General features: G+C 37.5%; 2 protein-coding genes across 6 annotated transcripts; both read left to right on the forward strand.

Annotated features, from left to right (window-relative positions):
- The first annotated feature begins 7,833 nt into the window (after positions 1–7,833).
- unm_hu7912 (un-named hu7912) lies at positions 7,834–22,358 on the forward strand. The gene is made up of 2 exons (XM_007239435.4): positions 7,834–8,203; positions 18,395–22,358. The coding sequence occupies exon 2, from the start codon at positions 18,434–18,436 to the stop codon at positions 21,548–21,550; it is 3,117 nt and encodes a 1,038-aa protein (XP_007239497.3). The 5' UTR covers positions 7,834–8,203; positions 18,395–18,433; the 3' UTR covers positions 21,551–22,358.
- An 18,508-nt stretch (positions 22,359–40,866) lies between these two features.
- On the forward strand, positions 40,867–96,656 carry gapvd1 (GTPase activating protein and VPS9 domains 1). 5 transcript variants are annotated; one of them, XM_007239431.4, is made up of 29 exons: positions 40,867–41,279; positions 52,561–52,767; positions 56,487–56,754; positions 58,154–58,729; positions 59,963–60,049; positions 60,171–60,305; positions 63,788–63,980; positions 66,130–66,210; positions 69,977–70,131; positions 71,875–72,004; positions 72,587–72,712; positions 73,003–73,176; positions 77,183–77,320; positions 78,493–78,627; positions 80,854–80,973; positions 81,105–81,158; positions 82,373–82,722; positions 84,115–84,202; positions 84,514–84,546; positions 85,058–85,129; positions 85,995–86,129; positions 86,554–86,680; positions 86,804–86,916; positions 88,018–88,177; positions 88,274–88,461; positions 88,601–88,814; positions 88,933–89,005; positions 91,079–91,276; positions 93,495–96,656. In XM_007239431.4, exons 2-29 carry the CDS (start codon positions 52,583–52,585, stop codon positions 93,633–93,635), a joined length of 4,449 nt encoding a protein of 1,482 aa, XP_007239493.3. In that variant the 5' UTR covers positions 40,867–41,279; positions 52,561–52,582; the 3' UTR covers positions 93,636–96,656. The 5 variants fall into 5 exon arrangements, with proteins under 5 accessions (XP_007239493.3, XP_049341651.1, XP_049341652.1 ...); XM_049485694.1 differs by lacking the exon at positions 84,514–84,546 and having other exon boundaries at positions 40,868–41,279; XM_049485695.1 differs by lacking the exon at positions 66,130–66,210 and having other exon boundaries at positions 40,868–41,279; positions 69,974–70,131.
- The last annotated feature ends 47,523 nt before the right edge of the window (positions 96,657–144,179 follow it).

Genomic DNA, 144,179 nt, shown 5'->3' on the forward strand with positions numbered 1-144,179 from the left:
CAGGTAACAAGATGGCTGATTGCCTTCCACAGCGTGCCACCGGAAGTGAGCTGCTGAGGCACGAGGGAACCATTTGAGCAAAGCTGTTCATTGACTTCCATTCAAATTACTTTTTTAAGTCTGTTTCAGTCAATATGTCTTCCAGCCCTCCTTGTCATTCGATAATGACATGAGCCATGTTCTCTTCTACAGTAAAATGACTTTCTGTTTTGTGATCGACAAGTAAAAAAAAATCTCTACTTCAAATTAAGGCTTTTTCACAACAGTGATAAAGATAACATAATAAATCTCAGCCCCAGAACACTGTGCTGTAATTGATTGGCTGGAATATAAAGAAAACCGGTTAAATGCAGTGAGAATGAAGAATTCTTCAAGCCATGAGGAGTGGCAGACTGTGACAAAACAGAGCTGAGTCAGCGGATGAAGAGGAGCATAGTGCACAGAGATCCATAACTGTAGACCTCCAAACTTGATGTGGCCTTCAAGAACATAGCATAGAGAACTTCATGAATTGGATTTCCAATGTCAAAGAGCTGCATTCAAACAAGATTTTCAGGAATTCATAAAACATAAATCAAACAAATGGAATATAATCACACTAAAAGCTTTTAAATAGCTCTCTTGATTGTTTATGCTTTATTTAAGAATGGTCTGGTTAATGATTGTGGTTTATCTTCTTGTTTTAACCAGTGAATTTCATCGTTGATGGCCAGACACTGTCTCTTTAATGTCTTTGCCCAGACCTGTGTCATTTATTGCAGCTCTCAGTCCCAGACCTGTAAACTGAGCAGGAATGGCTCTGTTTGGCATCGTGCAGGAGCTTCACGCCTTGTGCAGTGTGGGAACAGCTCTTGTCACGCTGCATCATACCAGTCTCATATGGGAGCGGGCAGATGGAGAGTAGGCTTAAACGATGGGGAGCTAGCTGTGTTGCCATGCCAATAACAACGAAGGGCTTTTTAGTGCAGGAGTAGTTCAGTGCAAAGCATTAGGTTATTCACTTCACGTTTTTATCTGCTGCCCTTTTACTGCTTTCCAAACTAACAAGCTCTTCCTGCGTTTGTGTGTGAGACTGAATAAGATGCTAAATGAGATTTTCAAATGAATGCTAATAACACTGATAGCGGTTATAGCCTAAAGTAAAAGCAAATAGCATTTGCTGTATAGAAATCTAATATCTGATTTCAGAAAACACTGATGAATTTGTGCATACAAACAGTTTTTGTTTTCAATGTTACAATTGAACTCATACAAATAAACTCCTCACAGCACCTGATAGTATAGAGTATAGAACAAAATCTGCTTTAATGTCCTGTTTTTTTTTATTACCTGAGCAAAATACCAATTAACATTTTTTAATTCGCACATTATTCTGAGTTATAGTGCTCTCCATTGGCAGATTTCTCAACTTATAAGTCCAGCTATTGTTTTAAAGCTTATTTTTCCTATTACACATTTTACATGTTGTAGAGCCATACAGCAGTGTAGATACACGACAATGTTTAAATGTTCCCAAATCAGACAAAAATAAGTCAGTATTGAAAAAAAAGGACACTGTTTCTTACATTTACTTTGATTTTAACTGAATTGAACACATAATTAACCTAAAAAAGTTTTGTCCTTATTCTGGTTAACTTCATTTCATCTGTTCATACACATCTGATTTTTTTAGCTGACTACTAATAATGGTCTTTTAACCTGGTTAGCAGTCAGCCATGCCTTTGTAATGTGTGCAGCGTATGGTTTTGTATCATCATGACTATCTCTATAACATATGTGGTCTTAAAAGAGCATACGTTGGTCTGAGATCTCAGTGTGCTTCTCTGCATTAATGCTGCATCACAGAAGTGTACTGACATAACACAACTGGACTTGTTGCTGAGAACAGTCTGGATGATCATGTTTATCTTTGGTCTGGAGTTCACAGCTTCTGTTTCTTCAAATTAAAAAAATACAAGAAATTTAAATACAGATTACTCAGACCACAATGCACTGTTTTTCCACATGGTTCATCCTGGGCATGTGTTGTGTGCAGTAAAGTTGTGAGTGGTATTAGTGAATATAGTAACTCTGTATTGTAGAGCTTGTTGGTGATAAAGGACATGGTGAACATAAGGCTTGTGTTGTGTACAGTAAAGTTGTGAGTGGTATTAGTGAATATAGTAACTCTGTATTGTAGAGCTTGTTGATGATAAAGGTCATGGTGATCATAAGGCTTGTGTTGTGTACAGTAAAGTTGTGAGTGGTATTAGTGAATATAGTAACTCTGTATTGTAGAGCGTGTTGGTGATAAAGGTCATGATGAACATAAGGCTTGTGTTGTGTAAAGTTGTGAGTGGTATTAGTGAATATAGTAACTGTATTGTAGAGCTTGTTGTTGATAAAGGTGTGTAAAGTAATCACTTGTTCATGTGGTTCTATCATCTATTGTTGAATGTCAATTCTTGGTGCAGTATGTCTGAGGGATAGGAGATATATGTGCTGAAATTCCTTTTTTTATTTTTAACCGTTTATATATATATATTTATTCTGTATTCTGCCCATGCTCCTTATTGATTCACAAACAGATTGATTATTAATCAAACTTAACTATCAACTGTTAAACTCACCTGTTGAAATTTACCAATAGTCCCAGGTTTTTTGTAATGTGTTTTGGGGCTGAAATTTGAGCTCATAAAACATAAAATATCAATCTGCAAACAAATAAAATTTAAAAGAAAAGTATGAAACACTGTACTTATGTCTTATTTGCACTTCCCATGCTGTCCCACTTTTTTTGATTTGGGGTTTTAGGGAAAAAGAAAAACAGGGAATTACACTCCCCACCTGTAGGAGCACTCCTGTGGGAGAACTTCTGCTGATTTAAATTACATTAATTATGTAAATAACACAAGTTTTTACTGTTTACTGTTGAACATTTAACAGTGGTAGTGTGTTCAGTTTTAAGTTAAGTAGGGACTAAGTAAGTAGTAGTACTCCTCTACCAATGTCTGCCAATCTACATTATAAAAACATCAGTCAAATCACATAAAGTCAATATCTACCTATCTTGATTCATCATCTTCAGTGCAAAATATTCTCAAAATACTCAGATCTGGAGACAGATACTATAATTAAAACTGTATGCTAGTGATCTTTGGGCCCTCAGGCGCCACTGCATTTTTAACAGGCTGTACTGATTCTGTACTGGAAATCAGGAACACTTCAAGAAATCAATGTCTGTGAAACAGTTCACCAGGCTGCAATCCACTAATGCAGGATAAAGCTGAATTAGGTAGAGAAGAAGCCACATGACCACACCATTCAGAAACAGAGATGTCTTTGGCCAGAGTTTATTTAATGCAAAATGAAAAACTGTTCTGTGAACAGATTAATCAAAATCTGAAATTCTTTTTGGAAACCATGGATACCATGTCTTGGGGACTCATGAGGAAAGAGAGAGAGAGAGAGAGAGAGACCATACAGAACATAGTTCAAAAATAGAATTTCTCTTTCCAGATGACTAGGAAAGGCCTTGCATATTTCAATAAGACAATCCCACATAAAAGTGCAAGGTGAAAAATGAATGTATTATTCAATTCAAAAAATGAAACTCATGTATTACATAGATTTATTACACACTGGCTAATGTGTTTCAAATGTTTATTTCTTTTAATGTTGACAATTATGGCTTACAGCTAATGAAAACCCAAAAGTCAGTACCTTAGATAAAACCAATTAATATACAGTATTGTGCAAATGTTTTAGGCACCTGTGAGAATTTTAAGTAAAGAAAAAGCTTCTTATCTGTGCAGTAAGTGTTTATTAGATGAGCAAAACACCAGCATTACAATAAATACAAACAGCAAATTTACAAAAAGCTGAGCTTTTACAGCACGGTTTTCCTTAAAGCATCTCCTAATTTCCCCTCATCCAAGTTTAGTAGTGTTATTTCTAGTTCTCATCATATCAACACCTGGTTTAGTAAATCAAATCTTACTGATGTGAACTCAGGTGAGCTGCCGATGGAACTGAACATATACACATGCTGGCTGAGGGCATCCAGGAGAAATGTGAAACTAAACTTTGTTCTACAGCTTGGTTCAGGATACAGCCTACTAACCTAAATTAGAAATTATTGTTACTTTTTTTGCACCTGTTTAAATCATATGTGGTGCAAAAACACTTGTATTGCTGAGATAAACGGATAAGTGTAATTTGCTTAGGTACCTAAAATGTGTGCACAGTACTGTATATCCCATATTTTTCGCACTGTTAGGCCCACTGGATAAGGCGCACTATAAAAAACGTCTATTTCCTAGTCTTTTGAGCACTAGATTCTAATCTACAGAGATTTTGCTGCTGAAAAATTTGGTGAGTAAAGCACTTTTGCTTATTTACAGTAAGCTTAGATTCCTGCAGCATTAGCCTTAGCAGCTGAGTGTTCTGGTAAGCCAGGGTAAAATCAGCTAGCGGTTCATCCCACTTAGCTTGTTTTAACATGGTAAACATACAGGCTACAGTCCGATATACTCGCATCTACAGCTAAAAAGAGCTAGAAATTAGCACGGTTAGCAGGTAATGCTAATGTTGCTTAAGCAGTGCTATCTGGGGTTAGCAGCAGGTTACAGGCCGATAATCCTCACCTCTGAACAGCAAAAGAGCTAGCACTTAGCGTGGTTAATGGCTAATGCGAATACTGCTCCAACAGTGCTATCTGGTGGTAGCAGCAGGCTACAGACTGATACCTATGAATGACAAGAGAGCTTGTGCTTAGTGTGGTTAGCAGCTAATGCTAATACTGCTCCAGTCCTGAATCTCAGTGAAAGAGAACTAAACTGTAACTCCTGTATAACGCTGCAGTTCAGTGGAGTGATTTTACTGCTCCTTACAACCTGACTGGTAAAAATCATACGTAAGGCACACTGACAATTTCCGGAGAAAATTAAAGGATTTAAGATGCACCTTATAGTGCGAAAAATACAGTATATATTTTAATACAGAAGTGTTTTCCTACTAAAATGTATGTACAGTATCTGCACCTAATAATGGCTTCTTTTGCATGAAGTACTGCATCACCATGGCTTGGCATAAAGGTGAGCAACCTGGCAGTGCTGAGGTCTTATGGAAGTTTAGGTAGTTTTGAAAGTGGCCTTCAGCTCGTCATTTGCTGGCCATCCAAGCACAGTGATACTATGCTTATTAAACCAGGAATGGGTACTTTTGGCAGTGTGGGCAGTGTGTCAAGTCCTTCTGGAAAATGAAATCTGCATCTCCAAATGCTGGTCAGCAGAGGGAAGCGTGTAGTACTGTAAAATGTCCTGGAAGACGCTGCGCTGATATTGGGTTGCTCTTCAAACCGTCACTTATTGTGGATAAGTTTACAGTAGACCTCAAACAGCTTGGGCTCTTACTACATACTCTGGGACCTTGATAATACTCACGTCTTAATGGCAGCACAGCTAGCGTTTAGCGGGTAATGCTAATGCTGCTCCAGCATAGCTATCCGGGGTTGCCAGCAGGATACAGGCCGATTTTACTCACCTCTGAGGGGCAAAAGAGCTAGTACTTAGCGCGGTTAGCAGCTAATGCTTATACCTCTCCAGTCTCGTGTCTCAGTGCTGGAGTGGCTTGACATAAGGAGTGCGACAGTTGTGGCCCATGTCCTGGATACATCTGTATGTAGTAGCTCAAGCAGCAGTTCACTCCATGTAAATCTCTCCCAAATTATTGAGTGGTCAATTCTTGTCCTTTCAAGGCTGTTTGACCAATGTTGTTTGTGGCCCATGTTCTACCACACTTTTTCCTTCCACTCAACTTTTCATTAATATGCTTGGATAAAACACTCTTACCCTCCTTGTGGAGGGTGTTAATAACTTCAGTCTGGACAGCTGTCAACTCAGCAGGCTTCCTCATGATTGTGTGGCCTACAGCTAGGACTGAGGGTCCATTTAAAGGTTTAGGAAACCCATGCAGGTGTTTATTTGCTATAATTAGCTGATTACAGTGTGACACTATGTCAAACTATTCCACAATATTAAAATTTCCTGAGATACTGACTTTTCAGTTTTCATTTAACTATAAGCCATAATAATCAACATTAAAGAAGAAAGCTTTGAAACAAATCACTCTGTGTGAAATGAATCTATATATGACTTTTAGAATTTAATTACTAAAACTAATTTTATTTTTCAATAATATTCTCAGTTACAAAGATGCACCTGTACTGCATCCAGCACAACAGCATGACTTCACAGAGGAGTCCAGGTGCTGAACTGGCCTGCCTGCAGCCCAGAACTGTCACCACTAGAAAACATTTGGCACAGCATGAAAAGAAAAGTCCTGCAATCCTGTTGAATAGTGAAGGACAATATGGTTGATATATGCAATGTTTTTCGTAATTTTATTTTTATATGATTCTGATCTTGAATTAAATAGTATAAAATCCACCGTCTGTTGCATGTGTAATCATGCTTGTAGGATCATGCTTTTGCCACTCACACAAATGCTGTTTTGGGTCATTTTCCAGAATAAATAAATACTATACCAGACAAACCTGGAGTCTAATTTGTTTGGTTTGATGCTTGTCCTATAACTAGGACTATCATTAAAAAGTTGTAGGTCAGGTTTATGCAGAAATATAGGCAATTCTAAAGACCTGAATAAATTTACAAGCGGCAGTGTACCAATTTGTGCATTTAACATAACATGCAAGTAAACATGAGAAGACATATCTGACATGCTGACCTGGGCCTTTTATAAAATTCATGGCACATTTATGATGCTATAAAGTATTGTTTTTAATCTGTAATCCAGATAGAATGATTTTTTGCATATTCTTTAATTGCATATTCTTTAATTCTGCATTATCTTTACTGATCATCTATTAACAGTTCCAGGATTGGTGCATAAGTCATCAAACCCACAGTAAAGAAGCACACCTCTGTCTGTTGCCAGATGTGGTCATGATTACAACAGAAAGTGGATCTGCAAAATTGAAAATGCATTGGCTGTCTCATAGACTTTTATAGACTTCCATAGCCTTTCATAGACTTCAATAGCCTTTCATAGACTTCCATTGAATTTTATAGGTCATCAAAGACTTCCATATACCTTCATAGACTTCAATAGACAATCATAGACTTTCATAGACCATCATAGACATCCATAGACAATCACAGACTTCTGTAGACTTTCATAGATCATCAAATACTTTTATAGAGCTTTACAGATTTTCAAAGACCATCACATACTTCCATAGACTTTCATAGACCATCAAATACTTCCATAGACCATCAAAGACTTCCTTAAACTTTCATAGACCATCATAGACTTTCATAGATCTTTACACACTTTCAAAGACCATCATAGACTTGCATAGAACTTCACAGACTTTCAAAGACCATCACATACTTCTTTAGACTTTCATAGACCATCACAAAATTCCATAGACCATCAGATACTTTCATAGGCCATCAATGACTTTCAAAGACTTTCATAGACCATCGTAGACTCCCATAGACCTTCATAGATTTCGTAGACTTTTATAGACCATCACAGACTTCAGTAGACATTCATAGGCTTTCATAGACCATTAAATACTTTCATATGCCATCACAGACTTTCATAGACTTCCATAGACCTTAATAGATTTCATAGACTTTCATAGACCAGCACAGACCTTCATAGATAACTATAGAGTTTCATAGACCAGACATTGACGAATAAAGGTGTGTGGAGGTCAGAGATAATACCTTCATAATTAGATTACGTCATAGAGGTGTACTGGTGTTATATTAATTTTGTGCATCGCATATGCTCGGTCAGCGTGACGTGCCCTCTCTCTCTTTCTCTCTCTCACAAACACACACACACACACACATACGGCACAGGCGCATTTGTGTACCTCATCGCAGTTCGGAAGAGATATGCAGTAACACCTCCGCTCTCAGGCCGCGGCTAAACCTCGCGGAGAGAGAGAAAAAAAGAGAGAGAGAGATAGAGAGAGATAGAGAGAGAGAGAGGGAGAGAGAGAGAGAGGAAGGAGTGAGAGGAAGAAAGAGAGAGAGAGAGAGAGATACACAGAGACAGATCAGAGATACTGGTGGGGTGATGCAGCTCATCCGCAGCCCGCGAGCGCGCCATGGGGACACGAGCGGAAAAACGGAGCGCTTCTGCCTCGGAGTTACACCGCGAGCTCTCTCTCATCTTGCGGGGGAACACGGTGAGTCCAGGCCGCGTGCTGAACACACCTTATTATCATTATTATTATTTATTTTTTTTATAATTATAATTATCACTGTGCTGAGATCGTGTTCAGCGCTTTAACACTACTGACCTGGTTTATTGGGATGATGTCACTGTGGGGAGGCGCGCGCGTGGACCTCCAGCTCTGCTGCACAGTGCGGAGGCAGTGCCGCAACCATCCTCCAGCAGCCGAGCCGCGCGCCGCTCCCCGTGACGTAGCTCCCCTTATTTACCACCGAACACACTCTACACACGCTTCTCTCTCACACACACACGCTCCTTACAAACACACACAAACAGGCACACACTCCTCACACACACACAAACAGACACACACTCCTCACACACACACACACACAAACATACCCTCCTCACACACACAAACATACACTCCTTGCAGATACACTTCACACACTTCAAAAACACACACTAACACTCACACTCCACACACACACACACCTATACACTTCTAATACACACTCCAAACACTCCTCACACACACACACACACGCACACACACTACAGCCATAACGAGCAGCTCGAGCGTTAGTACAACAGAAAGGCGCCATATACACGAGCTGTGGATTAATGACTGCTGGCTGCGCGAGACCCTGCGGACTGTTCCAAACTCCCTGCAGCAGAACAGAGGAGCCTATAGCCTGAGTTTAAAGTGCTACTTTATATCTAACATTGTGTGCTCTCCAACCACCACTATTATATGCTGTGTAGTATTTCAGTGCTCTTTTATACATTAGAGTCAATGAAAATGGAAAATGAGAACTGTTCAGTTTATTTTTTATATCAAACAAGTTGTAACATGACATGTTTGATTTAATTTGCCTTGTTTGCCATTGCACATCCTATAATTAATGTATAATTATAAACAATGTATTATGGCTTAAGCATCATTGCAGTGTGCATGCCCAATAGTCACATGGTAAGATATACCATGTGACTATTGCGCATGCACACTGCAATGATGCTTAAGCCATTATACATTGTTTATTTTGCATACATTGCAAGACCTCAGCTGCAACTGTAATGTATAATAATTATAGAACTCTAGCAACAGCTTAACAACTCCAGTAGACGAAACATGGAAACCTATGGATTGGCTTTACCTCAGGAGGGCTGTCAAACTGCTCCACTTTGGGTCATTGTGGCTGCAGGTTTTAATGACAGCTAGGCAGAGGCTTATGTTATCAGCTGTTTGAAGCCAGTGGGATCTGGTGTAGTGCTGGATGTTCAGAATGAGTGTCACACTGACCATGTGTCATATATTAACAACGTTTTGTAGTGTGTGCCAGTTTACAAGCTAAACATAGTTGCCCTCAGATGTTCCTTAGATTTTCCAGAGTGGGCTTATTGTGTTAATGAGAGCGGCTGGTCTGCTTCACATTGTTTTACACCCCCTGGCATTACATACTTGGCATGGAGGTGTCATAACCAGGGGCAGTGATACTGGATGGCTGATTTGCATATTTGTTATTTTTCCACTCATACTGAACCACAACATCAGTGCATCTGGATGCTAGATAATTACTACCCCACCTTTTGCCCCAGAACTATTGGACAGAAATCCATAATTCCTGAGAACACATTTCCACTGCTCCACAGCTCAATACTGGGGGATTTATACCCCTCTAGCCCACGTCTGGTATTGGGCGTGGTGCCAATAGGGTCATTTTTAATCTGCTACAGGTTGTCTTATTCTTTTGCAACTCTCCACAGGTACAAGTCAAGCTGTTTGTGAGAATTTGCACATCTATGTCTGCAATTGGTGCAACCAACGAGTGAATTTAGTAGAAGGGGTTTCCACAAACATTATGACATCTTAAGCACTGAATAATACACTTTGTAATAGAATAAAGAAAGAATTAGGAATATGGGGAGTCTTTAATTTTACACTTTCGTCATAAAGCCATCTTATGGAATTAAATTTTAATAGTGCTTTAAGGTCAATGACTGTATAGTAAACATGGATAGCATAATGTCTTTCTTAGATAAGGACCCCAAAGGCCTAGTGCCTCTGATTTGTGTTAGGGATGTCCCAAACAGATTACTTTGCCCACCCAGCAAGCAGACACACAAGTTTCGTTATGGTTTCCTTTTAACACAAAGTTTTTTTGCCTTTATTTCATTTTACTTCATTAGGAGAAAACCTTTTACAGCGATTGTCCATGTTATCAGCTCCAGGGCCCATACAGGAGCACTTTGTAGTTCTGAATTACCCTGAAGACCATCTTTTTTTTTAAATACAGGACCATACCTGTCAAGTCTCCCGTTTTGGCCGGGAAACTACCGTATTTTACTCCTCTTTCCCGCCGTCCTCCCGTATTAGTATTTTCCCGTAAATTTCCCGTATTTTATTAAAATAAAAAAAATATATATTATTGAGGATACAGGGCACTGACCGCTCTGTGTCTCTTAACCAATCGTGGAGCCGGTTCAAGGAGAAAGTCCCGCCTTTCAGGAGAAACAGCCAATCAGCTTGCAAGGAGGGTCAGTGTGGGGAAGCCCCGCCCTCCTCGCTGTGAGTTCAGGCAGCTAGTTGGAGCTGCTGATGTTAAAACATACATGCAGCGATTTTTCTAAAAGAAAGGTAACGGTAGTCTAATCATGGAAACTGTGATGAGATTTTTCTGATAGCTGCTTAAAGATACTCCGAAATAAAACACACAGATTAAACCTTTAAAAAAAAAAAAAAATTACAGCTTGTGACTCAGTTTAACTAGAAATGTGGAGAGGACCGACATTAACTGAACTGATCAGGGGTGGAGTGATCAAAAGGAAGAAGTATTAATTAAAAATTATTGTGTAGGCCCCTTAGGACTAATTTTTACTGATGGAATATATCTGGTCCATGTCCTTTTAGTAAAAGCTCATAATACCATTTTTAGGTCACCAACAGTCATTTTGCAGAATTTGTGCACTCTTTGTTCAATTTTAAATCTATTAAATAAATAAAAAATATATCATATAAAAGAGTGCATTTATTACAAAAAAGACATGAAATCTTAAATAAAAAAAAAGATATAGAAAAAGGTTTTTAATTTGGCTGTATTAAAAGAATGACATATGTAGGAATGTCCACAACATGTTCAGATCCTGATAATCTAATTGTAGTGTGTAAGTGGTTCACATGTGGTTATTTTAGATTTTTTGTAAACCTGTTTTAAAATGTAAGAGATACTGAACCTTCGTTGGGCTGGTGGGACGGCTTTAAGCGGACAGAGGAAAATATCCCTTATTTTTAAATATAAAACTTGACAGGTATGTACAGGACCACCACAGAGCATCTATTATTATTTGGGTGGCGGGTCATTATTCTCAGCACTGCAGTGATTAGCACTGATTAGCATGGTGGTGGTGTATGAGGTGTTAGTGTGTGCTGTGATGGTATGAGTGTATCAGATACAGCAGTGCTGCTGGTGTTTTTAAACACCACAATGTTACTATTAGACTGAGAATAGTCCAACCAAAAGCTTCCCTTTGGGTTTTAAGTAGCTTTCTGCTTTTTGTCATTTATATTAAACCAGATCATGGATAATGCAGCTTTTTTCATTAAATTAAAAAAAAAAATAAATAAATTCAGTTTTAATTTACAGCCCCAATTTCAGTGAAGTCGGGACGTTGTGTAAAACAAATAAAAACAGAATACAATAATGTGCAATTTTTTTTTGCTAATATTCAAATATACACTCATTCTGAATTTGATGCTGAAACACATACCAAAGAAGTGCATGTTTATCACTGTGAAACATCACCTTTACCTTTAAAAACACTCAATCATTTGGAACTGAGCTTTGTAGGTGGAATTCTTATCTATTCTTGCTTAATGTACAAGCTTAGTTGCTCAACAGTACAGAGTCTTTGTTGTCATATTTTAGGCTTCATACTGCACTATATACTTTCAATGTGAGACAGGTCTTGACTGCAGGCAGGCTGGTTTAGTACCTGCACTCTTTTACTATTAGTAACACTGTTGTAACACATGCAGAATGTGGCTCAGCATTGTTTTGCTAAAATAAGCAGGATGTCCCTGAAAAATATATTTGCATATGTTGCTCCAAAACTTGTATGTACTTTTCAGCAATAATGGTGCTTTACAGATGTGCCATGGGCACTAACCCACTTTTGAACTTTGCACTGATAACAATCCTAACAATTCTTTTCCTTTTTGGCCCCAAAAACAGTTTTAAATGTGGATTCGTCAGTCCACAGGAAGCTTTTCCACTTTGCTTCAGTCCATCTAGAATGAGATCGGGCTCAGAGAAGTTGGCAGCGTTATTGGGTGTTGTTGATAAATGACTAGATAGAGCAATGAACTGTGTTCACTGACAATTTTTCTGAAGTGTTCCAGAGCCCATGTGATAATATCTGTATTCTGATCAGAGTCATGTGGGTTTTTAATGCGGTGCCACCTGAGGGATCAAAGGTCACAGGTATTTGGTGTTGGGTTTGTGCCTTGCTGCTTATTTGTAGAGATTTCTCCAGATACTTTAAATCTTTTGATGATATTATAGACGATTATAGATGATGAAATCCCCAAAAATACCTTGCAACTGCATGCTGAGAAACATTGTTGGACTATTTGCTTGCGCAGTAGTTCACATAGTGGTGAGCCTCGATTAGGCCTTTTAGGGATGCTCCCTTTATACCCAATCACGACACTCACCTGTTCACAATTAACCTGTACGTACACCTGTGAAATCTTCCAAACGGGTGTTTTCTTAGCATTCCTCAACTTTCCCTTTGTCTTTTGTTGCCCCTGTCCCAACTTTTTCAGAACATTTTACAACATCAAATTAAAAATTAGTGAATATTTGCCAAAAAAAAACAATAAAAAGTGTATTCGTTTAAACATTTAATATTGTGTATTTGTAGTAATTTAAGTAAATATATGTTAAAAAAGAATTTGCCAATCATCGTATGTGGTTTCCTTTATTTTACATAACGTCTCAACTTCACTGGAATTGGAGTTATATTTTTTGGTAAAAAAAAGGGAAGGGGTAGTCTCGTGCTCAGCAGCCCTAAAGCTCTGATTTTAGCATTGCCCTGGTTGCCCTTTGGTGCAAAAATGTGCCCTGCTGCTCTCCCAGTAAAAAAGGCGGCATTATAAAGTGCCACCTCTGCCACTCCTATAATACAAGTTTCCTAAAAGGTGCCTTTCCAGTAAAGAATATGGGATGTGGTGCTGAATAGGGTTGATATTTTCCTACAATGAGAGAACATGATGAAGTGCCCCACTCCACTAATGGAGAAATGCCTACCAGTGGATTAAATGTGATGTAATTTCCAATGTTAAACATGCGTCTATTCCATGCATTTATGTTTTCAGTTTTAGACACACCCCCTCTTGAATGTACAGACCCCATATCATGCAATAGCCCTTTTTTTTTTACCCCACTTTCCAAACAGCCCGAGTCTATAAGATTTGCTGATCATTGCATTTACAGTGGTGTGAAAGAGTGTTTGCCCCTTCAAGATTTCTTGTTATTTGCATGTTTGTCACTCTTAAATGTTTCAGTTCATTAAACAAATATTATTCAAAAACAAGTAAACAAAATGCAGTTTTGAAATGAAAGTTTTTAATATTAAGGGAGACAAGTTTCAAAACCTATGTGGCCCTGTCTGAAAAAGTGGTTGCCCCCCAGTTAAACATAACTGTGTTTTATCACACCTGAGTTCATTTCCTCTAACCACACCCAGTCCTGATTACTGCTCACACCTGTTCTCAATCAAGAAATCACTTATATTCTGAAAGCTTGCCTCATACTCTCAGAACTCTACACAAAACAAATGGGCAAAACCATTCAGTTCTCCTGCAAAATTAAACTTTACATTCAAATAAATATTATCTCTCCTCCAAAAAACATCAATTAAATAAACATTTATAAGAACCAGTTGAACACTGATTTGCTCAATGTAAAACACAGATGAATGGAGAAGTGTTTTCATTAATCATAATGACTTTGTTTTTGTTAACAAAGACTATGTTCAGTCTTACATTTACCACAGATTTTACATACATAATTGTGTTGTAAAATATTAATAATATTGTTTTTATACTCAGAACACACAAATACACAGTAAAAAAAATGTTTACACACAAATAATGATATTTGAGACACAATGACCACAACATGTAACTTAGGACCCAACCCCTTAAACCAGTTCTGCTAAAATACAAGCACAATTCCTGCTTTACACTCAAACTGCACTTTTTAAAACACACTTTTTCAAAACATTACATACACAATTTTCATAAAGAAAATCTCTGGTTTTCACAAGAAACACTGTTTTTCAAACCTCTAAAGATAATTATCCTACTATGCACACTGACTGGTCACATGATCAAACCCCTTTCACAAAGGTTTAAAATCAGAAATCAGATATTTAGCATGAAAGGAAAACAGGTGAGCTCAGCCAAATTAGAGCAGATACACTGTAGCCTCTATAATTCAGACTTTCAGAAATGAGAATAGATAAGAAATCTACTCTCACTGAAAAACTGCAGTACTGTATATCAATACAGTATCAACGAGTACCTGTTTACCTGTTTTATAGAACTGCAAAATGAAGTATGTTTAAATTATTTGGGAAATGTATTTTTACTTTGTGTTACACAGTATTTAACTATTTGTACACTTGATTTTCATGACTGGAACAATGATTATTTAATATTAAAAAAATCAAACCGCAAAAATAAGCAAGACAACTGCCAGTGCTGATTCTGAGTTGCAAACGAGTGGGTACAGTAAAATAACTTTACCTGTGGTTAGATTCTATCAGCATAGACAATGTAATTACTCCAATGGTGGAATATAATTTAACACTTAATTGCCGTTACTCAAAAAAACACTGCACAAGAAAAAACAGATAAATGTGTTCAACAGTTCACAACATAAATAAAAATTATCTCACAAATCCAGTGCTACAAATTCACAATCTCCAATTTATAATTAAAAGAGTAAATACATAAACAAAACCCCAATTTAAGCTAAGTGCAATTATAAAGAGATCAATTCCACCAAGACATAGCCGTTTAAATAAACCACAGCAATCTCTAAAACTTATTCCACCACACTTGCCTGCATATAAGGATAAAAAAAATAAAATACCTATAACTTGCAGTGTAATATAGTATTATGTAGCATAAAACAAAATCACAATTACTTTTTGATGCATATTCAGTTGCTTTGTAGGCATATACCATTGCTTTGTATAAGCTAGGCAGCCTAGAACATGTACTCAAATTTAGTCCCACATGTTAGATAACTAAACAAAAAAACAAAACAAAAAAAACGTTTATTAGAAATAATATAAAAAACAAAAATAATAATAATTATTATTATTATAAAACAAAAATGTAACAATTTCTAAAGGTAACCTATGGCTTGCACAGACTGCTCAGTTCCAGCAGGGGGCAGTTAAAACTCATAAATGACAGCACTAGCACATGACCAGTGTAGAAGAAGTGTTTTACTTTGAGCTCTACAGTGTTCAACTGGGTCTTATAAATGTTTATTGATATAATGGTTTGTGTCTGAAAACAAAATACCATTTTGAGAAGAGAAACCATTGATTACAGATAGCATTTTAAAGGAGATTTGAAGAGCTTTGCCCACTGTGTGTGTGTTTTTTTTACAGTGGTCTACATACAAAAAACAGAAGGATTTACTGTATACAGTTATCGTAAAAAAATATGCTGCATCTGTTTCAGTCTGACCACAGCACCTCATCCACATCACAAGCACTGTTTTATCCTGACCAAGCAGCGGAGAAATATCACCCCAGCATTCAGTCATGAAAAAAATCAACTCTACAACCAGTAAAATACTGTAAATAATGTGTAAGAATACATTTAAACACACTTTATTTTTACAGTCCTACAGACAGACCTACAGTCAGTGTGTATAATACAGTAATTAACTTAAGAGTTTTGGATAACAATTTGTTTGTTTGGAGCTTTTCTTCATGAAAATGGTGTAAAGTGTTTTTAAAAAGTGTTTATTTTTTTGCAATTTGGGTGTAAAGCAGGAATTGTGCTTATAGTTTAGCAGAACTGGTTCAGAGGGTTGGTGTATAAGTTGCATGTTGTGGTCATTGTGTCTCAAGTACCAGTATTTGTGTGTAAACTTTTGAGAAACACTGTAAATAAGATCTGCCTGATAAAGCAAAGTAGACTAAAATATACTTAAATCTAGACATCATGCCAATATTCAAAGAAATTCAAGGACAAATGAGAAAGGTTATAAAGTGATTTTAAAAGTTTTGGGACCACAGTGAACAGAGATCCCCTGTCCACAAATGGCGAAAACTTTGAACAGTGGTGAACCTTCCCAATAGTGGCCAGCCGACCAAAATTACCCCAAGAGCACAGTGACAACTCATCTAAGAGGTCACAAAAGACCCGACAACAACATCCAAAGAACTGCAGGTCAAGACGAAAACCACTGCTGAGCAAAAAATACATTATGGCTCAGTTTTGCCAAAAAACATCTTGATAACCCCCAAGACTTTTGGGAAAATACTTTGTGAGACAAAAGTTTAACTTTTTGGAAGGTGTGTGTCCTATTACAGTTGGGCATAAAATAAAACAGAAAAAGCATCTCAGAAAAAGAACATATTATCTAAAGTAAAACATGGTGGTGGTAGTGTGATGGTATGGGGCTATTTTGCTGCGTCAGGGCCTGGAAGACTGTGACAAATGACTGTGACAATTCAGCTGTCTACCAAAAAGTCCCAAAGGAGAATATCCGACCATCTGTTCGTGACCTCAAGCTGAAACGAACTTGGGTTCTGCAGCAGGACAATAATCCAAAACCCACCAGCAAGTCCACCTCTGAATGGCTGAAGAAAAACAAAATGAAGACTTTGGAGTGGCCTAGTTAAAGTCCTGACCTGAATCCGATTGAGATGCAGTGAAATACCCTTAAAAAGGAGGTTTATGCTGGAAAACCCTCCAATGTGGCAGAATTACAACAATTCTGTAAAGAATAGTGAAGCCAAAATTCCTCCACAAGGCTGTAAAAGACTCATTAAATGTTACTGCAAACACTTGATTGCAGTTGTCGCTACTAAGGGGGGCCCAACAACCAGCTATTAGGTTTAGGGACTTTTTACTTTTTCACACAGGGCCTTGTAGCTGTAGTCTTTGACTAATATTTAAAATTGTTAAATGATCTGAAACATTTAGGAGTGTCAAACATGCAAAAAAATAAGAAAATATGAAGGGGCAAACACTTTTTCACACCACTGTTACATTTCACACGGCATCATAACATTTTTGGAATTAAGGGTTGTATGTTTGTCTTCACAACATATATTTTTTAGTTGAAGTTAAATCCATATTTAACTTGTAATGCAGATTAATGTCAATGACTTGGCATGTAAATGTGTATTCCATGTTTTTAAGCATAATGTTTATTGTTATTTATGATGAAATACTGTCACAATATTGAGAGCAATTACATCCAACAAATGTATAAAAAGGGGGGCGCACACGTCACTTCTCCTCTTGAGTCGTCTCTTGTCCTAGGTCACACAAGAGACACAGTGATATTTGAGAAGTGAAATGAAGTTTATAGGATTTACCGAAAGTGTGTAATAATTCTAATAATAATTATAATAATAACAGTTAGTGGCTAATGCTAATGCTACTCCAGCCTCTGTGCTGGAGAACTAAACTGAAACCTCTTTTAATACTGTACTTTAGCTGAGTGGCTTCATACCTAAGATGCACCGGATTATAAGGCACACTGAACATTTTTAGGAAAATTAAAGGATTATAAGTGTGCCTTAGAGTGAGAAAAATATGGTACATGACCCTCTGGTTGTCTGTATATGTACTGTAACAGAAACTGTTTTAGGTGGTGGGTGGAGGCTGTTTAGCCTAGTCGTAGCAGGATGAACAGATGGGACTCTTTCTTGCACCGTATGTTATTGTCCATTCAGCTGACAATAATGATAACTTTCTTTGCTTCTATAGCATAAAATTGTTGGTTGCATTATTGTGATTAAGCGCTATGAGAGGCAACACATTTCAACTATAGCCTGGGAATTAATGCATGTTTTTATGTATTTGTGGCTTAAAATCAAGACATGTTTGTACTGTTTATTTAACATGAATAATTTATCTTGTATTTAATGTGTTTTATTTTAGGTAATATGGTCTGAGGGATAGAAGCACGGGAGTCCCTTTATGATGACACGGACTTCTGATATAATTCTATCAACCATTAATCAAGACCTAGCAACTGGCCCAAATTGTGGGTTCACAAAGTATCCTCTGTCTGCTAAAGAATGTGATTTCCAAATGGTTGGAACACAAAATCCAGACTTTGAAACCATCAACAAAAGACATTGCCGCAGCTTTGACTTCATCGAGTCACTGGACGACCCGAATATCTTCTCTATGTCGATGGAGTATCCGTACCCATCTGAGAGGCAAACAGTGAATAAAGATGTTGTGTGGAATGGCATCGGGCAGCAGGGACATCTTCGTTTTTCCTCTCCTGACCTGTTCAACACAAAGCTTTCCCATCAACAGACCAGCACTGACAAAACCAGTGAACCAGCACGGACTAGTTTCCTGGGCAAAACTCGCTCACAAAGTGTCCCCAAAGCTCGAGCCACCCTTACACCTGTACCCATTACAGTGTCACAACCTTCAAAGAGGGGGCAGTCCCCAGTGTACTACAAAAAAAACCCTGATGGGTTTCCCCAAACCCGAGAATCATCTTTTACCACACATCGGCCTTTGGTTAACGAGGTGCACCCTATTAAGCTACAGCCTCATACACCCCTCTTTGTCTCCGATTGTTTTGAAGAGAACAGACAGGACAAGTTTGCAAACTCTCCCCACGTTAGATGTCGAGTTGATATCAAACCAGATGAAGCAGTTCTCCAGCACACTACAAGGAAACTACCCACTGCTAGAAGTGACATACCCTGGCAGCGTTATTCCTCATCAAGCTTCAGAAGTATGTCCGTGCCTCGCCAAATGTCCACCTCCAGAACACCTACTCCCAGTGATTGTTACAGCATGGACTGCAAGCAAGCTTACAATTATTCAAACTCTATGCCCAGGGCCTACATCCAGCCTGCAGAGATTTCTTTATGCGAGTCTTCACCCAGATATGCAAGGGAGTACAGAACTCTATCTATCCCAAACATTCCTACCAAATTCTTCTACACAGAAGATCCCAACAGGTATCCAGTCCAGCCACCAGGTAGAGCCTGTTTTCAGGAGAATCGGCACAGTATTCCTTCATTTAGTGGTCAGTATATGAGTGACCCAAGGTCCCGGTGGGTTCATACAATGCCCATGCAGACACAATTTGCTGATTCTCACCAAGAACCACTGAATGCCTATTACAATAGACCATACTCAGTAAGTGAACCTGGACCATATTTTATGCCTCCACCGCAGACGAGAACGTACTGTAGAGACACTGCAAGGGAATATGCTTTCCCTTCTGACCATTCCAAGGTTTTCTACACATTCCATTCCCCCTCAGAATGCTCTATACCAATAAGATCATTCCACCCAGATGACAGACAATTTCCAGAGGTGTATCCAGATCAGTGGTACAGATCAAGCATAGCTACATGTTCCAGTCATTACCCATCCTCACAAGTGACACCTCAGAAAATTCCAGCAATTAGCCGTTCGTTTGCCAATCATTTTTCTGAGCCTAGCCGATTAGGAGATATCAGGAACTACTCAAAGTCATGGGACAACATTCTTATTCCCCAAATGGATAGGGAGCACAGAGTTTCACATGGCAGGAGTTTTGAGAACCTTTATCATCAAGGGAGAGAGAATGTTCATTCTGATAGCAAACAAAAACCAGTCATAATTAACCTCTCAAGTTCACCAAGGCGGTATGCTGCTCTGTCGCTCTCTGAAAATAATCTGGAGAAATGCGCAAGTCAAAAAAGAACTGGTGCAGGATGTCACTGGGTTGTCACTCCAGAGATTACAATAACTGATAATGACATTTGTTCAGGTAACAGCAAAAAAAGAGACTGGAACTCAGTCGGCAGGGAGATAAGACAATCTCAAAATGCAGACGAGCCCTCAGTGGGGAACCACAATAACAGCTCCCTTCAGCAGAGTCTGGAACAACTGGATGAATTGTTAGCGGACCTAGTCCAGGATTGCAAACCTCAAAACAGCAAGGACTTGATAGGTCAGCTTAAACAGTTGATTATCGATGATGAGGTCAAAGGGGAGAAGGTACTAACAGACCAAGAGGATTCTGGACTTTTGAATACTCAGACGAGTTCTTCAAAGACTAGCCCAGATACCTTTAAAGATCCGGATAGTGGTTGTGAGGGGTTTCAGCTAAGTGCTGAAGACATCACCATGAACCAAAGTGTAGATGAACATGGTTCTATGGTGTGCTCCAATAAGAAATGCCAGCGTGTGGAAACTCTGTTTAATGCCAGCTTGTACTTCAAGTCTTGCCACAGTTGTCACACTTATTACTGCTCCAGAAACTGCAGACGGGACGACTGGGACACCCACAAGGGGAGCTGCATGTATGGTCGTGTCAGTAGTGTTTGCAGGCAAATCCTAAGACACTGCAGAGAAAACTCTGAGATTCATTCCGCTTTCTCGCGTATTGCTAAAGTAGGCTATCTGTCTCGAGGCAGGGGGATCCTATTCATAGGTTTCCAAAACCCTGATTCTGCCAGTACCTTTCTGAAAGTTGGACTCAAGAGTATCATCACTGCTCCAACGTATCTGTCACTCAGAGAACTGGACAGCTTCAAAGAAAACCTCGGGGAATATTGTAAGGAACTCCAAGACGCAGGCAAGCAGTACGATCCCAATGAATGTTTCCTTTTGAATGTTTCCATAGCCATCAGCGATTCAGTGCCTAACAGAACTTCACCCAGATCACAAGCCACAACAGTGCGCAAGTATGCAAAGGTGTCACTGGTCTCAACAAGCCCAGATAAAAAAGTTTTAAAGAAAGAAAATGACATGGAGACACTAATTCTCACCCCTCCCCCTGGGACATCTGCCATTGATAAAGAGGGACCAGAGGGCAGGAAAGCACGGGAGATCTGTTTCATTAATATCCAGAAGGAACTCAGAATGAGAGGGGTCTTCCTTCGCCATGAGTTTCCACACATATACAACCAGCTCTGTGAGTTTGTAGAGAACAACAAGAGGTTCACTCCAACCACTATCTATCCTATCGATAAGAGATCAGGGAAGCAATTCATGTGTATGATCATGGCAGCTTCTGAGCCAAGAACACTAGACTGGATTGGTGCACCACACCTACTAGATGACATTATATAAGCCACTGCAGGCTTCAGTGTTTGCAAAAGATAGTGTCTTTATCTATGGAGTATATTTGTGTAAATAGATATACTATATTTAATTCTAATGTTTGTGAATATATATTTTAATAATTGCATTTATTATGACCTGCTCTCTTGCCAAATAGTATGCTTACTAGAAAATGATTGTGGGGCACAAAGCTTGCAAAAGGTATTCAATCACAAACAGCAGATACAGTTAAAAAAAGGTAAGTCAACCCTTACTTACTGCTTTGATTACTAATAAAATGTGGTTATTTACGTCACAATTTCAGACAGCAATTAAATTAAATGAATGCCCAAAAAATTAACCGTATTTTTTGCACTATAAGGTGTGCCGTATTATAAGGCGCACTATCAATAAACGTCTATTTTCGGGTCTATTTTCTTACACAGGGAGCACTGGATTATAAGGCACATTATGCAACACTAGTAAGGAGCAGGGGTGTCTCAATGTTTTCTTTATAATTCAGCAGGTCTCGCCGCTAGGTGGCCTGTAAAGCTAAGCTAAACTAAGTAAATAAAACTGTAATAAAAAAAAATGTCTTTTATAATACTAATACTAATGCTGCTTCAGCAATGCTAGCCAGGGTTAGCAGCAGGCTACAGGCCGATAATACTCACCTCTAAATGGCAAATGGCACTTAGCATGGTTAGTGGCTAATGCTAATACTGCTGGGGAACTAAACTCCTGTATAAAGCTGCACTTCAGAAAAGTGGCTTTACTGATCCTTACAACCTGACTGATAAAATTCATACATAAGGCGCACTGAGGATTTTTGGGAAAAATAAAGGATTTTAAGTGCGACTTATAGTGCAAAAAATATGGTATGTTGTTTTATTGAGCACATTGAGTAAACATTCACATTTAAGGCTAGAGAAAGTAACTGAACTTTGAAAAAAACAAACATATTGTGCTTACTGACAAATCTATATCCTAACAAATCGTATGCAAACACCTTTGAGCAAAATCCTGGGTGTACATCAGTTCCTGGTTAGACAAATTCACAATTGAAGAAAATTCAAAATCTTTTTTACTCTCCCTTTGAGTGAGAATGCACTTTAGATCAGCACAAAATGGTTTTTGGCATGTGTCCACTATTAAAAAAGTGAACAGAAATGGTGTTTATAGAAGTATATAGTCAAGTATCCCACTGATGGACAAAAAAGTGTGGCCTCATCTTAAGATTACCTAAGACCACCTTGATGCTCTGGGAAAATGTTCTGTGGACAGACAAAAGTGTAAAGTTTTAACACCAGTGAACAACACTACGTTTGGAGGAAAAGGAACGCAACACACCAACATGAAAACCAGTTGTGTAAAAATCAGGGCCTGGATGCATTGAAGTTCTGACCTCATTCCTAGTGAAATTCGGTGGCATTTAAAAATATTAATTAAATAAAGTTCTAATGTGCTCATAAAGGATCTGAAAGTTCAGATAGATTGTGTTTGTAATTGTAACATAAGTACGGGTCATTATATTAGTAATCAATGCAGAAATCTCAGTAATTATCTTATTTTTTTCTCGCAACTGTATGATATATTTGTCTTATTGCAGTAAATAATTTATTTATTGTTGATTTATGTAGACATTTACAGATTTTTTTTTGAGAATTCATTGTCAATTCAACAAGACTAATTCTAGTCTATTAAAGTAATGGTTATACACTTGCATGTAGTGTGCATGCAAAATAAGAAATTCACAGGATATAAAGGCAAAACACTTTGCATTGTAACTATTTTGTAGTCTGACATTAGTATATTTTCAGGTACATGTATCCATACAATTTGGATAATAAATATAACAGCTTATCATTTATACCAGTAACATTATAACAATTCAGTTTATATGAAGATAACATTATGCAATGTTAATTATATTAAAACAAGGGACACTAGACCAGCTTGTTCTGTAAAACTATGGCAAGTGCATTGTGTTTATGTTTGTGTGTATATACAGATATATTAGGTCTGTGCACCTTGATTGTTCGCCAAGGTACTATGGCTAAATCTCCTAGTGATGGTAAAATGCTTTTTAATTTATTTATTTAAACAGTAATTTTATCAAGCAATTTATTTTTCATGGATTACAAAACATTTTATGCGAAGCTGAAACGTTTAGTACTGCAGGCAGCTATGTGCATGAATTTTAATGCTTTTTTTTATTTCTTATATTCTTTAGATTTGCAGATGGTGAAGCAAGCAGTTCACCATTTTTGAGAAAACAGAGCACTGTACTGTACACCATTTGTATGGTGATTTTCATATACTCAAATGAAATGAATGAAAGTGCTGACATCAGCAGGGCATAGACAAAAAAGGAAATGGTGTAAGCTTGAACTTACAGTATTTTTCGCACTATAAGGCACATCGGATTATAAAGTGCATTATGAGACACAGGGGTGTCGCCATGTTTTCCTTCTAATTACAAAGGTCGTGCCGCTGGGTGGTGGTGCTAAGTTAAGTAAAGTTAATCTTAAAAAACAAAACTGTAATTAAAAATATATATATTTGCTTTTAAAGTCAAACATACGGAGCCCCTAAAGGGATGTGGTGTATTATTTTTTTTTACATAGTAAATGGTGAGCACGACTTACTAAGTCGTGAGCACCACATACTAAGTCGTGAGCACCACATACTAAGTCGTGAGCACCACATACTAAGTCGTGAGCACCACTTACTAAGTCGTGAGCACCACTTACTAAGTCGTGAGCACCACATACTAAGTTGTGAGCACCACATACTAAGTCGTGAGCACGACTTACTAAGTCGTGAGCACCACTTACTAAGTCATGAGCACGACTTACTAAGTCGTGAGCACCACTTACTAAGTCATGAGCACCACATACTAAGTCGTGAGCACGACTTACTAAGTCGTGAGCACCACTTACTAAGTCATGAGCACGACTTACTAAGTCGTGAGCACCACTTACTAAGTCGTGAGCACCACTTGCTAAGTCATGAGCACGACTTACTAAGTCGTGAGCACCACTTACTAAGTCGTGAGCACCACTTGCTAAGTCATGAGCACGACTTACTAAGTCGTGAGCACCACTTACTAAGTCGTGAGCACCACTTGCTAAGTCATGAGCACGACTTACTAAGTCGTGAGCACCACTTACTAAGTCATGAGCACCACAAACTAAGTCGTGAGCACGACTTACTAAGTCGTGAGCACCACTTATTAAGTCATGAGCACCACTTACTAAGTCGTGAGCACCACATACTAAGTCGTGAGCACTACATACTAAGTCATGAGCACGACTTACTAAGTCGTGAGCACGACTTACTAAGTCGTGAGCACCACTTACTAAGTCATGAGCACCACATACTAAGTCGTGAGCACGACTTATTAAGTCATGAGCACCACATACTAAGTCGTGAGCACCAGATAATGGTAGCTAGCAAGCTATAGTTTAAACTGGCATATGTTCCAAAGTGTAATGTGATTAACTAGCTAGGTTAGCTAATATTATCTATATTTTATTGTGAAATGTTTTAGCTAACGTTAGCTAGGTTAGCTAATGGTAACTACTTTATTTCAGTGGGAAATGTTTTAGATAACGTTAGCTAGGTTAGCTAATATTAACTACTTTATTTCAGTGGGGAATGTATTAGCTAATGTTAGTTAGGTTAGTTAATGGTAACTACTTTTTTCAGTGGGAAATGTTAACTAACATTAGCCAGCTTACTCTTATTAGATGTGCACAGAAAAAGCTTTTGGGCACACACACACAGACACACACACACACACACACACACCAAACACAGCGGCTACTTTAACCCAAGCCTACCATATATTGTACAGAGAGCAATAAAAGCCTTAAAACTAAGCTAACTTAGCTAGCATTAGATTAGCAAGCTAGATCTTTGTAAAAGCAGCCTACATGAGATCACACATGGCAGCTAAATAAATATGATTTTGATAACTGGATGGAGTGTGTGTGTGTATGTATGTGTGTGTGTGTGTGTGTGTGTGTGTGTGTGTGTGTGCCCAAAAGCTTTTTCTGTGCACATCTAATAAGAGTTAGCTGGCTATCGTTAGCTAAAACATTCCCCACTGAAATAAAGCAGTTACTATTAGCTAACCTAGCTAACGTTAGCTAAAACATTTCACAATGAAATATAGATAACATTAGCTAACCTAGCTAGTTAATCACATTACACTGTGAAACATATGCCAGTTTAAACTATAGCTTGCTAGCTACCGTTATCTGGTGCTCACGACTTAGTATGTGGTGCTCACGACTTAGTATGTGGTGCTCACGACTTAGTATGTCGTGCTCACGACTTAGTAAGTCGTGCTCACGACTTAGTATGTGGTGCTCACGACTTAGTAAGCGGTGCACCCGACTTAGTAAGCGGTGCACCCGACTTAGTAAGCGGTGCTCACGACTTAGTAAGCGGTGCTCACCACTTTCTACATAAAAAAAAAAAAATACACCACGTCCCTTTAGGGGCTCCATACAAACAAGCTCTGGACCTTAATCTGCACAGATTTCTTTCCAGTAGACTGTTTATTTGGGTCAGTAAAATGCTTCTTTTACAGTAAACTTAGATTTTCAGATTTACTTAGGCTGGGTGCAACAGCATTAGCATTAGCGGCTAACAGCTAGCCGCGGTTAGCTTTAGTAAATGCCGCAGACAGCAATAGATTGAGGAACCCTGAGTATTCTGGTAAGCCAGGGCAATATTAGCTAGTGGTTCAGCCCACATCACTTTTTTTTTAAACGGTAAACATGCAGACTACACTCTGATATATCTTACTCACCTCTGAACGGCGAAAGGAATAGTGCTTTACGCAGTTAGCGGGTAATGCTAATTCTGCTCCAGCAGTGCTAGTCGGGGTTAGTTCAAGTGCTTACTGAGGTTAGCGGCTAATGCTAATTCTGCTCCAGTTTCGGTGCTGGAGAACTAAACTAAAACTCCTGTATAATGCTGTACTTCAGTGGAGTGGCTTTACTGCTCCTTACAACATGACTGGAAAACATACATAAAATGCACCGGATTATAAGGGGCACCGACGATTTATGGGAAAATTAAAGGATTTTTAGTACACTTTATGGTGCGAAAAATACGGTATTGTGCATTGGAGTAATTAGACAAGCTAATTAGGCAGTTAAATAGATATTAAAGAAGAAACATTCAAGCAAAATGAACAACAAACAGTATTTTTTAGAACTGTATCTTTAATGTAATGTAGGTTACAATGGGAATAAAATACATTTGTTTATATAATGGTAATGTTGTTATTATTTAAGTGGCCCAGAGCATTCTTTATAAAGTGCACCACTACATTTGTTTATTGACTAACATGGATTATCACAAAACTGCATGCAACATGGTGCTTTTGCACTTTTCCCTCATTTTCATAAAGCACTGACAACAGAAATCAGTGATAGAACAAAAAATCAACAACATATAAAACCACCAGTGAGCAAGATGAAGGTAATAGCGGTAAGAAAACTCTCCCTCAAAGCTGGAGGAAAAAAAACTCACAAGGACGGATAGAACTACTTAAGATAGATAATTAGTCACGCTGGTCTGTTGGTATGCTTGGAGATACTGATACATCCATAATAGTGGTGGTAAGAATGATGAAATGAATGATGATGGTTAATGGTCGTAACAATAACAGCAAAAATGAGAATAATTTCATTTGTTATATACATCCATTCCTGCATTTTAAATATTTAAAAAGAATGTTCCTTAAATAAATATTGGAATGGATATGCATATTTCTCCCTCTGCAGCCCATAATATCAGTAAACGATTAAAAGAATAGGGAGGAATTTCAGTGCACAAGAATTTCATTCAACAACGGCTGATAGAACCACATTAAAAAGAGATTACATACCTTTATCACCAACAAGCTCTACAATACAGAGTTACTATATTCACTAATACCACTCACAACTTTACTGTACACAACACAAGCCTTATGTTCACCATGACCTTTATCATCAACAAGCTCTACAATACAGAGTTACTATATTCACTAATACCACTCACAGTTTTACTACTCATTTACTACTCATTTAAAATGAGGAAGAGAATTTATAGTATCATCAAGAGACATAAGAAAAACACTTAACAGCTAAAAAAAACATTATTTGTTAATTATAACTAGCCGCTAGAGGGTGCACAAGGTTTATATTAAATTGGTAAGGTTGTGAACAAATGTGTGCCTCAGGCAGACATTGCTTGACTGCTTAGTGAATTCAACTGGACATTTCTGTTCATCCCCAATTACTCTTAATTTATTTACAGTAGAATCACCTTGGCTTAAGCATAGTAGAAACACTTAGGTACCCATGTCCAATTTGTGGCCACGTTTTTTAAAAACATTATCTTAAGCTTACATTAACTGTGCAATTTTGTTTTGGGAAAATTTGACCAATTTAAAGGTTTTCTCTCTTTTTTATTCATTAATCATATTGTAGCATCGTTGATTTTGTCCACACTAGGCATCTGAACACACATTTAGATAAGAAGATAATTTTCATTCAATTATGAGTGTTTTTTTTTAGTTTGTACATCCTTAGTGCTCCAGATCATAACATGACTGATCATGTGAGAGGAATAAACAACACTAGAATAAGTGAAAAAAGATTAAAATAACAAACCATAACAGAACTGAATATCTTTCAAACGCTACTGAACTCTCAGCTGAATGTAAATCATTCTTAATGCCTATTTTAAACCTAACCCTAACATTAAATCTACCCTAAAACCTAACCCTAATGTTAACCTAAAACTTAAATCTAACCCTAATCATAATTATTACAGGATAAGGTTGGGTATAGGGTTACATTCAACAGAGAATCATTTGCATTCAACTGTAACATTTAGTTAAATGTTAGTTGATCAATTACAAGACATCAACAATGGACCATCTAAGAAAAGTGTTACTAAAAATAATTATATATTGTAATTTCATCAAAGGCAGACTAGTATAGCCAGGCCATATTCTTATTTGGCAAAGTTATTTGAACAAAGAGAGACAAAAACCTCTTTATCTCCTTATACCTGGACTTTGGCGTGGTGTGGCATGGTATTACATTTTTCTTAGCTATTTGGGATTAGTAGGACCTAACAAGTATAAAAGCTAAACTTTGTCTTTGTACAGGAAGTCATTTTGATTCTCAAATGTCTACATATGGAAATAGTAGTAGTTTTTTTAGTAGTTAACATTTAAAAATGATCCTGTTTCACTGCTGCTTTCACCGGAAGTTGTACCCAAAACTGATGGGCAGCGCAGCCAAGGCGAGAGAGCGTGCAGACAATGCGCTTTGATGTTTTTCAAATATAAATATCTAAAATCGATTTTCAGCTTTGTAAAAGTAAAATAAAATAAATTAATGTTCAGTGCTTTTCTTTTTTTATTTTTTATTTCGCGAACACTACACACCATTCAAATGTGCAGTGTCAGCTCTCCACAACGCACCCCATTAAAAAAAAAAAAAAAATCTGTGTATGCTAGAGCTTAGATCGGGCCCAAAAAAAATACAGCCTGACCCGGCCATTATGAGCCCGATATAAACCAGACATTTTTTTTAGTAAGTAGAGGGTTGAAACCGAGCCTTTAAAATCAATTATTTCCGAGCTGTTCTAATGAGCGAAATCTGTTCAGAATTATGTTAATTAACATTGCAACACTGAAGAAGCATAGCACTATTATTTTTATATACTCTAATATAAACAACAATATCTAAGAAAATTACAACCTAAGTGCACAACACAATAGGATACATGCACATAGAAGCATGCTAAATGAACCCACTCTACAAACCCAACACACGTGTTGTTATTACTAACAACTAACTTGAAGTAGCTTCATACCTCTGACTTGCTCACCTGCAAGTCAAGTGCCTAATGCATGTGTGTGCAGTGCTCACTACGCAGTTCCAGAGCTGTGTGATTATAACATTCTGACCTGTGCATCTTTTTGTACAACAATTTGATTTGTTACTTTACTATATTGTGATTATCACATCATAGTTTTATATAAAATAAAAATAGCATTAAAAAATGGAGACTGTTAGGAGTTCTGGTGAGGCCTCGGATAGGGTCGGGTTCAGGCAGAGAATCTAAGCTCTAGTGTACGCCTGGCTTAATACTTAGGTACAGCTATCAAATTAATAAATCAACATTCATTAAAAAGATTAAAAAGATAAAGTAAGCTAAATAACAAAGAAGCTAGCAAAAGCTACAAGCTACCTGCCACCACAATTAATACAGAAAACCAGACAAATCCCAACATAAATAAATACTATTTAACCAAAACAAATCAACATAAATTAAATTCCTGCACAAAATAATCAAACGAAAAATAACCAATTAGGACAACAAAAAAACATAATTAAATAAACAAACCAACAAACAAAGAAAAACTGATAGGCTAAATATGCACACTTAAAGAAACCAAACCCAAACAAATAAACACAACAAGTAAAGCAAATACTCTAATAATAAATTTGAAACTAAACTAAACCCAAACTACTAACAAAGTATAATCTAATGAATTAAAAACAGTACAACAGTAGAAAAACAATAATATCTCAAAAGTTGAAAAACTGCGTCAGCAGCTTAACAACCAGAATTTGCAGCTTCAAGAAGGTCTGTCCACTCTAGAAAGTACAATACAGTTACACACAATTACAGCACTATACTCTGCAAGGAGTGTTTTTTTAAAGACCTACCATTATGATACACAACCACCAGTAGAAGAGAAGAAACAGCGGCAGCGTGACGGTTCTAGCGAAACAACTAAAATGTGTACCACATAAAATCGGTACAGGTTAGTAAGCATAGCCAGCATTCATCCATAAGGTGCACTGAATGATAAGACACCTGTCGTTTTTTGAAACAATAAAGGAAAAATACTGTATATACAGAAATGAAATCTCTGTATGTAAATGTTGGATAAACATTAGCTTAAAGCTAGCATTTTCATAATTATTACCCCTAAATGATCTCAAAATTCAGAGGTTGTTCAAGATTTGAATATAAACAGAATAAAACGTACAGGGTTCTGAACACATTTATTTACCACAGAATGTAACAGAGGCCAGTGTTTAAAATATTTTTTTTCCATTGACCTGAACCGCTTAGACACGGAACCCCAAATATGGGCATAAACAACATGGCGCAGACTACAAAATGACAACAGGACTTCAGTGGTCTATTCCTGTATCACATGTCTAAAAGAGAGGCAGAGGGAGAGAAATGCACTCCCCTTGTGTGCATATTCATGAAGCACTCTCCACGTGTAAACAACATGTGGACATTTAAATGCCTTTTAAATATTATGTCTAGCTGTTTTTCTGTTGTTTTTAGAGATGGAGGACATGGCAGAAATAATCGTTGACTAATCAAAAAATAATCATCAGATTAGTCGACTACCAAAATAATCATTGGTTGCAGCCCTACATTACAAAAGCACTCATTAAAGTAAAATAAATTAATTTCTAATTTTTTGTAAAAAAAATAAAATAAACCTGTAAATTGTAAAAGTGGTCTCTCTCTCACACACACACACACACACATACAGTCTCAGTCACTCACCTCAGTCACCACGTAGCCTGTCACTCACCTCATCCATAGTGTCTGCCTAAACATCTAGCCAGCTAGCTCATCATTGAACAATTTGTCTATTATAAGTTTAAAAATAAAGAAAACTAAAAAAAAAAAAAATAAAAAATAAAACAAAACCCTGAAAAAAAAAAACACGTAGGATAACTGTTCCGGCTAACTGCTGCTCTTATAATGACATTTAACAATATGGCAAAAAAATGATTTTGTAATTTACGTAAAAATGAAGTTTAGTGCCTATTTAAAAAATCAACAGAAGCTGTTAATTGTTGGAGTTCATGTGTAACATTTCTAACATATTTTAAGGTGTTTTACTTTTTTTTTGTCCCACAACTTTAATCCTTTACAGCTTCAAAAACATATATTATGCAAATTAGGCGATGGCGTCATTTAGCGTTTTTTTTTTTACATTTTTTACAAAATATTATGTACCAAAAAAAAGACATGTTGGGCAAGCTGTAAGAATAACTATTCATAAAATACAAACAGATTTAATGTAATTAAGTTTTACACAGTCACTTGTTATTTACCTAGGGACCAATAAAGTGAAAACACACACACACAAAAAAAAATATATATATATATAATATATATATATATATATATATATATATATATATACAGTTTTTAGGTCTTTTGGGTTAAATCGCGTTACTAAGCAACAGTTCGGTTTAGAAGGTTTAGATTTGAATATTGAAGCTCACTTTGGACTGAGAAGTTCAAGGCTGAACACGAGCGATTTTGATCTGATCCTCAACTCACTTCACAAGTTCACACTCATTCTCACTCTTTTCTCAATATTTCTCACTAATTTCTTATTCATTTCTCTCGTTTCTGTCAGTGCTTCTCACTATGCCTTTTCCAGTGTATTTTTCAGATGGCGCTGCGGAGCTGCTGGACTTCCTGGACTGGCTGGATCATCTCTTCCCCCGTTTCCCCAGACCGAACCTTCGTGCTCTTCTTCAAGGTAAGAAACATGAAGCTCCTGTATTTAAATACTGAAGTGAAGTAGAAACAGGAGTCCGTTCAGCCCTGTTCACACAGCGCTGCGCTTTCAGAACCGATAAAAAACGCTTTCTGAAGAAAATCCGCACTGTTACTAAAGTCACCCACTGCAGTCCCGCTGAACAGCTGCAGATCTTACTGTGGTCCGGGTGGAGAGTTTAATCACTGAGGAGACTCTGAGTACAGCTTTTTTACTCTCAGTTCTTTATGTGATTCAAAATGCGATAGAAAGCTTTTTCTCCTCCACAGTAATGATTAGAGCTTCAGTGATAAATCAGCATCTTCAGTACAGGATCAATAAATCAGCATTTTCAGTACAGGATCAATAAATCAGCATTTTCAGTACAGGATCCATAAATCAGCATTTTCAGTACAGGATCAATAAATCAGCATTTTAAGTACAGGATCAATAAATCAGCATTTTCAGTACAGGATCAATAAATCAGCATTTCAATACAGGATCAATAAATCAGCATTTTCAGTAAAGGATCAATAAATCAGCATTTTCAGTAAAGGATCAATAAATCAGCATTTTCAGTACAGGATCAATAAATCAGCATTTTCAGTACAGGATCAATAAATCAGCATTTTCAGTACAGGATCAATAAATCAGCATTTCTACACTAATCTCACATGTTGGATCATTTCAGTACATGTAGAAGTGCTGATATTCAGTATGTGGAATAAATGTACTGGAATTGTGTGTAAAAATAGGTGATGTGTTTTCAGTACCCGGATTTCCTCCAGTGCAGACCTTGGTGTTCCTCTGTCCATCCTTTCCTCTCCTTCGGCCGGATGGATTTGCTCAGCTACTTTACCTCCCAGATGTCGGTGAGTTTCTCATCAGTCTAAATATTACTAATAGAACAGAACTGTGTGCAGCACATAAACACATCAGATCTGTATATAAAAGCTGTACATGTGCAGTTGTACCGGATTAAACAGTAAATGAGTTTAGATGGTGTGAGCAGAACTGATGAGGTTTATTTCTGTTTTTCTGTTTATCTGCAGGTCTGTTCTACCCCACTTTCTTCCCCCTGGTGTGGGAGGACAGAGCCGAGTACTGGGAGTGGCGTCTGAGCAGCCATGTTGCCCACCTGTGCTACATGGATCTGCTGTGGAGAGACTACCTGAAGACCAGGGTCCCCCCAACTGCCTGCAGACAGCTGGAGCCTCGACCAGACAGGGACCACAAGCCGGGGGGCCACAGCATCGCTCTCCCTGAGGACGACTGCGCACCACCTCACAAGAGACGCCGCATCTGATCCCCCTGTATCCTTTATTTATTACTCTGTATATGTCTATCTATTACTGATACGTTTACTTTATATTTGTATAGTCCATAAATTAACTAGCTATATTTTTATAGAGTAGATAAGTTTACTTTTTCATTTTATAAAGTTTCATAAGTTTACCTAATAATTTTAGAGTTCATAATATAATTATATATTTTTATAGAGTTCATAAGTTTACTTTATAATTTTTATAGTGTTCCTAAGTTTTCTTTTTCCTTTTTATGGAGTTAATAAGTTTCCTTACCATTAGACTTTATTTAACTATTTATATGCTTAGTTACCTATTTGCCTAATTAACAATGTATTTGTTAAATTACCTATTTATTTATTTGTTTAATTAACAATTTATTCATTTAATTAACTTTTATATGCTTAATTAGCTTACTTTACAGCTTACTTAATTAGCAGTTACAGACCAATTTAAAAGTACTGTTTTTTGCATTGCTTAATCCTGTTTCGGATTACTTTATGTTGTAAAAACCTAAAAACTTAAACTTGCATTCTATGTATAAAATTTGCTTTATAAATAAATTAATTAATATTATTATTACTCTAGTCAAAAATTCAAATAATATTAAGTTAATTAAATTGTTAACGACAATTTTAGATATTTCACATTTACATCCGTTTTTTTTACTTTTATTTTACTTTAAATGTACTTTATTAGATTTAAAGCATTTAAAATATTAGCTTTTAAAACGTTATAGCTTTACACAAATTCAGAATTAGTTTTGAATTCTCTAAAATTTAAACGTTTAAATAATCAGTATTAAGCATTCAAGAATGTTTTTATAAATCTTTTTAATTGTTATTGTTACTATATATATATATATATATATATATTTTGGCAGATTGTTACTAGTAATATTATTCTTATTACTCTAGTTATATATTCAAATAATATTTAGTTATTTAAATTGGTAACAGCAATTTTGGATATTTCACAACATTTACAGCAGTTTTAACTTTTAGTTTTTTAACTTTTATTTTACTTTAAATTGACTTTATTAGATTTTAAGCTTTGATAATATTAGCTTTTAAAACGTAATAGCTTTACACTTTTTTTAGAATTAGTTTTAAAATCTCAAATTTAAATGTTCAAATAGTCAGTATTAAGCATTTAAGAATGTTTTTAAGAATCTTTTTAATTGTTATTGTTAGTATATATATATTTTTTTCTGCCAGATTTTTATTAATAAACTATATTTTAACCTACATTCTGTCTCATGTCTTTTATTTCTTTTACCTGTTTGTAAACATTATATACTTAATTGTGTGTCATGTTATTTTAGCACTGATACCAGATATACAAGCAATTTAAGTGCTCTACAAAAACTGTATGGATGCACTAAACAGTTTTGATTTTAATTAATTTAAATTCAGTTATCTAGTGTGTCATGAAGTTCAGTCCAAAGAGATCAACACTAGCCTTTTATATATTAGTGAGTGTAACTGCTTAAGGACATGACCAAACATTACAGGAAGGATGTACATCTACTTCTTACCACGAGATTTAAAATCAGAATGGCCTGTAGTGAAATCAGAGAAAAGCTAGCTGCACACAGACGCTACATGTGGGTCATTTTAGTAAAAGAAAGACTAAAAGTGTAGCCACTATGCTCTCCTCTAATAGCATGAGGTCATCACAGAAATCTCTGTATTGCTCTACATTCATCTACCTTAAACTACCTTAAACCTTATATGGACGTTGTGATGAGCACATCACACAAGCCATTGAAGAAACGGCTAACACCATACACACTCTTTCCCCTGAACTGCTTCAATCCTGTTTTCTCATGCAAATAATGTGAGAAGACTCCAGGAGCAGAATGTGTATAATAACTGCTTATGACTTCATTTTAGATTTTCCTTCTGAAAAAAAAAAGTTATTAAACACTGGGCTTACTTTCACATGTGAATCGGATTTACTAGTTATTCAACTTTAAAAAGCAGACAGATTTTTCTCTTCTATTAAAAAAAGAGTCATTTCTAAATTAGAATAGAATATTTTAGTTATTTAACATTAAAAATTCATATTAAACTTTAGAATATCTTGATTTCCTCTTGCAGCTGTAAAGACGCCTCACTTATCACTGCAATCTTGGACACTAAAGCCTGTATTACTCTCACATTAGTAGCCTAAAGAAAACAGAAAAAGATTATTATTTTTGAAACAGCACAAAAAAACACTATAAAAAACTAAATACATGTATTTAGCTTTACACAATAGAACTGGTTACTCCAGCTGGTGTGTTTCAATGAATAAACAAATAAACAAACAAATAAATAAATAGATGAATAAATAGGATGATGTGTGCCCCTAATAATAAATATTTAACATATGTAGTTGAAGAACAAAGTTGGAGCAGTTGCCTACTGGTGCCTCTGTGCTATTTATGCACTCAACATAACCAAGAGCCTCCATCACCATTTACAGAATGATAATTCATTAATAATAATAAAAACTGTGAAAGAGAGGTTGGCTTCCAACTCACCAGAAAATGTTTGACCAGAAAATGTCACCCACAGCAATAATAACATAATAATACATTGCATTTAAATATTCGTGGACACCGCTTGTAATAGTGTATAAAGCCCCAGTATTAAGCTGTGGAGCAGTGGAACTGTGTTCTCTGGAATGATGGTGTTCATCCAATACTTTTAGGATGATGTGAGATACGATGGACTGGTTATCATCCAACAAGATTGTTTAAGAGTCGTAAAGAGGAAAATGCTAGCTTTAAGCTAATGCTACAGTGGAGTTGAACTCCGGCCGTATGTTTACAGCATGTTACAGCCAGCTGATCCAACTAATGAACTAACTGCCCTCACTGAGGAGAACTGAGAGAAAATCACTAACCCAACAGCACAGAGTTACCCCAGAACCAGCTTTAAACACTCTACCACGTTTTAATATTTACAGTCTTTATTATGCTGTGAAATAAATTAGAGGTGTTTAGTGTTTCTGGTTTGTTGTTTTAGCACATTAATCCAAGTAAGGCAAACCTGTCAAGTCTCCCGTTTTGGCCGGGAAACTACCGTATTTTACTCCTCTTTCCCGCCGTCCTCCCGTATTAGTATTTTCCCGTAAATTTCCCGTATTATATTAAAATTAAAAAATGTATATTATTGAGGAGACAGGGCACTGACCGCTCTGTGTCTCTTAACCAATCGTGGAGGCGGTTCAAGGAGAAAGTCCCGCCTTTCAGGAGAAACAGCCAATCAGCTTGAAAAGGAGGGTCAGTGTAGGTAAGCCCCCCGTCGCTGTGAGTTCAGGGAGCTAGTCGGAGCAGCTGATGTTAAAACAGATCTGGATATTCAGCGATTTTTCTTAAAGAAAGGTAACGGTAGGCTAATCATGTAAACTGTGATGAGATTTTTCTGATAGCTGCTTAAAAATACTCGTCCCCGAAATAAAACACACAGATTAAACCTTTTAAAATAAAAAAAAATACAGTTTGTGACTAGAAACAACTAGAAATGTGGAGAGGACCGAAATTAACTGAACTGATCAGGGGTGGAGTGATCAAAAGGAAGAAGTATTAATTAAAATTTATTGTGTAGACCCCTTAGGACTAATTTTTACTGATGGAATATATGTGGTTCATGTCCTTTTAGTAAAAGCTCATAATACTATTTTTAGGATTTTTAATTTGGCTGTAAAGAATGACATGTAGGAATGTCCACAAAATTTCAGATCCTGATAATCTGATTGTAGTGTGTAAGTGGTTCACATGTGGTTATTTTAGATTTTTTGTAAACCTGTCTTAAAATGGAAGGGATACTGAATCTTCGTTGGGCTGGTGGGACGACTTTAAGTGGACAGAGGAAAATATCCCTTATTTTTAAATCTAAAACTTGACAGGTATGACGTAAGGATTTGTGGTTATAATAGGTTTCAGTGGAAAAATACACACGTTAAGCCTTTTAACATTAAGTATTTTAGACTCTATGGTTCTAGCTTTGTGATTCTGAAGTAACTGCTGCATCACAAAGCTCGCCTCAGCAGGGCAGATAGTTAGTTTATTAGTTGATTATTTGGGTCAGGTGTGTTGTATTTAGAATAAACCAATGACCGTAATTAAATATTCATCCTCAGGGAAGTGCTGCTTATTATCTAGTTTAAAGCTCTTAACACAGACTACACTGCTCAACATTACTGAAAGAGTTTCACCTGTTTAAATACTTTAATGATCCTCTGTAAGGAAAAATATTGATCCAAAATGCGATCTGGCCAGAGTTCGCTGGTGTAGCGCAGAATCGAGTCCGCTGCCAATGTCTGCCGCTGTGCTGTGACGTAAAGCATTAGCTTAAAGCTAGCATTTTTTAATCATTACCCCTAAACGATCTCAAAATTCAGAGGATCCAGTGTTGTTTAAGATGTAAATATAAACAGAATAAAACGTACAGGGTTCTGAACATATTTATTTACCACAGAATGTAATAGAGGCCCGTTTTTAAAATTTTCTTTTTTTCCATTGACCTGAACCGCTTAGACACGGAACCCCAAATATGGGCATAAACAACATGGCGCAGACTACAAAAAGACAACATGACTTCAGTGGTCTATTCCTGTATCACATGTCTAAAAGAGAGGGAGAGAAAGGCACCCTTGTGTGCATATTCATGAAGCACATACAAAACCAAGATTTATATTTTATAGATAGATAACCACTATAGTATATATTATACTATTATATTATATTATTTTATGCTATATTATTTGTTATTATTATTTCCTATATGGCCAAGTATATCCTCCTGAGACCCAAACTTTTGCTTGCTGTGGATTTTTAAATTATCATATCTGTGTGGGATCAGTAGGACCGAACAAGTTTAAAAACTAAATTTTGTCTTTGTACAGAAAGTCATTTTTGCAAATAACATTGTTCTTATGAGGAGACAATAGTTTATTTTAAGATTTTAAAAAAATGATCCCTGCAATTTAGGATCCGAAGAACCTAATTAGTCCAAAAACAAAATTTGTGCTTTCTACAGTAAGTAAATAAACTAGTTTTGAACAAAAAAAATGGATGAGAATTTTTACCTGGTCCATGTTTCTGTCTGGACTGGCTGTAGAAACCTGTGACTGGGATTCTCGCCATCTTATTTTTAATCAGTTGAGAGTAATGTAGTCATGCAACCACCAGATGGTACAGGCAGTGTCTCTATATGAGGACAAAGGGTTAACGTTTTTTAAAAATGTATAATCATGATGCAGAAATGTAATGTCCAAGAGGACAAAGTGTCTCAAGAGGATATTGTTCTCTCAAAAATACACTGAAATATCGTGATATTATTTTATCGCCCACTCCTAGTGTACATTACAATATGGCTGCAACAATTAGTCGATATAATCGACAATGTCGATTATTAAAATTTATCGACTACAAATTTAATTGTTGAATAATCGTTAATTTGTAACAGTACCGCATTACACAAAGTGCTGGGGACAAAAGGAACTTGGTCTGTGTCTCTGAAAGTGCCCAAACACAACAGATTACATATTTATTCACTAAATATCAGTACTCTCCACACCTAAACAACATGTGGACATTTAAATGCCTTTTAAATCTTATGTTTAGCTGTTTCTCTATTGTTTTTAAAGATGGAGGGCATAGCAGAAATAATCGTTGACTTATCGGCTAATCGAAAAAATGATCATCAGATTAGTCGAATACCAAAATAATCATTGGTTGCAGCCCTACATTACAAAAGCACTTATTAAAGTGAAATAAAGTAAATTCTTAATTTTTGTAAAAAAAACAAACAAACAAACAAACTGTAAATTGTAAAAGTGGTCTCTCTCTCTCACACACACACACACACACACACACACACACACACACACACAGGAACTATAGCAAGTTTCCAATATAGTATTGACCCCAAACACACCTCCAAGATGAGACCTGCCTTCAAGAGGAAGCTAAGGTAAAGGTATTGGATAGGCCAAGCATGTCCCCAGACCTAAACCTTACTGAGCATCTGTGGCATCCTCAAACAGAAAGTGGAGGAGCATAAGGTCTCTAACATCCACGAGTTGTGTAATGTCATACACAGAGGAGGATTGGAAAAGGATTCCAGGCAACCTGTGAAGCTCTAGTGAACTCAATGCTAAATAGATTTAAGGCAATGGTAGAAAATAATGGTGATCACACAAGATATTGGCAATTTGTCAATTTTTAATTAATTAATTACAATTCGTCCACATGAGAAAAGATTAGTTTTTACAAGGTATTTTTTTTCTCAGGTTAAGGAACAATCTTTAAAAACTTGTGTGATTTTAGGCTAAAAGGGAATAAATAATTATTTTACATAAAATATTTCTGCCATGACTTGAAGGGCCTTTTTTTTTTACTGCAGGCATATATGACATCATGCAAATACAAGGTGCAATATATAATATTATCAACATATGTAAAGGAAATGTTGAATAAAATAAATACAATTTAAATAAATAAATAAATAAATAAATAAATTTATAAACAAAAACAGTAAATATGTTTGAGTAAACATTGTGGTTTTATTCTATAAATCATTGACATTTGATGACATTTCTCCCAAGTTCCAAATAAAAATATTGTAATTCAGAGCATTTCTTTTCAGAAAATGAGAAATGGTCAAATGAACAAAAACTGATGTATCAAACCTTAAATAATGTAAAGAATATAAGTTAATATTAATTATATTAGAAACAACAACAATACTAAACTCAAAAAAGAAGTTCAGAAATTATTATTTGGTGGAATAACCATGATTTTTAATCACAGATATCATGTCTCTTGGCATGCTCTCCACTAGTCTTTCACACTGCTTTGGGTGACCATATTTCACTCCTGGCACAAAATTCAGGCAGTTCAGCTTTGTTTGATGGTTTGTGATCATCCATCTTTCTTTGGTTACATTTCATTGATGTTTATTTCCTTTATTCATGACTGCAATTGACTGTATTTCTGCTCCGCGATGTACTGCGCAGGCTCTCCTCACAGGGGCATGGGAGCCGATTCCCTCTAAGTTCCTTGTCGAAATGCGCATAAATATTGTTAGCCCAAAATAAAGAAATTGTGAGCACGAATTAAAGAAATCGTGAGCACTCTTTAGAAAGAGAAATTGTAGCTTTTTCACTATTCTGACCATTTCTTATTTTCTGCAAATAAATGCTCTATATGACAATATCTATATTTGTAACCTGGGAGAAATGTTGAATAAAACCACAATGTTCATTTTTTCGAATATATACCTATAAATGGTTAAATCCGAGAAACTTTTTCTTGATTTTTCTCATTTTGATTTGTTCCAGAGTTATACTGTATATTGTATTAGTATAGAGAATGATCCTCCAGCGCTGTTGTTTTTTTTTTGCCTTAGTCTCCACCTGCTGGTGAAAACGGGGTATTACTGAGGAGTGAGGGCCGGCGGTCTCATTCAGCACTATTCGTTTATTGTAGTATGAGCGTTAAATTTAACGCAGTCTGTCCGGTCCTTTAGTGGGCTAATTTATAGGTGACCTATGGTGTCGCGCCCGGTTACCTGACTCCCTTCAGTACGAGCTTCTGCTGTGCGGTACATTAACTGTTATATATTACACGCATGCGGATACAGGACTCCCGGTGATGACATTCGCCGCTGTAGAGGCTGCGGGCGGGCGGGCTAGCGGCAGCGGCATTAGCGCGGAGAGCCAGTGATCTGTGTTAGCTCTGCGTGGCTCTGTACACGGGCTGTGGCGGGATCTCGGATCGCGGAACAGGGGATTAAGTTACACCTGAGACACACAAACCCGACAGCGCACAGAGAACAGAGCCGGTTTTTGGGTGAGTGAACACTGTGTGCTGGGTCGCTGCTCAGGCCTGGATGTGATTAGCTCGGTCGCTAATGTGCTGAGATAGCTGTGTTTTCTCGGACTCTGCGAGAAAGTTACACTGAGTTATGTGATTAAACGCTGTTGTCCGTTTTATTCATTTAGACAGCGATGTGTCTAAGCTTTGTTTGGTGTTTAAATAGTTAGCTAACGCTGGGTTCTGTAGTTTGCAGGTGTATTTAGCTATAATAGTTAACCTAATGTTAATGTTGTTTAGCTGCTTAGCTCTCTTAGCTAGGCTAAGCTCAACTCTCCCGTTTTACACAGAGAGAGAACCAGTCCTGAGATGTAGCCTAGCCTAGCATACAGGGGAGAGCTGATAGCTTAGCTTAGTCTGTCATTATGTCATTATCATTAAATCTCCCTGCGAATGGTTTCCTCTCAGAGACAGTAATTACTAATGGACGACAACTACGTGTTGTTACTGCATTTGTAACGTTAACCGAAGAAAAGGTGATGGGTTATAAAGGAGTCGCGAGATCAGGTTTGGTTAGTTAGCTTAGCGTAGCTTAGCTAAGCTAACCTATCCGCTGTTTCCGCAGATACACAGTCAAACCTGGCAAAAAATACTGCGTCTGATTCTCACTGCTGGACACTGTGAACCCAGCTGCTGTTTTATTAAGGTCTGCCGGCGGGATTCATAAACACTGTAAAACTGACCAGTTTGTTTATAGCTGTTTAAACTGCTGCCTGGATATGTCGTTTTAGTTAGCAGGCTAGTCTGTAACTCGCCCCTGTTTTTATTATTGGGGCCAGTCGCGTAGCCTGTTTTAATAATTGTACGTTACTGAAAGAGCCGCGTTTAACCTTTTTATCCGCCTGGATAGAAGGTGAATTTAATGTACTTTACACCAAGTTCCTTATTTTTTTGCGGAATTCATGTGAATGGACTTTCTACTCTCTGGCTGCTTGTTTGGTTGTAGAAGGGCGAGAGGAGTTCCTGTATGGCCTTGTGTTTCTGTAGCTCAGTATACTCGGTCGAGGGGTGTAACGGTACAGAAAATTTACGGTTCAGTTCACACCGCGGTATAAACCCCACGGTTCGGTACGTTTTCTTTACGGTTGGTGGAAAAAAAATATAAAGCTGGCCATTCTGTATAACCTCATCTGTATCTACTTCATAATAACAATGGGACTTTATTTTAACCATGTTTTGTTTTACTCTCCTCTGTATGTTTACATTTGGCTCCAAACTGAAAAAAAAAAACAATGTTCTTTAAAAAAAATATTCAGTAATGGCTTGGGAACTGTCTGATTTCACATCTAGAGGCTGCTTAAAAGCAGTGGGGATAAGTAGTTGGATAGAAGTCACTTTTTTATTAGTTCTGGTTATTGGTAGGACTGGATGATGGAAACAAAAATGAATTTGCATGTAAAGCCTAATTTTTACTTCTGCATCAAATCTACTCCGTAGCCTACATGTCTACCTGCCCTGCAGTGCAGACACACGGGTCCACCACTTGCTCACCAGCCCTGCTGTTGTTCACAGGGAACTGGAAGTATTCCCACACAATTAATATAAAGGCAGCAGGTGGTCCTATAGCTCCTAAGTGACCAGTCTCCATACTCCTGTACCCCTGTACTCAGAGCTAAACTTCTTAGCAACAGTGCTACAGCTACACTTAGGCATTAGTTCCGCATTATGTTGATTGGTTCCACACGTATCTTAAAGACTGCCTGTACCATTTATTCTGCATACTTTTACGTGAAGCAAACCATAACCACCGTACCCTCGACAGTTTATAAAGAATACACGTACCATTACACCCTTACTCAATATAGTTTTACCAATGCTGAAAAATATCCTCAATTAAAATACCTTTAGGTTTAGGAAGCGTAATATCTGTGTCTCTAAATTTAGTTATATAGAATGTACTTTATTCAAACACATTGAATTCAGTTGAATACACAAATGCTGCTTTTGCTATTTATTCTGCTATGCACACTGAAACTGTAAAAAGGTAAACTAGTCAGCATTTTTCTTTATGGCTACATGTGAAGTTATTTAAAACACTTGGCAGCAAAAATTTAATAACAATTTAATATGTTATTGAATTTTGAACATCAAAAAAAAAAAAAAAAAACTGAATTTACTACACTGTCTGCCCCCCAAAAATATGTGGGGTTAATGCTGCAGTTATTCAGGTTTAGGTTCAGCAACAGTATGTGCTGAAAGAACAAGGTCAGCTGACTTCCTGAATATACTGAATATAGACCAGGTTATTCCATCAATGTATTTATTTTTCTTCCCTGATGGCATGGGAAAAATCCAAACTGACAATGTCAGGATTCATGGGGCTGCAATAGTGAAAGAGTGGTTCAGGGAGCATGAGATCATCATTTTCACACATGAATTGTTCACCACAGAGTCCAGACCATTTCATTTATTTCCTATTTGTTGAATTATGCGTAGGTGTTGGGCCAAAGCAAAACATGGTATGCTATTGAGATTATGGTCATTTAAATAATAGTAGAGGTATTAGTAAGAATAGTGATAATAAATAAACTTAAGCTGTTAAATATGTATATAAATAATTAATAAATAATTGTTTACATGGTATATATGTTCCTAACAAACTATAAAGTATCGAAAGCCTTTATTACATGTGATAAAATGTGATAAAATATACTGACAGAATCTTATATACTGACATATACTGACAGAATCTTAAAAAGGCTGTGATACACACGTGGTCGTACCAGCCAGAATATGTACATATATAAATAAACTAAAAACACTTAACGAGTTACAGAGTTTTATTAACCTTGAAACCTCACAGTACATAGGTTAGGGTTTGGTGCATCAAATCTCACAGTACACACACATTATTTCAGAAACAAAATTCACAAGAACAAGAAGAGTGTATGTTAGCAGTGTTCTGTGTGGATGGCTGTGAGAAATACACTCAAGCTGTGTTCGGAATGGTTCACTTATTAACACTATTTACTATGTAGCATTTGCTATATATTAAACTGACTATGTAAGGACCAAACAGCAGCCCATTTCTATTTCTATTACAGAAAAGACAGTTTAATAGTAAATTTATATAAGGAATAAAATGTAATGTTGAGATTAAAATTACAAAATGACTGACACACCAATTAATGCACTATTTCTGTAATAGGGAGCGAATCCGTGGCTTAAGTGTTGCATGACTAACAACCAAACAGACATGCAGAATATTTTGTGCTCACGCCCCTGTTGTGTGAAAATACATTTTGGAATCTTGCTGCTAGACTTGCGTGAGAAATAATATCCTCTGCCAGTACTGGTTTCACTGGTGTGTCATTACACAGGCTACTACCCGGTGGCCAGTGAAACCAATACTGAAAGTAAGAGTGGTCAGATACAAGGAAATGCTTCTCTGGAGCTTCATAGCATAAAGATCAGCTTGAACTGTAGAGAGGATCTGTTATGTAATGTAATATGTAATGAATAAATCCCACATAAATACAAATCAAACCAGGGTAATTATTTTTATTATTTTTATTAGTTTTTACTGTGACAAAGTTTGAAACCCCAACCTGAAGCAGAATGTTGTTTGCAAGGTAAGCTCACCATATTTTTCGCACCATAAGGTGCACTTAAAATTCTTTAATTTCACCAAAAATTGTCAGTGCACCTTATAATTCGGTGCGCCTTATATATGAATTCTACCAGTCAGGTTGTAAGGAGCAGTAAAGCCACTTCACTGAAGTACAGCTTATAAAGGAGCTACAGTGAAGTTTTTCCAGCACCAAGGCTGGAGCAGTATTAGCGTTAGCTGCAAACCGCAGTGCTAGCTCGTTCGCCATTCAGAGGTGAGTATATTGGACTTTCGCTTGCTTGTTTACTGTGTTAAAACAAGCTACATGGGATGAATCACTAGCTGTTGTGCCCTGGCTTACTGGAACACTCAGGGTTTTTCAGTGTAGCACTGTCGGGTAGCGTTTACTAGCGCTAAACGTATCAAATTCAAAGGTGATGACAAAAGAGGCTCCTTCCTACCTGCATTCACTCCTGAAGGCTTACACTACCTTCCGGCCGCTGCGCTCCTCCAATGAACGTCGCCTCGCTTTACCAAACATTTACACAAAGCAATCCAGACTGTTCTCATACAGAGTTCCCCAATGGTGGAACAAACTACCTTCCACGACCAGATCAGGAGAATCTCTCGCTATCTTTAAGAGACTCCTTAACACCTCTAACCAGAGACTGTAAAAAAAGATGGACGCCGTGTCGCCGTTCCCATTCATTCAATGAAAATGAAGCCAAAATCTTCCGCCATGTTGGCAATCCTGACACCTGATTCTGCGCAGTAGAGACCAGAGGAGGGAGAAAGACTGTGGATAGCAACCTACTCATTTAAATAACCCCGCCCCTGAGGGCTACCTCGAGGTCACAGACTGCAGAGCGGGGCGGAGTGGAGCTGACGGTCTGTTATTGGTCCCGCCCATAAGCAGCCCTTTTACAATAACCACACCTTTTTTGAATAGAGTTGAATAAAGTTTTAAAAACCGAATTCTGTGGGGATATAAAAAATTGACAATATAAGCAGAGGTTACACTAGCTGCTGCATTTAAATAATGGAGGTAGAATTACAGTATATTAGAAAAAAACGTGATTGAAAGTTGTCTGTTTTGCCATTGAAACCTATGGGGATGGGTGGAGTTACACAGCTTTCTGCAGCCGAACAGCAGGGGGCGCCCGACCTGTGGTGGCTTCACTTTTGAGAGACAATGCTCTGTCCAGCTATACACAGTCTATGCCTCTAACACACTAACTAACTACTTCTAAGCTCATTTCTTCCTCCCCTCCTTCACTCCTCTATCCCATTATTTCCCTTTGACCTCTTTTAGGCCCTGTCTAATAATGTTTTTACCTTCAACTTCTATTACTTTTTGTACTTTACTATTGTAAGTTGCTCTGGACAAAAGCGTCTGCCCACTGTAATGTAATGTAGTGTAAGGTAATGTAAACGCTGCTAACCGGGGCTAACGCTGCTGCTAACCACACTGTTGAAAATATTGGAAATCTAAGTTTACTGTAAATAAACAAGCGATTTACTCACCCAAATACACAGGCCCCCCCCCCCCCCCCCCCAGTATAGAACTGACTTTTGTAACTTGCACACCTAAAACGTTTTATTATATTTGCCAACAAAACAATCCATTCTTAGTTCTTACGTCTTAGTTGTATGATGACATGTTAGAGAACAGTGGAATCTCGACAATGCTGATGGGGTCAAGCAGACTTTGTTACTAATAGTCAGGTGCAGGAAGTGTGATTGCAAAGAGGATGTAGCTGTGGGATTTGTTTCTATATTTTTTCCTCATTCAGCCTCCTATTTAGAGAAATTTATTTAGTTACACATGATAGATTAATGTGTTTGTTACTTTTTATTATTTTACTATAAAAGGGTCTAGGGTCTGTTATAGGGTCAGGAATCTTAACAATCTTAACAATAACTGAACACGTTGCATCTGGCATGAGGATGCATGCAGTAAAAATTTAATTGTCCCTGCATGTGGGCTTTTGCACCAAAATTCAGTGTCCAATGCAGAAAATCTCAGCTTATAGTTTGTGGAATAATGATGTTGGGAAAAAAAAAATAATGTCATGGATTGTGAACTATAATATGCACACTGTCTCTGGGTATAACATTATAACTCAGTTAGGGCAGCAAAATGCTTTAATAGCTGGTACCTTAGAACGATTAATAAATTTGATTACAAATTAGGCTGCAGCTATTGAATATTTCAGTAATCAAGTATTCTACTGAAAAGTAATTGGATACATCATATTGTGGTATGGTTAAAGAGCAATTACAACTTAATTAAAAGAAAAGAGAACATTTCACTAAATAATTAATAAACAATTGGTTTTCTTCTTTGCAAAAGTTTTATTTTTTTAATTTACATGAACTGTAACAAATAGTGCTGTCAATACTAATGTGTAACTTTAATACAATACCTGCCTAATTATCTTTGTATTGTTATTGAAACAACAAAAACCTAAAACATTAGCAATTAATATAAAAATAGAAGGTCCAACATAGAACTAAAATTCTTTATTTTTTCAGTAATAACAAATGAAAAAGTGAAAAGATTTAAGAATGTGATGTTTATTCTTCATTTCGAATAGGAATATAACAGTTGTATGGAATTTCTTTGATGGTTAACTTGTCAGTCTGTGAGCTGTCAGAGAGGAGAGCCCCTCTTAACCAGAAAATATCTGGGAAAAAAAAAACATCAGTGATGTCATTAGCCCCATCCCCAAATATGCTGAACCATTATTCACTGTTTTGATTCACTTGATTGCTAAAAAGCAGAGGAAACAGAAAAATAAGACATTTAAAAGCTGGGAGACATTTAAACTTGAAAATCCGCTGGTATTTGGTGAATTATCATGTGATATGTGTGGTGTTTGGATGTTTTGAAGAATCTACATGGTGGGTTGAGTTTAAAGTTGTCTCATTAAATTGAGTGCAAATTGGAATCAGTGATTTAAATCATTGTTTACAAGTTCATGCTTTGATAGCAGGCTGTGAGCTGGTATTAACACAGTCACTGGGTTATACTTTAGAATGTTTGTTTTGAAAACTGACAAATTAAGCATTAAACTTATTATTGAGTGTTTTCCCTTAATGCATTATCACATTTTTTGTAATCAAGGTATTACTTGAGGAATTGTTTCACCCCTATTTAAATACTGTGAAATTAAAATATACATAATGCAATACATTAAGATAAGAAATACAATGTACATGCAAAATATAAAGAACAAACCTTTAAGATGTATTATGTATTGTGTTATGTTTGATTTGTTGTAATTATATTGTTTTATGTTTTATGTATTATGTATTGGTGTATTTGTTTATTCTATTCAAGTGTAGCTTGGCTCTTATTAGTTAGTGAAAATGAAAAGGAGAAGTGCAATGTGTGGAAGGTGCATCTGTTGTAAAGGGAGGTTGTACCTTCAGCACAGTGTTTGATGATATGTATAATAGTTTCTCACAATATATTTCTTAATTTCGATAGATACAATATAATTTCTATATCATGTGAACAATATGAACGCCAGAGCCTGTGGTATACATCACACACTTACACTCCCAGCCAACATTATTGTGTATCCTATAATGTTCTGCTGTTTCTGCTCAGCTTAAATGCAGTGATCTGACTGCAGCTCCATGTTAGGAACATCAGTCAGTAACAGATACAGCTGTAAATTCTGTATATCTCTAACAACACTAGACCAGTTTATTATTGTTTGATGTTACTTCATGTAACTTGTAACTTTATATTAATAGCTGAAATAAATTGCTCTCTAATAATAAAATGCTGAAAATGCAAATATTAAGGAAAGTTTGATATTTGACGTATTCTGATTAAAGGTTTACTTAGTAAAGTCCAAATAAAATGAAAAATTTAAATTCTTTATTGTTCGTTGTATACAAGTATAGGAAGTAGCCTAAGGACTTTTATTATGAAGCCCACAATAGCAGATTAGACACAATGGTGATGCTAACTGTACATCCCAACTGTATTCATTGCTGTTTTATTGAGAACAGAATGATAATGCTGTGCTGGTTAGATTAAGGGAGTTCTGCTGTTCGTTTCTCTGGTCCTCGGTCCTTAATGTCAGTAAACAAAACTAAAATTAAAAAACATTTTTAACTAAACATTTTTCCTCTGAAACGGTTTATTTGGGTGAGTAAAGCATTTGTGTTTATTTACAGTACGCTTAGATTTCCAATGTTTTCAACAGCATGGTTAGAAGCAGTGCTAGCAGTGCTAATAAATGCTGCCGGACAGTGCTACACTGAGGAACCCTGAGAGTTCCAATAAGCCAGGGCGCTTTCAGCTACAGTTCATCCCATGTTTTAACACGGTAAACATGCCGGCTACAGTCCGATATACTCACCTCTATATGGCAACAAAGCTAGTTCTGTGGTTAGCGGCAAATGCTGATACTGCTCTAGCCTCGGTGCTGGAGAACTAAACCAAAACTCCTGTATAACTCTGTACTTTAGCGGAGTGGCTTCACTGCTCCTCACAACCTGACTGGAAAGATTCATATATAAGGCGCACTGGATTAAAAGGCGCACTGTTGATTTTTTGGGAAAATTAAATTTAGAGGAGTTTTCAGGGATTTTAAGTGCACCTTAAAGTGCGAAAAAAAGGTAATGGTCGATATTGTGTTTCTCAAAATTGAAAATATTACAAAATATTGCAGTGCGACAACAAAGTGATTTTTTTTTCCCTTCAGGAAGTCCCACACAGTGTGAGCAAGACTCTAGATTTGTACTAGAGCTGGGCAATATGGCACAAAATAAAATCTTCATAATAGACTACTATTACACTATACACTATTACACAGTGTAATGAAATTACAAAAAAACATTGTGCAACTTGGAAAAACAAGCAATAGACAACATAAAGTGCAAGAGTGATAATAGTAGAGTATATACTGCCCTTTCATGCAGTGAACAGTTAAACCATATCTGGAGACGGTATGCTCTCTGTTTAAGGCTCTGTAGCGGCCCGAACATTCTCAGCACTACCTGCTCATGAGTTGTGAGATTTTCAGTGGTCAGTCAGTCATCAGTAAAGTGGAAGAGTTCTTTGCCAAACACAGGTACTGAAATAACTTTCATTTTGAGTTCTCTCTCAGAATTTCACTCTGGTTCAAGATTTTGTTGAAATGTCGAGATTAAAACGAGTAAATGAATCCTATACAAGAAACAAACTTTACTGTAAAATCTGCACTGTACATTTTCTTTGTACTATTTTAGTTTGATAAACTATTAAAATTCAGTATATGCTACATTTACAACCCCAAATTGGAAAAGATGTAAAGGCATTTTCTTTGACTGTTATGTAATTGCAGACAATATGAACCCAACCTTTATTTACACACACTGTAAATTTTCTGCATTAATACGGCATCACAGAAGTAAACTCACATGCCCACATACCATGACAGAACCTGGATTATGGAGTTGTTGCTGAGAACAGTCTGGACGATCCTTTTTATCTTTGGTCTGTAGTTCACAACTTTTTAATTTATTTCAAAAAAGATTTGAAAAACAGATTATTTTGAGCACAATACACTCTGTTTCCACGGTGCGATGGTTAAGTATTTCAGATTTCAGTAGAGAATTTATTTATATATTTATATAGTTTCAGAGAATGTCAGGCCACCACTATCTGTAGGATTAAATTGTGTTTAAACCTGACAATGTCTTACAGTTGTTCAACTTTAAATTCAATCATCATAGACCTGAGTATGTCAGCAGTATTTAGCTTGGTAATATACAGCTAGTTTTACATGTAGAGATAACCCATTATTAACCGAAGACTCCATAATTCTTGAGTTACTGGGGATAGTTTTTGCTATTTTATTTATTTATTTTATGAGTTTATGTTGAAATGCATGTATTTTCTTGCTTTGTAATTTGCCATGGTCATTCTCATCCTCATCTCATTCTGACATCATGTCCATGTTGAGTGTATGTAAAGCTGTAAATGATAAGAAAGCAATCCGCTGACAGTTCTGACAGAAGGAGTTTTGTGTTATGTCTGTGTGTGTGTACTGTGTACCTGTTAAATTTGGTCTAAATATTCGGTTTAAATATTTAAAAAAATTAGGTAGTAGGAGTAGGAGCTGAAGGTTTGGGCTCTTATAATTCAAAGTGAATTTCACTCTTCCAGTTTTCTTCTCCACAATGCAGAGGCTGTTACACAAAGACTGTAACTCTCGTTTAGGGCTTGTACATTTTTACCTGTTCTAATACTGTCTGATCTAATGTGCCTCTACATTTAGAGAAGTGAAAAAGGGACCTTGATCTAGTTCCCAGTGCGTTTCTCACTGAACGGCTAAATATAGCATGCTTTCCACCCCTCATTTGGATATATAGGAAACCATTTGCACCAATGTTAAATGTAGCTCGTGCTCTTTACTGTTGTGTAGCTCCACCACTGAACCTGACCACCACACAGAATATCTGCAGTCCTAATCCAGCTCAATTGCATTCTGTGCACTGTAAACAGAGCCACACACTCCACAGCCGCTATAGTTCACTCTTTCCGTTTTTTTTATTTTGCTTTCTGCTCTTTTCTCTTTAATCTTCTTTCTCTACGTGAGAGTTGTGTATGGACTTTGGTACCTAGACAGACTTCATAACGTGTCTTTCAGCTCTCTACTGTTTATTCTCTACATTTCTGTCAACATGTTGCTCCATGCATAAGCAGGTTGAGCAGTTCTGCAGCCGCCTATAATAGTGTATAAACAGTGTTACATGATTTTCTAAGTGTTTACATTAACTAATCTTTGCTGTTGTTTAAAAATCAGATATTTGACAATATAAGTTTGCTCTGATTTTATTGGCCAACTTGCAGCATAAAAATGTTTCACATTTAATACTGTATTTTTTTTTTTGTTTTTAATGTAAAGTGTACCGGATTATAAAGCGCACTATTAATGAACGTCCACTTTCTGGTCTATTTTTATACATAAGGCGCGCTGGATTATAAGATGCATTTTACGAGACACTATAAGGAACTTTTAATTCAGCTGGTCTCGCCACTGGGTGGTGGTGGTTATTTACAGTAAGCTTAGATTCCTGAATTTCTCCAGCACTAAGGCTGGAGCATTAGCATTAGCAGCTAACTGCTATGCTGCCCAACAGTGCTACACTGAGGAACCCTGAGTGCTCTGGTAAGCCAATGTGATATTAGATAGCGGTTCGTCCCAAGTAGCTTGTTTTAACATGGTAAACACTCAGGCTACAGTTCAATGTACACACCAGAGTTGCTAGCGGCTAATGCTTATGCTGCTCCAGCAGTGCTAGCTGGGGTTAGAAGCAGGCAACAGGCCGATAGTACTCACCTCGGAACGGGGAAACAGCAGTTATCGCCTAATGCTAATGATACTCCAGGCAGTTTTGTGAGGCTGTGATGTGTGATTAATGTGATGTTAAGAGAAAACAACGTTTGATTTTTTTTTTTTTTACATTAAGATTTACTTACTGTCTTTGAGAAGTGAATTTCATGCTGTTTTTCTTCCTTTACATGTTTAAGTAGTAGTACTTTATATTAGGAAGTTGTTACTGACTTAAAATCATAGCTAAATGCTGTTTTATGGTTGTATTCTGTTGCTGAACTTCATTCTAGGAAACATGCCAGTGCTCTTCTGATCAACAAACTGACCTGTTTGAATGCATTCTAATCAGCTTTTCTCTCATCAACAGTGTTCTCTGGCTCAGCTAAAAGATGGTGAAGCCAGACATCCACACTCTGGCCCACCACCTGAAGCAAGAAAGACTGTATGTGGCTTCAGAGAAGCAACTTATCCAGAGGCTGAATGGGGAGGTGCTGAAGACAGCAGAAAGGCTCTACCGTGCAGCCTGGATAGCCAAGCAGCAGAGGATTAACCTTGATCGTCTCATCCTTACCAGGTAAACCTATTTTACTAATTGCTAAAGCACAATATTTGAAACACTGTGTTGTTCAGCCAGTGGAGAAAGTAAAATTCACAGAAAGCCCTTCTCCAGGGCTTTTTGTTGTTGCAATATATTAAATATGCACATCATAAGATTAATGATGTCCACGATCCGATCATGTGTCTAGAAATTAGGGCAGATCACTTAATTTTCAAAGAATCAGAATCTGGTGAAAAAGATCCCCATCACTGATTTACCAAAAATGTAGTGTTACAATGTGCATATGTCCTTGCTGTAAATTCTACATATTTGCAGGAAGAAGAGAATGGGAGCACAGAAATAAACAGTAGACTAATTGACTGGTCGTGTTGTTAAGGCTTTAATGCTGATATTCAATATGAACAAGTAGCAACAAGGCTTCTTTGAGTGATGTACAATTCAGGCAATGCGAGCGGAGTAGAAAAATAACCGGGTTACAGACTAGAGCTTAGATCGGGCGCAAAATATCCAGCCCGACCTGACCACGCCCCATAAAGTGTCATTATGAGCCCAAGCTCAAAATTAAACCTGACATATTTGAGAAAGAAGAGTGTTGAAACTGAGCTTTAAAAAAATATTTTCAGGCTGTTTAAATGAGCAAAATCTGTTCAGAATTATGTTAATTTACATTGCAACACTGAAGGAGCGTAGACCTATTAAGAAGTTACTATTAAGCTCTAACTATTAAGCTCTCACTATTAAGCTCTCCAAAAAATTAAAATTTGACCAGTTTGACCAATCAACAGCCTAAACATCGTAGAAGAATGATGTCTGAATGACTTTCCTTTAATCTAATATAACTTAACATGGTATAAGAAGAGAAAACACTTTCTAAATAAACATATTTTTTATATTGAGCTTATAGTCCAAGTGCAAAAACACAAAAATAATAAGTAAGTCTATGCACTGCACTGCACAGCGCTGCAAGTCAAGTGGGTAATAAGGAGAAGCAGAGTGTGCATGTGCATATGTTCAACTTTTTTTTTTTTTAAACACAGTTTGATTTGTTACTTTGTTATATTGTGATTATCATGTCATAGCTTTATTTAAAATAAAAATAGCATTAAAAAACAGACACCTACGACACAGAACACTTTTCTTGAGCCTGACCCAACCCGGCCCGAGGAAAGTGGTGGGAAATCTCTCTCGGTTGGGGTCTAAGCTCTATTGCAGACTGAAATAGAACTTCCTTTTTAATTTCCCACAGAACGGCTCTGGACAGTACAATTGGCAACAGCATGTGCGTGTGCCCTCCTTGATTAGTTCCCCCAGCTAAGTCTGTAAATATGAACAAATATTAGTTTGTTGTAATATTGAGCTACTCAGGAGTTATTTTAACAGGTTCACAACTAATATGCATCACCTCACTTTTTAAACTGTACATAGTTTAAAACATTGTTTAAACATATTTTAATCTATTTGTTCAGCTTTTGTAAATTGCATGTTAACATGTTTTTGTTGACTGTTTGTACTTGGAGAATTGTGATGAGGTTTGTCTGTCTGATATTTGATTTTAGAGATATTTAGTTTGTTTATTTAAGAAAAGCTGCATATTTAAATGGAAATCATTTATATGTCCATTTAATGCGTGATTATTTTGAAATAAAGATAGTATAATAGTAGCTATTATAAATATTTAATTAAAAAAACGTGAGGGACAACTTGGATTTGTTCTTTCCTTTTTATTTTACTGCATTAACAAAGTATTGGATCTGGACTCTATCGGCAGATACTTAAAATCAAACGACTTGGGGCAAAAAAATGTCACTACGTAAAGTTAAATGGTTTGTGGCTGGCTGCTTGTTTCGATAGGAAAAAGTCATTTATTTCTTCTTTTTAACTTTTATGAAGGAAAAAAAATAAAACAAATCATTAAAATAAAACTGTTTTAAACTGGTGTTTAATAATGCAGTGTTTTGTGGGTGATACCAATGCATGGAATGGCTGGGGCTGTCCAGACAAATTCGCTAGTTAGATTTGGGCCAATTAAATATGTGTTATTAAAATCTGATACATATCCTATTTGCTCCATTGTGACTCAGTCTGAAACAGATTGGAATATATGTGATGTTCACATCAGAAAACAGAAAGAGAAAGAGATAAGGCAATATTTTATAAGTTCCACACAAGGAAGTTTACAGAGAAACACACAGCAGCAGTGAGATGAGGGCTTTAGCAGTGGAATAATGAGTTAATATCTGAAATATTTGGAATTATCTCTCTGTTCAAATAATTTTAGAAGGCTTGTGTCTCAGTGTTTATAATGAATTCATTCTCTAGGGTGATTATCAGGAGTGATGGAGTGGTGAGTTTGTGTCCAGTTAGTAATAAAGTTAAAAGTCACCCACTTGCCAGTTAGAGTTTAGTATTTTAGAGATATTTTAGACTGAGTCAGACTGATGACGTATCTTCTTTCTATTAGTGTGCAGAGTGGAATACAGCACTGTTTTTATGGGTTTCTGACTCTGTGTACACAGTCTGTGTTTTTATCTAGTGGTTAAATGAGGTACTGCAGCATGCTTGGACTGAAGGGCCTCATGTAATCAATCCCTAACTTGTAACAAATGGGTCAAAATATCTGAACTAGAGAGATATATCGTGCTGACATTCAAGGCTTCCAGTAGCAGAGATGGCAAAACAACCCAAAACATGCATGGTGAAGAGCTACAGCTGTGTACAGTTCTCAGTTTTCCTGTGATCTAAATTTCTGCAAACCCCTGTACATTTTACATGAGCCATAAGTCGAGAGGAATAAACTGTAATGGGTGCAGTTTATGTCCAGCAGCTAATGACCGTCTAGTCCCCACGCCTCCTAAAAACAGCCTCAAAACTAAAAGTGAGAAAGTTCTCAAAATAAAAAGCAAGAGCGAGAGACTTGTAACTGTGAAAAAACAACTGAAAGAGAAAACAGATTTTTTTAAATAAATGTAAAGCCCAAAACAGAATATTGAACTCTCTATTCAATAATTAATATTCTTTTTACAAACCTGATTTGAACATTTTTTAATTATTTTTTAATAATAGTCCTCTTGTTTTTACATTTGAATTCCTTCTTTTGAGCACCAAAATATAATCTCTAACCATTTGACCCTATTTTAACGCCTTACTAAACGTACTGAAAAAAAATCTGCAGGTTAATGTAAACATAATTTGTTCCTTTTTGGTGAAAATAATGTGTAATTGAAAAAAATAAGTTCAATAATAAACACACAAAATATAAAATATCAGTTGTGTTTGAAGATAAAATGCTTATTGTAAAAGTAGGGGTGCTATGATGATGACCATAAAAAAATATTTATCGAGCCCTATATTAAATGCATGGCTGTTTAGTATATGTTCAGGAGATATATAAAGCATCTGCTTGATCAGGTATCTCTAGGATGTGTTCACAAAACAACAGTGACCACAAACATTGCCTGCTTTGTATTTTCCGTGGCCAGAATGTCTAGGTTGTAAAGTTTTAGTATAGTTGAAATTATCTGAGAATGGTCTAGAATGTTGCTATTGTCTGCTGAAATTTTTATTTGTATATTTGACCTTTTTCATGATGTTAATTTCTTTTAATGTCTTTTTTTATTTTAATTTTCACACTGTATTCATGACTTTTGCATTAGCAGCAATTTACAGTGTAAACTAAATTACATTTATATATTATTATTTTTGCTCCTGTCTCGTCCTGTCTTTCTGTCCTACAGTGCAGAGGCCTCCCCTGCTGAATGCTGTCAGCATGCCAAGGTTTTGGAGGACACACAGTTTGTGGATGGCTATAAGACACTGGGCTTTCAGGAAAGCGTTTATGGAGAATTCCTTGGGAGGCTAAGGGAGAATCCACGGTTAGTGGCCTCCTGTCTCGTCGCTGGAGAGAGGCATAACCAAGAAAATACACAAGGAGTTATCCACACTGTTTTCACCTCACTCTATGGCAACTGTATCATGCAAGAGGATGAGAGTTACCTGCTGCAGGTATATTCATAAATAGAATATTTTGTTGTATGTACTGTATTTTTCAAATTTTCTTGCCAGTAATACTGTATTTTTAACTATAAGGTGCGCTTAAAATCCTTTAATTTTACCAAAATAATTCTGTTTGCCTTTTATTCCGGTGCAGCAAAATACAGGAGTTTCAGTTTAGTTCTCCAGCAGCAGGGCTGGAGTAGCATTAGCTTTTGTATTAGCCACTAACCTCTATTTCCCCATCCAGAGGTGAGTATTATCGGCTTGTAACCTGCTGCCAACCCCGGCTAGCACTGCTGGAGCAGAATTAGCCGCTAATATTAGCTCTTTCGTTGTTCAGATGCAAGCATATCAGACTGCATCTTGTGCACATACCTTGTTAAAAACAAGCTACTTGTGACGAACTGCTAACTAATATCACTCTGACTTACCGGAACACTCAGGGTTCCCCAGTGTAGCGCTGTCGGGAGCCTTAGCTGTTAACCGGTAGTGGTTAGCCGTTAATGCTAATGCTCCAGCCTTAGTGCTGGAGAAATTCGGAAATCTAAGCTTACTGTTAATAAACTGAAGCACTTTACTCACTAGGGGTGGGCGATATGGCCATAAAAGAATATCACGATATTTCATGGTATTTTCACAATAACGATACTCTTGGCGATATGACAAAACACTTAAAAAAATATATTTAAAGAAATACACTATACACTGCAAGAAAATAAAAAATTATATTTTATTATTACATACAATATAATACTGCACACCCCAAAGTGAGATATTAAAAAAATACAAGATTTTTATTAGATTTGTAACAAAGGTCAATTATCCAGAATGTTATGATACTAATAATTTACTCAAAATATCTCCATGTATCCAGAATTAAAGTAAAATAAATGATACTCTAGCAGCTATATAATGGGAAATGGGATGGGTGATATGGCACAATATTTTAGGGTATAATATCGTTAACGATATTTAAACATTTTGACGATATTATCATGTACGATACGATATGGCACACCCCTATTACTCACCCAAATAAACAGTTCTCAGGAGAGAAATCAGTGTAGATTAACATCCAGTGCTTTTTTTAAATTACAGTTTTGTTTACTTCACTTAGCTTTACTTAACTTAGTTAGCTACTCCCTACCACCACCACCCAGCGGTGAGACCTGCTGAATTAGAAGTTCCTTATAGTGTCTTTTAAAATGAGTCTATTAATTTAGTGCGCCCTATGTATGAAAGTAGACCAGAAATTAGACGTTTATTGATAATGCACCATATAATTTGGTGCGCCTTAAAGTGCGAAAAACATGGTAAATACTACAGGTTATTTGAGCTTTAGTTTGGTTGGATCACAGCAATGGCTCTTGGTGCTTCGACTGAAAATTATATCCACTTTTCCATCCAGGTCCTACGTTACTTAGTTGAGTTTGAGCTGAAGGAGAGCGACAACCCACGGCGACTACTGCGGCGTGGTACGTGTGCATTCAGCATTCTTTTCAAGCTCTTCTCCGAGGGCCTGTATTCTGCCAAACTCTTCCTCACTGCTACTTTGCACGAGCCCATAATGCAGCTACTGGTGGAGGATGAAGATCACTTGGAGACTGATCCAGCAAAGCTGACCGAACGATTTACCCCCGCCCAACAAGAGCGCCTGTTTGGGGAGAAAGGGTCTGATGGTTACCGTCGTAAAGTGCAGGCAGCTGTGGAATCCAATGAAGCTAAGCTAGTGGCCCTGGTCAACTCCTTCATTGGCTACCTGAAGCAGAATACCTACTGCTTCCCCCAGAGTTTGCGCTGGATTGTGTCTCAGATGTACAAGACTCTGGCGCGGGTGGAGAGACTGGATGTGGGGGAGGTGAAAACTATGTGCACAGACCTGCTGCTCACATGCTTCATATGCCCGGCCATTGTGAACCCTGAACAGTATGGAATTATCTCAGATGCTCCGATCAATGAGGTGGCACGCTTCAATCTCATGCAGGTAGGCCTGTCTCTGTTCTGCTAGAAAAATGCAGTGACAGAGCTTCAGATTTTCTGTTTATTTTGCTAGTAGATTGTAAATAATGTAAAAACAAGTGTTAAACCCATAGACTGTATATAGGTATGGACAGCACGACGGGGGTTAAAAAATGTGAAGCCACTACATCTCTTACGCCCTCTGGTGGCTGGCTCCAGTACAACTTTTAACCCCACCTATTTCCATTTAACTGAATGAGAGATTGCAGAATATTTAATCTAAAATTACACATCCAGGATTTTTTGTGGAAGTTGCGCTCTCTATATTCTGCAAGCCCCCCTTCTGTGTTAATAACCCCCAGTGTTTTTTCTTTACAATTAATGCTTTTATAGGAGTTATTCTGTAATATTTAAAGGGGTGTGGCGATGTGAAGATTGACAGCTGATGGCAAGCTCACAATCAGATCTTTCTGACATTCGGATTTTACTGTTAAAAATTACATTTCTGAAGTAAAGCAATGGCTTGTTCAGCAGTTAACTGTAAAAGAACCTTTAGGGAAACGTTCTCTGCAGTTTTTTGGGGGTAAATGGATCATTTCCCTCCATCAATACATAATTCTCCATAATTTTAGGATATAGGTTAGGTTATTAACCTAGCGTTATGAACTTAACGCTAGCTTACTATTTAACTAGGTTAGCCAACTCAGGTTAGCTTAGTTAAGAAACTTGTTTGGTGAAAATGACGGTGAAGGGCGGGGTTTGGGCAGTCACACCAGTGCCAGTGCCAGTTCTGGCTCCAATTTGCCTCTACTGTGCAAGCGCACGCAAGATGGCACAGATCCATTTTGGCTGTATTTTGGCTTCAAAGCGCTGTAATGAGAGTGAATGGGGACGTCCTGTCCATACTTATATACAGTCTATGGTTAAATCATAAACCGGAACTGAAGATTTAACTGTGCCTCCAAACTCAACTCTAACTGAACACGCACGCACGCACGCACGCACGCACGCCAATTTATACTTCTGTGTCGAATCTACACTTTATAGTGCCATGCCAGGACCTTTATTTACCTTCTTAGTTACTGAATCTGAACCTTACATTTGAAATACTACTACTATACTACGCAGTTCTTCATAACAGTGCTGTTATGCTAATATCTCTTCTTTTCCTTTTTGTGAGGTCATGACCCCTCTAATGTTGTTGTTTTATTTTCTCGTAAATGCTAAATGTTCATAAGTTAATCTCAAAATATTTCAGGTGGGGCAGTTATTACAACAGTTAGCCATGGCTGATGCAGATGATGGAGATCCTCGACGCAAAAGCAGTTTATCAAAGTTTGATAAAGTAAGAATGCATTTCTGTTTATATGAACTATTCTAGTGTAGACATTAAAGCCAAACACTTTCCAGCAATCTGTTTAATTTCCTGTTTTTTTTAACTCTGCTTATAATGTTTGTCTCCTCAGAGTTGTGTTGCTGCCTTTTTAGATGTTGTAATCGGTGGAAGAGCTGTGGAGACCCCTCCCATGTCATCAATGAATCTTTTAGAAGGCCTCACTCGAACTGTGGTCTACATCACACATAATCAGCTCCTGGCTTTGGTAGGTTTTTGGAGGATGTTTTTGGAAATAGTGAGTGGTGTAAGTGTTAAATCAAAGACACATGTCTGTATAATACTCATTAACAGCAGAATTTTATCAATAACAAACAGTAAATAAGATTAAGTCTGTTTTTTATTCTTGTAAACTCTTAGTTGAACAGATTTAAAAATATTTGGTAACATTTTCTGTGTTCATAATGCATTATAGGGCATACATAATACTTTAAAATAATTGTTAGTTCATATGGGATATTACTTTAAGCTTATGGCAGTGACATAAGCTGCAGTCCAATCTGACATGCTCCACATGAGTCCAATTTTTATGCTCCCTAGCAAACTGAAGCTGGTTAGCCTTACAGATAAGTCTGTTTCTTAAGGCCACACAGCTGTTTACTTCACTTCACTGCATTGTGTGTGGAAATGCTCTTACTTTCACTATTAAACATAGCCCTAACATAGTTCTAGTGTTGTTCTTCCAATTGATTTTACCAAACATTTAAATTATTATTATTTTTTTTTCCGACCACATTTCTTCCTGGAAGATGATGTTCCCCCAATGTCCTTTTACTTTTTAATAATGTGTTGAACAGTTCTCAACTTGAGTTTAGTAGTTTATATAAATAATTTAACCTTTTTGAAACAGATTAACATCCTTTTCACCACCACAGGATGCATCTTTCCACATGGTAGTTACTTACTGCATCACTTAGGGTTAAATAACTTGTTGTCAGCTGAAATAAAATCATAATTAACCAATGGGAAGCTTTTACCTGTTTGTTTAGTTAAATCCAGATGGTGACTTTTTTGGACAGACAGTGTATATAATGTTATAATGCAGTGTGACATTATGAAGAGAGGTTTCATAATGACTACAGCTATTAGTTTATTAAAGCATTGTACACAGTGTATAAAACAATGTGAAACTTGTCTATATGAAGAGACATACTTTATAACATGTTATGTTTTATATGTCACTCCTACGTACTGTATGTACATGATTCAACATGTAAAAGTGACTCTCATCTGATTTGAAAAAACTAAACAAAAAAACCCAAAAAACGGAAAATCAGATCTGAGGCACATTGAGAAAAAAATCTAATTTGAGTCACTTTAGCCTGGTAATGTGAACATAGCCTAGGTTGGGGAAGGTGATGTAATGGCCAAGGAATACCAAGTCGTATACCATATCAATGCCATATCTTGGCATCAACCATTGTTTAAAAAAACACATCCTATATAATGACTGTTAACCATTTAATGGCCACAATGTACCCATCATTCAATGAGTCCTTCCATGATGTTCAGAGTAAATTACCTTTTAATTGGTTTCAGAAACATGCTAATGGATACAGACTTTTCTGTCACTTTCCCAGTTTCTGACTCTAGTGAACCTAGTATAACAAAATGTTATAGCGGTTATAGAGTTCAAATCTGAAAATGCCTACCAGAATTGCTTGACGCAGTCATGATAACATGGTTCTTTAATATTTACAACTAGGGCGGCAACAATTATTCAATATAATCGACAATGTCGATTAAATAAATTTGTCGACTACAAAATTTTATCAATTTAATTTGTAACCGTGTCGCTTTACACAAAGTGCTGGGAACAGATGCAGATGCAGGACATGGCAGAAATAATTGTTAACTAATTGATTAACTGAAAGAATACAGGTGCTGGTCAACGAATTAGAATAATTTGAAATAGTGCATTCATGAAATTCTTTGAATGCATTTTTTGTGCAGAAAGCAAATCAGGTGTTCACCGCACCTGTCCTACTCGTTAGACTAATCACAGAACTCGTTACCTGGAAAAAAATTTGCTCAGCTGAGCTTTCCAAAAGGCCCATTTAGGCCATTTAACTGTGACACTGTTGTTTTATTGAATTAGAATAATGGAGAAACTGTTTCATTGAATTAGAATAATTTTTATTATAATTACAATCATCACTTTCTCAGTATTTTGTGGCTGCCCCCTTGGCTTGTATGACTGCCTGAAGTCTCCGCGGCATCGATTTGACCAGCTTGTCGCAAGTTTCCGCACTCACAGCTTCCCAGGCAGTGGCGATGTTCTGCTTCAGTTGGTCCAGCGTAGTAGGCTTTCTGTCGCGAATTTTCCGCTTGACGATGGCCCAAAGGTTTTCAATGACATTGAGGTCAGGCGAGTTGGCCGGCCATGCCAAAACTTCAAGCTGTTTTTTAGTGAACCAATCTTTGGTCGACTTTGCCGCATGAGCCGGTGCAAGATCCTGTTGAAATATGAAGTCTTCTTCGCCGAACTGTTCCTCAACAGTCGGAATCAGGAACGTTTCCAGAACATCTTGATATACGGCAGCATTGACAGTCTTCTTGAGGAAGCAGAGTTTCCCTACACCTCGAGCGGACATGCATCCCCAGACCATAACGCTCTGGGGAAACTTGACGGATCTTTTCACGCACTCGTGGTTGTAGGTTTCGCCACCACGACGCCAGACACGAGGACCTTGGTCACCGAAGGAGATGCAGAAGCGTGATTCGTCATTGAAGACCACTTTCTGCCAGTCTTCAGCAGTCCACTCGCCGTGTTCTTTGGCCCACTTCAGCCGTTTCTCCATTTGTTTCTTGTTCAGCATCGGTTTTACTGCTGGAACGCGAGATTTGAAGCCGAGTTGGTGCAGACGACGGTAAGTGGTTGATCTGGAGATGTCAGCGCCGGTCTGCTTGTTCCACAAGTCGGTGAGCTCGGAAGTGGACTTGAACCGGTTGCTGACTGCGATCTTTCTCAGCTGCTTGTTGTCGCGAGCAGAAGTTTTTCGGACGCCGGAACAGTTGGTGCGCTTGCTGCAGTTTTTCTTGAGAGCTTTGCAGACGGAAGACTGGCTAATGCCGAGCTGCTCAGCAATTTTAGTTTGGGTCAAGCCTTGTTGGCGAATGGCTTGAATTTGAGCCACTATTCCGGTTGAGAGGTCGCGCTGCTTACCCATGATTGATTTTACAACTTAGAAATTCTACTCAACCCTGACTTTATACTGCACAGTGAACACTCTTCACAGAAAACAAAAATTCGAGCATTTATTCTAATTCAATGAAACGGTTTCTCCGTTATTCTAATTCAATAAAACAACAGTGTCACAATTAAATGGCCTAAATGGGCCTTTTGGAAAGCTCAGCTGAGCAATTTTTTTTCCCGGTAACGAGTTCTGTGATTAGTCTAACGAGAAGGACAGGTGCGGTGAACACCTGATTTGCTTTCTGCACAAAAAATGCATTCAAAGAATTTCATGATTGCACTATTTCAAATTATTCTAATTCGTTGACCAGCACCTGTAATCGTCAGATTAGTCGACTACCAAAATAATCATTACTTGCAGCCCTATTTACAACATTAACGTCTTGGAAATCAGATTAGTAAGAATTGAAGCTGAGAGGAATGGTGGGCCCTGACTAGTACTATGCATGTATTTAATAAAGTTTTTCTCCACACTGTGTATTTGCCCTGCTCAGTTGGACTTTGTCCGGAGTGTGACTGCAGGTGACCAGCTTAGAGAGGAAGAACTCCTAGCTTTGGAGACCCTGCTATCCAGTGTTCCACAGTCCCATACAGTCAAGAGCAACAGCTTGGAGCTGACACCTTCCAACACACCTCAGCTTTCCCCAGCTACTACACCTGCTAACAAGAAGAACAGGCTGCCCATAGGTACTTACACAACACATACGCTGCAATATCCTAATTATTTCAACTACAGCACTGGTACAAACCAGTTTAGGCACCCCTGATCATTTTTTTATGATTTTCCTTTATAAGTCATTGGTTGTATAGCAGATAACACATTGATATAAAAGAAGTGAAATTAAGTTCATAGGATTTACAGAAAGTGTGCAATAATTACTTAAACAAAATTAAGCAGGTGCATACATTTGGGCACCCTTATCGTTTTATTGATTCAAATATTTTTACCTTTATCACTAATTATTCTAACAGAAAATATGTTTGCTAAGCTCATTGACTTTTGACCTACATACACAGGTGAATCCAATTATGAGAAAGTATTAATGTGGCCAATGGCAAGTTTTTTTCCTCTTTGCATCTTCTCTGAAGAGTGGCAACATGGAGCCATAAAACAACTCTTAAATGACCTGAAAACAGAGATTGTTCAACATCATGGTTTAGAGGAAGAGTACAAAAAGCTCAAATCTCAGAGATTTCACCTGTCACTTTCCATTGTGAGAAACATGAAAAGGAAATGGAAGATCCACAGGCACAGTTCTAGTTAAGGCCTAAAGTAACAGGCCAAGAAAAAATCTCAGATAAGCAGAGGAGAAAGGAGAAGGATGGTGAGAACAGTCATAATCAACCCACAGACCACAGACCAGCTCCAAAGACCTACAACATCTTTACAGAAGGAGAGTCTGTATGGGAGAGTAATGCAGAAAAAGCCTTTTCTGAGCACGCCACAAACAGAGTCACTGGAGGTATGCTAAAGCTAAAACACATTTGGACTAAAGCCAGCTTCATTTTGGAATAAGGTGCGTTGAACTGATTTGGAGGGTGGTTATTTATGCATGACAGAAAAGAACACAGCATTCCAAGACAAACACTTTACTGCTCCCCACAGTAAAATCTGGTGGTGGTTCATCATGCTGTGGGGCTGTGTGTTCAGTGCAGGAACTGGGAATCTTGTTAAAGTTGAGGATGGATGGATTTCAGTCAATATCAGCCGATTTTTGAGAACAACAACAAGAATCAGTTAGAAAGTTGAAGTTAAAGCTCCGGGGCTGGATACTTCAACAAGACAACGACCCTAAACACTAAACCCTGCTCAAAATCTACTAAAGTATTCATGCAGAGGAACAAGTACAACGTTCTGGAATGATCATCTCATCTCAGTCCCCAGACCTGAATATAACTGAAAATCTGTGGTGTGATTTAAAGCGAGCTGTTCATACTCAAAAACTATCAAACCTGACTGAACTGGAGATATTTTGTAAAGAACAATGATCCATAAAACCTTTAACCAAAAGCCAGACTCTCATTGGAAGCTTTTGGAAGAATTTAGAGGCTGTTATTTCTGCAAAAGGAGGATCTAATAAATATGGATGTAATTTTCCTGTTGGAGTGCCCAAATTTATGCACCTGCCTAATTTAGTTAAAAGAATTATTGCACACTTTCTGTAAATCATATAAACTTCATTGCACTACAATATCAAACATCACTGTGTTCATCTGCTATATGATCTATTTAACTGATCTAAACAAACAATAATTTATAAAAAAAAATCGTAAGAATTATCAGGTGTGCCTAAATTTTTTCATACCACTGTAAATAAAACAGCGTTTAAAACATTTCATACCATTGCTGCTGTGTGCAGTAGTTTGTAGATTCTTTTGTATTAAAATCTGAACTGTTTGATAATTAAACAGGATTGTGCTTAGATTTGCATTCCATATCTATCAAATTTTAAAGAAAACATATAAATTAACACACATAAATTAAATATATATTTTCTCATAAATGTTTACTAAAAAAATATTCACCTGATAGTGGTTTAGTAAGATGAAATTAATTAAGTCAACCAAAAGAATAAACTTGTGTTATTTACAGTTTTAAGGATTTTCTCATCTGTACATTTTAAACTAAAATTGCTGGTAAATAGAATAATATTGTAAGCTGTTCTGTCTGTGTGATTTAAGAGTAACATTTAACAGTTTGCGCTTCAACACGCAACAAATCTGTGCAAATGCCCTCCTCTGTTTTTCTCCTTCAATCAATTCTTCTGACCCTTCCCTTTTTTCCTCTTCTCCCATATTTTTCTCTTTGTTCCTCTTTGCTGCCACTGACCATCAGGACAACAGTTAGCTGCCATAACGTGTTGGGATTCCTCTGCTACAGCCCTGTCTGCTCATATTCCTTTAGTAGCCCCGTTTGGTGGGTAGCACTGTTGCACGGCTATGACTTATACTTGAGCTCAGGCCCTGTGTGCTCTTGTGCTATTTTCCCCTTAGATTCCAGCTTCCAGAATCTAACTTGTCAATGTGAGAGCCTTTGCCTTCACTGTGTTTTGCTGCTGCTTCTTATTGTTTGGGACTTGTTTTGGGCATTTTCTGAAGCATTTTACAACTCTGTTTTCTGAAAAATGAGATGTGAGATGATGTAGTAAACATGTATTTGTGCATTTTGTGGGTTGTAGCTACACAAGTGACCACCTCACAATGTATAAATCCTTTATGACCAGTAAAAAATGCATTCAGTAGCCAGTATCAATTTCTGTACAAGACCATGGCAGTAATGAATGGTCTTGTATTAAATACAAGCTGCTTTAAGGCATGTTTGAGCTATTTTTTTTTTTTTTTTTTTAAATATGGACATCTAAGATTTGATTTTCATCTATCAATTGCCTGATCTGGACCGGTTACCCTTAGTGGTGTTGAATGTGATCTGTGGGCTAGCATCAGATGGTTAAATTGTCATTCTAGCCATTTGCATACAGGTTTTTCATTTCTTTACCAAGATTAAAGCAAAAAGAAAGAAAAATGTAAATTATTTTATTATGGACACAAAAACATATCAGAGAAAATTTTAACATATTAACAACTAATTTTGCAGATTCTGGTTTACTGTAAATTCTGGGCTATAATACTGCAGCTTATATAATAGTGCAGTTAATATATGTTTTTTTTTCTCTCTCATTTATGGGTTAACAAGCTTCAAAAGTTCGTTACTCACCCGAATAAACAGTTTTCAGAAGAGATAAGTGTGTAAATTAATCCAGGGCTCATCAGGACAACAAAGCACTTGCAGCTACTCCACATTAATAGTTTAAATTAATAATTAATTGGCTGCGTACAAAGAGCAACTTTTGCTGAAGTCTGCTAGCGGATCCTGACAGTATAGAGCAGTGTAAAAAAAAATCCACTGCCAGCAACGGATTACGAAAGTCTGAACTGCTGCGTGATGAAGAGGACAGCACAAGCTCAAATGAGAATTTGCCTGGAGACAAAAGTGACACTGAGAGAATGCCAGAACACTGTAAAAAAATTTTTTTTTTTTTTTTTACTTTTTTTTAAAAGTCCTAATATTAAGAGATTAAGGTTGCAATATTAGGAGATTTAAAGTTGTAATATTACAAGAATAAAGTTGAAATATTAAATAGGAAAAGAAGGCTAATTACCTGGGCTGCCAGTTAAAGAAGCTTTGAGGCAAAGAAGCATTTTCGGCTCATGATTCGTTACAGGGCTGCTGTGATTATCATCAGTTATTCACATTAATTACCTTATTACCTACTTAATAATGCTCTAGTGTTACAGTTGGATAATACAGTGTCCAGATTTTGCCCTGAAGTCTTGCCTACCGGTAGCCTAGCCTTCGGCTCCCCTGCCACGAGACGCCTCCCAGATCGGCAGAGTGCACAGTGCTTCACAGAGGTGTTACACTGTTACCTGTTCAACTTTTAATTTTTTTGTAACTGGTTTTAAAGAAATTACATTTAACAACACCCTTTTTACCCTACCATAATGTTACAATTACATTTGGTTACATCTAAAACACATAAAAAAGAAACATATTGGAATAAAGTATCAGATTGATCAAAATTATAATATAAACTGCCCACTTAAATAAGTAAACATCTTTAAACATTGTATCATTATTTTAGACCAGCTACTTGAATTGTATGTTATGTTACAGATTTAAAGCAAGTCTTGTATGAGCCATTTATAGAACTGTCCCAAATTTTATTATACACGTTTTTATATTATTTTTCTTTCCTCATTTTTACAGTGTACAGTACACTAATTGTAAAGATCATAACTTGCACGCATATAATGCTTCACACTATACTTAACCTTAAATATAGTTAACCTCTGGGGTGAGAGAGACTGTGAAGTAGACAGGACCTGAGAGCACAGGAGAAAAGTCGAAGTGTTTGTTTAGTTTATTTTGGTGCAGTCACTATCTTTCTGTGTGTCTCTGAGCGGTTCTGCTGTCCAGTCACATTAATCATGACATGGGAGTAACTGGCACACTTGCTAATATAAAAATCCACATATTAGAAGGTTGTTTTTAAGGTTTAAAGGAAAAAATGAAGTAAAATATGCTATAGCAGCATATATTTTAATCAGAAATAAATTGATAAATTGGGCTTAAAAATACCTTCCTGTATAAAAAAAAACACAAATGAATAGTCAAGTATTGGACATGTAATGTAAATATACAGCTCAGGAAAAAAATAAAAACACTGAGTTTCTTTGATTTTACCAAATTGAAAACCTCTGGAATATAATCAAGAGGAAGATGGATGATCACAAGCCATCAAACCAAACTGAACTGCACCAGAAGTAGCATAAAGTTATCCAAAAGCAGTGTGTTAGACTGGTGGAGGAGAACATGCCAAGATGCATGAAAACTGTTATTAAAAACCAGGTATTCCACCAAATATTGATTATTCTGAACTCTTAAAACTTTATGAATATGAACGTGTTTTCTTTGCATTATTAAGGGTCTTTATGCATATTTATATATTGACATGGTCACAGCTTTCTTTATTTTTTTTATTTTTTGTTGCAAATGCATGGACATTTGCTAAGCCCATGTATCTTGCTGTTATTTGACAGCATTAGGGCTGGGACACATGTATACAGAAATCACAGACAAATGCACTTATTATGACATTTAGGTTATTATAGTACAGTTTGATACTATACTATACTATTTCTGTGCTTACTGTTAAAAGTTAAGTCAAGCTTCAGTATAAAATCCTTACAACTTCACTGTATAAATAACTCAACCACTTAATATTAATGCAGGAACAAATAAAGCTTGAAAAATACTTTATTGATTTAGCTTTGTGTGTAGGAGCATGGTAATATTTAGTGTTTTTGCACTATACACTGTTTTTTGGCTGTTCTCTGTACCGTATTTTTTGCACTATAATGTGCACTGGATTATAATGTGCACTTTTAATGAAATCCTTTACCTGGTCTATTTTCACACATAAGGTGCACCGCAACTGGGTGGTGGTGGGGGTAACTAAGTTAAGTAAAGCCAAGCTAAGTAAACACAACTGTAATTCTATAAAAAACAAAAAACAAACAAACAAAAAAAAACATTTTCTTTTAAAGTTAGACGAGTGCTAAATGTTAATCTACGCAGATTTCTCTCCTGAATACTGTTAATTTGTGTGAGTAAAACGCTTCCTTTTATTTATAGAAAACTTTGATTTCCACATTTTCACTAAGGCTGGGTGCAGCAGCATAACCGCTAGTGCCTCTGAACTGCAAAAGAACTAGCTAGCACTTAGCAGGTTAGCGGCTAATGCTAGTCTGCTGGATAACTAAATTGAAACTCCTGTATAACGCTGTACTTTAGAAGAGTGGCTTTACTGCTTCTTACAACCTGACTGGTAAAATTCATACATAAGGCGCACCGGATTATGAGGCGCACTGGAGATTTTTGGGAAAATTAAAGAATTTTAAGTGCCCTGTATAGTGCGAAAGATACGGTAATCATTAATAAACTGATAAGTGTTCCCAGTCCTAAATAATTTTAGCTTGTCCCTGCTCTGTGTATTTTGTGTGTGCTTTCACTGTGCTAAATTTAAGCTCATTCAGTGTTAGCTACTGTACATTAACTGTTCAGATTAAATCAGTTCACATACAGTAAGATTAAGACTGTTGATGTATCTTTTCCCCAGCAGCCTCACGCAGCCGGTCCCGCTCCAACATCGCCCAGGACAGCGAGCCTGACGCTAGCTCCCAAGACTCCCAGCAGGAGGTCCTGCCTGAGGAGGTTCTGGTCATCTCACTGGGAACGTCCCCTCAGACTGTGCCCGGAATGATGTCAGAGAATGAGGTAGCTTAAATAAAAAAAACGCACACACAACACACACACACACACACACACAGATGTACTAAGCTCATCTGAAGTTTTCTCACAATGTCATCAGATGTTATTGTGTCAGATGACAGGACATCACTTTGTGTCCCATGTAGCACATTTTTCAAATTATCAAGCGAAGATAACCTGAGTAAATATAAAAAGTAGTTTTAAATGATGACTTTATGTATTAAGGGAAATAAGCTATCAAGAAAATATTGCCCCTGTATGTTATCCCACTATATTTAAAAAAGTAATTGGCCCATTACATGGAAAAACCTGGAACCCTGGTGAACCTTCCCAGGAGTGAAATTACTCCAAAAGGGCATGGACAACTCATCCAGAAGGTCAGAAAAGAACCCAGAACAACATTTAAAGAACTGCAGGTCTCACTTGCCTCAGTTAAGATTAGTTATTATTCAGTATTATAAAGGGTACTTTGTGAAAATGGTATTTATGGGAGAGTTCCAAGGCAAAAAAATGCCCATCTCACATTTACCAACAAACATCTTGATAATCCCCAGGATTTTGGAAAAATATTCTTTGGACCGATGTGACAAAACTGAAAGGTTAGTGGCCTGAAACTAATACATCATTTTGGATAAAGAGCATCATATTTAAAGTCAAACATGGTGGTGGTAGCGTGATGGTCTGGGGCTGATTTGCTGCTTTGGGGCCTGGAAAACTTCCTGTAAATGATGGAACCAGGAATTCTGCTGTTTACCAGAAAATCCTGAAGGAGAATATCTAGACATCTGTTCATGACCTCAAGCTCAGGTGTACTTGGGTTCTGCAGCAGGACAATGATCCAAAGCACACAAACAAGTCCACCTCTGGGGAAAAAAAAAAGGTTTTGGAGTGTCCTAGTCAAACTCTGATTGAGATGCTGTTGCATGATCCTAAACAGGCGCTTTTTTTCTGGAAAACCCTCAAATGTGACTGAATTAAAAACAATTCTGTTGAGAAGAATGAACCAAAATTCCTCCACAGAGATGTAAAAAAACTCAGTGTTAGTTATCCTAAATGCTTGAGTGCAGTTGTTGCTACCAAGGGTGGCTCAACCAAGCTATTAATTTTAGGGGACAAATGCTTTTTCACAAAGGGCCAGACTGGTTTGGATAATTTTTTTTTCAATTAATTAATTCAATTATCATTTTAAAAACTTTTTTTAATGTTTACTCTGATTATCTTTGTCTGATATCAAAATGTTTATATGTTATGATAAATAACATATAAGGATAAACATAATAAATCTGTAGGGGTCTAAATACTTTTTCACAGCACAGTAGCAATATTTAGTTATATATTGTGCATGTTAACATGAGCCTCTCATTGTTATTGTGCAACAGCAAAAATATTGGCACATCTTTGAATGCATTCATGACAAGCTAAAATACTATGAGCTGTGTGTTATTTCTCCTGTATTTATTATTAGAAGCGCATCGTTTTTCAGAAGCCATCTTGTGTGTTTCAGTACACTCTAGTCAGTCGAATAAGAGCAAAATAAGTTTTGTTTTAGGTGCTTTTTGAAAGAAATGGGTTTTCAGGCAATATGAAACTTTGAGGTTTTGCCACATTTAAAAAAATTAAATAGTTGTTTAAACTACTTAACTTGGCAGATTAATCAGTTTAGACAAATGATCTGTTTTCGACAGTAGTGATAGTAATAATATACTAAATGTAACCTAATAAACAAACAGTTTTCTGTGTCTCTTCCAGGTCCTGAACTTGCAGCTGTCCGATGGAGGTCAAGGAGACGCACCAGCAGATGAGACGAAGCTGCACGGGAAACCTGACAAAACCCTGCGCTTTTCACTCTGCAGCGACAATCTGGAGGGCATCTCTGAAGGTGTGTGATCCAGCAGTTACCAGCAGAGGACTCTCTTTCACTCTCAAGTCTTTGTTTTTCAGTTTTTATTAAAATAGTCCAGTGTATAACCTGTCATGGTACAAAGTCCAGTAAATGTCTTAAGAAAACTGTTGTTGTTAATGATAAAATTAATAATAATAATAATAATAATAATAAAGGCCTTTATGGTTTTAGTGGACTAGTGACTGGATGCTGTACTGTAGAAATTAAGAAAGAAAATTAAGCTTTGAAAATGGATAACAGTGCCTACAAAGGTCACACTTTACAATAAGGGTTACAAAAACAGTACTCGTCACAGTAATAAACATTGTTAAATGTTTAGGCTTATGAATATTGAAAATAATAATGAGATACTAAGAAAAAAAAATCTGCAATGGTTAATAATTTCTTAACTAGTGTCAGTAAACATGTATGCATGTGTGTGTAAGTTAAGTTAATGCAATGAAGTATAAGAATATAATTTTAATGCCTATTGTTAAAAGTGTTGTGTAAATATTTTTTTTATTTAGGCTGAGCTTCAGTGCAGTGAAACTGAATAGAGAAATGTTCTTTCCTATGTAGGACCTTCAAACCGCTCCAACTCTGTCTCCTCACTGGACCTGGAAGGGGAATCGGTCTCAGAATTGGGCCCAGGGCCATCAAGCAGCAATGGTGTTGAAGCTCTACAGCTGCTAGAGCATGAACAAGGTATATAGATGTGTAAAAGCTAGTGTGTCTTTTTATTAAAATGTAGTAGTAGTTACTTTAAATGATCTGTAACACTCTGAAATTTGCCTGAAATATGGGGGGAAAAAAACAACATGGAAAAAGAATTTACAAAATATAGTCTCTATAATCGTGTACCCAATTGTGAATTTGTAATGCAGATTGGTCCCAGAGTTCTGCACTGAAATAAACTGAATGCTCTATTTTGTTTTGTGCATTTGGAGTGATTTGGTACTTTAGTGGCAACTGATGTATTTTCTATCATCACCCAGCCACTACGCAGGATAATCTGGATGATAAACTCCGCAAGTTTGAGATTCGGGACATGATGGGGCTGACGGATGATCGGGATATTTCAGAGACAGTCAGTGAAACCTGGAGCACTGATGTCCTTGGCAGCGACTTTGACCCTAATATGGATGAAGACAGACTTCAAGAAATAGCCGGTGAGATGCAGTTATCCATCTTATTTACCCCAAAATAACCCTATTGTTACTGATGGTTTTATTGCCATTGTGTGCTCATTTTTAGCAAAAGTTTCATTGTGGGTAATCCTGCTGAGAATATAATATGAGTGAGAGAAAAACCCTGTGACTATTTTTTTTTTTTAATTATTAATTAATTTTCTTTTAAAGCCCCACTAGGTAGGATTTCCTTGATTTTTGATCTTTTTTAAAGAAGTAAAATTACAGCTTGAAACTCACTGCAGTGCTGCACTGAGGTGTAATAGGAGGAATAGCGGTGCTCTCGTGTCTGTGCTGGAGCTCCTCTGAGCTCAAAGTTTTCCGAGGCGGCCGCGACCAACTCTCGTGAGAACTGCGATCTGCTTTCCGACCTTTAGTTCTAACAGTTCTACAAGGACTACTGGTTCATTCTTTACAAACTAACATACAGACACTCTGGCAGAAGCTGGAAAGAGACCGAATATGTCTGTGAAAGCCAGAAAACGAGAAAGATAAACTAATCTGCCTGAAACATATATTACACTCTGCAACTGTAGGGGGAGCCCACGAGCACAAAATCTCAATCCTACCAAGTAGAGCTTTAACCTTTTGTAGTTGTTTGGGATTTTTTGGATTTTTATTTATTACTTCATTAATTCATTTAGTTCATACTTCTCATAAACAACAATTCAGTTGTTTGATACATCTGCATTAGTTAACAAAAAAGAAAAACTAAACCCCATCTGACCATCTGTACCACTGCAATATAGCGAATGTGAATAATAATCAAAATGAGCACACATTTGGAAACAATTCTGCAGGTTCATTAATGCAGTCTTAATGGAATATTACACTTGAGTAATGAAAAGGATGTAACCTATTTAAAATAAAACAAAAAAGTATCTTTTCCTCCCAAAAACTCCCAAAATCCGCTTTCTGAACATTAAACAATGGTAAACTTGTTGATTGAGATACAAGGAAGTAGGTTGGTGTTCTTCCTGTTCTAGTCAGAAAAGTGCCATCTAGTGGTCAGAGTGTGGCAGTAACTGCTTCCTTTTATAGAGAACTGTGTGTTTCGTTTTGTAGTCTGTGCTATGTTATTCTCAGGTTTGCACATGATTTCTTTTCATTGAAAGAAACCACTTCTCACTTCTCAGGGTAAATAAAGTGGAGAAGCAGCTCAGGAAGGATTGTTCTGATGTACTTTTTTTGGATCCTCTGAATTTTGAGATTGTGTAAGAGTTGTGATTCTAGCTCTTGTCAAAACAAACTATTGTGGTTTACGGACTATTAGATAAATTCAGACAATTGCATTGTATCATATATTATGTCTCTTCTTAAAAGTTCAGATAAACCCCTGCTTTTACAGTACCCTCGCTTCTGTCCTATTACAGTGCGCTTTATTATTATAGTATCATAACTCCAGTCCTATAACAGTGTGCTCTATTATTACAGTACCCTTGTTTAGAGATTAGTACTCTGAATTGCTTCTATGCTTGAAAATAGTTTTCACACTTGACCAAACATAAGCCATCAAAACTTACAGAGCAAGCGCTCCTGGGTATGGAACTATACGCTAGTCTAAAAACGCCCCTAGATTCTACTATTAAACTATACTACTTGCCTTATATTTCATTTGTTCTTCCACGTCTTTCTCTTTTTTTCTTCCTCACACACACCAATGTTCTCTTGGTACCTGCAGTCTTATTGACCTTGGTTCTCTGGTTCGTTCTCATTTACAGCCTTCATTTTTCAAACCTCACAATATGGCACTGGGGGACATTTCCATCATTAAGTGAATTTACACCGATTTCCTTATGTTTTCTCAGAGGGATTGGGTTATGAGATTCACATTAAATATCCATTAATACCTCATTATCACACTGATAAGATTACCATGATAATGAGGCAGAAATTCTAATTGTTGCACTACTGCGGGTGCCACTCATTTAATCATGCACCTGAAAGACGAGCAGCTTGGAGCTCCTTATCTCACTCACTGTAAGCCTGGCCAGCAGGAGCTAGCGCTCTCTGTTACCCCACAAACCCTATGCCATGCCCCTTCTCTTTATAACAAACATGTGCATGTGTGGATGTGATAAAATCGACACTATTATTTAGTGCAGCACCAGTAATAAACAGATTTTATAAACATCATGAACAGATTTATTGACCGAACATGTCGTCCCATTCAGGGGAATGTGATCCTGGTCATCGCTGTCTTTGTTGTATTAAATGCAATATACAGTGTACATATTTACAGTCAATTCACAGAATCCATCTAATAAACAGACTAAATAAAGACAGCAAAATACAGATAATGTACAAATTCTTTACAGAAAAATATATACAGAATGTTGATGTGTTACATTATGATGCAATGCAAGGGAAAACATTAGTATTCATTTTTATCAACAAAAGTATTCGGTATGTTTAAATACTTAACTTAAAATACTTTACTTTAAAAACATTTTTTGGTGTTTTATGGCATTATTTGAATACTGTACTGTATGACCTGTGCACATTATTTTTGAAATTATATCGGCCATCTATAAAGGTAAACTGTGTCAAAGGTCAGATTTTTAATATTTTGTAAAAAAAAAAAATAGTTTTAAATATATTGATATATGCCCTACTTTGCCGTACATTATATCCTCCACTTTTTTTGCATCTAAAGACCAAACTGTGGTCTGCAAAGCTAAAAGGCACATTCCTGAGGAGTACCAGCACTAACTTTCATGAAAACTAGTTTTGTTTGGACAATATATTGTTCCAGAAAGGATTGCATTGTAAAGAATCATGAATTTTTTGCACTATAAGGCACACTGGAGTAAAAGGCGCATTATGCAATACTTTTAAGGACCACGTGTTTCACCGTGTTGTTCTTATAATTCTTTCCTTTATTTGGGTGAGTAAAGAACTTCCAGCTATTTACAGTAAGCTTAGAATTAAGTAAGCCAGGCTGATATGAGCTAGCGGTTCAATCAATCAATCAATCAATCAACCTTTATTTAAACTCGAAGTACATTGAGGGTGGCCCTCATTTACAATGCAGCCAAGCAATTACGTAGAAAAGGGATTGACAGCAAAAAACAAACAAACAAACAAAATGTATATAGAATAAAATAAGTAATAGAAAACAGCATTTTATTAAGGTATAAAGATTATTTAAAAAAAGGATAATTTAAAAAATATGAACAAATAAGGTAACAAAAAAAAAATTAAGAGTAGAAATCATAAAATCATCGGTAAAAAAAAAAGCTAATAGAACTAATAAAAATTCAACTACAGATGAAAAAATAAAAAACTAAACACATAAGTCCTATGTAGCTATGTAATAAAATTGTAAACATGCAGACTGCAGTCCGATATACTCACCTCTAAATGGCGAAAGAGCTAGCGCCTTGACGAGGTTAGCGACTACTGCTAATACTGCCCCAGCAGTAATAGCTGCAGGTTAGCAGGAGGCTACAGGCCGATAATACTCACCTCAGAACGGAGAAAGAGCCACCACTTAGCACGGTTCTAAGTGGTGGCTCTTCTTATGCTAATACTGCTCCAGACATATGAAACAGTGTGCTGACCGCTTACTGTCCAGTTTAGAAGTTAGATTATTTTTTATTTCTACTGAAACTTAATTCTGGGAAATTTTAAAAGCCTAGTCTTTAGGAGAAAAGAAATTAATTAATTCATTTTTTAATTTTATTGATTGACACTGCTAATATTTAGCAGTTCTTTACTGATGTAAATAATCAGAATTGAGAAAATGAATAATCAAAAACAACAAGGACCAGAGCTCACTGTGCCGAGGCTGCCACTCACAGCAACATCTGAAATACCAGTCAGGATCTCATCGGGTCCATCTCCATCTGACCCTCTAACCACAACACATGGTGGCACTTTCTAGTAGATACGGTTTCTTTCTCATTCACTTTTAATTTGGGCTTAAGCAGTTAAAGTATGTATACTTACACACTTAACACTTAAGTGTGTGGCTTTTCCTTTTCAGGAGCCACAGTGGAGAACATGCTGGGGAGTCTGCTGTGTTTGCCAGGACCTGGCTCTGTTCTTCTGGATCCTTACGGTTCTACAATTTCTGAGACAACGAGTGAGGCTTGGAGTGTGGAGGTCCTACCCAGTGACTCAGGTAAACAATCACTGAGAAACCAATTAAATCCTATTTATGTGGTCTTGGTTTCCTGACAGCAAAGAAACAAGCTGCAGTGGTAAGATGCAAAAAAAAAAAAACCACACAAAATGGTGGTTTTAAACAGGCAATATCAACAGGTGTGATTTTTATATAAAATCAGTATCCATGAAAGGTGGAATCTCTGAGGACTAAAGACATGCAAAAGATCTCCAGTTTGTTACAAATGTGAGGAAATGTTTTAATTTCCATATTTCTTTGTCTTCATCCCATAATATCCAAAACAATAAATATAAATATAAAAAAATAATAAACTATTCAAGTAATGGAGTGGAATTTCAGTGTGTAAAGGTTAAGAGCACAAGCGTAAGCTGAACATCTTGATCTCTGACAACAAAATATCACCCCATATTTTATTGTTCTCTTTAACCATATTATTCTAGAATCTAATAAATGATATTAAGCAGATATAATCATAGAAAATGAAAACTGTGAATTTTCCTTTTGTATTAAACAACAAAAAAACAGCTTTAAAAATGTAAATTGTCGTTGCACAAGACCTTGCACATTCTGCAGTGTGATTATTGCACATGCACATTGTGATGACGATGCTGAAACAATATATTGTTCAACTCTACTAAAATGTATATTAGTTTTAGTCATACTTAAGTCATTTTTATTATTATACTGGTTTTATTCAGGAAGCTAAAGCAGAAAAGAAATCCAATCTTTCTCTCCAATCTCCTTCCATTAGGGATTTTATTGTTTAATTGTTTAAGTGGACAAATGAACAAAGCTTTTTGCAGTTGTAGAGTCTTCAGTTTGTCTTTTGCTGTTACCTCTGGCTTCTTTTATGTTTTGTCTGTTTTCGGGCTTACTTAAAGGAGTAACTAAAAAGGACACTCTCCTACCGAGAGTAGAAGCAGTTTATCTAACATGGGTCACAGTAACCAGTCTTTCTAAAATGTAAAGATTTGTCGTTAATCAGACTTCTTTAATAGCACCTGTAACATCCCTGTTTCCAAACTCATCTTCACTCAGATTCACTTACTTTTTCTAGCTGGCAATATGTGTGTTTACTCAGTGTGCACATTGAGACATGAACAGCATGGCTCTGCTTTAATAAAGGTTATAATAAAGTGCTTTGTGTTGGTGGGTTGTGTGTTGTGTAGAAACTGCAGATTTGAAGCAGGAGGAACGGCTGCAGGAGTTGGAGAGCTGCTCAGGAGTGGGCAGCACTTCAGACGACACGGAAGTGAGAGAGGTCAGCTCCCGACCCAGCACGCCCGGGCTGAGTGTTGTCTCAGGTATACACACGCCCATTTACGCCACACTTTTTCTTTCCTTTACTACGCCAGTCAGCCAGGAATAGAAAAAAAGAACATTAAATTAAATTACATAAGGTTCCTCTTTCACCTCAGATTTAAGTGCCACTGCTACACCTTATGACCTCTTCCTGACTTTTACTCTCCTGCTTAGATACTAGGGATGTCCTGATAAGGTTAAGTTCGGCAATGCTGACCGTTTTATACCAATCCAAACTTTGTGCATCTTTTAATAATACTGCTTCCACAAGATGTTCTGTTCATTAGCGGTGGTAAGCACTAGTAAAATCACTGTTAAATTTCATCACCTCCCCGTTCCTTTCAAAAACTGCAGTCAAATCAGTGTGTGTCTCTGTCATGTGTCTGTCTCTCTGTCTGTGTGTGTGTTTGTCTCTGTCTGTCTGTCTGTCTCTCTCTCTGTCTCTCTCTGTCTGTCTCTCTGTCTGTGTGTCTGTCTGATGGGTGTGTGTCTCTTTTTCACTGTCTGTCTGATGGCTGTGCGACTGTCTGTCTGTGTGTCTGTCTGATGGCTGTGTGTCTGTCTGTCTGTCTGCCTGTATCTGTGTGTGTGTGTGTGTGTCTGTGTGTCTGTGTCTCTGTCTGCGTCTCTGTTTGTGTCTCTCTCTGTGTCTCTGTCTGTCTGTCTGACTGTCTTTGTCTCTGTCTGTGTGTCTGTGTGTCTCTGTCTCTGTGTGTGTGTGTGTGTCTGTGTCTCTCTCTCTCTCTGTCTGTGTGGTAAGGGTAAGGTTTTAACATTGTTATAATAAAGTTTTTTTAATAATAATTCCATTTATATTCAGGTGGCAGTGTGGATAAAAATGGCAGAAACGAAACAAACATTTTCTGGAAGAATTAGGAACAATTATTATTTTCTGAAAGACAAAGTTTTTGTTGCTGCGTAACGTTTCCAACATGGTTGGGAGTTACGATGAAGTTATGTTCTAGTGTTGGAATGTGCACAGTGCACATACTGTTGACAGGGTTCGTACGGGTGCTTGAAATCCTGGAAAATGCTTGAATTTTAACGTTCTGTTTTTCAGGCCTGAAAAGTGCTGGAATTTTAGAGAAAGTGCTTGAAAATGCTTGAAATTGTGTTCACATAAACATAATACTATCTCTTGCAGTGTGACAAAAAGCAAATAAATAATTTTGAGTATATGTATGTATAAATGATCTCAACTCACCCCCAAATTTGTCATATTACAGTAACTGCTCAATTAAATGGATAGGGTGAGCATGTGGTGAAGAACATTGGTATTTAAATTGTGTAAAACTGACACAAATAAATCCATAATTCCTGCTATTTACTTACTTAGAAGTATTTTGTTTCTCAGTAACATAGTCACTGTGAAGTGTGAAGAATAGTTTTGCGATATATTGAATGTCGCTGAATTGCAGTATTGAGATATCACCGTTATCTTTCATTTACTACAGCTGAAAGGTGCTGGAAAAACTTGAAAATGGGTCTTGAAAGTGCTTGAAAAGTGCTTGAATTTTACCTTGTAAGAGGTGTATGAACCCTGTAGTTGAAGGTTGAATGGAGAGTTAAAATTATAAGTCAACTTCTACTTTGTTTGGCTAGTATAGCACAGCAACCGCAGGAATCACATGAATTTATTAAATTACTTAGTAACCAAAACTGTGATTCTTAAAAAAAAAATTAAATTAAAAATTAAATAAATAAATACATTTTCTTTCAAAGTCAAACGAGTCCTGCATTGTGTTAATCTACACAGATTTCTCTCCTGAAAAAAGACATTATTTAAGTGAGTGAAGTGCTTCCTTTTGATTACAGTAAGCTTAGATGTCCAATGTTTTGACTAAAATGGCCGATAATAGAGGCCACTTCTAAATATTACTCTGGAAGTCTCCTGACTACCAGCTGTACCGTTTTGAGCACTGTGTATCACATAAAATCGTTTTGAGGTCATTTTTTTTTTTAAATTAAAGGATTTTAAAGGTGCCTTATAGTCTGAAAAATATGGTATTGCGTTGTTGCATCTAAACACTAGCCTTATAATCAGGAGATTGCTTGCTAATCCCTGATGATGCTTTAGTTGTCCATGACCAGGAGTCCCTGGGGGTGAGGTGCAAATGTCGGGCAAATGGTCTGGAATGCGCAGGGTTAATGTTTAAGATAAAAAAGGTTGATTTCAAAGTTTGCTCATGAATAGAAATTTCAATATATGTTTTGTTCTGCTTGTGTAGGAATTAGTGCAACATCTGAAGACATTCCTAACAAGATTGAAGACCTTCGTTCAGAATGCAGCTCAGACTTTGGAGGCAAAGACTCTGTAACCAGCCCAGACGGAGAGGAATCTACACAAGGTACATAGACATATTAGAAAAGCAGTGCAGTTAAAATACACTTGTATTGCCATCCATCTGAATTATCACTAAAATTGCTGTTTGGAATGGCAGGCTGATGTAGGGTTAAAATCCCTTCTTTCTGTCTCCAGGAGCCCAAGCTGACTCTCTGCTGGCCATGTTTGACCCTCTCTCTTCAGGAGAAGGTAATGTTAACCACCAGCCTGCTCTATGCCAGTGATGAATAGTAACACAGCAAATGTGACTGAAGTGTTTTCATTTTGAATGCCTTTTACTTTAACTTTACCATGTATTAAAGTCAAATTACTTTAAAAATTATAATTGTTACTCCACTAATAGATTTTTTTTGTCTTACTGATATTTTTCTGATTATCAAACACACTTTAATATCAGACAAAGATAACCTGAGTAAATATTAAAAAGCACTTTTTAAATGATAATTTTATTAAAGGAAAAAACTAGCCCTGTGTGAAAAGGTGTTTGCCCTCTAAACCTATTAACTTGGTTGTGTCACTCTTGGTGGCAACAACTGCAATCAAGCTTTTTAACAATAACTGGCAATCTGGACTCTTCCACATCTCTGTGGAGGAATATTGGCTCCACTCTTCTTTACAGAATAGTTTATAATTCAGCCATATTGAAGGGTTTTCTAGCATGAGCCGCCTGTTTAAGATCATGCCACAGCATCTCAATCAGACTATGACTAGTACCCATGTATGTCTGAGCTTCAGGTCACAAGCAGCTTCAGGATTGTCTGATAAACAGCAGAATTCATGGTTCCATCTATAACAGCAAGTTGTTCAGGCCCTGAAGCAACAAAGATGCACCAGACCATCATACCACCACCATGTTTTAAATTCCGTATGATGATCTTTTTTTCTTTGGCAAATGTGAAACGGGCCTTTGTGTTCTTCTTGTTCAGCAATTTTTTTTAAATGTAGTTCTTTAAATGTTGTTCTGGGTTATTTTTTAACCTCCTGGATGAGTTGTCCATGCACTTTTTTGGAATAATTTCGATCGGCTGGCCACTCCTGGGAAGGTTCACCAGTGTTCCATGTTTTCTCCATTTGTGAATAATAATGATATCTCACTGTGGTTTGCTGGAGTCCCAAAACTTTAGAAATTACTTTGTAACCTGTTCCAGACTGATAGATGACCAATGACTTTATTACCTTGTCTGTTTTGGAATTTCTTCAGATTGGGGGCATAACATGTTGCTTTTTGAGATCTTTTATCTGCTTCATGTTGTGTTCAAGTTTTATTTAAGTGATTTCTTGATTCTCCAGGTCTGGCAGTAATCAGGCCTGGTTGTGGTTAGTAGTGAAATTGAACTCAGGTTTCCAAAAAGTGTGATTAATCAAATTAATTGAATAATCAAAAAATCATCTCTCTCTCATAGGCTCATGTACAGGCACTATAGTTCGTCCTAAGGTGCACTACGCCAGGCCTCCACATCCTCCCCCAGATCCTCCCATCCCAGAGGCCAGTGCTGTGGGGCCGTCTGAGCCCCGTCCCTCACTCTTTGCCCCTCACTGTCTGGTCCAGTCTGAGCTGGAGCACGGGAAGCAGAGGCACTCGTACCCCGAGCGCCTGGTCCGGAGCCGCAGCACAGATGTAGTGTCTGCAGGACGCAGACCCAACAGTGACCCGGGCCTTAACCGCAGAACCATGTTAGAGGAGAGGGACCAGGCCAATGTTTATTCAGCAGGACCCACAGCCTCGCCCAGCAAAGACTCCCTGCGCATGGAGGTGAGCAGGCATGCATGTGCTGCATGCTTTAGCCTATTTATAAGATAATTAATAAAGGAGTGATTGATTTAAATAAATCAGTTAATTAAGATTGAGATTTTCCCTTTAGACACTTAGAGCTGTATTTGTGTTTCAAAAGCTATGCAATAATATTTCAAAGTATTTTATATTGAGATTTCTATTTGATGTTTTAACCCACACAGTAACTTTTTTTTTTTTATTCAAAATTTCACTTGTTCAGATCAGTTTTAAATTGTCTTATAGTATATAGATTAAGAGTATCTGCTACTGTAATTTCTGTAATGCACAGGGTTCCTGCGGGTCCTTAAAAAGTCTTAATGTCTTCAGTTAAAATGCGAGTAAATAGGGTCTTAAATTTTCTGTAAAATTGCTGTAGGTGTTAAATTCTCAGACAGTGCATTAAAGCCATTGGGAAATACAGTGGCCCACCACAGACATCTAATCCAGGGAGAGAACTAAGGTTAGCAGAGAGCTAGATAACAAACTAACGTTACTGACGAGTTAGCCATGTTACCGGGGAGAGACAAATGGTTAAAGGATAGCTAGCTCACATTACTGCCGAGAACTGGGGAGAGAACTAAGGTTAGCGGAGAGCTAGCTAACATTTGTGGCGAGCTAGCTAACATACTAACTTTAGCGCAGAGCTAGCTACCATACCAACTTTAGCGGTGAGCTAGCTAACATACCAACATTAGTGGCGAGCTAGCTAACATACTATCGTTAGTGGCAAGTTAGCTACATAACCGGGGAGAGAACTATGGTTAAAGGAAAATTAGCTAACATTAGCAGTGAGCTAGCTAACATACTAACATTAGTGACAAGTTAACTAACGTTACCTAGGGCAGAACTAAAGTTAGTGGACAGCTAGCTAACGTTAACATACTAACATTAGCTTCGAGCTGGCTAACTGGAAGTCTTAACTAAGACTATAATAAAAAAACAAATAATTTTGAGCTGTATTGAGGACTGCGGTTCTCAAACCTTTCAGTTAGAGACCCTCTTTGTGCATGGTAAGTACCACTAGGGCCTCCCACCCTACCCGGTGTAAAAAACAAAACAAAATTTGAACGCTTTACAAGTTTGTTTCTGTGAATTTTTATGTTATCCGGCATTAAAATTATGTTCTGCATCACAATGGAACAAAATTTCAGAAAACAAAAATGATAACAAATGGGAAACATTAAGTTTTGATTTCCAATACAAAAAAAATGTACTACCAAATAAATTTTGAATACATTTTTGGGTCTTAAATTCTATTTATTGAGGTCTTGAAAGCATAAAATATGACTTTTAAAATTGTGCAAGAATGCTGGATGCACTGATTTGCTAGAAAGTCTGTGTTTGTGTTTGCGTGTGTGTGTATTTTATCAGCCTGAAGATAGGAAAGACAGTGACGATGAGAAGTCGGACAGAAACAGACCCTGGTGGAAGAAGCGTTTTGTTCCTGCCATTCCTAAAGGTGAAATTAAATGACAGGAGCACATGTTTTAATACGGCTTGGTCTGGAGTGATAAGCGTCTATAAGGACTATTAATTACACATTTTTTCTTCTCTGAAGTATTGGAAAAAACGTTTTAAGAAATTTCCTTTTTAGCCCCATCTGCTGAGCTGCAGTTTAATTATTTCAACAATGATCCTATGGAATTATTATTTCTCACATAGAATGTGTATTTAATGCTCCCTTCCACTTACTGGCAACATGCATGGCTGAGGCATATGTTTGTCTCTGAGGCCCAATTTTGTATGTTACTGTTTGTGTTCCTCACACAGTGCTCTATTGGACTGCAGAGAGTGAGATCCCAGGTAACCCAGTGTCTCTCATTAGCTAGCACTCTAAGCCAGAAGCTGAATCAGTCACATGCAGTAGTCTCATTCTAGAGCCTGTAGACTCACTCGTCACATTGTGTGATGCCTGGAACTGTGACATGCATCAGTGAAGCTTCACATCCTCACCCATGCAGTTGTGTTTTTGCTTTGTTTTGTGATGGTCAGTATATACAGACAAGTGTCGGGCACTTTTCTTTAATGCAAAATATGCTTGAGCAGACTAGTAGCTTTTATATTTTGACATTTTGAAATTGGTGCTCGTATATGATGACATCTTGCATTTTTGTAAACATACAAACATATAATTACATGAACATTAGCAGTGTTTTTCTTTCCCTCACTGGACTCTGTGACATACGTAAATCATAAAATAATAATGTGCTGCGAATACAATGGATACAGTTAATGTGTTCTCAAAAAGAGAATTGACTGCACTGATGCAGTGTAGTTCTGATTTGTGCACTGACTCGTTCTGTTCTCTCTGTAGCACCGATTGCAGCATTCCGAAAGCGGGACAAGCAGGAGAAGGATGAGCAAGGCACAGAGAGGATGCCTCAAGGTCTGCTTCTGTTTATCCTCTGTACATTTCCCTCTCTCTCCCTCCCTCTTGCTTTCACTCTGATGTTCTCTCAGTCTCCCACTGACCAGAACTCTCCGAAGTGTATATAGTGTAGTTCTTATGTTGAGGTTAGGCTAAGATACAAGGCTGGTATGGTGGATATATGCAGCACACCCTTCTTTGTGAATCTATTATAAACTAACTCAACTTTTCTAGCTGAATCTCATTGGGGTTTAAAGTTATATGCAAGAAAGTTATTCTCTTGCCTGAAATGTTAGGTTCATATTTCTGTTGGTTTTGGTAGCACAGTAGAATAATGCACAGCCACTTCTGAGTCCGTAGGCATTTTGCAGTTTTTTCTGAAGGCTTATCTCTAGCATTTGTGTTTCTTGCCAAACCAAGAAAATGATCACCACAAAATGCTTTTCAACCTCCTGCTTTGTGGACATCAGTTGTTTTAGATTTTCAGTGCTAGACTGCTGCTTAGAGGAGCCTATGGCTGCTGATGTTTAACGGGAATATTTGCAAAGCTTTATTGCAACCACCAGCCTTTTCTAAAGATCTACCAGCCATAGCTGTAACAAGCTAATTAAAAGTTGTCTGAGAGATCAGATTTCTCAAAATTTAACATGGTGGGTTTTCCCCCACACCAGAAATTTACTTGAACACTTCTCACTTCCTAAACACCACAACGCCCATCACTGTAGATGTATTCCTAAACTGTCGCTATACAAAACTGACCTGTGTAGCGGCAGTGTGTTTTAGCCCTGAGCAAAGCTTTTACAATTCACACTATATATATTACTTTTTTTATAACAAATGTTGTTATGGTGTATGTTAATTCAGTTTTTTGTGTATCTGTTAGCTATATCAGATGAGCCATCATTGCATAGGCAGAGCTGTCATGCTCAGGCAGCAGAGGACATATTGGATAAATACAGAAATATCAAGAGAACCAGCCCTAGTGAGGGAGCAGCAGCTGCAGCATATGATGGACCAGGTAAGATTTCAGGAATGACTAACCTAGACCTAAACCTAAATAACATTTTCACTGCTGCATTTACTATATTGTAAAATTTCATCAGTCATGAAGGTATTGTTAAGAATTACATACATCTGGATTTAGAATTGCATATTAAATTTAACATGTGCAGTCATGTATAGGATTTTTTGCTATATTTGCGGTATTTTGCAAAAGTGTTGTTTAAATTTGAATGCTGTTTAAAATCAGCATTTGTGGATGTGTTTGGTGTGCTCCAGGACAGTACAGACAGTACATTTGGATGGCTCTTAGTGTCTCTGTGCTAAAACTTGCTTATTTCTTTTACTGCATTTTTAATATCGCTAGAAAATAATTTCTTTAGTTTTATAAGGAGCAGTGTAATCGTCAGTTCCTGATTGTCATGCTGGCGTATGTTTTACAGAGGTATGTAGAGAGGGAGAGAGTGAACATGATTCACCGAGAGACGAGGGCCTGCAGAACATCTCTACAGACGACCTGCCAGACTCGGCCAGTCAGACGGCGCAACCTCAGGACAAGTTCTCCTTCAGGTTTTGCACTTTTTAACTTGTTTTAAATTTGTATATTTATTTATTTATTTATTTATTTATTGCTTGCATTTTCTACATGATCCTTACATCCTTATTCTCTCTTTCTCTGTCTTTCTAATGCAGTGATGCTAAGAAGAAATTACGGATGGCTCTGTGCTCTGCAGATTCTATAGTCTTTCCTATTTTGTCTCTTGCAACTACACGGAATGGCCTTCCTGACCATACAGACCCTGAAGGTACACATAATAATAATCATGTACATGTACGTTCATGTACACACACACACACACAAAAACAGGCAGGTAAGTATTTGGACAGTGACAATTTCTGCTCTTCCTCAATTTTCCAAGCTTTGCAGGGCATCGGATACACAGGGTGAGTCAGTATTGGCAGGACACCCTTTTATTTCTGTAACTAAAGGAAATGGAAAATGACACATCTGAAAAGCAAGTAAATGGTGATGGGTCTATCTTTTAGACCATGCCATGTTTCGTTTTTGAAATAAAAGGGTGTCCTTAGACTTTTGTCTCACCCTGTATAAAAGTGTCTGTATGTCTGTATTGAATCTTTAAAAAAAAAAAAGAGTAAAAAAAATATATATATATATTTTACAATTTGGGGAAATTAAGTAATTAATTAATTAATGTACACAGTTTAAGTTTGGTATCAGGCTTGTGAAAAATCATCATAATAGTAATCGTAATAACATATTTCAAATAAAAATACATAAGAGACATTAAAAAGTTTCTGTACTGTAGGAATTTGGAGTAATGGGATGGTAAATTTGTTGTATTTAGACCAGAATTTCATACTTCTATAAAATAAGAAAACAAAATCAAAGGATTGTCAAATGACAACTGAAGAATTGTAATAGTATTCATTCATTATGCATAAACATGAATTTGTGTCGGAGTCCTATAAAACCAGAAAATCAACTGGTTATCTGATAACACCATTAAATCCTTGAGAAACCCGTTCTGTACTATTAAACACAAGTATCAACTGCTATTAATATAACATTTTGGAGTAATGGATGGTCAAGCATTAGACATACTGAATTATTGTTCATTTTCAGGGGGCACCACAAAGCTTAGTGCACCCAAATGGCTAGCTTTGATTCAAAATGTTTTCTTTGTCTTATCGAGGTAGCCAATGCCAATGCGAGTTTTAACATAAACCAATTTAATAACTATCATATAAATATACATTACCTGTGGACTCCCTGATTAGTTTATTCCATACAATTCTTACATTGACTAATTCCTTTAGTTCTACAAATATTTGTATCATTGATTGCCTGTCATTGTTTCCCTCTCTCTCTTCCTCTCTCTCTCTAGACAATGAGATTGTATGCTTTCTGAAGGTGCAGCTGGCAGAGGCTATTAACCTGCAGGATAAAAACCAGATGGCTCAGATCCAGGAGACCATGCGCTGCGTCAGCCGCCTCGACCCCCGCACTTGTAGGAAACTGCTCACTGCCATTGCAGAGGACTACAGGTACACACAGACACACAAGCTGTGAAGCAGAATGAGTGAAGTACCATACTGTGAGGAATATGCTAAAAAATGGGATTTTTCTTTTTGTGTGTTAAGGAAGCGAGCACCATACATAGCATATCTGACACGGTGTCGCCAGGGTCTGCAGACATCTCAGGCTCATCTGGAGAGGCTGCTGCAGAGGGTACTGAGAGATAAAGAAGTGGCCAACCGCTACTTCACTACTGTCTGTGTCCGATTACTTCTGGAACACATGGAGTCCAAAATGCAGGACTTCATCATAGGTATGTGTGTGTGTGTGTGTGTTTTTGCACATGTGTGTCAGGCAAAAATGATATTTGATCACATATGAATTTAAAATACAATCTGCAGGCATGAATTTCCCTATCTAACAACACTTGTGTTTAATGGCTGCATTGGTAGCGTTTCAGGGCTGTACTGCAGCTGATGATAAAACTGCAGCAGTGGAGGATTTCCTCCGTTACCTGTATGGGGCCATGGCACATGATGCCATCTGGCAGTATGCAAGTGAGGAGCAGCTCCAGGATGCCCAGATGGCCATTGAACGTAGCGTCATGAATCGCATCTTCAAACTGGCCTTCTACCCCAATCAGGATGGAGACATTCTAAGAGACCAGTGAGAGATCTTTATCTTTGTTAATCTTTATTTAATTATTAAAAAAAAATATTTGTACATAATATAAAAAAAGAGATTTGTTTCAGTCTTTTGCTAATCATTCACTTCCTGCCACCAGGGTCTTGCAAGAACACATTAATCGACTGTCCAAAGTAGTGAGTGCCAACCACAGGGCTCTTCAAATCCCAGAGGTAACTGCTGATAAAAACTGTGCTTTTGTGTTTCCTCTACATATCATAAAATCGTGCCAGAGTACTAAATAGCACTTGAAACTACGGTGAATTATTATTATTATTTTTTTAAGCAGCACAAGGACTTGCATTTTAATGCATTTTAAAATGCATTTTAATACAAAATTCCCTTTACTTAACATAACTGAATATGGAACATTTTTCAATTATGCAGATTTTGCTTCATTTCCTTCATACTATTGAATTACTCCACTGTTTGTAAATATATTTAAAAGAAAAAGCAATTACAGAACTACAAAATACCGTATTTTTCGCACAATAAGATGCACCAATGCAAGTCTATTTTCTGGTCTGTTTTTATACACAAGACGCACCCGATTATAAGGTGCATTATGCTACACTAACATGGTCGTCACCATGTTTTTCTTCTAATTCATCAGGTGACCTGTAAAGCTAAGCTAAGTTAAGTAAACAAAAATGTAATTCTTAAAAAAAAAAAAGTATTTTAAAGTCAAACGAGTGCTGAATGTTAATCTACACAGATTTCTCTCTGTTTATTATAAAAACTGTTTATTTGGGTGAGTAAAGCGCTTCGGCTTATTTATAGTAAGCCTAGATTTGCAGATTTCCACTACGGCTAGCCGCAGTTAGTGGCTTATGCAGCCCGACAACGCTACACTAAGGAACCCTGAGTGTTATGGTAAAGCCAGAGCGATATTAGCTAGCTGTTCATCCCACGGTAAACATGCAAACAACAGTTCGATATACTCACCTCTGAACGACAACAGCTAGTGCTGAGCCAGTAATGCTTATGCTGCTCCAGCAGTGTTATCCGGGGTTAGCAGCAGGATACAGGCCGATAATAGTCCCCTCTGAATGGCAAAAGATCTAGCGCTTAGTGCAGTGAGCGGCTAATGCTAACACTTCTTCAGTGTCGAGTCTTGGTGCTGGTGAACTAAACTGAAACTTCTGTATATCTCTGTACTTCAGCGGAGTGGCTTTACTGATCCTTACAACCTGACTGGTAAAGGGTTTTAAGTATTCCTTGTAGTGAGAAAAATCCAGTAAGATAAACATATTAAACATATGAAAGATTTTTACCTTCCCAGCAGACATACAAACAATGCACAATACATTTTTGTCAGCTGTGCTATTCTCATTTAAAATGTACTTAAGTAGTGCTATTCTAATCAGCAGTGCTATTTTACTCATATATTTACCTCAGGAATGCTATTATGATCATACATTTATCTTGGCACTGATGTTCCTCAGCAGTACTATTGTAATCATCAACATTCCCAGTAGTGCTATTTTAATCACAAATGTACCTCATCACTTATAGTCCAATCACACCTTTTCCTTAGCAGTGCTGTTTTAATCATAACTTTACCTCAGCACTGTTAAGACATAAAGGCGGGCGTTGGACCTATTGTCTATAATAGAGAAAATGTGTTGCTGTTTTAACTGTCAGAGCCCACTTCAGCTCTTTTTACCGCATATAAAATAATTACAACACTTTGTAGTTCTATAATAACAGACTGTAGTCCATCTATTTCTCTATGTACTCAATTAGCCTCACCCTGTTCTTCATTCTCAGCACTGCAGTGATTAGCATGGTGGTGGTGTATAAGGTGTTAGTGTGTGTCGTGATTGTGTGAGTGGATCAGATACAGCAGTGCTGCTGGAGTTTTTAAACACTTTGTTCACTCACTGTCAGAGGCAGAAGCTCGAATCTATTGCTGCTCAGTTTTAGTCAGTTTTAGTCATCTTGTAGTTCCAACGGTGACCCTGAGACATTGGTGTTTGTTGCTCTGGTTCACAAACTAATATCTCAGTGTTACTAATAATTAGTGTTACTGCAGTGCTGACACCCCAGCACCCAAACAGCTGCTCTGAGCATTAAAGAACAGGCTATAGAGAAACAGATACAGGATTACTGTTTGTAATTATAGAACTACAAAGCAGTTCTGTACTGTAAGAGGAGCTAATAAAATGCACAATGGTTGTTGAAAACAGTGGCTGATTATGGCTGATTAGTGTTCATTTGTTAATGTATTGTAATTTTATTTGCAGGTCTATCTGAAAGAGGCTCCATGGCCCTCAGCACAGGCAGAGATCAGGACAATCAGTGCATATAAAACTCCTAGGGATAAAGTACAGTGCATCTTGCGTATGTGCTCCACTATCATGAACCTGCTTAGCCTGGCCAATGAGGATGCCGTGCCTGGAGCCGACGACTTTGTGCCTGTGCTCGTATTTGTCCTCATCAGGGTAAGCTGAGTTACACATACATACACCATAAAATACCCTGACGGTCAGTTAAACCATGACAAACATTCAACCCCCAAACTTGTAAACCAGACTGGATAGGGTTTATGAAATCTGCTAGTCAGATGTGACAATATTACAGTGCTTTAGTCTAGTACTGTGTCCTTTTGTGTGAGACACAATGGTTCACACTTGATGAAAGCCGTTTTGGCTAATCATTGACAAAGAAAGTGTTTCTATTAGATATGTCCTGGAAACTGAAACTATACAGTGTTCTACATTATCACGCAAGTGATATTTTTCTTAGATTTTTCCAAATGGTCAATGCAAATGACAGTCAGTATAATTTATAAATCATAACCTGTTAAGTATAAATCCAATTTTACTAAACAAACCTCACAATGATGACCGTTTCTTTTTAGAGTTTTTATAAAAAACTCAAGATGCACTGTTCCACATTATTAAGCAGGCCACAGGTTTCAAGCAATATGAGAAAGAAAGGGATCTCTCTGCTGCTGAAAAGCATGAAATAGTGAAGTGCCTTGGACAAGGTATGAAATCTTACTGAGAAGAGATTTGTGCCTGATTCAGAGCACATACAGGAAAAATGAGGAAGGTTTCTGCCAGATAAATTAATCGGATTAAGAGAGCAGTTGCTAAAATGCCATTACAAAGCAACACAGGTATTTGAAGCTGCTGGTGCCTCTGGAGTCTCACGAACCTCAAGGTGTAGGATCCTCCAGAGGCATGCAATTATACATAAATATTCTATTTGGCCACTCCTAACCAGAGCTCACAAGCAGAAACGGTTGCAGTGGTATCAGACATACATAAAGACTATTTTTTGTAACAGTCTTGTTTACTGATGAGTGTCGTGCAACCCTGGATGGTCCAGTTGGATGGAGTAGTGGATGGCCACCATGTCCCAACTAGGCCTGGACATCAGCAAGAGGGTGTCTGAGTCATGTTTTGGGCCACTTAATGATGCAAATTCCAAAAAATTACCATTTGCAGTTCTTTACAATATATAAAATGTTTTAAACTCTGTTCTGCTTAATAATTTGGAACAGTGCATTTGAGTTATTTATTTAATAAAAAACGTACTGTTATCATTGGGAGGTTTGTTCGATAAAATTGGATTTATATTTAACGGGTCATGACTTCATGACATTCAGGAAAATCTGAGAAAAAGATCACTTGCATAATAATTTGGAACACAGTGTAAAGTAGTGTGTCAACAACAAATTTACAAAAAAAGCGTACTGGTTTTTCTAGAATTTTCTAGACTAACCTACTCTTTTAATCATGTTATACTTTTCTAAACAAGCTTTGTTTTTAATGTTCAGGCTGAGTAACACTGACATATTGTGCCACAACTTTTTTATTTTTTTTTAAATATAACACTATTGTAAGGCTACATGCACTGTGTAATATTAATATTGATATAATAATAAATATATTTGATAATAGTTCTATGTTACAAGCAGGCTTTTTACATTATTTATTTTTCATGTTTTAGGGAGCTGGATTTCATAAAAAAAGTATTGATTTGGATTTATTTAATTTGTGTTAAATAACATTTGCATGTTGCTAAGAGAATATATTGTTTATTAAGTAAAAGCCCCCTACAGGCTTTTGTTGCTGTAAAATATGTTAGTGTTAATGTTCATGTTAAAATAATAATAAATAATGAAAATATTTAAATTGGTATTAGTACCAACTACCAAATTTCTATTATGACATCCCTAGTTCCTAAAAAGTGTATTGTACATGTCCTGAAATGATGTGTATATAGTATATTTTAAGAACCGTCCCTTCAGAACATTAAGAGTTTGGTCTTAAACCTAGACATCTAGCATTTCTTCATCGTTCATTAAGTGATGTTTAGCTGCTGATAGGTGATGCCCAAAAAGATTGTAATTGTTGTTTATTAAGTCTGTATCCTGGGCTTCTTACTAATCTCTTGGTTGTGTATATATATATATATATATATATATATATATATATATATATATATATATATATATATATATATATAGATAGATAGATAGATAGATAGATAGATAGATAGATAGATAGATAGATAGATTGCCAGGTAAGAAGTGTATCATACATGGATGCGTCTCCAAAGTAAATCTCTTGCTCTCTCTTGTTTGGTCTCTATCCCCCTCTGTCTTCCTCTCTTCTCTCTCTCTTTCTCTCTGTCTCTCCCTCCCTCCAGGCAAATCCTCCCTGCCTTCTGTCCACCATTCAGTACATCAATAATTTCTATGCCAGCCGGCTGAGCGGGGAGGAGTGCTATTGGTGGATGCAGTTCACGGCCGCTGTGGAATTCATTAAAACCATTGATGATCGCAAGTGAAGCAGAACAGCCACCTGTATGGGCAGACTGTAGGAAGGGGAGAGAGAGAGAGGGAGCGAGGGAGAGAGAGAGAGAAAGATGAGGCATCCCAACCAAATTCTCTCCCCTCCACCAGACCCCCCACACTAAGGCAGTGCCTCTCTTTGCCTAGTCTCTTCTGTATAGCTGTACATAGAGCTGCAGAAACATTTAACATTTAAAACAGGAAAAAAAATACAAAAAAGTCTATACAGTTATATGAAACAGGTCCTTATTATTATTGTTATGGAGAGAGGGAAATAAGTGGGTTATACTGATCATAAGCTGATTGTAGAATTTGGAACTACATCTCATCTTGTTAGTCTGTGAGTGAGAGAAGGTGGCAGGGTTCTATTACTCTCTATATCAAAAGGTAGCTTGGTTATTTAAACACATGGTTGAACTGAAAAAGGGACCAGGCTTTCTTGCAATGACCATGTAATCATGTTTCATTTAGAGAGGCTTTTGCGAAGAATTATGGACATATGCCTTCCTATGTAAATTGTACAATCTTTTCTGATTTAAAGCCCATTGTCGTCATACATAATCAAAAACATAATCATAAAATCTAATTCTTAGCGCTAAGATTTGGGTTTCCAAGTTTATTTGGCAGTGTGTGAAATGAATGTAAACTGGTGTTGACCTTGTTCATCATTTCTTCTTTCTCATCAGGACAAATAGGATTTAGGGGCCCACATATTTATATTAAATAAAATTGTATTTATTCCTTTCCTCCTGAATTAGTTTTTTTAATTTAATATTGCGTTTGTTTCATGCATAATGCGGTTTAGTTAACTGGACATAAAACAGGCAAAAATGGTTCAAGGACAGAACATGCAGTGTTGAAATGAGATTGGAAGTCTGCTGGGAGCGGAGTATAAATAAATTCACCAAGCATTTTATTAGGGACGCTGTACTTATACTCCTTTTACTCTGAACCCTTTTCCATTCTGCTGTGAAGCGTGTCTGTTTGATTCAGATCTGGTGACTGGGAACCTACAGTCATATACAGTTTATAAAACCAGTTTGAGATGAAGTGATGTGTGCATCATCATCATGCTGGGAGTAACTGCTAGAAGATTGGTCAGTTGTGACCATGAGGAAAAGGCCACAACGGGAACACAGCTTAAATAGGCATTAAAGAGATGATGGGCATTAGGCCAGACTGCCGTAAGGTCATTCCCCACACCACTCTCATCATGGTTCATCCGACCAGGCTACATTTTGTCTTAAAACTTATACATTCTGCATACTCCTTGATCAACCAGATAATTTCCGTACTCCCTTGTTCTGTCTACATGCTAGAAAGTGATCCAGTGTGTGAAAAACCAGATCAGCCAAAGTAGAAATACTCAGACCTTCATTACCTTAAGCTGTACGGCTGCAACAATTAGTCAATATAATTGACAATGTTGACTATTTAAATGTGTCAACTACAAATTTCATTGGCGACTAATCATTAATTTGTAACAGTATTTTATTGCACAAAGTGCTGGGGACAGAAGTGCAATGGGAAATGGGTAAAAGGCTCACTCACACAATTCACACTCAACTTAGTCTGTTGACTAATCGAAAAAATAATTATCAGATTATTCGATCACCAAATTAATCATGAGTTGCAGCCCTATGAAGCTGCTGTCCGTAATTCATCATGCAGCTATTAAATACTTGCCTGAGTAGATGTAAAGTGTCGATGTGTGTATGCTTATATAAATGTGCGTGCACACACACATTCATCTCCGTAAGTATTTGGACAGTGGTGATTCTTGACTTTGCAGAGCAAGTGCAGACTTTAATTAATTTTAAATTTGTAAATTTGTTAAAGCAAGAGGTCATTATTAGGCTGAAAAATATTTAGAAAATAACAGGCAGATTAGGAGTGGCCTATTCAAATGTTTGGTACATTTTAAAATGAAAGGAACACAACCAATGCAACAGACAACAGTGTAAATGACCAGGAATTCACTGGTAACAAATAGAAACAGCCTAATGAAGCTTCTTTATCTGTTTCAGCACTTCTTCAGACAACATATTGACAATTCATATGAACAGTTTACAAGTACATTCATCACTCTGAATCAACTCCAGACTTACTTATTTACTACTTTATTTCTCATGATGAGGAACCATCTCTCTCTATAGCTACAAAACTGTATATCAGTCCAGTCCAATTCTCCAATTACTTTTACGTTGTTGAGAATTGAGCCTGTTCTTCCATAAATGGTTAATGCAATATTAATAAACCCCTTGGATTAAAACTAAAAGATGATTACAATTTGATTCATTTCAGATCTACTTAGGTGGTCTATAGAGACATTACTAATAGTGTGTTGCTGTCTCAATAGTTATGGGCCTGACTGTCTGCTCAGTAAGTCATAATTGTATTAAATGATTTCAGTGCTCTGGGATTAATGAGATTAGGGGTTATCTGGTTTCTTTATCATGTGTCCATTGTAGACCTTTTGTATCTTGATGACCAATCAGTGCTTGCATATATTTTTTAAATTAAAATGTTTAAAAAGAAAAACACTGTAGATTCACTGCTGACTTTGGTTCAATGTTCACTGAATACCCAGTCTATCTGCTCGTCAAAATGTACCATGAAATGTAACTTCTTCTATTTGTCATTATGCTTCTGTATTTTCTTCTTGCCCCTTGATCTGAATGATGTATGTGTACGAAATGGACATCTTCATTTTTTTGGTTGTTAACGTTTTTTTTTTTTTTTTTTGGTCCCTGGCCCTCAAGTCTATCCTTAGCCCTGTGTCCATAAAACAAGCCTGCAAATCCTCTCTCTTACGAATCACAGTAAATAATTTTATCTCGCTTAGATAACTGATATTATACCAAAGCAGCAGGTTGGCATTTTGGTATATGTAGTGAATGATTATAGGATTCTAATCAAAAAAACAAAAAGCTTGTGAATTTTTCTTTAATTTAACTAATTAAAAAAAGTGTTTGTATTTGAAGTGTGTATAAACAAATACAATATATGCACCTTGATTTTATGTAGAAGCATCATATTTTCTGTTTATTACGCTAGTGTCTTTTGCATTGTGTAAAGTGTAAAGTTTGTCCCTGGCGTACTGTCATTTATTAACTATTTTATGGTCTGATACCTACCGGATTATAAGGCGCATTTTAAGCGACAATAGTAAGGAACAGGTGTGTGGCACAATAATCTACACAGATTTCTCTCCTAAAAACTGTTTATTTGGGTGAATAAAGTGTTCAGTTTATTTACAGTAAGCTTAGATTTCCAGTATTTTCAACAGCTCGGTTAGCAGCAGCGCTAGCCTTGGTTAGCAGCACTTAGCATTAGTAAATGCCACCCGACAGCGCTACTGAGGAACCCTGAGTGTTTCATTAACCCATCAGCTAGCGGTTTGTCCCTCGTAACTTGTTTTAACACAGTAAGCACCCAGACTACAGTCCGATATACTTACCTCTGAACAGCAAAAGCGGAAGCACTGTGGTTAGCAGCTAATGCTAATTCTGCTCCAGCCTCGATGCTAAAGAGAAACTTCACTGAAACTCCTGTATAACGCTGTACTTTAGCAGAGTGGCTTTACTTATCCTTACAACCTGACTGGTAGAATTCATACATAAGGCACACAGACAATTTTTAAAGAAATTTAAAGGATTTTAAGTGAATTTTACAGTTTAGAAAGATGTATTTACAACATTTTGAATAATATTAACTCTGATCACTGTAAATACACAGAAAGCCAATAGGGCACAGGTTGTATTTCCTTTAAACATTGATGGTGGATGCAGAAATACCCTCTGAAATCAAAATCTTATGAGATTTATTTATATAGTTCTTATTTTCTTTTCAGCTTTACATAAAAGTGGTAGCAGGACAGGGAATCAGACAAAACATTAAACATACAAATCAGAACCCACAGTGTGCAACGAAGGAAGGAAAAACTCCCTTAGAGATGGAGGAGGAAGAAACACTGGGAGGAACCAAGGCACATCACATCCCTGCATTAAAAAAGTGAGATGTTCGTCAGTATTTAGCACACTACATTTTTGCAGAAGTGCAAGTTTACAGCTGTTCGCAGGAATCTGTAGCCGGCACAGAAAAACTGTGAGAAACCACCTCAAATTGTGAGCATAAGGTCATAACCAATGGTTTCCCCAAAATATGGGGAGATTCAGCACCATACTTAAATGTCCACAGCACACTTAAAGCTGATGTTGGGATTTAGGGACCTCTGGTAAAAATGGGTAATTGCACCGAGCATGCAGAAGGATTATTTTTAACTGCGCGTGTGTGATGCAGTCTCCTTTCAGTACGGATGAATCCGTTTCCAAGTTATGTTTAGTCAGAAACTGCTGAGTTCTCTCCACCGTTCAAACACCAATCTGATATTAGTCCTGGTTTTAGCGTGGACTCTACCGCGTTCCCTTTTGGCTTTAAAGCTCGCTTCACTTCTTTTTTTCCCTTTGTTTTTACTATGAGTAAATGAGCTACTGAGCTCTGAGTTTCCCCTTCTGAAGTCTCCACTGCTCCACCAGCTGCTCGCGTTCAGTGATGTAGGTACGCAAAGTTGCGTGACGTGGCCAGAAGAACTCCCACGAAAAGCAACCCAACACCAGTTTTTAGAATGAATATATTAGTCTTAGCAGGGTTGGTTGTTCCAGCACACTGGTACAATTAAACACCAAATATTTAATTCCTTCTCCATTTATAAATGCTTCTGCTTTCAGTTTAAAATACAAACTAATGTGGACTGCCACTTTAATAACTTACATTGTAAACAAATATCTCCCTTTTGAGGAAAATATTTATTTTGAACTATTCTATTCTATTTTTTATTATAGTATATATTATATATACTATATATTATAGTTTTATTAAGTATTTTCATGCATTAAGAATAAATCTAAATAAAGCAAAACTTTTTTTCTGTAAAAACTTTGGTTAAATGAAAAAAACATGATTTGTTCTGATTTTTTAAATGGTTAATCCTTTATTTTTTTCTTCTTTTTTTTTGCTGGTCAGGCTCCAGAAATAATAAACTGGTACATACTGGAACACACACTCTCAAATGATATATTTATGCAATAGACCAGCGAGTTCCATCAAAACATGTACTATCGATGCTTATAAATAAGGGGAGTGGGGGATCCTTCTCTTGTCAGACAACTTATAAATTGATGTTTAAAAGTCATTACACATCTATATATTTCATAATATATTCAGGTGCTTAGCAGCATCAGCAGTGGAATCAGTTAGAAAATTCCTAGTTAGAGTTATAAAATATATATAACTACATATTAACTACAATGTAATCAGCACTGGAGCAACTAGTCCTAGGTAGGTGGCAAAAAGTGAGGCAGGTGAGCAGCTGATCTGTGTTGGGTGGCGGGGAAGATTGACTTCCAGAGACTTCTATCAGTTAGAAAAACTGGGTGATCGAGGGCAGTTTATCAAAATTCTGTATGTCCATAAACCTCTTAACATGCAGTCTAAGGTGACACATTAATCTTTAGTCCGGACTTAAAAATAGAGACTGTGTCTAAGTCCTGAACATATTCAGGAAGGTTACTCCAGAAATGAGAAAGCTTCAGAGTTGAAAGCTCCTCCTCCTGCAAAGCTACTCTGAATTTTAAAAAACTACTAGTAAACCAGCACCTCGTGATCTAAGTAATCGCAGTGGTTCATAATAGGAGATATATTAGAAATACGCTCTGAAGTTATTTGTAGCCTCCAACAGGTTTTCTTCCAGGATTGTCCTGTATTTACCTCCATCCATTTTCCCATCAACCCTAATCAGCTTCCCTGTCCATGCTCAAGAAAAGCATCCCCACAGCATGATGCTGTCAACATCATGTTTCACAGTAGGGATGGTGCATTCAGGGTGATGAACAGTGTTACTTTTACCACACATAGTGCATTGCATTTACATCAAAAATTTCAACTTCACCTTATTGTACGTTTGTGAAAGTGGTGGTAGGAGTGGCCGGCAGACCAAAAGTACCCCAAGAGCTCAGCAGTGAGGAATTATCCAAAAGGTCACAAAAGACCACACAAAAACATCCAAAGAACTGCAGGCCTCACTTGAGTTCATGACTCCACCATAGGTAAGAGACAAAAATGGTCTGTATGGCAGTGTGCCAAGACAAAAACCACTGCTGAGCAAAAAGGAAATTAAGGATCGTCTCATTTTTGCCAGTAAGCATTCAAATTTGGATGATCCCCAAGACTTTTGGACTGACGAGACAAAAGTTAAAGTTTAAAGGTTTCCCATTACATCTGGCAAAAAAGTAACACCAAATTTTAGAGACAGAACCTCATACCTACAGTAAAACATGGTGGTGGTAGTGTGATGGTCTGGGGCTGTTTTGCTGTGTCAGGGCCTGGAAGACTTGCTGTGATAAATGAAACCATGAATCCTGCTGTCTATCAAAAAGTTCTGAAGGAGAATATCCGGTGATCGGTTCGGGACCTCAAGGGACCTAAAACAAACTTGCTAAAAACTACTAAAACACACCAGCAGGTCCACCTCTGAATGACTGAAGAAAAACAATGTGAAGATTTTGGAGTGGCCTAGTCAAAGTCCTGACCTGAATCCTATTGACATGCTGTGGAGTGACTTTAAAGGTGGTTCATGCTGGAAAACCCTTCAATATGGCGGAATTACACAAATTCTGTAAAGAAGACTGTAGCCAAAATTCCTCCACAGTACTGTAAAACACTCATTGTAAGTTACTGTAAACGCTTGACTGCAGTTGTTGCTGGTAAGGGTGGCAAAACCAGTTATTAGGTTTAGGGGAAAACCTAAACAGAGGACCATGAAGGTTTGGATTTTTTCCCCCTCCCTTAATAGTAAAAACCTTCGTTTAAAAATAGCATTTTGTGTCTACTAGGGTTGTCTTAGAGCAGTCGGACCATTTTTAACAGATTTTTAATGTATATACACGTTCTACAGAGCGATCACTGAATAAAAAAAGTGTTCTTTTTTTAGACTTATAAAGAACTAAAAAGAATTAGCATTATCAAACATACCACCAGCACCCCTACCACTTGTCCTGTTTTATATTTAAGCCCTCCACCAAAAAAACAGGCTGGTCTGGTCTTCCAGCTCCTCTCTCAGCACAATAAGTGCATGTCCAACAAATTTATTCATAGAGTTCAAGTCTGAGGAAGCAGCCTGCTCCCCCCACAACTCACCAAACGCTTAATTACCACTGACAAGTGTATGGCGGATTTGTAATTGGAGATTTTCTCTGTCTAATAGCTTCACTCTCTCACCCTCAGCACTTCACCGCTGAGCTGTGATTTTTCTATTAAGGAACAGAGAGTACACAGTGGGGTTTCTTCTTCTGCACCTTCTGATCATCTCTACAAATGTTTATTCAAATTAAAATCTGCCCAGAAAAAAAAAAACGTTAATAATATTAGTAAAGCAAACAGACTTGCTTGTTGTGAGATTGGCTTATATGAAATGCCTACTGAAGTCCGGATTTGTTTCTTAGGGGGTCCTGGGGTAATTTCTCTTTTATTGGGGGATAATCTGTGATTTTAATCACATACAATATCCTATGAGAAAATTACAGTTTGAATTACCTGCTGTTTTTCGCTGAATTCCTCCTGTCTGGACTCACATCTCTTCGTCACCTCGCGTTTAATAAAATAGCTATTTGTCCACTGCCACGCACCGTAATTACACTTTGTTTGTGCGTTTCCACGGAGATCCACATAAACACAACAATAAGTGGAAATGGAGGAGCTACTGAACACGATGTCATGTGACAGACAAATCCTAAAAACTCACTGGTCCTCCTGTTTTTTCAATTGCAGTTTGTATGTAAAAGTTTTATCATTGAGTAGAAGTGTGAAATTTTTACAGACGTCCCCCTGAGAAACTAATCCCGTCCAGATAGGACTATTGGGCTATTTTTTACATGAACAATATTAAAACATGAATTTATTAAAATGTCTAAGCGCCGTGCGATGGTCATGCTGGCTCCTGTTCCAGAATGTTAAAAATTCTCCTTGTATATTGAGAAAAAGGGAGCATGCAGAGTGGAGTTTGGAATGAGCCTTATCTGATGCAACTGTGTTACATATTTATGTCAGATTGTTGCATGAGGATCTAAACAGCCTCGGGCCAGGCCCAGATGGCACTGAAATCACAGATCAGTCCAGTGAGATTTGTGCATGACTACTCTCTCTCTCTCTCTCTCTCTCTCTCTCTCTCTCTCTCTCTCTCTCTCTCTCTCTCTCTCACACACACACACACCTTTTAATATAGCGCTTACTTCCTCCTCAAACTGCTAATACCTGCCTGCTCCCTCTGTTTTCAGCAGAATGGAGATGCATTGGTTTCTGGTTTCAGATGGTTTCTGAAGTTCATGCATGCAAATATCATTTCTGATGTAAATATTCCCCCTATATTTATATAGATAGTGATCATATAAAGCCACACTGAATAAAGCTTATATTTAACCTTTTAAAACCACACCACTGATCCAGACACAGGTCTCAGTGTGTATATATATGGCAGTGGTCATGCTCGGACATGCTTCAGTATTCAGTGTTAGCCTGTAATGCCGCGTTTAACCGGCAGATGGCAGTCACACCCTGCGCAACAACCTGCCGAGCACGCGCTCTGACAAGTGGGCAGGTCTGAATCAAATTTACTATTTACTTCTACCATACAATTCTCTCTCTCTCTCTCTCTCTCTCTCTCTCTCTCTCTCTCTCTCTCTCTCTCTCTCCCCCTCTGTTCTCTCTATCTTTCTCTCCCATTCTCTCTCTCTCTTATTCTGTCTCTCTCTCTCTCTTTCTCTCCCTGTCTGTCTCTCTCCCACTCTGTCTTTACCTTTATTTCTCTCTCTGTCTTTCTCCACCTCTTTCTGTGCCACTCTTTCCTATTCTCGCTCTGGCTCTTCCCCCCTCTTTCTCTGTCTCTCTCCCATTTTTCTCTCTCTTTTTCCTCTTTCTCTGTCTCTTTTCCCCTCTTTCTGTCTGTCTCTTTCCTCTCCCTTTCTTTCTTTCTTTCTTTCTTTCTTTCTTTCTGTCTCTCTCCATCTCTCTGTTTCTCTCTCATTCTGTCTCTCTTTTTTTCTCTCTCTCTTTTTTCTAACTTTTTTCTCTCTGTCTCCGTCTCTCTCATTCTCTGTCTATATGCCTTTGTCTTTCTCCCATTCTGTCTCTCTCTCTGTCTCTCCCACTGTACTGTTTTACTCCAGAGTCCAGAAGCTGTGTAAGGTAAATGAACAGTTTTGGAATTAATCTTTTGGAAATTCATAGAACAAAATAGTCAAAATAAAGATCCTTAAAGCAAGAGAAGGTTCAGCAAAACTTTTTCCTTCTTTTTCATGCAAGAAAATAAACCTTGTAAATCTAGATAATAAAAAGCACACCCACAGCTGTTCTGTCAGGTTATGCTGCCTTGTCCAACTGTGCTACCCTAGAGTGTATGTATAGATAAAAATACAAAAAAGCACCATAATTGAACACACTGCCAGCAGAAGAGTAAGAAGGATATGTGAATAGACTAAATCACTGTATCAGGGTAAAGTTAAGGTAATAGATCTGATTCGATTTTCATTTATTGTATTATTAATTTACATTTGCACTTTTTTATAAGAGAAAATATGACATTGAGCTCCGGTTGTTTATAGCACCCACAAAAAAAAACAGAATCATAAAAATATCCTGAAAATCACATTACATAGTAAAAAGTACCATTGATTGGAATCATAACTCAACAGAACACTGGACCAACCTGTGACTGTGTGATTGTTGATGGTATAATCTGTTCATTGTGAACCAGCAGTTTTTTTTTCTGGACATTTTTTAAAAGAACTGCAAACAGTAGACGTTCCTGTTTGACTCCGAGCCACTCTACCGCTGAACACAAATAAACCCTCTACAGAACCGCTCTACACCCCGAACAGTGGGGGGAACGCGTCCTGCTGAATGAGAGAACTCCCTTACTGATTAGAAAACAAACAGAACACGGCACCAGCCCGTCAATTCAATTAAAGAGGGAGGCTAAATGAAGAAAATTTCAAGTGCACATATGAAAGTTAAATGAAATAGCCCTGAGGCGGCTGCAGGACACACAGATTGGTACTCAGGAGGATCCACAGTCTCGGCGCCGAGGGTGATCAGAGCCGTAAATAATGAAACCCCGCCCAGCCTGTAATAATAATGGTGAAGCAGCAGCTCTACTGCAGCCATAGTGCTCAGACTTTCAGCTGGACAGACTATCAGAGTTCAGCTGCTGTAAGTTGTGGGGTTACTGTATCTAATCCTACATATAAAAGTGCTGAAGCAACATCAGTAAACATGAACAGAAGGACTGGGCTACAGGAAGCATGAAACTAAACAATTTCCCTTTTCTCTGATCCAACCAGCCAGCATACTGCTAATAACGCTGTTACGAGGGCTACTGTGAACATGGAGATATCAGAACAGCAAACTCAATCGCACATAGTTACACCAAAGAAACACAACAACCAACACAATATCATAGTAACTACCAAGCAATGCAATAGCCACTAACAGTTATACCACTGCAGCAACCAACATTTATATTAAACACCTCAGCAACCACCTAGAAACACCCGCTTTACCAAAGAAACACCTTAGTAGCCACCTAGTAACACCTTAGCAACCAACAACTATACTACAGAAACACTTTGGCAACCACTTAGCAACACCTCAAGTACTACCTCGCCCAGGAACACCTTAATAGCCAATACATATATCATGAAAACCACCCAACAAAATCTTTGGAATCCACACCTGTATCACTGCAAAAAAGCTGAGCTGAATCACATCCATTTTCTTTAGGAAATTTTTTGTGCTACTTTCAGATGGTCTAAGTGGGTCTTTGCTGGTAAAGGTGATTAAATAAATGGTCATCCAGGTGAAAACATACACTATGCTGGTTTATCTGCTCTTGGCCAGCAGAGGAAATATGTTTTATATTATTCTGGTCATGCTGGTCGACTAGCATGGTGATGTTGGTCATCCTAGCCAGCAAGCTTAGTCATGCTGGTCAACTGGCATAGTCAGTACTGGTTGGTAAAATTGGTTGTCTCGTGTGGTCAGACCGAATATAGTATGGGTGCAATGGTTCCATTTCCTTTAATTCTATAGAACAACAACAAAAAAAAAAAATGCCTGAGATCGCCTTCATTGATTTAAAATGCATTATTTAATTACTTATCCCATGATTTTTTTTTTTACTACATTTTTATACGTGCATTGTGCACTACAGCCCTGTAAAAAAAAAAAAAAAAAAAAAAAAAACACCTATAAATTATGTGTTTCTTTGATTTAACCAAATTAAAACTTCTGGACCTATAAATAACAAAATCAGAGAAACTGATTCAGAAACTGAAGTGGTCTCTTAATTTTTTACAGAGCTGTATATCTATATTGCATATATTTTATTACACATTTGTTGAATACGCTTGGTTTTGTTTTAAATATTTTACGATTCCCCCACTGGAGTAAATTATGAAATGTTTAACAAGTTCATGCTGATGAATGTTTAAGCTTTCAGACAAACCATCCTTTGCTCAAAAGGTTTGGCACCGAACATATTAGTCAAAAGCTGAGGGGCATAGCTCTGTAGATCTGATATATTTGTTGTCCACCATTTAGCCAAATGTTGTTGGACTGCAACATTTAGACACATTTAATGCAAATGTCACCAGAGAGACCATAAAAATAACAATAAACATCAATAACTTTTCAACCACCTGTGATACCATAGCAACCACCTAGCAACACTTTACTAACTACATGGCAACACACTAGCAACCACCTAGCAACAACTTAGCAACTGCCCATGAACTGTCTAGTCCATTAACCATCTAGTACATCTTTTAATTCGTATGTTTAATCTACAGTTTTTTCAAGTTTATCAATATTCTCACCCAATTCACTATTTCCCTAAATTGCTTGCATAATTTGGGGAGATTTTTTTTGTAATAACAAACATCAGTGTTTTTTTTAACTTAATTATGTTTGTGACCTATTTTCAGAAGACTTTACTGTGAGTTGTTGTGTTGTGAGAATACACACACACACAGTCACCATAGAGAAAAATAGATGATTACTGTTTATTTGACATGAAATGAAATGACGTGTACAAAATGGCACATTTGATATTTTTATTTAATTTTTTAATTTAGCAAATACTTAGAAATTATGCAGAACACTGTAAAATTTAACTTTAATGTTTTCATACTTTAACACAACATATAAACAGGGATGTTCAAATGTTTGCATCAACTGCATCATTGACAGTGTTTACATAACACATCAAATGTTTCCAATAAATAAGTAAAATTCAGTTTTCCATGATATCATCATTTTAAAGCATATATTTGGAGAAAATATACCTGTTTTAGATTATGTTTATTGTAATGTAAGCAATAGTGTTATAATTTGTATACCACTGCACTGACCACACCTATACATGCTCATTCTATCAAAGCCAAGAGAATTAAAGAGTATGCTGTGTCTACTGTCCAGAAAAGGCATTCTATCAGCTTTTTACCAGACTTACAGCCCTTAATGCCTTCGTTAGAATACGTCCGCCACAGTGTTTCAGCAGTCCTCTGGGGGCTTAAGTTTACTGATCACATTTAAACCTGGGATCCAACAATGGATAGTAATAATAATGGTAGTGATTTATAGTTTATTATTATTATTATTATTATTATTTATATAATTGTGATCTACTGTATTTCAGTCTATTTCTAATGATGTTCTGTATGAAACAGAGTGTGTGACATGGGAAAGTGTCAGGTGGGAGTTGTCTCTGCAGTGTTAGATGTCCTAGTTCTGTTTCTTTTCTCCATTTTGCTGCGTTTTCTCATTTCCTGGAGTATACCCGGCAGGTATTTAACATTACTCTGCCTTTTCTGCTGCGTAATGCTGTTTCACAGAGCTCTGATAAAAAAAAGCACAACCGGACCTGACTACCCGGCTCTGCTCGTCAGTGCAGCTAAACGTGTAGCTTTCACTGCTCCATCATCTTTAACTGCACATGGTGTAACAGGTTCATATGTGGAATAAGGAAACTCGGGGGTTATGCTTTTTGGGAAATATTGTTTTTGATTATTAATAGTTAATCTTTAAATATTCACACATACTAACATGGTGAAGGGTACTCCCCTCGTCACATCCCAGCATCCTGCTTTTAAAAGAGGCCTAAAATGCCTACTGCAACTGAAACTAGTGTGACCTTAATGGCTGATAATCTGCTTTAGGTCAATTCTGCATTTCCTATTGTAAAATAACACTTTTAAAAGAAATGTTATCATGTTGTGTACAACTTAATGCTATTGAAGTGCTGAAAAGTGCACTTTATTTACTGACATATTGCTAATTGCTATTTTACCTAATGCTGGTGATGTAACTCATAAGGGTAGAAACACACTTGCTGTTTGCCCATGCGCGGACATCCCAAGTTGCAAAAGTTAATTTCAGGGAGGTTACCCCCCCACCCCCCCAAAAAAAACACAAAACAAAAAAAACTTGCACACACACCAAAGGATAATGAAACTTTACTTTTATATTAATTTTTTTTTTTTTTAATTTAGAGTATTCAGAGGTGAAATGAGTTTTGCCTGCCTCTGCTTTCCTTTTTTTGGGGAAAAAAAAGCCTTTATTCAACAAAAATTGACAGTTACAATATCACAAAAAATTGCACAACATCAAAAACATTTCATATCATATTACAATAAATATTAATATTGCCTCCGCCATGATCTGCTTTCTCTCACTCACTGAACAAATCCCGTCCGGGAGGGGGGAAAAACACTGCCCGCCCACATTAAAAACTGATTGGCTGTCTCACAGACTCTTTGCAGAGAACAGGCCAATCAGAACCCTCTCTGTTTTCTCTCTCTCCTTCCCCACACGCGATTAGAGAATAAAAGTCTGTCGCCTGTGTGCGCGTTTTTGTGCAGTGTACTCGTGGGGCACTCGTTCTGAATTCCGGGAGATTATATTTGACTCGTGGGCATCAGGGAGCCACTACCAAAATGCGGGAGACTCCTGCAGCTTCAGGGAGACTTGGTTTGTCTGCATGCATTCGAGTAGACAACTGGCTGTGTTGTGAATGTGACTGAGAACATACTAGCTTATGTGCAACGCGTGGAACTGGAGGCTTCCACTAGAGGGCAGAACGTAGAAAGGGCTTTGGGATTTACACAATGTAAACATGGCAAAGGGCTTCCTGATTTGAACGATGCAAACATGCTGGTTAGCGGCTACACTGCCCCTAGTGGTTTTGTGTGTATTGCACCTCGTGTAGGCGTCGAAGGACGTGCACAATCCACGCTCCAAACAGACACAGGATACACGAAGCAGCCACGATGCGTACGTGAACGCGTAGTTACAGCAAGTATATCTCTACCTTAACACACTCTCAACAACAGAGAATCCAGTAACTTGCTCTTACAGCCCTGAACACTGAGTCCAGAGAAAGACAATACAATATAGAGCTCTACTGCACACACAGGAGAAAGCAGCCTGGGGGGAGTAACTGTAAATAACAGTGATGGTAAGATTTTTTTTTTATTTCCATTGCATTAAAATCCTGAAATGATCCTGTGTAATAGTTAATATTTCAAATTCTTTTTCTTTTATAAACTATTTCTAAACAGTAACAGAATTGATTAAAAAGTGTTCTAAATCACATTAGATTATTTAAAAACTACTGTTTTTCCAGTGTTTTGTATTGGATGGGGCCAACCTACTGTTTTACTGGTTTGGCTTCGGATTTATGGTCCATTCTGATGGACAACAGCTCTCAAATAGTAGTATGTGCAATAAAACATTCAAAAATAAAGAAAACACATAATGTCCAGTTTAATGGATGCAGGGTCTGAAAGGGTTAATACTACTGTAAACTACACAAATGCAACATTTAAAAATGCAACATTTTATGACACACCTTGTTGGATGAACAATTATATGTTAATTAATAATGTTATTATGTATTTAATGCCTAGCATAAAAATGATCTATAAACCACCTGACCATGAGCAGCACTCTTACATTCTACATGAGTTCAATGTTTATTAAACACATGAATACATCCATTTTTGTAAAAAAAAAAAAAAAACCTTATCAGATAAATATCAATTCTGTAAAATAAAGTCTGATTTACATGAAGCCACTTTAAACCCAACAACCTTTAGAAAAAAGAAAGGAAAAGGGGTAAGGAGTAGGGTAATTAAAACCAGAAAATAATTTGACATAATTTAATAATGTATTGGTTAAATATGCTTCAGAATGTGAGGAAATACATTCATTTAAGTGTACTTCCTCTGTCACACTTTAATGTTTAATTTCTTTAAAAATATGATGAAAACATGATAATTATGTATACTTTTGTTAAAACAGGTTTGTGTGTTTAGAAGTACAGATATTTTCTGTCAACACACTGTGAAGTATAATTTAATGCATATTGCTCAAAAATACACTGAATTGAAGTACGGAGACAATATAAAGAATGTGTATTTGAAATAGAAAATGTACTTTAAGTGTTATTCGCATAATTTGAACATACTTTTAGTGATCTTAACTGTACGTTCTTTTTCACAAGGGAACACTTAAAAAAATATATAGAGGGAAGGGACAACGCCACTATTTATTGATAGTTTACAGGAATATTTACAATATTTATCCCTCAACCCCATTTAATTTCTTTCTTTTCAATGTGGCTGCCGTTCTGTCACCTGACATTAAGAGAAGTACGTGAAGAAAGAGGAAGACAGAGGAACAGACAAGATAGCATCTCATCCCTCCTGAAAGCAGGACCAATATCGCTCCATTATAATGAGGTGCAGCCTAAACTGATAAATTGCACATTAAATGATGGCCACACTCCACTTGCTCTCCCTCCCCGCTCCCCCATGCCCTCCTTAATTTCACACGTTTCTGCTGTGTGCTGCCTTCTTGGCCTGTCAATTCCACCTAATGGCGAGAGGCACTAAAACACCAGGGCCCGACAGAGCCAGATCAAGAATGATGAACATCTTTCAGCAGTTGAGACAAGCCTCTCCTAACTCCTAACTCTTCTGGATGTCTGTGGCCTCTAATTCAGAAATCAGCCCAGATATTCCTGGTGCCAGGGAATATCTCCAAGATAAGCACCAAGATATAAGAAAATTCACCTCTTTAATACTTCTTTAACAACACAAATGCAACTTGTTGGATGGACAATTACAGCTTTTGAAAAAAAAGAGAGACCACTTTAAAATTACGGGTTTCTTTGATTTTACCAAACTGTAAACCTCTGGAATATAATAATCAAGAGGAAGATGGATGATCACAAGCCATCAGACCAAGCTGAACTGCTTGAATTTTTGCACCAGGTGTGGCGGCATAAAGTTATCCAAAAGCAGTGTGTAAGAATGGTGGAGGAGAACATGCCAAGACGCATAAAAACTGTGATTAAAAACAGGGCTATTCCACCAAATATTGATTTCTGAACTCTTAAAACTTTATGAATATGAACTTGTTTTCCTTGCATTATTTGAGGTCTGAAAGCTCTGCATCTTTTTTTGTAATTTCAGCAGTTTCTCATTTTCTGCAAATAAAATAAAAGTCCGTAGTTTAGAGTATAAAACAGCAATGTTCATTTTACTTAAATATATACCTATAAATAGCAAAATCAGAGATACTGATTCAGAAACTGAAGTGGTCTCGTAATTTTTTCCAGAGCTGAATATGTAAATTAATAATGTAATAACAAAGACAGCACTCTTACTTTCTACATACTAAATTAAGTTTTTTATCAAACACACCAATACATCCAGTTTTGTGAAAAAGACAACAAATCAGATATAGATCAATTCTGTAAAAGAAATTCTAATTTACATAAAGTCACTTTAAACCCAACAACCTATAGAAAAAAGAAAGAAAATGGGGAAAAGAATAGGGTCATTAAAAGCAGAAAAGCATGTCGATTGTTTTCTTCCAACAGTATATTTGTCGTGTATATTCTAATTCCACTGCCCAAATTACAGAAATAAGCATTCTCATGTAAATTTATTCACAGTGAAAGAGGGAGCGTGTTAGGGGGTGTGCTAAGATCTGCCATATAATGCATAATTTTAGCGCCGAGACCCTTATTTCTGCATCAAGCTCCTGCAGTACTGGCTGGTCATTAAATGCTAAAATAATAGCAACCTCGCAGCTTCCTCGCTCTAATTGCCTCTTTCTCTACTGCTGCATCCTCAGGACAGTAATGATGTAGCATGCCTGTAGCATGTGTCTGCCTATTAATAAGAATGAATCTCTGCAAAGGACAATTCTCAACGTCTTCCTGGTTCAATACCACGCACCTTATGAAGGCAGAGTGACATCTCTCTCTCGCGCTTTTTTATCTCTCTCTCTTTCTCTCGCTGCATGTTTATTACTCGCTGCCTTTGAGGCAGTCACAGAATATATCTTTTTTTTGTGTGTTTATGTTGAATTAAAGATGTAGCAGAAAAAACAGCTCTGGAAAAAATTAAGAGATCACTTCAGTTTCTGAATCAGTTTCTCTGATTTTGCTATTTATAGCTACATGTTTAAGTAAAATGAACATTGTCGTTTTATTCTATAAACTACAGACAGCATTTCTCCCAAATTCCAAATAAAAATATTGTCATTTAGAGCATTTATTTGCAAAAAAAGAAAAATGGCTGAAATAACTAAAAAGATGCAGAGCTTTCAGACCTCAAATAATGCAAAGAAAGCAAGTTCATATTCATAAAGTTTTAAGAGTTCAGAAATCAATATTTGGTGCAATAAACCTGTTTTTTTTATCACAGTTTTAATGCATCTTGGCATGTTCTCCTCCACCAGTCTTACACACTGCTTTTGGATAACTTTATGCCTTTACTCCTGGTGCAAAAATTCAAGCAGTTCAGCTTGGTTTGATGGCTTGTGATCATCCATCTTCCTCTTGATTATTATATTACAGAGGTTTTAAATTTGGTAAAATCAAAGAAACTCATCATTTTAAGTGGTCTCTTATTTTTATTCCAGAGCTGTAATATAGACATAAATGTTGAGCATGTTGTCATTTTTGTTAATGACACATTTGCTTTTTAATTCAACATGTTATTCAACGAGTTATGAGAGTCTTCTCTCTCATTAGTGATAATTAATAGCTGGCTGAAATTAAGTTACTGGGATACTGTTTGTGTGTGTACTTGTGGCACAATTATAACAATGATTTGTAAAATAATAATAATAATAATATACCAAAATAAATTAAATCAAAACTTTTAAGCGCTGTTCTACCTGTGGAGTAAAATATTATCAGCACCCATGAGTGTTATTATATTCATAAATGTAGTATATGGTGTTGAATTAACTTTAAAATATTAACTCGGTCGGGACTGGGACCATACAGGTGCATCTCAATATATTAGAATTCTCATATACCGCTCTGGACAAAAAATAAGAGACCACTTAATAATGATGTTTTTCCATGATTTTACCAAATTAAAAAAAATATCTGGAATATAATCAAGTGGCATAAAGGTATACAAAAGCAGTGTGTAAGACTATTGGAGGTGAACATGCCAAGATGCATAAAACTGTAAATAAAAACCACCAAATGTTGATTTCTGAACTCTTAAAACTTTATGAATATGAACTTGTTTTCTTTGCATTATTTGAGGTCTATGAGATGTTATTTTAGCCATTTTTCATTTTCTGTTAATGAAATTAAATGTTCTAAATGACAATATTTTTATTTGGAATTTGGGGGAAATGTTGTCTGTAGTTTATAGAATAATACAACAATGATCATTTTACTCAAACATTTATCTATAAATAGCAAAAGAAGAAATCAGAGAAACTGATTCAGAAACTGAAGTGGTCTCTTAATTTTTTCCAGACCTGTATTATATAGATTTAACACAATGAATCTATATAATATTCAGCATATATATATTGTGAGCTGGGCAGGGCTGAGTGTGGAGTATCTTTCATTAATAAACACCTAAAACGTCACCTAAAATTACATACTTGTGTTTTTCATGACACGGTCTTTTAAGGCTCCCTTTCTTTTCATCTCTCTCTCTTTCTCTCTCTCTCTGTAAGACATTTAGCCTCTGCTCATCTGTACGCATTCTTAAAAGCTGGAATTAATGACAGCAGCTCAGCCACTCATTTATAATTGCTTCATTATATGCTGGTGTTCTCCTGACAATAATGCTGTTTGTGGTGTATTTTTAATTATGCTGAATTTTTGCACTTGTTATCAAGGACTTCAGGTTTCCCCTAATTGCTCTGAAAATAATGACTGTCTCTGCAGCCTCTCCCCAGCCGCGTGCATCTTTCTCCGATTGCATCATAAACACTGGTGGAGTCTCTCCGTACAGAGGACCGTCTCCTCCTGCATCAAACCCCTGTTTACATTTAGCTCCAGTTGTCACTCACCAATCCCTGGAGCTAACGCCTGCCCGGCGACTCTGTAGAGATGAGGTGTTCTAATAAGTTTGGTTTAAATGAAATCTGATCGTTTGTGATCCAGTTCTGTTCTCATGGTGGGTTTATTCTCTTCATTCTCCTCGTTTTGGACTTGTTATATTATCACAATAAACAACAACAACAACAAAAAGAAAATTAATTAATAAACAAGTCCTCTATTATATTATAGTACCACTCAATAGTATCTGAGAGTAATGGCATTTGATGTAGAGAAGGAAACTCTTCTACAAAAATCGTATAATTTAATTCATCCACAGGATGTTACAAATCTGCACTTAATACCCACGGGGTGCTTCTGTTCTTTTGTTTTCAGCCATTTTCTTGTATACGGCTAAAGGCGCCCAAATAATAAATGTCCATTACGAGCTGAAGGTACCTTGTTGTTCAGAGTAGCATGTAGAGCTGACCACCACTGTTATTTCAATTAGGAACAATTCTGTCTGTTGCATGAAACAATAACAAAGCTCCAAGAACGGCCGTGTCATTTTAATGTTTCTGCTGAAAAGTCGGGGAAACACTGAGCCACTTTCCAGCTCTTTTATCCTCCATCTCTTTTTGTGATTGTGCTGTTGCAGCATTTAGCTCCTCCACAGCCGGAGCCTCTAAGGCAGCATTAATTAGCAGCGGAGAGAGAAAGCTGGCGGTGGCGGGGAGCTGCTCGCGTCGCTTAGATCTGAGTTTGGCTCTGAACTTTGCTAATTATCAGGTAGTCTGTAATTTTCCTCTCTCCCATGTGGCTTCTGACAAAGAGCTGTAGAAAAAGAGTGAACAATTAGACAAAAATAATTCACAGGGAGTAAAAAAAAAAAAGGTGTACACGGGTAGATTTCATTTTTTCATCTGCGCCGTGCTTGGCTGCCTGTGAACCACTTATTATTATCGAGTCATGGTTGGCATGAATGGACGTCAGAGGTGAGAGAGTCCTGAAAGCCCTTAAGCTCTTAACTGTTGAGAGCAGAACGCAGAAGACGTTAAAGACACTCGGCTTTACATGCCTGTATTCAGACTCCTGTAACTCTCACTTACTGTGTATAATATACATTTCCTGTTGTACCTGGTAACACAGTATCTGTAGACTTTTAATTCTGAAATAAATAATAGATGCTGAATCTTGGGGATAAATACCAAAATTAGGAAGTTAGAATGCACCAAGTTTAAGTTGTGTTTTATTTAAACTAATTAAAACTGTCTATAGGCCAAAACTTTCACGGTAGAACACTATGCATTTGTATGTGTTTTAAATGCATTTCTTAGATTACTGTCACGTAGGAAAGTGTGAAAGGATGGATGTAAATGCAGGTAATTTTATTATAAAAAAAGGGATAAATAAAGAAGTAAAAGCAAAAAACTAAATACTAAATAAACAAGACTGGGACAACTAAAAATTTAAAAAGACAATAACAAAGATTAATCAAAACTAAGAACCTTACATGCAAATTATTGCATATTTAGCACACAAAAGACTCCCAAGAAACACTGAAACAAAGGGGTTTATATATACAGAAAGAGGGTGAGGAAGAAGGAACACCTGGGACCAGTAACAAGGGGGTGGGGCTAAGGCAGAGACATTGGGCAGACAAAAACAAAACAAGGCCATGTGCTAAAAGAGCACATGACAGAAAAACAGAGGACAGACGCACGTGGAACCAATAGAGGAAAAAAATACACAAGACAGACACAGGCTAAAAAAAGTAAGTAGGCAGGATAAAATTCCAAGTTGTATGATTAAAGTGACACTTTCTGAGAGGCTGTGATTCCTGAATGACCTTTACAGTTAAACAAGCCATTTCAGCCCGTTCCATAAAATACAGAACGTCCTTCATTAGTTATTTGGCAATTAAATGTTAAAGCGTCCTGTATTGAACCAATATGCGAAGCGATCTGTTCTTTTTCCTTCCTATTTCCATAAATGTCCATATATATAACATATATATGTAAATATGCATATATTTGTAATTATTTATTTATTTGGTGGGCGTCCCTTATTTTCATTTCTAAAAGGTGGCAACCTTAATTTCAAATGAATTATTAGCATTATTAATTTAAATATTATATACAAAAATTAAATATTACTAAATAAGAATCAGAAATTGGTTTCAGACTGATCTTTTGCATGCACCCATGTAAACTTATTTACAGTGAACACACACATTTAGAATAATCTTTAGTGTAGAGATACATGATCACAAGGCAATTTCCATTTCCCTGAAGCCTATAGAAAAAAATAACAAAGTTTAACTTCTATTAAACATTTATTGCCTCGCTCTGACTCTTTGTCTCGCTCAGCGTTGTCACGGGGACAGTTTTAATATGCACGCCAGAGAGCATGCAGAAGAAAACACTAGCGCTACCATACTTTCTGTAATTGTTCCTTGGAGACACTGGATTTGGAATGGAAGTGGACTAAAGCAGTCTATCCGGGTCTCTCTCCCGCTGCCGCTCCTCTGCCTCTCTGGGGGGGCTCTGGTGCGGCTGCAGCTCGGGGAGGGGAGGGTCCTTTGTTGTAAGGCCTTTGCGTCTCTTTTCTTTTAAACGTTACTCAGGCCAGCCCGGCGCTCCTGTTGGCTCCCTCATCTTTTTTTTTTTTTGCTCAGCACCCGGCTGCTCGACTTTATTAACCCCTTCTAAGCACAGGAGACCTGGGGGAGGTCAAACACTGGTCGTTAAAATCTATTGTGACTCGTCTGCAAAAATGAATAAATGAGCACAATATTTCCGGGCCCGCTCTGCTCTCCGTTCAGCGCTGCGGTCTTTATCTAATCGAGTGCGGGCGCCGGCACGGAAGTTGAGCGCTACTGACGCACACGTTTTATTCAAGTTTTTCTGTCTGTCAGAGCAGCTTAGAGGCATTATTAAAGAAGAAGCAGTGATTTGAAATATAATCCCATTACCCCAATGAAATTACAAAGAAAGCAAGAGTTCACAAATCATGCATCGCTTTTTCTCCTCTACAGTAGCAGCACCTGGCGGACAGCAGCGGAGCATTTATGGGGAAGAACAGCAAGAGCCTGAATCCAGGCTGCATCCAAAACCCCCCAAATGTATTCCTTTTTTTCCTACCGATACTCCTCATCTCCTCTGTGACCCGGAAACTGAGTTAGTGACGCCATCTTGCTGCCTGTCTGAATACCAAAGGAGACGAAAGAAGCCGCTTAAAATCCTCCCTGAAGGGGCTTCCAGAATTATTATTATTATTTTTTTTTATATGTATGAGTAGAATTAATACAACTATAAAAACACTTGCATGACTGTAGAACATACAGGTCTGGAAACAATTAAGAGACCACTTCAGTTTCTGAATCAGTTTCTCTGATTTTGCTATTTATAGGTTTATGTTTGAGTAAAATTAACAGTGTTGTTTTATTCTTTAAACTACAGACAACATTTCTCACAAACTTCAAATAGAAATATTGTCATTTAGAGCATTTATTTGCAGAAAATGAGAAATGGCTGAAATAACAAAAAAGATGCAGAGCTTTCAGATCTCAAATAATGCAAAGAAAACGTACAAAGTTCATATTCATAAAGTTTTAACAGTTCAGAAATCAATATTTGTTGGAATAGCCCTGTTTTTTAATCACATTTTGTTGTGCATCTTGGCATGTTCTCCTCCACCAGTCTTACACACTGCTTTTGGATAACTTTATGTCTTTATTCCTGGTGCAACAATCTAAGCAGTTCAGCTTGGTTTGATGGCTTGTGATCATCCATCTTCCTCTTGCTTACATTCTAGAGGATTTCAATTTGGTAAAATCAAAGAAGCTCATAATTTTTAAGTGGTCTCTTATTTTTTTCCAGAGCTGTATATCATCATGTATTATGAACAAATGGACAAAGAGATGAATAAAATAAAAATTAAATCAAATAAAACAAATAACACAAGAAATGTAGTGTTTTCTCTGCAATGAGCAAAAAGTTACACAATTCAATAATGGCCGTATCTATGCTGACTGCTTGCAGCAGCTGTGATTGGCTGGGCAATCTTAGGGTAACCTGAAAGTGAGCATTCTGATTGGCTCAGTTCATTAATAGTTAACATCATATATCTGAAAAGGCTCAGCTGTCCCATTTTCCCATATACTGCTTCTTCTCTCCAGAGGAGGAGTAGCAAACGTTTCTGGATGCAGCTCCACACACTGTTCCCACAGCTTACTGCCTTTACATAACACCCTTCCTATTTGGCTGCAGTTGAAATAAATTATTTGTATTTATATTTCTATTATTTACTTGCCTTATATGGTAACATGGAAGCTTCCTGATGACAGATCACTCACTGAATTGCTTGTTGTTTGTTACCTGTAACTGTTGTTGGTCTTTTTTAGACATTTTAATACTAGTTTTATCTTACTTGTCTTATGATTGTTTAGAGTTTTGTCTTTTCTTGTGTTTATCTTGAGGAACATGGTGACCGTGGAGGGCAGAGCTCTCCGGACACCCTGCGAGGAACTTGTCCAGATGGATTGACAGATCCAGATCCCTTGCTGGAGAAGCCACCAGCCACCGGCAGAAGACGATGCTAGATGACGCCAGGAACGCCTCCTTCAGGGCCGTCTCCACCCCTGTGCTTCTGAGCTGTAGGAAAGGAGGGGAAGGAGAGGAGCAGGAGGAAACGAAAGAGGAGTGGAGCAAGAAGAAAGAAGGCGGAGGAGAGAAGCAGTAGGAAAGAAGGAGAAGGAGAGGAGCAGTAGGAAATGTGGGGTGGAGAGAAGGAGTAGCAAATGTCTCTGAATGCAGCCCATATAACAGCTAACAGCTCTCAGTAGCTGTAATTGGCTGGGCAGTGTTATGCCAGCCTAACATCTAATGATTTTTATGTGATTTTTCTGTCGCAGACAAATTTCCAGAGTCTGGATAAAATCGCGTGTGTCTTGCTGGAGTCGAGCTGCAGTCGAGTCGCGGATGCGTCATCTTGATCGTTCAGTGTAAGGTGGTTAGGATTAAAAGTTTTAGTCAGTTGGGTTCGCATCCTGGCATTTAGATAATGTCGGAAGTCTTGAGACTCAGCTCACGCAAATAGTGAAGTGAACAATGTCAACAACCAACTGAAGAGCTACGGGAAGCCAAGACAAGAATATTTTATGTGACTGTTTACAAACGATTAGAAAAAGAACACATTTTTCAGTTAATGTGCCTTATGAGCAGTGTTGGGCACCTTACTTAAAAAAAAATAATTAGTTATAGTTACTAGTTACTTCTCCAAAAAAGTAACCGAGTTACTAACTGAGTAACTCCACTATAAAAGTAACTAGTTACCAGTAAAAGTAACTATTGCGTTACTTTTGTTTTACTCGCCCCCGTAACAACAACACCCCAACCCCCCGGCCCCCACCTTCCCAGAGCGTTAGTAATACCGTTTATTTCAACACCATTATTCCCATCACTGCTTTAGTGGTTCTTACTTTAATATGTAGAGTATTTTAAACACAGGTAACACTTTTTTTTATATATATCACTTTATTTCTGATTTTTCCCCATTTTCTCCCAATTTGGTTATCCAATTGTCCCACCCCTTTGTGCGACCCCATCACCGGTGGCACCTGCGAATCTTGGAGGATGCGGACGAGCACACGCCTCCTCCGACACGTGTGAAGTCAGTCACCCCTTTTTTCGAGCTGTTGCTGATGAATCATTGCCTGAGCAGCCAGTGCGCTCTGAGGAAAGCACAGCGGCCAGGTTCCGATACATCCGCTCACAGACGCCTCGTGCTGCCCAGCGCCACCTTTAAGTGTGATGGGGAGAGAGCGCCATCTACCCACCCAAAGGGAGCAGGGCCAATTGCACTCCCCCTGAACACCGGCAGACGATGGCAAAGCTGCATGAGCGGGGGTTCGAACCTGCGACCTCCCGCTCATAGTGTCAGCGCATTAGTTTGCTTATTTTGTTTTATTGTGCAGTGTTAATTTTAATACAAACAAGTTTAATAAATACACATTTCGCAAGAATTATGTTCTTTATTTCATTAATTCATTAAAACAAAACAAAACAACTGCAATAAAACAAAGGCAAATGTACAGCAGTGAAACTGTAATTCTTTGCTATACAAGGTTGTAACAAAGAAAGTGGGTAAAAGAAGCTTTAAGGCAGAGTTGAACACAAAATGTATTTTATTAAAAAACATCAAGTACTAACAGTGTGGCAAAAACATTAACTTGATTGATGGGGACAAATGTTGTGAGTCTCTAGTTGCAGTCTTGCAGTTAGTGATCCACAGTCTTTGTAAAATCTTAGTCTGTGAGTAAAAAGTCTGTGACTTGTCTTTAGATGTGAGAGGGTGTCAGACTTTAGTCTGTTAAAAGTCTTTTTTTAAGGTGGGTAGTGTATGGACAGCATTAGGGTGAGCAGGTAAGCAAGATTTGCAATTGGCTCAGTTCATTTGTAGTCAATATCATATTAAAAGGGATCAGCTGTCCAATTTCTCCAATTTCTACAGCTTCTTCTCTCCACTTCTCCTCCTTCTTCCAGTGCAGGAGAGGAGCAGTAGGAAGGGAGGAGGAGAAGAGGAGGAGTACCAAAAGTTTCTGGACACAAGCTATGGCTTAGATAAAAGTGGAAGTCACTCTAAAATCCCTAAAACAATTCTCGGGTAGGATACTCTGGTGTATCCTCCGCTGGAAGAAGCTTCAGGGAGGATTTTAAGCAGCTTCTGCCGTCTCCTCCGGTATTCAGACAGGCGGTAAAATGGCTCCACAAAATTAGTTTCCGGGTCACAGAGGAGAGGAGGAGGTAGGAAAAAGCAGCTTTTGGAACCATGGAGATCAACAGTGTTTTAATGCTTTAGAGATGGAAAAATCCACATTCTTAGGTATTTACAAATACATATATCACCTTTTTGCCACTCAAGGTCACTTACAATTACATTCTACACACACTGGTGAGAAGCGGCAGCCAATCGCACATGTCGGACTGCATCGAGCACTGAGGAGTTGATCAATTCATATCTAGGCATACAGTCACACACACATTCACACACCAGGTCAATTTTAGGGTATCCAATTTTTCTGAGCAATTTAAAACATACCATTTACCTGATCTCCATGTTTTTAGACAGGGAGAGAAAACCCACATAGACACAGGGAGAACATGGAAACTCCACCCAGATAGGGACTTGAACCCCTGCACTGGGAGGTAAACATGCTAACACTAAACCACCTTGCCTTTGAAAGGCACCACATTCATTCATTTAACATACTTTTGCTATTTGGGAATACTGTCAATAAATCAACTACTACAGAAAGCGTAATAGTTTGGATACATGGATTTTTCATAATAAAAATAACATAACCGGTTCATTTTAAGAACATACAAATTAAGTCAAAGTTGCATTTATACTCTAGATGTTCTCCTACGTGTTTCCCCCAGCCGTCATGTTCTTTTGGTGCAGCGAGCTGCTGAAATACTAAATACTAGCTTTAAGCAGATTCAGTACGCGGGTAGTATGTAGTAGTCCATTTAAAATACAGTCTGTTTTTTACTAGTAATGAGTATGTTTTTACTAGTGATGGCAAAACTGAGGTTAGTAAAAGGATTAAATACATTAAAAAAAAAAAAGGTAAAAGAAAAACTTAGGTAAAACAGTTACAGGCTGTCTAAAGGGGATTAGAAATTAAAAATTTTAAATGATTGAATGACTCTACTGTTTAAAAAACAGAGGTACGATATGAGTACTTTTTTGTACTCAAAGGTACACTATTCATAATTGTACCCTCAAAGGTACAATATTGATCTTTACAGGGTCAGATTTGTTCCCTCTGAAGTACAAAGTCATTTCTAACAGCAATAAGTACAAATTTGTACCATTTAAGCAGCCAAAGGTACATTCAGTATTCTGTATCACTGTACTAATAAACAATATATATTTAAATTGCACATTTTTTATTTGAAAGCCAGACAATTTTGGATCATCAAGTTTTTGAGCCATATTTATTTGATGATAATGTTTATAATTTTTATAATCTTTACTGGCACAAAAACCATGGGTACAAAAAAGGACTTTCACTGAAAGGTACTTTTTTGTACCTCAATATAAGGTACAGCCCCAGCGACAAGCTATGTACTCTTTTAAGTACAAATCTGTACTTTCTTTTCTTAGGGTTTAGTAAGCTGAGCTTTAGAGGGTTTTTTTTTGTAGTGAATTCCAGCTCCTGCTGCTTGGTAGCTAAAGGCAGATTCTCTCAGTTCTGTAAAACATTTTGGTAAACTGCAGCCTAGTGCTTGGCTTTTTTATATCTCTGTGTGTGTCTGTGCAGTGGGATCCTCCTGGGTATCCTGCCATAGCGTTTCATTTCATTCAAATGTGGACAGATACTTCATGCTGACACTGATGCACCCTGAGCCTGCAGGGCAGCTTGAATTTCTTTGGACCTTGGGGCAGCTTTTACTTGATCTGGACTATCCTGCGTTGCAATCTTTCATATTCCGTTCTCTTCCATCTACATCCAGAGAGGTTATCTACAGTCCTTGTAAACTTCTTGTTTTTGTGGTTCTTTTTGGTCCTTTGGATCTTTCTGTTCTCTATGCTTAGTGTGGCACACACAGACACACAATGCAAAGATTAAGTCAACTTCTCTTTTTTATCTTGTTCCAGGTGATTTTTTTATATTGCACACACCTGTTATTTAAGGTGAGTTTAAATCAGCATCACATGCTTGAAACAAAGTTATTTACCCACAGTTCTAAAAATGTGCCAATAATTAATTTTGTGTTGTTCCAGTTAAATGTGAAGATGGTCAGGAGTACCAGCCTACAAGTACTCTGGTCTAAGTGTTGCTGCTAGCTCTTTTTTAGGGATGCTCAAACACCTCAAAATGAGTCCCAGCACCCCTAAAAGTTAAAGCAAAAAGTTACTGTGTATAGTTACTGTGAGCTAAGCAGTAGAAGTATTAAAAAGAAACTTGCTTTTATATTTTTTGGAGAATTGAAAGCAATAAGATTTGAGGAACAGACCAGCTAAAAAAGGATGCCAGTAACTCTTCTCTGTATTATCATCATCTGTTCACAACACATATGACCTGATTACAACAAACTGAAATGCTATTTTTGCTGCATGCAGCCTTGTAATGTTACCTGGATATTACAGATATTATATTATTTACAGCAGTAGTTGGAGTGAAGCTGGGTCAGTGGTTGGAGGGGAGTTTGTCAGTAGTTGGAGTGGAGCTGATCAGTGGTTGGAGTGGAGCTGGGTCAGTAGTTGGAGTGGATCTGGTCAGTAGTTGGAGTGGATCTGGTCAGTAGTTTGAGTGGAGCTGGGTCAGTAGTTGGAGTGAAGCTGGGTCAGTGGTTGGAGTGGAGCTGGTCAGTAGTTAGAGTGGATATAGTCAGGCAGCCAGGTCAGTGGTTGGAGTTGGAGCTGGTCAGTAGTTGGAGTGGAGCTGGTCAGTGGTTGGAGTTGGAGCTGATCAGTGGTTGGAGTGGATCTGGTCAGTAGTTGGAGTGGATCTGGTCAGTGGTTGGAGTGGAGCTGGTCAGTGGTTGGAGTTGGAGCTGGTCAGTAGTTGGAGTGGAGCTGGTCAGTGGTTGGAGTGGAGCTGGTCAGTAGTTGGAGTGGATCTGGTCAGTGGTTGGAGTGGAGCTGGTCAGTGGTTGGAGTTGGAGCTGGTCAGTAGTTGGAGTGGAGCTGGTCAGTGGTTGGAGTGGAGCTGGTCAGTAGTTAGAGTGGATATAGTCAGGCAGCCAGGTCAGTAGTTGGAGTGGAGCTGGTCAGTAGTTGGAGTGGAGCTTGTCAATGGTTGGAGTGGAGCTGGGTCAGTGGTTGGAGTGGAGCTGGGTCAGTAGTTAGAGTGGAGATGGTCAGGCAGCCAGGTCAGTGGTTGGAGTGGAGCTGGGTCAGTGGTTGGAGAGAAGCTGGGTCAGTGGTTGGAGTGGAGCTGGGTCAGTGGTTGGAGTGGAGCTGGGTCAGTAGTTAGAGTGGAGATGGTCAGGCAGCCAGGTCAGTGGTTGGAGTGGAGCTGGGTCAGTGGTTGGAGTTGGAGCTGGTCAGTGGTTGGAGTTGGTTAGTGGTTGGTATGGACCTGGTCAGGCGAACCGGATCAGTGGATGGAATGCAGCTGATCAGTAGTTGGATTGGAGCTGGTCAGGCCAGGTCAATGGTTGAAGCTGGTCAGGCATTTGGGTCAGTATCTGGAGTAGAGCTGAGTCAGTAGTTAGAGTGGAGATGGTCAGGCAGCCGGGTCACTAAAACCCGGGCTAACAGCGCAGGAGAGCGGGCTGTTTGGATGTTAGCATAGCTAGTTAGCTAACTCTCCTGCCGTCCTTCTTTCTCCGCCTTCCTCTGGCTCTTGGAGGTAGGCGGTCTGTCACAAACCCCGCCCACATACTGTCAAAACCACCCCTTTCAAAACTCGAATGCAAAAGCCTCGCTCGAGCAGAAACAAAAGCCGCAGGTGATTTGCATGTCGCACGAGGAGAACTGTGAATTCGAGAGAAAAATAAACACCTGAGAGTAGAAAAATGAAGCTCGAGAGTGATATTCTGTTCAGCGCGCACACAATTCCTCTTTTTTGCTCATGTGTGTCACCGGGGAAAAGGACGCACACCAAATGACAAAAGAACTTTTTCGGGTATTTTATTCTGATTAAATTGTACTCAAAATAACAAAAATAAAATGAATACACTGTAAAAACCCTAGCTTAGAACACAGTACAGTATTTGGTAGTGGCACTAATTACAGAAAATAGATAAATAACATTAATACCACATTAATACCATTAACAGAGCTCTTTTTATATTTGTTTTTAAGCTCACCTCGATTTACTCAGCTTTACTCAACAAGACTTGAGCATTTCATCAAGAGAACTTGGACAAACAGCTTCTGTAACCCAGAAAAATACAAGGCTTGACCACGAGGAGCACACTACCCCACTGAAACAATGCCATCTGCCCGCATCTGGTTGTGATTCATTCAAAATACATGTTTAGAAAGGCAATATAGGCATCTACTACTGTTATAGGCCAACTAAACCTTATATTGTTCAGTATTTCCTGATTTTGACCTCTTATTTCATTAGGATGGCTCTGGATGGATCCTAAAATGGAGCACCACCATTCACTGCAGCTTGAGCCTCCTTCTCTACCATGCTCTTAGCTCCTCCCTTTCCTCTCTCAGGGTGACAACACTTCTGATTGTGTTTCTTAAAGTTACAGACACACATTTAAAAGGTGTATTCTCAATTCACCACCTGGCTACATGTGCTTCACATTTGCGCTCGCAAGATGTTAAAACACGCTGGTTAATTTTTTTCACCTGGTATTTATGCGCCCCCGACTTCTGACATTGATGTGATGCCATACCAGCCCTTTAAAGATGAAGAGGAAGAGGAAATGCTACACAAAAGAAGACTCTGTCCCAACCCAATAAAGATATGCTGCTCTACATGAAGTTCAACATGAGTTGAGATAAGATGTTTTTCAGTATCGGAGGTGTGCTCTACAGTGGTGGGAAAAGGTTTTTGCCCCATCATGATTTCTTACATTTTTTTGCATGTTTGACAACAATTTAAAATATAAGTCAAAGACAACACAGGCAAACAAAAAAGGCAGTTTTTAAACGAAGGTTTTTAAATTTTATGGGAGAAAACACCTGTTCTCAATCAAGTAATCACTTAAATAGTGAAAAACTTGCCTGACAAAGCTAAATGGACCAAAAGATATAAAAAAAATATAGACTAAAACATTTAAGAATGATGAAGTTCAACTTATATAGCGCCTTTCTAGAAACCCAAGGACGCTTTACAATTTACACGTTTTACACTCAGGCACATTACACATCAACACTCATACACACACGGGTGAGAAGCGGCAGCCAATAGCGCACAGCATACTCTCAACCAGAAATGACCATCCATCTGGAGGACTGCATCGGGAACTACAGCATTTTACCCTGCACAGAGTGCCAATCCATATCTGGGCACAGTCATACATAGATTTACACACACACACACACAAACTTACATACATACCAGTTTAATTTAGAGTATTCAATTTACCAGGTCAATTTAGAGTATTACTTTTTTCTGGGCAATTTAGAGTATCCAATTTACCTAATCTTCATGTTTTTGGACAGTGGGAAGAAACCCACGCATGGAGAACATGAAAACTTCACCCAGATAGGGACTTGAACCCAAGACCCCAGTGCTGGGAGGTGAACGTTCTAACCACTAAGCCACCGTGCCGCCGCAAGAGTGACAAACATGCAAAAAAAACACTTTTCCACACCACTGTATATTCTACTGGGGATAAAATATGGATCTGTAAGATAAGCAAATTATTACATTGTTTTATTATTTACATTTATACACATTTTACATACTACCCTAACTTTTTTGGAATTGGGCTTGTATTTAGGGAAGAATGTAATGAAAAGTGTAATGCTGTCTTTCAGGAGGACTATACTCTATTTACTCTTTCAGGAAGACTATAACACTCTTCGTGTTATTCCAGTTTCACTCATTAACAAGTTACAACTCAAAGCTGTTTAACACCCACTCACCGAGTTTATCCCCTTGTTAAATGTTCCCATAGAATGCTCCTCAGTCATCTACTCTGTGAGTACTTAACAGCTTACCGTGCGCATGGGAGCAGATTGTACAGGAAAAATACTTTGCTTTCTCCTCGGCCCAGCGGAGAACAGTGCTGTCATGTGGCCGTCCATGCTCATCTCCTCACTTGGCTTGCCCTGCCGTTTTTATTGGGTGTGACAGCTCTGGAGCTGGGGACTCTCTCCTCCAGCACCTCCACTCCCGGCCTGGCGGCGAGTCTCTGCAGTGCCACATTAATTCTAATAACGCACCGCTTTACTGGGGCACACAGAGGTGTGTGTGTGTGTGCGCGCGCGAGTGTGTGTGATGGGGTGGGGGCGGGGGGTAGGGGGACGACAGAAGAGGTGGTATAAATACTCTCTTCAATGAAAGAAGATGGGCGCAGGTGGCATGGCTGGGCAGGTGGCACCTCATGCCCTCGGGCTCCCGGGCGACACCGCTGGCTCTGAGTGCCCGCTCCAGGGGGCCAGGGTGGCAGATATTGCATTTTAATTACCAGCCACTTCTTCTGTGTCCTTTAGAGGGGGTCACTCTGTGCTTCTGTCTGTGGTGAAGGAGAGAGAGAGTGAAAGGTGTTTGAAGGTTTACAGGTTTGAGAGTTTCTCCTGATGTTCTGAAGCATCTGTGCTGTGTGTTCGTATCTACAGCAAACAACTTGCTACACCCTAAACTCATACGTCGATTGAACTCAAATGATTTAAGTCTGTTTTACATGAAATTGGATATTTCTAAACATTACTCAACTCAACTCAATTTTGAGTTTTGACATTTATGGGCACATAAGAACATTTAAACTGAGATCTTTGAGTGGAACCAACTTATAATAACTGAGTTTAGTCTGTTGCCATTGGCAGCTTCTTTTTCATTGGCTTCTGGCACAATTTATTTGCATACTGGGTGTGTCCAACAGTTTCTGACAAACACTCACCATCAGTGTGTAGTGATTCCCCCTGGGCTACCTTAGAAATAAATCAACTTCCCTTTTAGTTGTAAAACCTTGATGTTTAAATGTATGTTAACTCAAAGTTTCATTCACCATTACTTAAATAAATTGAGCAAACCTTAAAGGCTGCCTTAAAAAAAGTTAAATAAACTCAACTTATCTGGTTTTACAGTATAACAAGAATAAAAAAGTTAAATCAACTTCCCCTTTAGTTGTAATAACTTAATGTTTTAAGTTATGCTAACTTACATTTTTATTCCCCATTACTTAACGTTTTTAAGGCAACCAGTTTCCTCATTTTTTTTAAAGTAAACTCGACTTATCCGGTCTTACAGTATAACAAAAATAAAAAAAGGTTAAGTCAACTTCCCCTTTAGTTGTAATAACTTGATGTTTTAAGTTATGCTAACTTACGTTTTCATTCCCCATTACTTAACGTTTTTAAGGCAACCGGTTTCCTCAATTTTTTAAAGTAAACTCAATTTATCCAGTCTTACAGTATAACAAAAATAAAAAAGGTTAAAACAACTTCCTGTTTAGTCGTAATAACTTGATGTTTTAAGTTATGCTAAATCAAGTTTTCATTTCCCATTACTTAAAAAAATTGAGCAAACCTTAAAGGCTGCCTTAAAAAAGTTAAGTTAACTCAACTTATCTGGTCTTACAGTATAACAAGAATAAAAAAGTTAAATCAACTTCCCCTTTAGTTGTATTAACTTGATGTTTTAAATTATGCTAACTTACGTTTTTATTCCCCATTGCTTAACGTTTTTAAGGCCTAAATTTTTTTAAGTAAACTCAATTTATCCGGTCTTACAGTATAACAAAAATAAAAAAGGTTAAGTCAACTTCCTGTTTAGTCATAATAACTTGATGTTTTAAGTTACGCTAACTTAAATTAAGTTAGCTCCTCAAATTTTTCAAGTAATTTCAACTTATCAGGTCATACAATCTATCTGTGTCTCTGAGATCAACAACTATTTAATAACCTGTTACCGAAATTCTGATTCTTATCATTAGTTAATTGGCTTTACATATTGATGAACTCTTTTTAACCGGCAAGGTAAAACTTTTACTCATTGTAAAAGTTCAGCTGTAAATATTTTTCTCATCCATGCTCCAGTGAGGGTCATGTGTTATCCTCAGAACCTGAAGGAAGCAGACACATTTACTGCCCTCACTCCACAGTCCATGAATTATGTGCATGTAATTTCCATAGGGGAAAAAAGCAACATACTGCCTTATGGTTTTACTCATGTGTTAAACCACCCTGGAGACCTATTCATTAAACATCACTTAAAGCTGGTTTCCACACCTGGTTTATCCTTCTTTTTCTCTTGCTTTCTCTGTCTTCAGCTCATCTCTCTCTCTATCTCTCTCTCTCTCTCTCTCTCTCTTTGCAGTGTTAACTCAAACTTGTGATGTTTTAAATGTTTCTTTTCTAGTATTGGTGTGTTTGGAGCAGAAGCAGTGGCCATAGTGGGAGATGCTTTATGGATTTGACCCGGGAGTCCCCTCAGCAGGCTCGGCTCCCTACTCAGCGCGCTGATGGAAACGAGGAGGGAAGGAAAGAGGGAGGATAGGAGAGGTAGAGGGTGTCTGGAAGAGCAGGAGAGGTGAACCTTGCCTCCCCCCCAACCCCCTCCTCATCTGTGTCTGGGGAGGGGGAACATCAGCACGCCAGCACAGATGTTGTTGCATTGTCTGGATCCTTAGCCCAATGGGGAGCAAGTTCTCATTAGCTATTGTCTTCCCCTCCCCTCATGGATCCTCGTGATAAATGTAGTAGTCACCTCCAGACTGCCATGCTGAAGAAAAGCATCTCCGACACAAGAGAAGGCAGTATTACTCTCCTGCACAAAGGGCAAGTCTTGCTCAAGAAGTCTAGATCTCTTCAGTGCAGACTTTCTCTCTAATCTTTCAACCTGCCTTTTTCATTGCGCACAGCAAATCTGCCAGTATTAAATCAACCCTGTTATGCCCGGATCAGACTACACGATTTTAGCCAGATTTTTTCGGCGCCGACACATTGCGTGCGTTGGATCCGAATTTCATTGTCGCGAGCGACAAAGGTCCGTGTAGTGTGACACAGTTAAAGATCAGTAATTTGACGTGAGCAACATCGTCGGAGCGTCCGATGGAAAGACTAGCATGTTAGAATTTTTTGTATTTTATCGCCTAGTTTGACATGCTGCTCCGCGACGTTCTCCCTGACTCTGACCAATAGGAAGCCAGAGCGTTCTGTGGCGCACAGATGTAAACACGGGAAAAGAAAGCGAAACAGAAGAATAATCTAATAATCATCTAATAATCTACTTCATCCATGGGATATTCTGTTTACATTCACTGAAACCTAAGTAGCTACATCTTTACCATACTTTAAGTTCTCTCTGGAGTTCAAAAACCATGTAATGTCCATTTGGGTCACCCAGGAACGAGCCCACAGTCGCTTTTCCGCTTTTTAAAAAAATTTTTCAGCACAAAAGCGCTTCCATCACGCAAAGCGCTTCTGTAGCCGTGATTCTCAGATTCTATGCTTTTCCCCCGCGATGACCTACGAACTCACGCGAGGACGCGAACAATGATTGGTCGGTGACTAACGTGTAGTGTTGCCATTCCCCCGAGAACGATGCAAAACAAAAATAACTGCTTAATTTGCCATAGTGAACATTGTGAGGGACAAAAATGTTGTGTAGTCTGAGCTTGGCATTAGAGTTACATAAAAACTGTGAGTGTTAAGCATTAGATTAACAGTGCTGATTTAACATTTGCTTAACGTTTCTCCAAACCAGTAACATTAGAGGAGAGAGATAAAACCTTCATCACTTATAATGGAAGTCATATACAATGTAAAAAAAAATAATTTAGGCAAATTCTATTGGTTTATTCATCAAGAAATGTAGAGACAGTGTATGGGATAGTCTGTGTGTTCAAATTAGTAATGATGTAAACTAAAAATCAACAAAAATGGAGATACTATTTTTTTATTGGACAGTGCTGATACATGCTTCCCTTCAAAAAAAGTATCCTATGCAATGAGCTCTGGAGCAGTGGAACTATGTTCTCTGAAATGATGGAGCTCCATCCACTACTTTTTGGTGGGTGGAGTTGGAGACTAGAGGATGAGTTGGGGTGGTCGTCATCCAACATCCTGACTTCATTAACCCTTAGAACCCTACGGACTCATTTTCTGTCCAAAATCGCATCTTGTGTTCTTAATTACTTAATTACTCAGGAATCCCTTCACACATAAACATAATCCATATATGGATATATGGCGATGACATCCCAGTGTGATAAAGCATCTACAAGAAACCCATTAAAAAAAAAATTCACCTAAAAAAGTGAGATCTCCTTCCCCAACCAACATTATTTACCTTTAGTGCTTCAAACATATTTCTATGATGTTTCAAACCAAATAATATCAGTAAATAAAGACTCAAAAGTGTCCACAGAAAAAGTGTGAAACCACCTGCTTTACTGAAACTAAAGCTAGGTATGTTGTGCGCACTACTTTATATAGTTTTTATTTTACTTGTACATTTTTTACTAAGTAGTTATTTTGCACTAAATATTTTTATTTATTTAGACTAAAAAGTTTACATTTTTGTATATAGATTTTTTTTGTGTGTCCTGATCCTCAAAATACTGAAAGCCACAGGCTGCTCTGAGTGTCAGGTTTTTAGTATCTACATGTATCCTAGAGGTTTTTATTATCAATAAAAATAAATCCGCCTGATCCTGTTTCTCCATTTATTTAGTCAAAGTAATAATTAATAAACCATGTAATGAACTCTCATCAATATTCTTATGCTTTCAGCTCATAAACACTCTAGTCTAACCATTTTTGAAAAGATATCTTAGGTGTGAATAAATTTCAAGTCTATAAATTCAAAAATAAGTTAAAAAAAAAAAAAAAAAGAACGAGCCCTTGGTAAAATTTTGATCAAATCATGATCAGTTCCAGGAAAATATAACAATTCGGCTTTCTTTCACATTTTAAATGATTATATTTTTGAGCAGTCGTATGCTTTCTGGAGTAAAAGAGCTCATGGCATGTAGCTGTCTGATATAATTACTGTGTTATAAGACCTGAAAGAGGAACTGACACAAACAGAGAAAAAACACACCAAAACAGCCTAGCCTTCAAAGGGTTAAGGCTCTTGTCACATAATGCAATTCAAATCCTCAGCAATGGTGCAAGTTTTCTTTAGATAAACTATATTTAATATATTTAATGTCCTTGACTTAAAAAAAAAAAACAATGCAAGTATTCCAATATATTTGTTTATACAGTGTAATTTTAAATATATCTATTTATAATATTAAAACATGCTTCTAATTCTTTCAATATTTATTTTTTCTTCTCCTACTGAGATACTGGGTATCGTAAAATAAAAGGCCTTTAAGAGTAAATAGAATGTATAGATTATTGAAGCACTGATGCTTGGTTCAAAAACACCTTTTGAAGTGAATACTGACAATCCACATCCTCTGTCATGTGTCTAACAATGAGACAAAACATGGAAATATTACATAATGTACCTTTAAAATCTCCTCACCCATCTTTCTCTACCTTTACTGAGACAGACAGAAACGCCATGGCATTGTTTCATCACTTCTCCTTCTTCTTCTACCCACACTCCACTTCCCCCCTCGCTTTGTTTCTTCTCTTTTCCCCAGCCGGGCCTGTGAACACATTGCAGTGCCCGAGGGCAGCACCGTGGACAACCTGTGCTCGCCTCACATGAGTGAGCAGCAAGCGGTCCAGGGAGCCGTACTGGCATGCTCAACCAAACAGGTGTATGGCGAGAAGGTGCGGGCTGTGCAGGCTAAGTCTTCCTTACGTCAAGGCAGTACTGCTTTTGGAATCTACACCTCGAAGCAAACCGAGAAAATAAGTGTGGAGTTGATAAGTGGGAAGTGATATGAAAATACATGCAGAAATGTGCATATAAACCTGCACAATATAAGATTTTATACCCTAAATCAAAAAATGCTGTGAATTTGTGTTAAACAAGTACAGGGGTTGGACAATGAAACTAAAACACCTGGTTTTAGACCACAATAATTTATTGTCCTGATGGACAGTTCTGGTGGAAACAGGAGAGTTGAGGTATACATTGAATTATGCCGTGATTTGGGCAGCCGTGGTTTTATGTTTTTTGGATACAATCCGGGTTAGCACCCGAACATCCCTGATTTGAGACACAGCATACATTGTTCAGAATGCACTGCACATTGACATCATTCCTGATCACATGACACTGCATATGACAGCTCCAGGATGCAAATTACCTGAATTCTAATCAGCTGTGTTAGGCCCTATTTAAGGGGCTCAGTTCTATCTGTCCTTTGCTGCAAATTGAAGGTTTTTCAGTTTCCTGTCTTACTCTCTCATTTTGATCTTGAATTGTATTACTGACCTTGATTTTTGGCTGCCCTCTGATATTTCTTTGCCGTGTTTGACTTCTGGACGGTTTATCATGCCTGGTATGTTATCGCTTTGTTGCTGCTGCTGTTTACTGATATTTTACACCGTGCTTTGGCTGACCACCTCTTTGTCTGTTACTTTATTTAATAAACTATACTTTGATTTGCATCTGCACGTATCTAAAACCTGCGCTCGTTGGAGTTTACCTGCTCAATCATAACAAAGCCACACTTTGACTTAGTTATTTTCTACCTGTACAGTGTTATTCTATAGGTTGTAGCTCTTAACATCACATTTGCAATACAGTTAATAACATACTTAATTTGGCTGTTCACAGTGACTAAATCATTAAACATAAATCTTAAAAAGTCAGTCTCCTGAATCTTGGGAGCTGAGGGTACAATAAGAGATTGAGTTGGTGGTTATTAATGAAACGTTCTAATCGATAGCGGGAGAAATGTAATCAGGCTGACTTTAATTGCGCTTGGGAACAACATACATTAAGATTATTGCTGAAACTGGAAGGGTTTATTTCATGACTTCTTTTGTGATTTTATTCTTATTCCTTGCTTTGAAGGTAATGATGGTAAAGAAACAGAAAAGCAAGCCTGTTGTTAGTGTTTTTACTATACATCGAAAATTTCATAACCACATTTGGAACATACATGGCTTATTTTTACTCTGTGGTTTAAATCATTTCTTGATGCACATGCAAATGTTATGTATTAAAATATATAAATAGGCGTGGGCTAGAGCGTTATAAAGGCCCAGCATTGAGCTGTTGAGCAGTGGAATACTTTAGAATGGGATATGTGAGTGAGATGATGATACTATGGTGATGATTAGACAGTAGGGGTGTAACGGTACTAGTATTCTTTACAAAACTATATGGGTGTCACGGTTTGGTTTGCACAAATGCACTCAGAATACATGATACAGGCAGTCTATAGGAGGAAATGAAAGTGCAGCGTACTATAGACTCCAATGCTACTTCACCTAATTACCTATCCAATCAGCTGTTCCCTTCTGCCTTTAAATAAGATCACTCATTCAGTACCTTTGCTGCCTTTCAGATGCTGATGGTTGTTCTTACCCTCTTCCTTCCCCACCACCTCCACGTTGGTCCCATTTGGTTGCCTGGAGAGGGTTGGCTCCGCCCCTGTCTCCAATGTACGACATGATCTGCAGAGCCCAGAAGTATCCAGTCCTGGGCCGATGACGGGGCCTACACCAAAGACTCTACTAGAAGAGATGTATCTTTGTTTTGCTAAAAATGTTAAAACTTTAAATTGCTCAACTAACAACATTTCTTCTGGAGTCGTAATAGTAGAACTAATGTTTACAGGAGTGTTGCACCCGGAAAGTGTAGCTGTAGCACTGTTGCCATTGGCAACTTGCTACTACTCTCTTAACCCATAGCCTGCCCTGAGAGTTTAGCTCCATGCTTGTGGAAACACGATTTAAACCTATGCCATAGTCTACACATCTCCAACGAGAGTGCACTACTACGCTTCCGGCGATGTGGACAGCCACAGCTCTGATTGGTCCGCCGGGCCTTACTTATAAATTGGACTTACCTTTGCTAAAGCATATTTGGCACCATTGTTCAGACCTACCAATAACCAGAACTAATAAAAAATTAACAATTACCCAACTATTTATCATCACTGCTTTTAAGCAGCCTCTAGATGTGAAATCAGACAGTTCCCAACATTGTTTTTTTTTCAGCTGGATTCTACTTTAAGCTGTAAAACATTGTTATTATGATATAGATAGTAGATAAAGGTGAGACTATACAAAATGCCCAGCTCTTTTATGTTTTCCACCAACCGTACCAAAAACGTACCGAACCATGGGTATACAGTACGCAGTCCGGGAGGGGCTGTGGATAAAAAAAATAATTAAATCGAGTGAACGATACTGCAGTTCGTGCTCACGTTTTCTTTAATTCGTGCTCATGTTTTCTTTAATTCGTGCTCACGATTTCTTTTTATTTTCTTGCTCACGATTTCTTTAATTCAAGCAAACATTTTTTATGAGCACTAAGACAAGAAGCTCGGAAGGAAAGGAGTATTTTTCTATCCTGATCTGTTTCAGGGCTGCTGTGATCATAATCAGTTATCTACATTTATAACCTGCTGATTATTAAAGCTCTAGTGTTAGTTAGATTATACAGTGCACAGATTTTGCTGGGGTGGTCGCGTCTCCACAGCACGTGGGGGAGAGCCGACTATTGCGTTGCCACAGCATGTGGGGGAGAGCCGATTGTGGAGTGTTGAAAATAAGAAATTAATAAATGCATAAATACAGTTCCACATTTCATCATAACTTTGATTTGATCTGACCGTGGCGTACCAACGGCGCGCGGGGGAGAGGTAACTGTGGTACCGCAGAGAGAAAAATGCTCCTTTCCCTCTGAGCTTCTTGTCTTAGTGCGCATAAGAAACGTTCGCTCAAGTTACAGAAATTGTGAGCACGAATTACAAAACATTTACACAAATTAAAGAAAACGTTAGAATGAACTGCTATGTCGTTCACTCGATTTCATTATTTTTTATCCACGACCCCATCCAGGCTAGGTAATAGCCCGAGGTGTAAACCGAACAATTAATTTTCTGTACCATTACACCCCTATTAGAAGGTCTCTTTCTGTTGTGCTGTAACTAACCCTCTTACACAAATATATACAATATAAATATACATATGAGACTGAGACTAAGCCGAGTTCAGAGAAAGTTAGGTTTGGCTGTGTCTTCATTCATTAATTCATCAAGGCTGCAGGCTATTCGTTTCTAGCACCATGTGCTGCATGATCTCAAATTAAAAAAAAATAGAAAATAACATTTGCATAGGGTCACTTATTATATACCAATTTAGTTCCACCATAAAACACTACTATAAATAGATGGTTGGTGTCGTACCAACCTCCGCAAATTGCAACATATGTTACATACACTATAACATCATGATAATTCCTCCTTTTAGAATGCCTCATAGAGCAGCAATTTATGAGCCAAAACCCGAGATGATCTCATAGATAATATTTAATGGAAGGTTAATATGAGAATCAAATGATAAAATCCAAAGTCTTTGGCCTTGTATTAAAGAAATCACAGCAGTGCCAACAGGGAGAAGAAAAGACTTGATGGTATTTTATGCACTGGGGTGTTTCCCTTTCATTACATTTTATATCTCCAGGCATAAAAATATACGGAAATTTTTCATGGATAATAAAATTTTGGATCTGAGCATGAGAAGGAGAGGGAGAGAGAGTATGTGCATTTTAGAGCAGGGTGAGGAGTCTGTATTTTAATACTCTCCTGGATGTTACTCGCTGCTCTGGCTCTCCTCCCCGGCCTCCTCTCAGGGTCCGGCTGAACAGTTGGCGATGAATAAGCCAAGCTATTCCCAGAGCTGCTGCTTCCTAAATACTCCACATCAGAGAAAACATGACTCTTCACTATTTTAATAAACAGAGCCTTGCTGCATTTATTACTTTATTTATTACTTGCTTTTTTTTACTGTTATTCTGCGTTAATATTATTATTATTATTACTATTATTATTATTATTATTATTATTATTATTATTACTAATATTAATTATTTGCACTTTTGTCGCCACGCTTCTTGTCCCGCAGTTTTCGAGATATCATAGCAACACCTTAGCAAACACCTAGCAATGCCTTAGCAACCACATAGTGGCATCATAGTAACTAGTGGCATCATAGTAACTACTACAGACACCATAGCAATGCCTTAGCAACTGCATAGCAACACCATAGCAACCACCATGGATACCATAGCAACCACTATAATAATTATTATTATTTGCACTTTTGTCACCATGCTTCTTGTCCCGCAGTTTTCGAGATATCATAGCAACACCTTAGCTACCACCCAGCAACTGCTTAGCAACACCATAGCAACCACCATGGATACCATAGCAATGCCACCATTTAGCAACTCTTTAGCAACCACTTAGCAACTCCTTATCAACCACCTAGCAACTTCTTTTCAACACCATAGCAACCATCCTGCGTTTCCTTCAGGAAATGCACTTTTCTAGTTATTAATAGTATCCCAGTGTACTCTTCAGATACAGTTTGCGCAAAGCTACACAAATCATTTATATTCACCTCCATACAGAACTGATTATTCTTCTTCTTATTATTATTATTATTAATAATATTAATATTAATATTACTAATATTATTATTATTTGCACTTTTGTCGCCATGCTTCTTGTCCCGCAGTTTTCGAGATATCATAGCAACACCTAAGCAACCACCCAGCAACTGCTTAGCAACACCATAGCAACCACCATGGATACCATAGCAACCACCTAGCAGCCACCTAGCAAATGCTTAGCAACACCATAGCAACCACCTAGCAACCATTTAGCAACTCTTCAGCAACTCCTTAGCAACCACCTAGCACCTTCTTTGCAACACCGTAGCAACCATCCTGCGTTTCCTTCAGGAAATGCACTTTTTTTAGTTATTAATAGTATCCCAGTGTACTCTTCAGATACAGTTTGCGCAAAGCTACACAAATCATTTATATTCACCTACATACAGAACTGATTCTTCTTCTTATTATTATTAATAATAATAATATTAATATTACTAATATTATTATTATTTGTACTTTTGTCGCCATGCTTCTTGTCCCGCAGTTTTTGAGATATCATAGCAACACTTTAGCAACCACCCAGCAACTGCTTAGCAACACCATAGCAACCACCATGGATACCATAGCAACCATCTAGCAGCCACCTAGCAACTGCTTAGCGACACCATAGCACCCATCCTGCGTTTCCTTCAGGAAATGCACTTTTTTAGTTATTAATAGTATCCCAGTGTACTCTTCAGATACAGTTTGCGCAAAGCTACACAAATCATTTATATTCACCTACATACAGAACTGACTCTTCTTCTTCTTATTATTATTAGTAATAATATTAATATTACTAATATTATGATTAACTGCACTTTTGTCGCCATGCTTCTTGTCCCGCAGTTTTCGAGATATCATAGCAACACCTTAGCAACCACCCAGGAACTGCTTAGCAACACCACAGCAACCACCATGGATACCATAGCAACCACCTAGCATCCACCTAGCAACTGCTTAGCAACACCATAACAACCACCATGGATACCATAGCAATCCCTTAACAACCATTTAGCAACTCTTCAGCAACCACTTAGCAACTCCTTGGCAACCACCTAGCAACTTCTTTGCAACACCATAGCAATCATCCTGCGTTCCTTCACAAATAGTTTATATTCACCTACATACAGAACTGATTCTGCTGTTAAACAACCCAATACACTCTAAATGTTTACTAGAGCATCTGACCTCTGCACTGCACCCTGTTTTTCTGAAAGTAGCACCTTAAAGTTCTGTAATAGTGTATAAATCTGAATTTCTCTACTTAACTACAAGACACACAGAATAGTGTTAAACTCTCCACACTAGATTTTACAATTCCTGGCAAATTGATTCTTGAGGTTTTATTAGGTAATAATAATCTATGGAGTTCTATGATGAGCACTTTTTTTTTTCATTAAGCGCATAAGAGAATTACTCTAGTCTTTAAAATCAATGGAAACGATGGAAGGAATTTGCATATTTCTACAGGGTATAATATTCAGTATGTAAAGAAGATTGGCGCAAACATATGACCATTAATTGTTACCAGTAATTGCTGACCAGTGGGAGCAGTAAACCGCACCAGTACTTGTTAAATGCTTAAATATAGTTAATTGATTTAAACCGTACAGATAAAAAAATAGTTATATTTAGTGGTGTGAATCGATTAAGTGTAAAATTTAATCAGATTTATCTCAACAATATTCTGTTATTAATTGTGATTATTTCGCACTTGCAAGTTTCATAGTGGATATTTAAATGTAAATAAAGGAATGACTGTAAAAAAAGTGTCACCGGGGAAAAGGACGCACACCAAATGACAAAGGAACTTTTTCGGGTATTTTATTCTGATTAAATTGTACTCAAAATAACAAAAATAAAATGAATACACTGTAAAAACCCTAGCTTAGAACACAGTACAGTATTTGGTAGTGGCACTAATTACAGAAAATAGATAAATAACATTAATACCACATTAATACCATTAACAGAGCTCTTTTTATATTTGTTTTTAAGCTCACCTCGATTTACTCAGCTTTACTCAACAAGACTTGAGCATTTCATCAAGAGAACTTGGACAAACAGCTTCTGTAACCCAGAAAAATTCAAGGCTTGACCACGAGGAGCACACTACCCCACTAAAACAATGCCATCTGCCCGCATCTGGTTGTGATTCATTCAAAATACATGTTTAGAAAGGCAATATAGGCATCTACTACTGTTATAGGCCAACTAAACCTTATATTGTTCAGTATTTCCTGATTTTTACCTCTTATTTCATTAGGATGGCTCTGGATGGATCCTAAAATGGAGCACCACCATTCACTGCAGCTTGAGCCTCCTTCTCTACCATGCTCTTAGCTCCTCCCTTTCCTCTCTCAGGGTGACAACACTTCTGATTGTGTTTCTTAAAGTTACAGACACACATTTTAAAGGTGTATTCTCAGTTCACCACCTGGCTACAAAAGTAAAATGCATTTATATTTTTATATTAGTGGTGTAAATTAAAATACTAATATGCACTTGTGTTTTTAAAGGGAGATAAAGCCAATGTGGGGCCCTGGAATAAAGAATACATGATACCTTGCATAGAGGAAACTTTTTTTACATTATTGTTAACATCTCAGCTTGGTTGTAAGGATTTCTGAATTAGAAATTAATTAGAGAAAGAGAAGTGTAGAATATGAGTGACAGACAGTGAGAGTATCTCTCCCCGATTTTTTGCTCAGATATGCTGACCTTTCATCCTGATCAGATTGTTAACTTTTAAACTACCAGTTGTCTAACCTGCTAATCCAAAGTGTCACATGTTAACATTCCCAAACAACCACCCCTCACCCCAACCCACCTCCCTCAGAGACAAGCTGTTAACCTGTAGGTGGAGGTTGAACAGCAGTACATGGGCACAGGATTACTCTGTCAAGCTCTACAATACAGAGTTACTATATCGTTGCTGTCCTATGAAACACTTATCTCCATTTTTTTTTTCGATTTTTAGTTTACTACATAATTTGAGCAGACAAACTGTCCCTTACACCGTGCCAATTTTTTTTTGATGAACAGACCAATAGAAACTCTTCAAAATGACCTGAAATAAACTCTTTTTACATTGACTTCCATTGAAAGTTTTTTTTTCTCTTTTCTGTAAAATGGCTGTTTTGGAGATAAGTGTTTTTCATTGGACAGTGACGATATTCACTATTAACACTACCAACTTTAATGTACACAATACAAGCCTTTTGTTCACCATGTCCAGAAGCACCACCCACTTCTTTACTGGGCTCTGATTGTCCACTTTAAAATTAATTAGAGCCATACAGAGAAAAATAAGAATGATATTTCAGCTTTTTAGTGTTTCAGTGTAGCAATTCCTAATGAATCTATATTTTTCTTCTGGCCAGTAAAGAAGCAAAGGCCTAGGCCTTCTTTATTCAGTTTGGAAAATTTTATTCCATATTGACTAACCCAAAAACACACATTATTCAATTATTTTTTGAAAACAATCGACGCTGTGAGCTCTGGACCAAGACAAAAAATAAATACATCAACTCTGTTATCAACCAAAGCCCAAACCAAAGTCACTTATGGGTTATTTCTGAAATGCTATATGCTAAAAAGCAATAAACAAAAAGTTTAAATCTTTTTTTCAGGCTTATCTATGCATTTTTTAACAAGACAATTCACGTGTGAAAAAACACATGCTGTAGATATTACAAAGGCATTGCTAAAGAAAACGAGAGTATGGATGCTGGTCTGGACTGTCTGCAGGCTTTACCTTCCCAAAAACGAGAATGTGTGGTGAATTACTGAATGAAATATCACTTGGTATCCGCTGTGTCATACGTCTTGTCTCATTTCTGGAAAACTTTTTGCCAGTTAGATCTTCGAGAAATTATTACCAGAGATTATTTGTCCTGTCTTGAACTATGGATATTTTCTCATTCTGGTTAATAAAATAGCTGAAGAGTATACAGGCCATTCCACTGAATGGGTGCCATTTGCTTTATTTAACTATTTAAAACATGTGCTGGTCAATCTCAGGCAGCTTTGTTTATTTTTTTTACATTTTTCTCAGTCCTGTTACCAAAACTCATGTGACATTTAAAAAGCATGTGTAGCCAGGTGGTGAATTGAGAATACACCCTGAGAGAGGAATGGTAGAGAAGGAGGCTCAAGCTGCAGTGAATGGTGGTGCTCCATTTTAGGATCCATCCAGAGCCATCCTAATGAAATAAGAGGTAAAAATCAGGAAATACTGAACAATATAAGGTTTAGTTGGCCTATAACAGTAGTAGATGCCTATATTGCCTTTCTAAACATGTATTTTGGATGAATCACAACCAGATGCGGGCAGATGGCATTGTTTTAGTGGGGTAGTGTGCTCCTCGTGGTCAAGCCTTGTATTTTTCTGGGTTACAGAAGCTGTTTGTCCAAGTTCTCTTGATGAAATGCTCAAGTCTTGTTGAGTAAAGCTGAGTAAATCGAGGTGAGCTTAAAAACAAATATAAAAAGAGCTCTGTTAATGGTATTAATGTGGTATTAATGTTATTTATCTATTTTCTGTAATTAGTGCCACTACCAAATACTGTGCTGTGTTCTAAGTTAGGGTTTTATAGTGTATTCATTTTTATTTTTATTGTTTTAAATACAACTAAATCAGAATAAAATACCCGGATAAAAACATATTTTGTCATTTGGTGTGTGTCCTTTCCCCGGTGACACATGTTTAAAAGGAAGTCCACTAATTCCTTTTATTTTCTCTCAAGAAAGTCTTTATTTTAAAGAAATGGTCAACTGCATGTTCAAATAATTGATATTTATGACATTTTGACACATGACACATGCTATTTTTATCTTATCAAGAAGACCCAAAACCCAAAAATTAATCGAATTTATTATCATGCAATTTATTAAACAAACTGATAAATAATGAACCAAACAGAACTGGAAAAAAGTGGTTCACATTAACTAATGTTCATATTAATAAATCAATAAACCAGGGGACACCCCTGATACTGGTACTCACTCCTGTTACTGGCACTTACACCTGTTATTAGTACTCACTCCTGTTACTGGAACTCATTCCATTTCCTTTTTATGTTTTGAGTTACAGGACTGAAAGTAGCAGGAATGAGTTTTTAGCATAGGATTAGCAAAAAACATGAAAAAGAGAAAAATTGTGGCTATGCTAATAGCATGAGGACACTGATTAATTCTAGTGATTTCCCCAAAATCTGTATTTTAAAAATAAACCAATTACATCTAAGAATTAATTTAGGTAACAGGAGTGAGTGTTGAGATTGACCTCCTCAGTCATAATTACAATAAAATCAAATATGCAGAAAAAAAATAAGGAAACTTTATTTAGTTTTTTTCCATTATCTTAAGAAGAACCAACTGATGTCACTTCCTGTTGTAGATGTGACTTGTTGTAGAATGTTCCAGATGTTTCAGATGGGGAAATGTGTTTCGGTAACAGGAATGAGTGAAACCCAGGGACACAATTAAATGTGTATTTTAACTTAAATATTATTGATTTATTATGAAAAAAAAAAAAAAAAAAAAATATGTATATATATATATATATATATATATATATATATATATATATATATATATATATATATATATATATATATACATATATACATATATATATACAGGTGCTGGTCAACGAATTAGAATAATTTGAAATAGTGCAATCATGAAATTCTTTGAATGCATTTTTTGTGCAGAAAGCAAATCAGGTGTTCACCGCACCTGTCCTACTCGTTAGACTAATCACAGAACTCGTTACCTGGCACCGATTTGACCAGCTTGTCGCAAGTTTCCGCACTCACAGCTTCCCAGGCAGTGGCGATGTTCTGCTTCAGTTGGTCCAGCGTAGTAGGCTTTCTGTCGCGAATTTTCCGCTTGACGATGGCCCAAAGGTTTTCAATGACATTGAGGTCAGGCGAGTTGGCCGGCCATGCCAAAACTGCTGTTTTTTAGTGAACCAATCTTTGGTCGACTTTGCCGCATGAGCCGGTGCAAGATCCTGTTGAAATATGAAGTCTTCTTTGCCGAACTGTTCCTCAACAGTCGGAATCAGGAACGTTTCCAGAACATCTTGATATACGGCAGCATTGACAGTCTTCTTGAGGAAGCAGAGTTTCCCTACACCTCGAGCGGACATGCATCCCCAGACCATAACGCTCTGGGGAAACTTGACGGATCTTTTCACGCACTCGTGGTTGTAGGTTTCGCCACCACGACGCCAGACACGAGGACCTTGGTCACCGAAGGAGATGCAGAAGCGTGATTCATCACTGAAGACCACTTTCTGCCAGTCTTCAGCAGTCCACTCGCCGTGTTCTTTGGCCCACTTCAGCCGTTTCTCCATTTGTTTCTTGTTCAGCATCGGTTTTACTGCTGGAACGCGAGATTTGAAGCCGAGTTCGCGCAGACGACGGTAAGTGGTTGATCTGGAGACGTCAGCGCCGGTCTGCTTGTTCCACAAGTCGGTGAGCTCGGAAGTGGACTTGAACCGGTTGCTGACTGCGATCTTTCTCAGCTGCTTGTTGTCGCGAGCAGAAGTTTTTCGGACGCCGGAACAGTTGGTGCGCTTGCTGCAGTTTTTCTTGAGAGCTTTGCAGACGGAAGACTGGCTGATGCCGAGCTGCTCAGCAATTTTAGTTTGGGTCAAGCCTTGTTGGCGAAGGGCTTACATTTGAGCCACTATTCCGGTTGAGAGGTTGCGCTGCTTACCCATGATTGATTTTACAGCTTAGAAATTCTACTCAACCCTGACTTTATACTGCACAGTGAACACGCTTCACAGAAAACAAAAATTCGAGCATTTATTCTAATTCAATGAAACAGTTTCTCCATTATTCTAATTCAATAAAACAAGTGTCACAGTTAAATGGCCTAAATGGGCCTTTTGGAAAGCTCAGCTGAGCAAATTTTTTTCCAGGTAATGAGTTCTGTGATTAGTCTAACGAGTAGGACAGGTGCGGTGAACACCTGATTTGCTTTCTGCACAAAAAATGCATTCAAAGAAGTGGGGACAGGTAACTAATGCTATATTTTTCAGTGTGCAAGTAGTTTTTTATTCATGTTTTTAATTACATATCTTACTTTTGCAATAAGGTCAATGTCCAAGACACTATTCTTGATAATAATATTATTTTTTTAAAGTTATTTTGTGTGCACATTTATACTTGTAATTTCCTGGGGACAGAAATGGCACCTATTCAGAGGAATGGCCTATAACAGTTTTTAGTTTAGATCGATTGTGTTTGTCTGTAATTGTAAATTAAATACAGTATGATTAGACTACATGTAATTAGTAATCAAAGCAGAAATCAAGTAATTCCAAAGGATTTCTAAGTTTTTTTTCTGTTCCCTGAAAGATAGCTTTGCTTTAATTGGCGTGAGTATGTTTTAAATTCAATTTAAATTTTAGATTTTTTTTTTTTTTTAAGTTTTGTAAGCAGAAATGATATAGATTTTGAACTATGAGCTCCAGCATTCATCATGCTGAATTCCAGGTACAGAGAGGATAATGGAGAGGTATGTAGCCAATGATAGCTGAGATATGAATGCTTGAATATTGCATGACCTACATGGAGAAGGCAAAGACAAAGTGAGTGCAGAGGCCGACGGGGAGGTGGATGGATGGAGGGGGCGAGGAGAGGAAGGCAGAGCGGTGCAGACGTGGGGGTTGAAGCCAATGGGGAGGAGGACGAGGATGGGGAACAGATGGTAGTGGCCCCCGTCCCTTCAGAACAACAGACGGGGACCACAAGATGGCAAGAGCATCAGCTGCGTTTGGGGGGATATGTAACGTCTACCAGGCCATTCAGGTTTAAAAAGGAGCTTGGGCTAATCATCGATGTGGGAACGAAAAGTCAGTCATCAGGATATGTGTTTGGGGGTCAGCTCCGGGGGTCACCTCCCTACACAGACTATCACACAGGTTTAAAATGA

This window comes from Astyanax mexicanus, chromosome 12 (genome assembly GCF_023375975.1).
Source record: "Astyanax mexicanus isolate ESR-SI-001 chromosome 12, AstMex3_surface, whole genome shotgun sequence".
Taxonomy (NCBI): domain Eukaryota; kingdom Metazoa; phylum Chordata; class Actinopteri; order Characiformes; family Acestrorhamphidae; genus Astyanax; species Astyanax mexicanus.

Coding starts and splice junctions, on each gene's coding strand:
- unm_hu7912 (XM_007239435.4), top strand. CDS start 18,434: ATGATGACACGGACTTCTGATATAATTCTATCAACCATTAATCAAGAC.
- gapvd1 (XM_007239431.4), top strand. CDS start 52,583: ATGGTGAAGCCAGACATCCACACTCTGGCCCACCACCTGAAGCAAGAA. Junction 73,177..77,182: donor CAGACTTCAAGAAATAGCCG/GTGAGATGCAGT, acceptor TTTCCTTTTCAG/GAGCCACAGTGGAGAACATG. Junction 77,321..78,492: donor GGTCCTACCCAGTGACTCAG/GTAAACAATCAC, acceptor TGTGTTGTGTAG/AAACTGCAGATTTGAAGCAG.